Source organism: Amblyomma maculatum, chromosome 3 (assembly GCF_055883805.1).
Source record: "Amblyomma maculatum isolate TAMU_Amacu chromosome 3, ASM5588380v1, whole genome shotgun sequence".
NCBI classification, from domain to species: Eukaryota; Metazoa; Arthropoda; class Arachnida; order Ixodida; family Ixodidae; genus Amblyomma; species Amblyomma maculatum.
In genome coordinates, this window is record NC_139346.1 from 32,267,701 (window position 1) to 32,394,947 (window position 127,247).

At 45.1% G+C, this 127,247-nt stretch overlaps 1 protein-coding gene and 1 long non-coding RNA gene across 2 annotated transcripts; one reads left to right on the forward strand and one right to left on the reverse strand.

Annotated features, from left to right (window-relative positions):
- Window positions 1–11,439: 11,439 nt before the first annotated feature.
- Window positions 11,440–19,195, reverse strand: LOC146194457 (uncharacterized). The gene is made up of 3 exons (XR_014705451.1): window positions 18,879–19,195; window positions 16,856–17,005; window positions 11,440–12,001 (listed from the first exon to the last, which is right to left on the reverse strand). It is a non-coding gene; the product is annotated as an uncharacterized LOC146194457 (long non-coding RNA).
- Window positions 19,196–30,374: 11,179 nt separating this feature from the next.
- LOC146194458 (neprilysin-1-like) lies at window positions 30,375–112,021 on the forward strand. Its single transcript, XM_084596563.1, has 24 exons — window positions 30,375–30,399; window positions 40,527–40,660; window positions 41,308–41,363; window positions 44,452–44,631; window positions 61,307–61,428; window positions 62,762–62,842; window positions 64,119–64,280; window positions 70,128–70,214; window positions 71,393–71,595; window positions 72,636–72,818; window positions 73,648–73,734; window positions 74,297–74,427; window positions 76,511–76,742; window positions 78,985–79,083; window positions 80,830–80,907; window positions 93,128–93,240; window positions 96,693–96,751; window positions 97,132–97,183; window positions 98,920–98,987; window positions 102,773–102,903; window positions 105,453–105,518; window positions 108,093–108,200; window positions 109,705–109,781; window positions 111,922–112,021. Exons 1-24 carry the CDS (start codon window positions 30,375–30,377, stop codon window positions 112,019–112,021), a joined length of 2,634 nt encoding a protein of 877 aa, XP_084452689.1.
- Window positions 112,022–127,247: the final 15,226 nt, after the last annotated feature.

Consider the following 127,247-nt stretch of genomic DNA (forward strand, 5'->3'; position numbering starts at 1 on the left):
ATGCTACTGCCGAAGTGGTAAAGGGAAGCTATTAGGGATATTTGGTCCAGATACTTCATTACAATGCACTAATGCGTTTATATCGCAGCATAGGAAGCAGAAGAGAAAGCAGAAACCGTGTTTCAGTTGGTAGTATCAGCGCTTGTTCTGACGTTTTTATGATCGATATTTATAGGCTCATGGCATCACAGAGTTATGTTGTGGAGGAAATGGAATGCTTAAAATATTGGAAAGATGTTTCCTGCCTTCTTGTGTTTTTGTGTTGTTGGCGCTGCTTTACTGTATCGAACTGTACTGTATCGAGACTACACTGTCGCCTCCATTAAGAAAAAATGGAAAACGCCGCATTTCCGCCCTAATATGAGAAATGTGCACCTTTCGGATGCTTCTAGCTGATGACCTTTTCTCGTACTCTCACCCTATACAGCCCCTTCATGGATCACTGTAAGATCTATGACGCAATGTAAGATCTATGACGCAAGGTAAACTGGATATCGTCAAGCGAGAAATGGACAGATTGAACATTGATATCTTGGGTATCAGCGAGCTCAAGTGGACCGGAATGGGAGAATTTAACTCCGGCGACCATTATGTCTTTTATTGTGGGCACGAATCCAAGAGAAGGAATGGGGTCGCTCTCATAGTAAACAGAAGAATGGGCAAGACAGTGCTAGGGTACAACCCCAAAAACGACCGAATGATTTCACTTCGGATCCAAGGTCACCCTTTTAACATAACAGTTATCCAAGTCTATGCACCGACCACTGCTGCTGAAGAAGCTGACGTTGAGAGATTTTATGCGGACCTACAATGCCTTTTAGACCGCACTCCATCATCAGATGTCGTTTTTCTCATAGGAGACTGGAATGCTAAGGTCGGGAGTGAAGAAATATCCGGAATTACAGGCAAGTTCGGTCTTGGTGAGCCAAATGAAGCTGGGCAGAGGCTAGTAGAGTTCTGTCAAGAAAACAACCTGACCATAGCGAATACTCATTTTCAACAGCACAAGAGGCGCCTGTACACATGGATTTCACCGGACGGTCTGTACAGGAATCAGATCGATTATATTATTTGCCAGCAGAGATGGAGAAGCGCTATACAAGCAGTAAAAACAAGGCCTGGGGCCGATTGTGGCACCGATCATCAGCTTCTTGTTGCCAAAATTAAGCTTCGATTGAGGAAAACGCAGAAAACTAGAAGGCCTTTCAGGTATGATCTGGATCAGATTCCATTAGAATATGCTGTGGAAGTGAGGAATCGATTTCAAGAATTAGATCTAGAAGACAAAGAGCCCGAAGAGATGTGGACTGATGTTCGTGATATAATACAAGAAGTTGCTGCTAAGGTAGTTCCAAAGCAAAAGAAATGCAAAAAAGCAAACTGGTTATCTGAAGAGGCTTTGCAAATAGCTGAGGAAAGGAGGATGGCAAAAGGTATGGGGGAAAAAGAAAGATACAAGGTTCTCAATGCGGATTTTCAGAAAATAGCAAGGAGAGATAAAAATGCCTTCCTGAACATAAAGTCTCAAGCAGTTGAGGACAACAGCCAATTAAGGAACACAAGAGCTCTGTATAAGGCAATCAAAGATATCAAAGGAAGCTTCTGTGCTAAGCTGGGCGTGATAAAGGACAAACGAGGCAAGGACCTCACTGAAGCCTCAGAGATAAAGAAAAGGTGGCAGGAATACACAGAAGAACTGTACAAGAAGGATCCGGATGTGCAAACCGAACATAGGACGGTTGTGATTACTGATCTCGAGCCGAGCATCCTGAAGAGTGAAGTTGAATGGGCCTTAGCCAGCCTTGCTAAGAACAAAGCTAGCGGAATTGATGGTATTCCAGCTGAGTTGCTTCAAAACCTCAACCACGACGCTGTTAACACACTGCATACATTATGTCAAAAGATTTGGACAACCCTGCAGTGGCCACAGGATTGGAGGAGGTCAGTTTACATCCCCATTCCAAAGAAAAGCAGTGCCAACGATTGTTCCAACTACCGCACGATCGCGCTTATTTCGCATGCTAGCAAGGTGATGTTAAAAATCCTGCAAGGTAGGCTGCAGCACTATGTGGATCGGGAGCTTCCGGACGTGCAAGCTGGGTTTCGCAAGGGCAGAGGAACTAGATATCAAATTGCCAACCTTTGCTGGATCATGGAAAAAGCAAGAGAGTTCCAGAAACCCATTTACTTCTACTTTATTGATTATGCGAAAGCGTTTGACTGCGTAGATCACAGCAGATTGTGGCAAGCTCTCCAAGAGATGGGAGTACCAAATCACCTCATCTGTCTCCTCAGGAACCTTTATGAAGGGCAAAAGGCCACAGTCAGAACTGGACATGGTCTTACTGATTGGTTTCCGATTGAGAAAGGGGTGAGGCAAGGCTGCATACTGTCGCCCTGCCTATTTAACCTATATGCAGAGTGCATCATGAGGAAGGCCGGTCTGGACGAGTCTTCAGCTGGAGTGAAGATTGCTGGAAAACGTATCAACAACCTTAGATATGCAGACGATACCACTTTAATGGCAGAAAGTGAAGTGGAACTCAAGAGACTTCTGATGCGCGTACAAGAAGAGAGTGAGAAGTTTGGGCTTAAACTGAACATTAAAAAGACGAAGATCATGGCGTCTTGCCCTATCAAGTCCTGGAGCATCAATGGACAAGAAGTGGAAGCTGTGACAGATTTTCTGTTCTTGGGCGCCAAGATTACCTCGGAAGGAGACTGCAGCCATGAAATTAGGAGACGCCTGCTTCTGGGAAAGAGAGCAATGGTTAGCCTTGACCGCCTAGTAAAGAGCAGAGACATTAGTCTGCCAACCAAGATCCGCATAACCCGTGCTATGGTCTTTCCAGTTGTGATGTATGGATGCGAGAGTTGAACTGTGAAAAAGGCTGACCGCCGAAGAATTGACGCGTTTGAATTGTGGTGCTGGCGAAGACTCTTAAGGGTTCCTTGGACTGCCAGAAGATCAAATCAGTCGATATTGTCGACCATAAACCCTGACTGCTCATTGGAGGGTCAAATTCTAAAGTTGAAGCTCAGCTACTTTGGTCATCTGATGAGAAGAGAGGAGTCGCTGGAGAAAGATTTGATGTTGGGGAAGGTTGAGGGTCGCCGGAGAAGGGGTAGGCAGCGAACGCGATGGTTAGATGGCATTCTCGAGGCATTGCAGATGAAGCTATGTGATGTTAAGAAGATAGTGAGAGACCGGAAAGCGTGGCGTGACATGGTCCATAGGGTCACGAAGAGTCGGACACGACTGAACGCCTGAACTGAACCCTATACAGCTTCTTCAGATTATGAGACGTGTAAAACTAACTTGCACAAGAGTTTAATAAACCATCGGAGACTGAGAATTAAAGTGCTAGTGGTGCAAAACGATGATATTACTTGGTTTTATCTGCCTCTTTTGCTGTGAGGCAGTTGCTTTTGTTAGTCAATTTTGGCTTTGTTGCCGATCACTCAAACAGACATAATTTTGTAACATTCATATGTTTTGTGGGTGTTACCACAGCTGGGTGACTGTTGGGCCATACTGCGGCACGTAGAGTTAATACACTAACTGTAGAGCGAAAGCTGCCCGTTTAGCCAATGCATTCGCTGACCGCTTGACTGCCGCCATCATCCTATTATTTGATGTTTGCTAGGTGGTTTGTACTTACTAAATCTGGCCGATGAACAAGGTTCGTACCTGGAAACGTACATAGGAAAGTGGCGCCGTGCTGTTAACTGGCAGCTGTTCTAGTGTACCTCGTGGAAACCACGGCAAAATCGTCGCGTCTGGAGCACGTGTTATGACATGCTGAGTCGAGCATCAAATCCAACCTGATATAGAGGCCAAGCTTGTTCTTTGCCGCTATCTTAAGGCAACCTAGCCCTGGTATTGTTACGCGCTTCGCGTGCATTTCGTCCGTCGAGCACACCTCCTGTAGCTGTTCCCGAGTGTCTGGAAACACGCCGGAATTTCTCTTTGTCACAAGGCGAATAAAGAACAAAAAAACTGGGTGACGAATTCCGCAGCACTAGGACTGACTAGCTTGTTCCAGCTGGATTTCCAGGGCTGCTTACAGCAAACGCCAAAGTGTGCTCACGTGTGTGTTTACTGTTCACATTATTTGCCCTGTGTTCTTTCATAAATGATGGTTGAGAATGCTGCGACCAGAGCAGTGTGCTCAAGTCTGACTGAGACGGTGGTAAACCTGTGGCGTTCAGTCACGTGTGGTCTGACATTCCTGTAACGAAATTCGTGAATAAAAATGTTCAGTTCTCTTGGCGTCATTTGTCACAGCAATGTTTTCGTACACACGCCAAGTAGTAAATAGTTCACGAATAACTCTCGTTGTGAAGGAGAAGCGTGTCACGAAATTTTCAAATATATCTGCCATGCGGCGCATTTGCTCGCTCGTGCGTGAGGCGATATGTCGCTTATCTTTTAGGAGATTTTGCCTTGCATACAACGCACGAAGGTTCCATCACGATCCATTACAGCACAAGCGGTTCATATTAAAGAACGGTTTCTTATTTTGAATACCTTGATATTGAAACTGAAAGCTACAGCGATAATCGCAAACGTAATATTCAAACTGACACTCAAAGACCGTATGCTCGCGAACATAGTTCACAATCATCCTACATTTACTCATTATGCCTCAAACACTGCTTTAAATTTTTCTTAAGCTAAAAAAAAGCGTAAACATTTTCTAATGCTCCTTTATCTACCACAGCTTTCATAACTCTAGTTAATCTTGCTCATTTTGCACGGCGATGAGTTTGATGATGGCGGCCTTAACTGTGGGAACTTTATGTAGGTCACATCTTTCCCCTCCTGGTGCGGGACTTGTCATTGCTTTTGCTTGGACGCTAGCACCGGAGGTGAATTACCTGCACCAACGGCAAGGTCAGGCGTCAAATGTGACGCCATGTTTATGTCCTGACAGGCCCTGATTGCGCCCATCGCCCAATGCATTGTCTATGCTTCGCTGTCTATTTTCGCATTGTTATGCCACATGCTCTGAGTTAAAGCTTCCACACTAAACGCACGTACCCCGGAATCTTAACGTACCGCATGCAGCAAACGTACAGCATAAGTTGCCAGTCCGCATAACCATTGAGTCATGATCAGGCCTCAAAAGGTGCGCCCCACGATTCTGCTTATCCCACACTTGTTAGGGACTATGGGATAGATACCGTACAAACGCGTATAAGGGCCGCACTCGTGTATAGGCTGCACCCCCTATTTCCCATAACGAATATTTTAAAGAAATCCGTGTAAGGACCTCATCCAAACTTTCCGCGACCACAGCGGGAATAGCCTTATAAGTGCACGTGTGAAGGAGCTTCCAGATGCCGCCCACGGATGCCGCCCAAACTCGTGTGTCATCATCGTTACCGTATTTTTTCCTCTGCTGCGAGCTTCAGCAATCCACATCGCCATCGTTATCGCCAGCCCCGGCTACCCCGGCTATGTTTTGCGATTTCCGCGGTCACTTGATGGATTTGATGCTAATGTGATGATTATTAAGATGCGATAATCATCACACTAGCATTAAATTCACTTCTCAGTCGTCGCAATTAAAAGTCGACTTTCTCGATGCCAGGGTGTCAGTGGAAAATGGAACTTCTTTGTACAGAAAGGCAACGGATAAGCAAAAATACCCAGTTTTTACGAGTCATCATCCGAGACATTGTAAGCAAGGGATATTTTTAGGACCGGCGACACGGCTTAAAAGAATATGTAGTGATGATAGTGACTACCTAAACTAACTACATTCATTGAAAGCAACACTAATTCAGAGGAACTATCCCAGTAATTCCCTTAATAAGGACCTCGAAAAAGCAAGCACTTTAAACCGCAACGACGTGCTCATGAATCGACCGAAGGCCAACACTGAAAGCCAGCCATCTTTTGTAACTAAATACTCCAATGTCCTTCCAAACATACACAATATTCTGCGAAAGTACCATTCCATGCTAACGTGTAATGAACGCCTGAAGGAAATATTTCCGGAGGCACCAAGGGTAACATAAAAACGTAACGTAAACCTCAGAGATATTCTAGTACATTCTAAACTCGACAGCAAGCATTCAACACAACCACACCCTTGCTCTCGACCTAGATGTAAGACGTGCAGTCATGTACAAAAAGACACCACGGTTAAAAGTAATGCAAGCGATTTCACTATTCACATAGAATCAGGCTTTACCTGCACATCTTCAAACGTTATCTACCTTCTAGAATGCTCTTTTTGTCATAAACAGTACATCGGAGAAACAGGGCAACCATTGAATATCAGGAGTAATGGATATCGAGTAGACGCAGGCAAAAATCTCCCGAAAGCAATTTCCCAGCATTTCAATCAGAAAAACCATAAGTTCGAAGAAATTAAATTATATATTCTCCAGTCAGGCTTTAAATCGTCAAGGGACAGGAGATATAGAGAGGCAAATCTAATTCATAAATTTAGAGCATTGTAACTAGAAGGAATAAATATATCTAAGAGAGCCTTAGAATCCTTTAGGTATATTCCCTATGCATCATACCTATTCCGGAAAACAATTCCTCATTGCGGTAATTGTACAGTTTATTCACAACGCATGTACACTCTACTCCCTTCGGAATAGCATAACCTGAACATGTTTCTCTAAACACATTTCCTTCTTATGACTTGTTGCTTCAATTTGTCCTCAAACACTTCATTTTCATTTTTAATTATTTTTTTCATGTCAGTTGTGGTTCCCTGTGCGGTTCTTTACCTGTGACTTTGTACTTCTCCCCCTCCCCCCTTTGCAGAAAGTTTTAAGAAATGTCCCCCTTAGGTACATGCCTTATCAGGGCCCTTCGCAAAGCCTGTCCCTTTGTAAAGTGTATCTGCACCAAACCCACCTAAGTGGTGACTAATCATCTACCCAGTATAGTAGTTTTTCGTGGTACTTCCGCTTTTACTTCTTTTTCAGGCCACAGAATCCTACGTGCCAGGCTGAAAAATACATACTGAAGATTTTTTTTTTCACTTCATGACCTGCCTTCTTCTCACCCATCATCCCCTCCCCACTCCTTCACACCTACTTCTCACCCACTTTCCCCTCCCGAGCTTTTTTTTCTGCGGAAGCAAAAGCGCATTTAAACCCCCTGCTAGTGATGATCGCTTTGCCTAGACGAAGACAAGTCCACTTGTCGAAACGTTGGCTCGACCTGCGAACTGAGGAGTACCTCATTTACCCTTGTTCAGTGCTTCTTCGTACAGTTTAAACCATCTTCTTCCTCTCGTTCTACCATAATTAAGGAAGGAAGAAGAAGAATCTCGTGAGTTTTGGAGACGACGTTCGAGCAGGGTCGGCTGGTGCCTGCAGAAAACGCCTGTTGTTTGAAAGCGTTGTCTTCCGCGTCCGCTCTCTGCTCCAAGCTGAACTACCCCGTAACAATAACATGCACGGAGGGAACAAGTGCGTTAATGACGAATCTATCAACTTAGAAAAAATTCGATTGCTTACCTTGAATTAGTTGTCAAGTACTTCTGCACGCGTTTATGTGTTTGCCCGCGGACTTCCTTTTCGCGCATCATTTGTTACTTCTTCATTTTATGCTTTTGTTTCCTGCCTTTTCTTTGCACAGTATATATTCTGTTAGCATTTTCAATAAAAAGTTAGTTGTGAGCAAGCGCTCGTATTTGTCCCTTATCCTTGTCTTGGTGCTACGTTTCTCTAGTGTAAACGCATCAACTCGGCCAATTTAGCATTCTATTCCTAATACTGACCTGCACTAGAAATTTAGACGGAGAGCCCACTTATGATATTGTGAAATCAAATGCAATGAGAAACAAGGTTAACGAATGGACAAAAGCACTGAGTGGCTAAGAAACGGAAATATGTTTGCCCACTTCTAATCCCTTCCCGCCGATTTCAAAATTCAAAAACAGAAAGCTCACCTTCTTAGATGTTCGCCGTACCGAAGGTGTTGTTGCGTAGTTGCCGCCAAACCCACTCACGATGCATGAGAACAATACATGGCACCGTAAACGGCTTCCTTTGGGTAATTTAAAAATAAAATTGCTTGGCTGGCACCATTCAATTGGTGGGCCCAATTTCAGTAAGACTCGCCATTTGTTGAAGCTTGCTCAAACCCTTTTGTTAACACCATATGCTTTTATGCCATCGTATCGCTTCGCAGAAATCGCAAAGGCAAAATTCACAGACGCGCATAGGTGACCAGTTTTAGGCTTAATTGTGCTTAATTTAAGTAAAACCTGCATTGTCTGATTTATTGTTGGACTAGATTGGACCCTTGAACAAACCTTGGCTGAGAAAAAGTCAAGAACTAGCCTAGTCTAGCCAAGCCTGTGAACTATGTCAATGGTCGGAGCAAGAATGATAACACGAGCACTATATGCTGCTGGGAAAGAAATAGAAGACTGGCAAGTTTTCTTTCCAATGTTCGCTGCGATGCATATATATAAGCGTTCTTGTGTGTGTGTGTGTGTGTGTGTGTGTGTGTGTGTGTGTGTGTGTGTGTGTGTGTGTGTGTGTGTGTGTGTGTGTGTGTGTGTGTGTGTGTGTGTGTGTGTGTGTGTGTGTGTGTGTGTGTGTGTGTGCGTGTGCGCGTGCGTGCGTGCGTGCGTGCGTGCGCGCGTGCGTGCGTGTGTGTGTGTGTGTGTGTGTGTGTGTGTGTGTGTGTGTGTGTGTGTGTGTGTGTGTGTGTGTGTGTGTGTGTGTGTGTGTGTGTGTGTGTGTGTGTGTGTGTGTGTGTGTGTGTGTGTGTGTGTGTGTGTGTGTGTGTGTGTGTGTGTGTGTGTGTGTGTGTGTGTGTGTGTGTGTGTGTGTGTGTGTGTGTGTGTGTGTGTGTGTGTGTGTGTGTGTGTGTGTGTGTGTGTGTGTGTGTGTGTGTGTGTGTGTGTGTGTGTGTGTGTGTGTGATGAAGATGAAGACTGCCTTCACACACCATCGCTGTTAACAAACACTTGCACACAATTATTACCACACATGTCGCTGAACCGTAACAAATATTGCAGCCACATCCTCCTCACATGCCGCCCGACTACAGGTTACTACTTAGAACAAATCTTCTTCATTAATATTGATTATTTGCGAAATATGGAGAAGTGGCACATCGAATGTAATTTCCATGCTTTACAAATTAATGTCATTTTGATATAAAGGTATGTACCAGGATCAGCCATGCGTCCCTTTATAGTTATACATTTCATTGGCAGAATGTAATGTGCCGTTCTGTTGGCACAAGGTTTGTTAGTATTAGTGTACTCCGATGTGCTAATAAATCACTGATGAATAAATAAGTATGCACTTTCAAACGATGGCAAAAACATTACTGATGGACTTGACGCCGAGTGCCTTTTTCGGTTGTGTTATTAGTACACCTTAAAGTCTTGTCGCCTCCTGTCTCCTAGTGTAGTAGTGAGGGGTATGTCAACCTTCACGTGCCAGCTTTTTTCCATCTGCCCTCTCCATGTTAACAAGAAAAAATGAACCGAGAATATTTGGTGCTTGCTCAAACTTAGCTTCAACAGCAACTCATAATTTGAAACGTGGAAGAGCAGAGGTAAGGGCGTCTGGATACACGACTGATGTGATCAGCAGCGGCTGAAAAACCACGGAAAAATAATTAAACAGGACTGAAGCGCTACAGCCAGAATTAAAACCAATGGCCTAGGATAGGGAAGTACCGCCCAACCAACCAAAATTAGCACGTGCAAAAAACTGGATAAACAGACAGCATATGAAAACACAGCATAGTCAAAAGCAGAAGAAAAGTAGACACACACACAAGGACTACTTATTGTGCTTTTGCTTAACACGTGCATGCTAGCAGCTCTTACCTGCGTGTGCCGTTCCTGTGCCCGGTATATCAAACGCCATAAAAAAGCAAGGACCATATCCAATCACAAAGGGGGAAGTATGCATCACCAGATGTCATACCGCCTCCATTGTATTTATAGAATATCTAGTTTTGCTGATATGTATTAACCTGATCGCGTGTAGGAGGTATAGGTAGTTGGAATATTTCTTAAATCTGATAGTGTGTTCTGTGGTGCGGCACTTTTTAATTTTTGCATTCCAGTAATTTTTTGGACTAGGCTGCAAACCTTGTATGAAGAAAACAAGAAAAAAAATGTTTAGATTATGCCTTGAAATTATATATCGCAGCGCAAGGAGACAAGGACAAGATGAGACAACAAGGATGGCGCTTACCCCTTCCTTGTCTCTTTGCACTGCCATATATTTGATCAAGACATGTACCAACACGACCAATTTAACATGTTAAGTTTACATTATGCCTCTCGGCTAATCTCTTGGTGCCATGTAAAAACTTTCTCATACTTTTTCTTTCTCAGTATTCTCCTTCATCATATTTTGCAGTAATGATTCTGCTACAGCAGTTAGTGGAATTCTGTGGTATCCCATCGCCGTCTATCTAGGAGAGGGGGAGGGGGCACATGATTGTCAGAGTTGCTTAGCACATTATGGGTTGTTTCACTGCCCGCAAACAAAATAAAAACATGAATTCTATGGTTTCAGATCACATTGCTCAATAATTGCTGCATAATTTCATACTGAGGCTGGGAGAGACACTGTGCTTCTCTGGTGTCCACGATGCAAAACTTTCTTGCCACATCACTAGTTATGGGCCATGCTGCTTTGTGACAGCGTCTCATTTATCTGCAAGTATAGAGCAGGCATGAGCAGGTTCATACCTAACAGTCAATAAGTTGCACACTGTTGCAATGAACGTTATCATATTGTGCCTTTGCTTTTCCAGTCAGTAAAGATGTTAGTATTCTTGGTTGATGGTTGTGTAGGGAAGATTTTGCTGCATGGTGTCCACACATTTGTTTTCTCACAGCTTTTGGACAACGTTTTTAGAATATTGGACACCGTGTTTTAGTGAACGTTGCCTTTCTCACAAAAAGCAAATTTTACAGTAACAGGTTTGTTATGCCTTACCCTACCATGTGGCTAACAATTTTTAAAAAACATTTTTTAGGAAAATGTTGCAAATGTTATTGCCTTAACGCTATAGCAAAGGGCCCAAGCAGCACACCAGCATTGGTCCAACAATGGTTCATCACTGGAAAAGAATGGCATCAATATTGGACTGATATTGGCATTTGGGCATTTTACTACATTCTCCATTCTTGGCCCATCTTTCGTTCCAAGATTGGTCCAGTGTTCAACCAAGCTGGAGCCACCAATGTAGGCACAATATTAGACTTTCCATTCATGCACCATGATTCTTGCCAATACTGTCCAGCATTATACCATCATTGTATTACCAATATTTGTTTAATACCAGCTATTCCATTGATGGCCCATTGTCAATGCCAATATCATACCAATGGTTAGCCATTGCAGGTGCACTGGCTACTCCATTCATGCCGCATATTGTCGATACCAATATTAATCCAATGGTTTATGGGTACACCGGCTACTCCATTCATGTGCCATTGATGATGTCTAGATTACACATTTTGTGGCACTGCCTGTGCAGGCCATAAAATGCAGCCTTTTTCATTCTAGCCATATTCGTGACAGCACATCGAACTTGCTGGGACAATAATGGCCTTTCAAATAGGAGTGGCCATATAAATTCAAATTGTTGCTCATGAGCAACCAGTAGATATTCACAAAACAAGGGCATGGTTCACAAAAAGATAATATTTATTGCAATTGTTACTATAGACGGCAGTTGTTACTAGTCAGCGCTGAGGGCACACACAGCAACAGTTAGCGGGGCAGTGGCAGGGTTGGTCAGGGCAGGGCGGGCTCTCGGGAAGTGGAAGGGGCTAGGGAGCTGAAGGGCACACTCATAGGCGTAGTGAGGGGGCTGACCCTGCAATTGCATTCACAGGTAGCATGCCTGGTTCGCCAGGGGAGGTTTCAGCATAACGCCTTTTTCTTCCACCCCCCCTGTCACAGGAATTAGGCAGCCACCTGCTGATAAATGCGAGTGCTTCCAAATCGTCCACCCCAACTTTTTCGCAAATGGCACCTGCACAAAAACAATGAGGAAACAAAATTTACAACACTATTACGAGGCATATAAAATCGCGCGCATTATTTTAGGAAGATGTAGAAAATTCCAGGATTCATGTACCGAAATTTATGGTCAATGAGAAACACTATACTGATGAGTTCCAGACTAGTTTCAGCTGCCTTGGGTTTATTAGGATGAAAGACGCACATACATTGCATAGCATGTGCCCTGTTGCATTTTGATCGCCTCCACAGCAATGCGGCTGAGACAGCCAGTGTTTCATCCCACACTAGGAATTAGTGCTTGATCATCGGCTGTCTCCGCGTATGACTGGCGCGCTAGTTTTTTGCCGCTCCTACGCTTTCTGCGATGTGCAAACAGTTTATACTAATAATCATTACCAAGAGAATGTTCGGCGACCATTTTCATTTTTTTAAATGGCTAGATATAATATACACAAGCGATCTAAGCCCACGACTGCTGCACTGGCCGCTGGTTAGCTGATATACGCTTTTGACTGGTTTTGTGGGTAGTTCACTTAAACGGGAGCTCACTTAAACGGGTAGCTCACAGGTGCATCATTTTTACACATATACTGCTTGTCCAAGCAAATTTGATCCAAGGGATAAAAAAAAACATTTCGGAGGCAGGCAAAGGAAACCAGATATATATTGCTGGAAGCTACCTTGAGCGCCACAGAAAAGGTTTTGTTTGGAATCCTTATTGACATTATTTACCTAAATTACTGAATAATGACTTACACAATAAATGGTGTTGCTACTTTGAAGAGTACCGGCACAATCCACATTTGATTATTTGTGATAAAGAACCCTCACGTCTGCATTTTGAACGCCAGATACAATAGGAAACCACGAAAATACAGAAATCTGATTCCCGGACACTACAATTGAGGACTTGGCTTGGCTCGACAGCCCTGTGTAGCGTTAGACCTACAAGTTGCCTATGGTTTCTTCGTCCGCGCCAGCACATCGTCCAACAAGACTGTATTTGTATTTTACAGCTGAAAAATACTGTTAAACTCATTTATATCCTTACCGCTTTGTAGTCATTATCCGCATTGCAAAGTTCGGCGCGCTCATTGTAACTCGAGCCTTCATGTGCGCCAAAGGGCCGACGCGAAGCAACCATCGCCAGCATATCACCCTTACTCATGCATGGGGCTAGCAATCTTAGCGGCAGGTTGTTTTGTCCGCTCAAAATCATGTTGTGAGCAGCACAGTTGAGGTGCGCAAATGGGCTCGTAACGGTTTCGGTATCTACATAACCCGGAATTTATCTACAGTTGGAAAAAAAGGTACACATGAGGTTTCTAACCGCAAATATTGAAACAGGGGTTTCCGAACGTGCTCACCGATTCTGTAAGTCCTATTTATTGTCTAAAGTGAATATTTAGTACTTGAAGCGAATAACCTCACTTCCCCACGTACAAAATAAAAATTTTCTGCGCTGTCCTAAGTGGCTGCCAGCAATGCACCACAGGTTTCCATCGTCTGTTTCTAATGGTTTATTTATAACGCTTGGCTCAAGCTATGGGACGCAGCAGGTGTAATGTAGCTTGAGTAAAACCTGCAAGAGATCATATATATGGGTAGATTTGTAAGGTTTACAGATTTCACTTACAAATTCTACAGGAATCGCGTCACTGCGGCCTTTCTTTAAAATTGACACGTAATAGCGCTATATTCGTGGCTAAAATAAAGTAATCAACGCATTAATTCAGCTTAGCAAATGCAGCTGTAACAGAAAGTGAGGGCTGGCTACACCTAAGGTGTGCCTAGCTTTCTAAATTTCTTAGATGGCACAACCGTTCGAAATATGGAATATTAAAAAAAAGCCTTTGATATTGGCTTTCTCACAGCGTATTATGGGTGCCTTAGATAAGAAACATAATCGAGGTCTCATGGCCATCTTTCGTTTCCAATGAAATTCTTATATGTGGTAGGCAAGTATCTAGACACAAAAGAATTAACTTTATTTTTTCAAGATACGCGTAGTTTCCTCGAAAAAAAAACAATTGTATGGTATATCTCTAGAGGTAGAAAACGCTGTTTTTGCCATTTCAAACTGTTGCAAGTTTAGATGCCATGATTTTGTCATCTGCTCTTTTTTACTCACTAAATATATGCAGGTTTTATATTTACAAACACTATTAGAAACCTATTTTGTTTTTGCAGTTGTGTTATTAAAAAATCGGAAACTTTTCTTCAGGAGCGATACGCTGCAAAAATATTCATTTTTAACCTTATGCACAGGCATATGATGCATTAGGTTGGTTGCACTAAATATGTTTTCACTTCCTGACGCATGTTCTTAATTCCAGGCAGTATCTGGAGCTCCAGACCACTAGGTGTGTTCTCCACAACGCATCAAAATTGCTCAGAATTCGAAAACAGCAGTAAAGGGCAAATTTGCTGCAATTAAAAAAAGATCATCTTCGATTTTCATTCAAATCCCTCTCAAAAATCTTCAGTACCTCAAAAATATCACGGACTAAAAAGTGTTGCGTTATACTGTTTAAAAATATAACATTAAATATTAAACCGAGTGCTTGTGCTGATAATGGCCAAACTCAGCCTGCGTTCTTGCAGGATCCAATAATATCTTGGCACAGAAACTATTTTTCTACATTATCTAGGTTCCATTCTTTATTTCTGAAAAAATTTGAAGCTCTAGATTTGTGTGTGTATCTGCATATTATTTTGAAATTGGACAAAAGTAAGAAAATGGTAAAATAAGGAAAACTGATTAGAATTGAAGAAACGGCCGCAACATCAATTTTTATCAAAATCTGTGGAAACAATGCAAAGTACTTTGTTAATTTGAGTCAGTAAATATATCGAATTCTGCAAAATGTAATATTAGAAATATAAAAATGCTTGTTTTTGTTCTATAGATGTGCTTATATGGCTCCCCCTTATGGAATAGGCATCAAAACTTCAATTTAGTATTTGCTTAATTTAGTTACATTTTACCTTAAGTAAAATTTAAAACATTGTCAGCGCTTAACAACGTTTTTCTGCTTCTGGGACAAATACTTAATATAGCTTAAAATGGTATTAATTCACTATTTCTGTCAATTTCATGGCAGAACGCAAGTGAAGGCTGAACTTTTTCTCTGTCCTGCATTCTTTTTTATTGCTAGGTGCAATAGTATTCAATCTAGGTTATTAATATATTATTCCATTTGTCAGCTTTGACCACCACTAACAATACTATATTTTTGAAGATGATTTTTCAATGTGTAATTTTTATAATTACAATCTTAAGCAAATCGCTTTCCAGCATAATACTTTTGGTGGCGCTACAGAGAACACACATAGCAGCAGCTTAGAGCTCCAAATTCTGCCTTAAATTAAAAATATGACCTGCGTAATAAACACAGAATATTTTAGTGCAAACAACGCAATGCGTCACGCCAGTATGTAAGGTTGAACATTAACATTTTTGTAGCGCGTTGTTCTTGAAGCAAAGTTTGCGATTTTTTACTAAATCAACTGCATCAATGAAACACACTTTTAATACTTCTTATACAAGTAAACGTTACCCAAATGCGGTGAGTAAAAAACAGTGGATGACAAACTTTTACGCAACCAGCCGGCCTCCAAACGTGCAAATTTTTGAAAGGACAAAAACGGCGTTTTCCAGCTTTAGTGATAGGCGTTTTTTTTTGTTTTTTTTCGAGAATACTACGCCGCATCTGGCAAACCTAAGGGTCATTCCTTTGTGTCGAGACATTAGCCCACGACATATGAAAATTTAATTAAAAAATGGTCATGGCACCACGATTACTGTTCCTGTCCGAAGACATCCATATTTGTTTTCATTTCGTCTCTTCAACAGGCTGGTTTAGCCAATGCGGTGAATAAAAATATCGTCGCATATATTAAAGATTTTCGCGCTATATATTATACCTAAAGCTACCTATATTGTCACAACTGTCATACATTATTTGTAGCTGAAACATCACAAAAGGGATTCGATTGCAAATTGTTCGCTAGTTAAATAGACGTACGAGATGACACACGTATACTTTGTAGAATACAATTTAGGAAAGAGCAGATACAAACTTCAGGCGAATAATGCTATGATATGGAGCATATGTATTACTCCGGTTAACAGTAAAAAAATCAACTTTTAACTTATTAATATATTCGACAAACTATTGCATGCTCACATAGGAACACAATTAATGAGCTCATCAACGCATCTAATGTCTATGGGCATTAGACGTGTGGATGACTTCGTTTTATTCCAATTCGTGCGTCACTCAAAATAACTGAACGAGAAAAAAGTTAATGTCTACACAATTTTCAGTGAGTATACCACAAATTATACTAAGGTGCTTCATATATGTCACATCACCTAGCAAGTGAAATAGGATAACAGAAGTAATCAGACTCTAACCCTGATCGGCATTTCGCTTTTGCGCCATCTTTGTAAGTTTTTAGGCAGGCTTTTCCACTGATTATCATCTTCATTATACCCCTGCCACCCACAAGACACAAATCTTCTGGGGGTACCGAACTGTTGGTTTTCGCACCAGTGATACAACTTAATCGATCCATTTATACGTGGAAAACTCTCTCGATGCGCACCTAAAAAAAATGAAAGCATGTATGTGTAGGCGAAATCATTCACCGGCGATTTAATAATATGATTTGAACAATAAAATCAAAGGATCACACTCGAAGTAACAAAAAAGTGGTGGAGAGATAGGAATTGAAGCAATGAAAGGCGGTTGCTTTCTGCAAAAAGCCAATAGCAAGAGGTCCACCGTCTATAAGAATAGGCAATAAAAATAAGGCATATTTAAAGGTGCATGCAGCAGTTACAGTGATGCAGTGCTACCTTTTTTTAGGCAGGCTTTTCAGCTGATTTTCTTCTTCTTTATTGCCCTTCCAACCACAGGACACATATCTTCTGGGGGTTGTCGGTTTTCGCACCAGTGATACAACTCAATCGATCCACTTCTACGTAGAAAACGCTCCCGATGCGCATCTAAAAAAATGAAAGCATGTATGTGCAGGCTAAATCATTCACACATGATAAAACAATATGATTTGAACAATGAAATCAAATGATCACACCCAGAGCAACAAGAAAGTGGTGGAGAGATAGAAATTGAAGCAATGAAAGACGGTTGCTTACTGAACAAAGCCTATAGTAAGAGGTCCTGCGTCTATAAGAATAGGCAATAAATTAAGGCACGTTTATAGGTGCATGCAGCAGTTAAAGTGATGCAGTGTTACCTTTCTGTTTCACTGCAGTGATTGGTATAAATATTACAGCAATTGCTAGGCATCTCAGGTAACCCCATTGAAAACTTCATCCAAGGTACCGAGGAGCAGTGGCGTGTTATTTGCAGCTGTTAACGGAAAGACAGGCTATCCTATGAGTGCATGCGCAGTTCCTCCTTTTTGTATACTTGAATAAAAGCGACTGAACAGTGAGTGTTGTAAGAGGTGCAGCGTCCCTAGGAATGGGGAACAAAATTAAGTTTTAGTAAACAGAGGTACAAAAAGAAGCAAATATGCCTGCAATAATAGCATGATGGCCTACCTTTTGATCAACAGCTGTAAACAACCTGTCACTGCCAGTCGGTTCTTTAGATAGGCTTATCAATGCCAGAGCTTAAAGCTAAGAGCAATATGAGTAATGTTTATTGCGGTCACGGCCGTAAACAATTCTAGCGGAACACTCCATTACTGTAACTATTCTACCGTCCATTTATACATATCGTTCATTAAAGAACCATGCACATCATATTAAGTTGCTCTTTTCTACTCCCAAATGATTTCCTATAGAATTAGAATACGTGGATCGCTGCTTCGGTTTCAACATTCTTGCACGATGGCTATGGCGTGCACTTCATGCATACGGTACGGCACGTGAGGTACATAGAGCTGTAATTGCCGAACAGGCGGACCTGACGTCCTGTCCCATTTCGCCTGAAAGTGCGCGCCGTCATCGAGCGCTTCGCGAGCAATATATTTCGGACGATATGGTTGCCTCATACCGGCTGTCAATGTTTTGTACATTGTGTCCCGCGTGCACGTTGTTTACTTTGCAGTGACAGGGACGCAGTGCACACACGGCTGATGTGCCTTTTTGCTTGTATTGTTATTTTCCCCCGCCCTCGAAGCGCGTCTGCGAAATCGCTCTCCTATTGTCGGCGCTTTCTGATAACGCCCTCACCTGAAGGCGCGTGCTCAGAAGGGGGGCGTCGATTAAGAAAATTTTGAAAAGGGGCTCACTTGCGCTGTTCACGGCTTTCAATTCCTCAATATGATATTAACCATTATAAAAGTAGGGGTTCATTATGACTTAATTATAGCCTAGTCATCAAGCAGCATCACGCACATGTCTGCCCCACTGTAAAATTCGCTTGCACAGACGGCACGAACAGTTTTCAAAACTTCGTCTGTACATCTGAAAACAAAAAACTGCCCTTAACTCTTCACAAAATCCAAAAACTGTGTGAACATGGCTTCCTGCGCGCAGAAGAGAGGCTGTCCAAAATATATGTACAATGCCGGGCGCATAGTATCTGGTTACTAATTGATTGCGGCGCGCTGCACCGTCAAAAAACTTCGCAAATGGCTGCCTGCAGTGTTCTGTCACGTGTTGGTGGCATACACACCTGTTACGCACGGCTCCTCTATTTTCGGCGCAAATGCTATTCATATCGCAGCCAGCAAATAAGTCCACGCACTTGCTTGCATGTAACCCGGACGAAAATTCGCTTAGTTCTTGAAGTCATGCTTCGCGCAGTTGTTTCGAGGAGAATAAGGAAAGAGAACATTTGGGACTGGTAGGACATTATATAGAACCAATTATGAAGCAATGGCATGCTGCAAAGATATATACTCACGGTCTAAGATGACGGCGTTCACTGAGTCTGATAATGCCGATGGTATCCCGCCGTTGCTGTAATCCGTACTCCGGCGACATTTCACAGCTCAGCTATTCACTGATATGTAGCAAGCACCAACCGGAGCACATGGACATGTATAGGCGCAAGAGAAAATTATGCACAGCACAATGAAAAAGAAAATTAATGAGGGAAGAAATTAAAGAAAGGTTTAAGAAGCTGTCACAAGTCTTGTAGCGTCTCCAACAAGCTCTGAAATGAACGCTTCGGGAGGAGGCCGCACAGCAGCGCAGCTGGGGATGCTGTCTGTTGTGTCTTGCACGTAGACGCGTAGGCGAGGGGGAACAACGACCCGCTCAACCAGCGCGTGATTCCCGCCGCGGTGTTGTGTTCGCAACGGCTGCGCATGGGAACGAAGGACCAACGACCCTCTCAACATTCCATTCCTCCTTTACCCAGCCCTCTTCTGCTTGCACCGGCCAGCCGTGACTTCGGACCGTGCCGATGAGCGGCCGCCGCGCGCACCGCTCGAGTCGAGTTCTAATAAATAGTTTTGTTTTGTGTGTTCGCAAACGCATTGTTTCTTCAAGCCAACCACGGACAAACATTTTCTAAAAAAATAGAAAGCCTCCCCATCTACCATCCACATTCTTGCGTAAATCCATACAGCTGGTGCATCGACAAATGCGCGCGTCCCCTCCCTTTCGCCACCTATGATCGAACAAAGGATGGTCGTTCGACCTTTTATATTTACTTCAAAATATTATATACTGTTGCGTGATGACTGATTAATAATGTCAAAGAGGCGGAGTTCCGAGCTTCTCTTCTATTCTGGCCAACTTTGGTTATAGATTATACAAATTATGCTCAAGTTAGCTAGCTGAAAATTATCCGACTAAATATATACATGTTTTTATTTGTATTCAGTTAATGTTCGCTTTTCGGGTATGAGTAGATGTTTTTATAAAAATTCTAAACATCGGCCCAGGAAACGAAAATTTTCCTAATTTGCAGGCCTTTATTTCAGAAAAGGTTCATGGTAGAGCAGCAATAATTCCACAATATGTTCTCAGCATAATTATCCGCAAACAGCTAAAGCTGATATTTTTATGACATTTGAATACAGAGATACGATCGCGCTAATTTACAGCAAACAGCGAACATTGAAAATTTTTAGGAAAACAAAAACAGTTTTCACATTGTTTAAACTTTTTCCACCTATTCTACACTACCTCAGCTTTCAAAACCATTAAAACACCTCGCATAATTTTGTTGCGCAAGTAATTATGGCCACATCGATAAAGCCTTTGTCCAATTATAGCGCACCGCGCTGTTCTGAACATTCTACGGAATTTGTGAATTGTTCAAGGTTTTTAAATTTTGGCATATAATTTTGTAACAGGGAGAAATATATTTACAAAAGAGGATTAAAGATATATACATTGAGGAACAGCCAAGGAGCCAGGCTACGAGGGCCGCCCATTCGACGCACTTCTTTTTCTTAATCTTCCACAAACGAGCGCGCCACTTCGTCCTCATCATTCTCCAGCTGTAACAAAATTTCTTCGCTCATGTTTTGTCTCGACTTCGCAAATCGACGGTGACAGACACAGCAATGAATGATTCAGAATCAATTTTGTGCGCGTCGAGGTCCTGAAGCGCTGTGGCATCAGGCAATACACAGACGTTTTTCGCAATCACCTTCACCTTAACGCGGATTGCACAAAAAGACGATAACGTTCAATGAGCAAGCAACGTATTCCAAATCATTTTAGTAGAATGAAAGAATTGGAAAGGGCATGGAAAACTGCCTCATTAAAGCAGTGTTTGTAGGCTGCATTCGTTTTTTCGAATGACTCGACAGCGCACATTATTTTCATTCCTGTACAGTTTTTTTTTTATTCCTTTGCCACCGCCTAGCGCGGTTGGAATGGTCAAACTCTAAACTAATAGGCGGAAAAAACTATTTTTTTTTTTGTTTATTGGCGATATATATGTTGTGCGCCATATAAATGTACCGGGGCCTTCATGCTCGCAGTCTGCACGAAAAACTGTCATTTTTTTTTACCACCGTGTGAATGCCCAAAACTAAAATGGTAACCTCGCGAGTCTTCCGGCTTTTCATTTTCCAGTGATTGCGTCTAGAAAGTACACACATCGTTTTCGGTCCTTTCTCCAGGTAAACAGACGATGCTGCGCGTAGTTCCTTATGGATAATACAAAAGCACTAGAACAAAAACATCGTTGAGAAAATGGTCATTTGTTCCTTCAACTTGAGGCAACGTTTTCCTTCTCGGCAATGAAAAAGCTACTTTCTAATCACTAATTTAATGTCACATGAACATGCTATGGCGACAAGATTTCGTTTTTATGCGCGTTCTCACTGACAACTGGATTTGTACTGTAAGCTACGTATAGATGCAGGGATGTAATCGGCGTCCAATACAGGCATATTGGGTCGTGAGTGCTAGCCGGTCTGGGGTATACATATGTGGTCGCACGGTCGTGCTATCATTAGATATAATTGTGCGACAAACGTATGCGCCTGCGACGAAATCTGCATGCATGCCAATAGGCTAAAACCATAAACACATATAGCTGACCCCCAAAGGTGCGCCGCATATATGTGCGCACCGAAAAGACGAATCCAGACAGTTGCAGCGGTACGTGCTTGAATGCGTTATAGTAATTGTCGTCCCGTACGTGGTACTTGGTGAGGTCCGAACGATCGGCTGAAATGTTGTCGGAATTAAATGCCACGGTTTGGCGTCCAGCGCACGTGTATTCAACCATAAAAATGGAAAATTTGTTTTGATTGAATGGTCAACGGAAAATATTCACTTCGGCAGCCCATTAAAGCTGCGTTTTTAGGATGGCAATGACATTTGCGAGATCAGGGGAAAAAGTGGTCCATCGTGGGCAGTTTTCATACAGGGATAGCTAATACTGGAAAAACACAAGACAAATTGCAATGGTACATTACAGCCAGTTTAAAACAACGAAACGGTCAACGTCGGAAGAACACAGGACACCTTGGTCCATTGTAGCCAGTTTTAAAAACTGAACGGGCAACGCCGGACGAACACTGGACAACATGGTCCATTGTAGCCAGTTTTAAAAAAGGAACGGCCAACGAAGGCGGAACACAGGACAACTTGGCCCATTGTAGCCATCTTTAAAAAACTGAACATCCAATACTGGAAGAACAGAGGATAACATTGTCCATTGTAGCCATGTTTAAAAACCGGAACATCCAATGCCGGAAGAACACAGGACAACTTGGTCCATTGTAGCCAGTTTTAAAAAACGGAAAACCCAATGACGGAGGGAGGCAGGACAGCTTGGCCCATTATAGCCAGTTTTAAAACCCGTGCGACCATTATTGGAGGAACAACGGCAATCTCGGTCCAACATAGACATTCTGTATGTACGGCAGTGCCAATATCGGGAACTCGCTGTACATCCTGGCCCAAGCTAGCCAGTGTTGGCTACTGGCAGCGCCAACACTGGGAGAGCACTGGCTAGACTGGGCCATTGTTGGACATTGTGTTGACTGGCATGTCCTATGTTGGGAGCATGCTGGTTAGGCTGGCCCAATGTAGGGCCACTGCTTGCCGTCGTACTTACAACATTGGCCCAATGCTTTGTGCTGCCTGGGGGGGAATTTTGTTATACGGCATTTCCTTGGCACGCAAATATAGAGCCCCTCAGTAGGCCTTTTTCATTCCTTCATGATATTCGACAAATGTACAGGGAAATAAGATAACATTGTTGGCAACGCATCTTTCGCTAAAACACAGTCGGCCGGGTTACGTACGATCATGGTGGTTGTGAATCGCTTCCCACTTTTTCGACATGAGATGAGAGTAAAAATGCGTCACTTAAAAGGTCACGGGCTCCAGCAAACATCCTTATGTGGCGTTTCTTAACACTTTCAAGCATTCTTCGCTGTTTATTTTTGAAAATAGCAACAATTTTCTTTGCACGACTTTGACCTGTCGTGCATTGCGGAGGAAAAGTACTTTGGTCCCATCGTCGAAGTACCGGCGATAACACCATTACCACGACAATAAAAATTCATTCATGTTTCATTCAATTTACACCAACTCTTACCAAATTTGAAGTCCGTGACAAAAACATCCGTTCGGCGCGAGCACTGCTAGCAGACGACGATGGCGTGCGCCCGCCTTTCTGCGTCGCCATCGGCGGCAAGCGCGAAACTGCGAGACTTAATGTGCAACATTCGGAGCGCAGAACAAGCAGAGCCGTTAGTGCATCTTTCTCTTATTCAGTGTTTCCTCCTATACAACCCATAAACGACTACGAAGCCCCAATTCTCGCAAAGCTTTCCTCGTATACTTGATATTAAAACTATTTGTAATACTTACGAATACCGTGTCTACTTAATAGTGGAGCCCTGTTGGGATGAAAGACGAATGCGCTGTCAGCTTCCTTTTCCATCATAATTGTGTTCAGGAAAAAAAAAATGGATTTTACGGTAAAATAGAGCACAGCATCTAAAACATTAAAGGCAAGGATTGAGAAGAGTTGCTTCGCAAAACAGGTTCGAGGATAACGTGATTCAACATTCATCAGCCCATAAACTCTACACGCAGCCTCCGCCATCTGATAAATTAGCCCTGACACCTGTAAAGCAAAGGGCAATGAGCGCATCGCCTTCAGTGAACCGAAATTATTGTTGGCTTATGAAAATAATGACCTTATGCGACACCTTGTTTGCCGGTGCCATAATAGCGACAATGTGTTAACATAGGGAGTCTAAAGTATTATAGCTGATACTGAAAAAGCATATTAAGGACGCATTTCCTAGCACCAGGAAGCATCACATCAGTCAGGGTTCCAGTTAATTATCTCCTGGTATACACAAATAAGTACGTTCACTAAACCTGAGTCACAAAACCTGGCGGGCTGATCCCTAATGGACTGGGTACCATAAAATGTAAGCGTAAAACGGAGCGGCAAAAGGGTTAGATGTGCTACCACGGTAATGACAAACGCTGTGATAAGGTTGTCAAAACTGGTATAGCACCAGGTTGACTGGAGGACTATGACAGAGACCTTTCTGCAGTGATCGCAGTCAGGTTGATACCGTTCATGCATTAAAATAAGTGGCTTGGTGAACATGGTCGGTCGCAAACATATAATTTGCGTGATTCATTTCAATTATAGGTCAAAGTACTTTGTCAGTGATGGCTGGTAGGAAACAAATTCAAGTCACATTATAAAAATTTGTTCAGAATAAGGCTATGATATATTACTCCATCAGGCGTTTAAATTGTTGATTCAGCCTGATGGTAAAAATCACTGAAACATCCCGGTCATCGTCATTCATGCGGGCGAATCAACATCAGTGATTATCCGTCAAGTTATGTTAGTGCAATGGCGCATACAACGGTTCCTAACAGGACGCAGGCACTTAGCCGTCCTATTTCGTTGTGTCTTCTATATCGCTAACAGCGCTTCTTTCTTCATTGCCACTGGTGACGTTCGACTCTGGCGTAGCCGCTGTCTGAGTGGTGGTCGAGAGCTCGAATGTATCTGCTCCAGAGTTGATATAGTAGTAGGCGCCCGACAGTACCACGCAGCCTGTGATGACAACGCATGCGACGAACGATGCCAGTGCTGCTTGGTTGCCGGGTTGATGCAAGTCCCACCAGTCTGGTCCTGGAAGCCGCCCGTTTTGGCTACTATGCATCGCGCCTATGTCGACGACTGGTACAGGGGCCTCGCTGTTTTCAGGGGGAACTTTCTTGGGCCCACGCAAGATGCTTCTCAGTGGCCGGCCAGGCTGCGCCGACATTGCGCCTGTCGGGCACTTCTCAATCTTCGTCTTCTTCCACTGAGGAGGAAGCTTCTGCAGAGTAGTCCAGTCGGACTCTTCTGGGGCGCCAGCGTGCCTAGAAAGCGAGGAATCGCCAATGTGACCCCACTTAACGAGATGGGATGGCATTACATCTGCTCAGAAATGTAACTTAGCGATGAATACATATATAGACCGGAAATACACAGTTATGGCGCATGTTTACTGTTCCGTAACGTACATGTACTGCGTCAAATCTGATTTGTACGCCCCACTCACAGGGCACAATTTTTGTAACAGAATCATGCACTATGGTATGACCATTTAGAGGAAACGAATTTATTATATTATACCTTGAATTCATTTTCAGACAAGTCCATGAATTTCTGCTTTTCAGCTTTTTAGGCAATTCGTTTCGCAACAACACGAGAATCACCATGGGACCCAACAAATTGCACGCGCAATTTTACAACACCTGACCCCTATTAATGGCACCCGAATCCTATAAATGATTCGGTTGTGTTGACGGGCTACAGACTGCATTTCTCGTGGAGCAACTTTCGTTTCTCGTGTACTCCATTTTACATGTGCATCTTGCAGTTCCCGACAACTGCGATCATCATTTCATCGGTACGGTTTTGCCGATGTGGTGCCACAACATTGGGTCAACATGGCAGGCATTTAGCTATCAATATGAAATTGGATGATGCGGAAGACCTTCTTTCTACATTGTTTAAAGATCTTCTTTTCCCTATCTGCCCTTATTGTCTTCGCCTATCATGGCGCGTGATAGTTATTCAGTCACACGTATCATTCGACCACTACCGTATTTATCAATAAGGTGCCTTTGGTGAATTTTTTACTCCTTTTCTTTCCCCAGCGAAGAGAGAATATGCGATATTCTGCATAGTGTCTATTCAGTTTAGCATCGGTTTTTCCCTGTTTTGGATTTTGTTCTGTGGATTGTGCTCATGGTCGTGTCGTTGTCTGTGCTTTCTTTCTGTGTAATACGTTCCCTGAACCCTGTGTATTTGCAGGCTGCTCCCGGAAAATAAACTGGAAAATAGAAGTGAAGGCAGCGAAATATTACTCGTGGAACGAAGACGTTTTCAAAGCAGTCAGCAACAACCAGGCGAGTCCATTTCGGAACATATCGCTGCTGTACTTGCCGTCCAGCGATACGACTACACGTCTCGTGAAGAAATGCTTACAGATCGTTTCGTGACTGATGTGCCTTTTCTGAGATTTCGAATAAGGCTTTTGCTAAAAGCAACCAAAGTCACATAAGTGACTGTATGAGACATTTATTTGCAATACCAACAGGCATGCGTCATGCGCAAGCATTTCTAGCCTCTTTCCAAAATATCAGACAAGCAACGTTAGCTCGCCTAGTCTTCTCACAAAGGTAACTCCAAGGCAATTTTGCCCTTCTTTTTGCATGGAAAAACAAACTTTTCCAGTGATAACCAGCTTCGCAAGCAGCAAGCTTCCAAAAGTTTAATTCAGGAACGTATATCTCGCCGCAACTCTCTCTGAGTATTCTGCACAACAGAACGAATCGCCTGTTTCAAGAGCCGTTTTCAGCTAACTGCTAATTTTCCCCTTCAGTCTCCAAAACAGGCCGAGAGCAAGAGCCGGAGTCTTCTAATGTATACGTCGACAAGCGTCATAAAGGTGGCTTCCAGGAGCACGTGCTTCTGCTTACTTTTCACAGGACTACAAAAATGAAAACTTTCCTAACGGAGAGCAGTATTTTGATTGAGGCCTTTTAGAGTGGGTCATTTTTTGTATTGCGCAGTGTCCTACATTCCCCGACACCAGTGGCGAGTGCAGTGTTAAAGGATGGACTTCCAGCCAACCACTGGACCGAGGTCATAGTCAGCATCACCTCCACAGTCCCACAAGTAAACTCTACAGACCTATCTACGACCTGCAGGTTAAATGCCCACGTTGGCCCAAAGAAACTACCCGTGGACAGTCATATTTCCCTAACTCAACCATTCAGATCCGGCCTCCCCCTTAGGCACCCCTTTTCAATGTGTGGAGTGTAATGTGAACTTATAATGTCTACCATTTTATAACTGTTGGAGCGAGTGCTATTTTTGTGTGTACGAGAAAGAGTGTGTATGTTTACATTTGCGTACTTAAAGAAAAGAATGCTCATTACATGTTCCTTCTATATGTGCCTTCACGTATTCTCGCGACTGTAGTTAAAATTTCGAAATGTCAGTATTTTGCGGTTATTCTTCTTCTACCTTGACAAATTGCACATACCCATGAAGGGGCATTGGCCAGGGTTCAGTGTGGACTGCCAAATGTCCTACAGATACTGAATTAGTGTATTAAATTAATTATCAACTAAATAAAAAACCTAAGATATAAATCCCAACAATAAATGAAGGGAAAAAATATGGAGCAAAAAGTTGGAAGTTTGTAAATTTAGAATACAATTAGGTTGAAGGTTGAAGGTTTATTTCCCCAACTGGTGTTGCGAGGACAGCAGGGAAAAAGCTGTATAAACAGCTTGAGAGGTCCTGGCTTCCTCTTACAGAGCAGCATTGGCGGCGGCGGAGTACAATACATCAAACAAGATGTGAGGAAAAAAAAACATCGTCGGCACAAAGAAAGAGACGTTTTTTTAGTACGCAGTGCATTGTACTTGTACAGTACAAAACTACATGAACATTTGGGGCAATTCTTTCAAAGAAATATTGGTTAAATATATATTTTCGGAGCAATACAACTGGTTCAGAAGGGTCGGTAAGGTACGCTGCAACATTTGTTTGCCATAGTTTGTGCGGCATTTCTCAACATGCCAAGGTTCTGCTACGCGGGCATCATACACAGTTCTGATTTGCTCTAACCCAGCAAGTGTAAGTAAGAACTCATCCTTTTCCATTATGGCGAGTTTATATTTATAGCACAGCCTATAGTGATACATGGACTTCATTTGTATAACGTTGTGTTGATGGAAAAGGCTTGCAGTGTGGAAGAAATACGGCACTTTACGTGCAATGCGTATAATGCGCTTTTGTAAGACAGTGAGTTTGTTAATATTTTCAGCTGTTGTTGTTGCCCACACCATACATCCGTAGTTGGCTATGGAAGAGAATAAAGAGTGGTAAAGTGACATGTTAACTGACGTAGGAAAATTAAAGCAATTTCGGCGCATGATACCAACTGTTCTGGAAAGGAATCTCTCCGTAGCTCTGATGTAGTTATGTAAATACTGAAACATTTGAGGCAATGCTAATCCGATCGCACTAGAAGGCCATGCCAGCGAAGCGGTCGCCATAGCCAGACCACATCCCACGGAGCGTAGGTGACATGTCGACGGTGCTCATCGCAGCGTGCCTTGAAGCGTTCTTGAGAAGCTACAGCCTGCAAGCGGGCTATTCACCGAGATTCTTCGGCTCGCCGCAGGGCCACTGAATGCAGGGATCGTCACTCACTGAGAATGGCAAGATTGTATCCATGGTATAGCGCGGTGGACCAGAATACAGAAGAAAGAAAGGGCTGTAACCCGTCGTTTCTTGGGTCTCAGTGTTAAAAGCGTAGGTTACACAAATCAGGATGGTGTCCCACTTTTCGTGATGCGCGGCCACGTACAATGACAGCATATTGGTCACCGTTCGGTTTATGCGCCCAGTTAAGCCGTTTGTTTGCGGGTAATAGGGGGTCGAGTGGCGAAAAGTTGCGCAGAGACGCAGGAGTTTTTCGACGACATCCGCAGTGAACTGACGGCTGCGGTCAGTTACAATTCGTGGTGGCCCGTGGCGTAAGATGACAGAGCACAGCAGAAGCATGGACACCTGATATGTTGTAGCCCGACGAAATAGCGGCCGTTTCGCCGCACCGAGTCAAATAACCGGGGCAAACGAGAATGCAGTGATTACCAAAGCACGCCTTTAAAAACGGACCCAGCAGGGCAATGTCTATTTGCTCGAAGGGTGCGCTCGGATGCGGTACAGAACGCAGCACCTCAACAGGAGCAACTGTAGGACGTTTGTGGCGCTGGCACTGCGTGCAACTGGCCACATATTGTTCAATGGTCGATCGCCACTTAGGCCAATAAAACCAATCTTGAGCACGGCGGAGAGTGCGAGCCGATCCGAGATGACCAGACGTAGCGTCCTTGTGCTATACGCGCAAAAAAGATGAATAGAGGCTTTTAGGAACTACGAGTAATAGTAGTGGCCCAATGGAGATAAGTTCTTTCCTAGGAGACCATCGAGTACACAAAAACGACTGGTAACCCGACGGGTCTGCGCGGAATTGAAGAGTGATTAGAGATAGATCTTTTTCCTGTTCCGATTTAAAAACTTGTAGGTCTCGAAACTGCAACCAGCACAGAAATGTAATTGTCGAAGTTGTCGGCATCGCACTCGGTTGTGGCTAAGGAAAGCCGTGAAAGGGCGCGCTGCCGGCCGCTTTTGTAGACAACGTCGAAAGTATACTCTGGGAGGCGAAGAGCCCAGCGTGCAAGTCGACCACAAAGATCCCGAATGTTTGTCAGCCAGCAGAGAGTGGTGGACAGTGACAATGGTGAATGGTGCGGAACCGAACCGTTGGATGCCGAAGACCCCTGCAAGGCAATCCTGCTCCGTGGCTGTGTAGATCCGTTCAGGCTTGCTGAGAGAAGAGCTTGCATATGCGGTAACATGTTCTTGTTCGTTGCAGCGCTGAACCAAAATAGCCCAGTACTAACACTACTAGGGCCCGTGTGTACTTCTGTGGGTGCGGCAGGGCTGAAGCGGCGTAGCATACTATGCGACGTCCAAAGAAACTTCAGCTGGCGAAAAGAGGCTTCACACTCGGTGGTCCATTTGAAAGGAGAGCCTTTGTGCAGCAGACTTGTCAGCGGGGGCGGCGATGTCAGCAAACGGATGTATAAAGCGACGGAAATAACAACATAACCCAAAAAAACTGCGGAGTTCTTTGATAGTCTTGGGTGGTTTGAACGACTCGACCACCGCTGTTTTCTGAGGATCAGGTCGTACCCCACACTCGTCAACCCCAGCACCAATGCTTGCCGCTCGACAAACCGACGCTTCTTGGAATTGAGGACAATGCCAGTGTTACGAAAACAGCCCAGGACAATAGCTAAGTGTTCATTATGTTCATTGAAGGTATTTTCAAATATGACACCATCTTCCAGGTAACAGATGCAAATGTCCCACTTCAAACCGCGCAACACCGTGCGCATAAATCTTTCGAATATTGCGGGCGCGTGGTAAAGCCCGAACGGCATAACAATAAATTCAAAGTCCACCTGGTATAACAAATACCGCTTTTTCTTTATCATCAGGTTGAACAGGAATCTGCCAGTACCCGGATCTTAAATATACGCAAGAAAAGTAAGAGGTGGCAGAAAGGCAATCTATGGCGTCGTCTATGCGAGGGAGGGATACACGTATTTCTTTGTGATGATATTTAGACGTCGATAATCCACGCTGAACCACCACGTACCGTCCTTCTTGCGCACCAGGATTACAGGAGCCGCCCATGGATTGCAAGACGCCTGAATGACCCCGTTGTGGAGCATTTCTCGGACTTCTTCGTTGATGATCTTGCGCTCAGATGCTGATACTCTATAAGGTTTCTGGCAGATCGGGCGATAAGAATTGGAGTCTATGGCGTGACAAGTGCGAGACGGAGGGATAGAAGGCGGCCCAATGGGCTGGGTCAAGTCGAAAACAGGTGAGTATTGGAGCTGAAGGTCCACCAGAGCCTGGCGCTAGGGGCACTGGGGCTAGTGTTAACCATGCGAGACATTGTGGATATTGCTGCGAGCGCCTTCGGAATAGGGTCGGCTGGAGCGACTCCGACCGATGCCAACGCGGAGGGCATATTGTGGCCACAGTAGGTAAGTTTCAAGCCAACTGGCAGAACGGCGGGTTTGGAGGATGAATTAATTGCGCACAACCAGGCGTGGCCGTTCCCCACAGAGACCATATAATGAGGTACAAAGACATTCTTCTTCACACACGCTGAATAAATAGGTTGTACTACAGCCTAAAATGTTTCACCGCTGCGAGGCGATGAGGAACCTGGGACGCATACTGCAGTTCACGGTGGCATAATTGTGCCTTGGAACACACTAAACACAACTTCCGCATCGCGCGAACTTTCCACGTAAACAGGCACAAGGGTGTGCTCGAAATAAACCATCTCACTACGAGTCAACTGTAGCGCCACACAGTTTCAAAAAATCAACCCTAAAATTACGTCATGAGTCGAGCGGGCAATAAAGATAAATTCCGCTTAGAAAACTGATTCACCCAGTTTTGTCGTCCACACTGCACACTCCCAAGGGCCGTAACGATTCACCACTCACTCCACAGAACGTCGATTTAGGGACACACTGAAACATCACTTTGTGACCTAGCAATTGTTTAAAGACTAAAGTCACAACTGAAACTGTTGCCCCGGTAGAAACACCATCGACGGAACCTTTGACTTTGTCCTTAAGCATTACAACAGGAGGAGGTTGATCGGTGCTCAGCAGACGTCCAGCGACCTCACATCTATCGGTAACGCTGGCTAGTTTTCAGGATGAGGTGATAAGGAGCACCGGCGTGGTGACGGCATTCGGCGTGAGCCGAGGAGGGGTCGTGCTGCGGTCTGACGCAGGAGAAGGGTTGCTCAAGTTCGTTTGGCTGTAGTCTGGTACAGCGATTGGGTTGAAAGGCTGGCCGTTGGGAAGAGGCTGATGGTGTCACGAAATCGGAGCACATTGTTAAGTCAGCGCGGCACGAAGAAAGCCATTACGGCGCCGCATAGAAAATTCCCGCAAATTGAAGTCACACCTCCTTGCCCGCGCGAAGAGAGCGTGCGGCTGTGTACGCATCGGCGTCACCCTCCTTCTCATCACCCGACAGTGACAGTGACTCATCCGGCCGGAAAGTGCTTGTCTCATCTTAAATAAGACGGTGCCTAGTCAATTAGGACGCGCGGCTCGGCAGGAGGAAAAGAGAACGTTTCGACAAGGGAAAGCTTTGCGCGTCAGCTTTGACGCGCTGGAACAGACATACGCGTCGCGTCGCTTCCCAAGCAGCACGCCGTCAATGGACCGCTAATGGTCCAATATTGGGATATATTGGTCCCAATATTGGTCAATATTGGCGTCTGATTGGGGCGCGCAAAGAGCCAAGATATATGCCAACCAATTTGATCGGCTCTCCTATCAAAACCAGTATTGGCATACTACCTTGTTTACTGGCATTAAACGGCACTCAATGGCTACTCAATATCTTCCACCCAAGCTCACTCACTGGTTGTTATATCACGGCCATCCCGCGAAGCTCACTGGCCATCCAATATCTTGTATCCATGCTTATTCACTGGATATTCACAACTGGCATCCAGCCAAATTTATCGGCTACCCAATATTTCCAATCCAATCTTGCCCAGTGGTTTTGCATTATTGGCATCCAGCCAGAGCAATTGGCAATCCGGCTAGTTGCTTTTTCGTGCTATGACTAATAGGCGCCTGCAAAACCATCCCCTACTCATACAGTGCAGATATTTTTCATGCAGCTTTTTATTTAAATAAAGCATGCTGAGGATATCCACGCACAGAAAATAATACAGCTGAAAGGTTCACTGCCTGGTGATTTATTAGGTGTGCACGTGTTACAGGGCATGGAAACATTTAAGCAGAACTCTTAGACTTCAGTGCTCCTCCTGTCTGCGTCTCTTGGCAAGGTGTTCTCAGGTCCCAGGTTGGAGGAAGGCGCTGCGTTCAACGCAGCTTCTTTTGTCGTCGGTTGTAGGGGCAGCAGCTCCATGCAGCCTTTAAAGATATGGACTTGAGCAGCATGCATAACAATGTATTTCCTTTCGCAGATAGCACCTGGAAATAAAAGCAACATTCATAAATCCCACTAAGACAGAAAACTTTTGGAAAGTGGAAGTGCAGCTAGACCGTGGAGTAAAAATGCAAAATAAAGCACTACCTGCTGGCCCTCAGGCAACTTTCTTGTCTGATTTACTCAGGTTGAAATAAGCTGCATGCTCAGTGAGGCCGGCCATATTAACTTGGTTACATTGGTTGCGACATCTGGCAGTGCACGGCTTCCTATGTGGATGTGTTGTTGACGCCGGAAACATAAAACAAAATGATATTTGCCGTTATCTATTAGTTAAACGGTAGTCAGTGCTTGCCCCCTTATACTTGTAGCGCCTTTGTGATCGAACACCTGTAGAAGAAAGACGTCGTCATAACTGGAAGCTTCAAATCAATAGCTTTCCTTTGAATAGATTGCCGCAAGAACTAAAAAGAAACTACAAAGGAAAAAACAGACACAAAAAATGGCAGTCGCATTCCGACCGCGGCTGCTAAATTTAGTGTGCACCGCATCATTACTGCAAACAGAACATTTTAAAAGTTTTCAAAGCTGCAGCCAAAACAACGTACGACACAGATGCTTTGGGGTTTGTATGATACACCCGAACTGAAAAAAATTAAGAAATCCGCAACTTAGCATCACGTTTGTTGTGGGAACAAGTTTGTACGTGTGGTAAAGTATAAAAACTATGGTAGCAACTGTAAATAACCTATTTTAAGCGGCTATTTTATGACACTTCTACTACTCGGAATTAGCGCAAGAGAAAGATAAAACACGCGAATAAGCTACGCGTCGTTTAGACCCTTCCAATAGCGCATTCATAACGGCAAATTACAATATTAAATATTCGCTCACAACTAAAAATCATGTCCCAGAAAGCTGGACTTAACTCTGAGTTTTGAATATAGTTTGTAAAAGAAACTGAACACTTCAGACACACAATACACGCGCGATGAAGTTGTAACCTGAAAATCACACAAAACACGCGTCATGTTTTACAGGACCACGTTTTTCTTTTGCAATACAAATTGGCCACCTCTGCGCCGTAAATATTGTAATTATGACGAGAGTTTATGCATACGAAATAGTGCGCTGAAAATACAGTTCAGAACTGACTAGCGTGGTGCGGTCGAAATAAATGACTTTCCGTACTCGCAAGCATATTGGTTATTGACATGATGATCAAGGCTGACAACATACTGCACCAAATAATGCAAAAAAAAGTATCTTACCATACGGCTAGCGCAGATTTGCAGACCTCAGTTGCAACAATCCAAAATGAATGCTGCCACGCAAAGTACATCCCAGGGATCTGATGCTTTATACACCTGGTAAGAAAAAGTAGCGATCTTACAAGGAGACAAAGCAAGAAATAATCTCAGAGAGCTCAGTTATGAACAAACAACTTAAAATGCTGGTGGTACTCACAAATATCCTCTTTCAGGCATGGCCTGTAAAACGAATCGGAACTTTCACAAGGCTTGGTTTTTCGTTGTGTAGAACAGCGCGAAAAACACGACAGGGACGAACGAAGACAACAAGACAGCGCTCGTCTTGTTGTCTTCGTTCGTCCCTGTCGTGTTTTTCGCGCTGTTCTACACAATGAATTACCAACATGCCCAAGCTTCTTTTTTAACTTGGTTTTTCGGTTCTGCTGTCCAAAGCTGCGGGAGCTCGAGCAGCTCGAGCGGGTGGGGATTGTGTGGCCGACCAGACGCCTCTGAATCAGCGGCTTGTGTCGAGTTTTGAGGCACGGTTGGAAGGGGGCAGAAGGATGGTTGTGTTTTCTCTCCCTCTTTTTTTTTTTCTTTTTTTGCTTGAGATCTGTCGAAAGAGTAGGCATAAAGCTCGAAAGGGGGCGAGAAATGAAAGAGGTCCCGCAGGACCACGTGAGCCCAGAAGGCTGCCGGTCAGGAAAGTTGGCGGGAAGGAAGGGAAGAGTGAGGGGGAGTAGAGTGGGGGGCATTGCAACGCATGCCTAGCCGGGAGGAAAGAGAGGGCAGTGAAGGTCGCTGCCCTTCCGCGATGACTGCTTTACGGGGAGAAAAGGCTACAAGACGGGAAGTTGAAAGCGGTTTTGAGAATTGCTTTAGCCAAGGCCCTCGGGCGGAGAGGCGACAAAAGGACGAGAGAATGGAAACCATATGTTCTTTGCGCCAAGCGTGTGAGGAGGAATGCGCACAGTTTTGCCCTTGGCTTCGCTAAAACAACGAGGAGTGCGTTCGGAGCTCTTTGGTCGCCTCGACTGTTGGCTCGGTAACATTTTCAGTGGAATGATAATTTCGCTATATTTTTTTTTGTTAATACAAAATACGTTTTACCTCATAGTTTCAAATATTAATCACATACGTAAAACAATCTTCAGTTTTCACGGAATCGTCCTCGATTCGAACAAATGGACATTTTTTTTTTATTAAAGATGGCACACAGGTCGCTGTTCATGACGGAGTACTCTTGAAACGTCATCACGCGCAACTGAGCGATGCAACAGCCCGTATACTTGCTGCATTCCTATTAAGGAAAAGAAAAGCGAAAACGACCATAACTACGAGTACTTCAAGGTTAAAAATTCCCATGTTATTCATTTTTATTTTTTTTTTCAAATCAGGTGGACATTTAGAGCAAGAAAAAATCCGCGTAGAACTAAGCGTGGGCATATCAAGAAATACAAAATACTCGACGAGCTAAGATCTGAAGAACTAAATTTGCAGTAAAGAAAAAAGAGAAAGAAAGCAAGGGTCAACATTGAAACTATATCTACGAACTTGGGACAAGGTTCTCCTCAGAAAAAAGCGCGGTATAATCATCTTTCAGCCCGCGGAAGCAGCGCTTGTGAAAGCGGCAGAATATTTCACAAAGGAACCCTAATTCTCAATCATGTGTTAAATTCTTCGAGAGTGGTGTTCTCTAAAAATGCTTCACAACTGCTGAAGTAACGCACTCGCATTACTTTTATATATATGAATTGCATTTAGCTGCCTGGTTGACATGATGGGATAGAATTATTTAGTTCTCTGAAGGGAAACGCCTTCGGTGCGGTGATTATATGGTTGGATAATAAGGCAATGAATGTTTGAAAAATAGTTTCTGAACAATGCTTAGGAGAGCGCTGTCAAACGCTGTGGTCAAATGCATCATTATGAGCCATATATTACAGCTTTCGAACAAAAATAACTTCCGTAAAGGACATCGTTATTATGCAATTTCAATTTTGTTACCATATATGCTGGCGACACATGTGCGCGCATTCATTACACTGTAGGTATTTGTTTTCAATTTTTATTCTTTCTTTTCGTTTGCCTCGCCTCATGCAGTACTGTTGATTTTTTTTTTATTATCTTTTACATGTACACTACTTTTTGGGAGTGTGCGATTTACGTCGCATTAGAATACGAACCATTCCAGGACAGTTCAGATTTGTTTTCTTGTCAAGTGAATTAGCTAGACATAACGTAGAATATATGTTTCTTGTATTTTTTCTTTGAGCTGAAATATTTTACGCGCTGCTGCACCGATGGTAAAAGTCGTTCAGTCTTTGTCTGTTGCTGAAGCCCATAGCAGAGCGCAAAAGAGTACAGTACAAATTTGTGTTTAGTAGATATTAGAACTCGAAGGCCCTGAAAGCAGCCCAACATATCTGTCTATAAGAATAGCTAGTACTGAGGCGTGGTATAGTCGGTGCTTATGCTGAATGCCGGAAACAGCTAGGGTAATGGCGAATCATGCAGTGCGTGTTTGATTGGCTAGCGCGATCGATCTCTCCCACCTCTGCTTAGCTTGAACATGTTGGGTTTCTTTCCATTACGTAAAAAAAGGCGGAAATAATGATGCTACGCGTGCGTGTTTCCAATCATACACGAACGTGGATTCACCGGATATATTCGATCGTTTCTGCGTTTACTATCCAAACGTAACCCCTGGTGTTTGTTCAAGCGACACACACGTTCTGTTGCGTTCTTTGCATTTGAGTACCTTGCGTTTCTTGACTGCGCAGGATTTTTTTCGCGGACACGCATCTATTAAATATTTGCTTGTCAGATCAGATGTGTGCTCGAGCGTGCACGTATGCTTGTACTCGTATGCGTATAAATAGGCCCATGGAACGAAATCCCGTGCGCGAGAGTTGTGCGCGAGATGTGTTCGAGATCTGTGCATGGATATATCTGTGCATCGGATCTGTGCATTGATGTGTCAATCACTTTCAGTCATCCTGATTTGACGAGATCAGAAAAACAAATCGTCTCCACCGGGAATCGAATTCCTAGCCTAGTTAACTCTTTAACCAACTGCGCTAAACCCTGGATCGCGAAACTAGCACCATACGTAATTCTCATTGTCTACCGTGAGGATAGCGACGAGAATGATGCTGCAATTAGTGATAATGACAATGATGACAGAATCAATGGTAATGACGCTTCGTTTAGTTGATAACGATAATGATACGTAATGCACCGTATGCAGTAGCATTAATCTCGCCTTCGCTAATTTCAGCAGTGTAGATTCCTCGTGCTGTCAGAATTTTTTCAACACTTGGCTAAGTTTGGAACACTATCGGTGTTAGCTACGTCCACGCGTGATCGACATCCGGGCCTCTAGTCTGAAGGAATTGTCTCGAAGATATTATATGCAGAATTTTACATAACAATTAATCGTGCCTAAAGTCGTAAATAAAAGAGTTCTCTACCAAAATTGTCAAGTATAATCGCAGGTCATCCACAACAAATAGCGAATCACGAAAAATGTATTCAGAAAAATATATTCTACATTTTCCTTGATGGGCACTTCTGTTCATTTTGTCTGGTCAGCTCAGTCAAACAATTTTAGGACAATCTATACATTAATCCCAATAAACATTATATATATGGTGGCCCAAATTACGTATGGCATATGAATACCTTCTACAGTTGAACGTAAACTGACGTCCGGGCCAGCGAAAAATTTAGTTGCGACGAAATTAGCCCCAACACACTGTCATATTGAGATGCAAGCATTAGAAATGTCTCTGTCGGTCAGAGCTGCTTCTACTGCTTTTTAGCGCCGCCGCAGCCTGAAATGTGCAAAGGTGGCCAGCCATCAAAGCTCGTTAGACAATATCGACCACTAGAAACCATGATATATAGAATGATGGGATGCCATCAAAGCTGATGGGACAATATTGACCAATCTATGTCAAGATATATGCAATGTTGACAAGCCATCCATATTGGCAGAACATTATTGCCCAACCTATGCCATTAGGGTGCAATGCTGGTTAGCCATCACAGTCCATCGAACAATATTGAACAATATAATGCATATGTATACATTGTTGGCAGGCCGCCATGACAGGCGGGTCACTATTGACCAATATATGCCATGATTTATTTATTGCTGACAAGACAACCATAATGGCCGGACAATATTAACTTATTTATGCCATTATATGTGCAATGCTGGCCAGCCATCAGACCTCATTAGGCAATATTTACCGCTATAATCCAAGATATATACAATGTTAGGATGCCACCAAAGCTGGTGGGGCAATATTGACCAATGTATGCCAAGATATATTCAATGTTGACGAGGCAACCATAATGGCCGGACAACATTAGCCAAGCTATGCCATGATATGTGCAATGCTGGTCAGCCATCAAGGCTCATTAGACAATATCGACCACTAGAAACCAAGATATTACAATGTTAGGAAGCCACTAAAGTTGGTTGGACATTATTGACCACTGTATGCCTAGATATATTCAATATTGAGAAGCCGTTGTTATTGACCGGACAATATTTACCAGGTTATACCATGGTGTGGAAGATATTGGCAAACAATTGCAGCTGGTTGGCCAATAATGACCAGGCTGCCTCATTGTGTATACAATAATGGCAAACTGTTCAATATGAATGGGCATTATTGACCGCTCTTAGCCGGTTGAATGCCAATAACGGATATGGGTGAAGTTCACTGGGCCAATAATAATTATGGTATAGCGTGGCTGCACATTTTCGGTAGCTCAACGGCACCATTGGGCCACTTGTGGGCCAGTAATCCCCAATCAATCCTCATTATTGGGCCGATGAAATGTGCTGCCTGGGTTGTGTGAGCCAGTCTGTGTTAAAGCTAGTATTGCGGCGTGTACGCAAGTGTTACTTTTCGACTCCCGGGTCAACCGCTGCTGGCAAGCCTACAGATCTGCAAGGGAGTGGCGCTCGTCTTACATGGCGGCCACGTCGGGACTCTCCAGGCGTCGGTCTGCAAAAGTGCCCAGTGAACAATTTGGTATTGATTTATTTGACTATCTCGTGTATTTTTCCGTGTTGTAAAGCCCCTATGTTATTGAATGCTTCTTCAGCTGCATGCTTAGCATTGCCTTTCTGTCAACCTAGACAATGCATTAGTGTTCGTGTGAATTTCTCTGTATCTTCTCTCGCTGTGATTAAAGTTTGTTTAGTTTGTTACTTCTGACTCCGACCTTTAATCTGGCTTGAATTCGCGAAAGTTTGGCACCAAACGCCCCCCCCCCCTTTTGTTACTACGAGGTGGCTGACTTCCGGCTGACCTTGCTGCGCAAGTCGAGGGCATCTCCTTTGAGACCAGGACGGCTACCCCCATTCACTCTAATAGTGTCTGGGAGTGTGTACGCACTATCATATGGCGCATTGTTAACAACGCATAATTGTTAACGGCTGACAATTATGCTGTCGTCCCCGACAGGACGTTTGTTGCAATCAAGCTCAGGGGACGGAGAGCGACTTGGAAGAGTTTACGAACAGGTCGTAAACTGTGTAGCCGCAGAGCGATAGCAAAGGTGGTGCCTCGCGGAAATGGTTAGGCGAAGTTCGCTAAGCAAACTTTAGGCGACACCCAAACGGTTCGCGCTTTAGATATGAATCTGAAAGAGCTGATTCAGTCTGGCACCCAGCTGGGGTTGTCCGGTGCCGAACTGCAAAAATGGGTTAGCCAGGGAGAAAAAGAGGAGAGAGAGAAAACGAAGAAATAGAAAGAGCAGAACAAGAACGGGAGAGGGCTCGAAAGGAAGCGGAGGACGAAAAAGAGAGAGGGAGAGCAGGAAAGGAAAGAGAGGGAGAGCTCGAAATGAGCGAGAAGAGGAATTTAAGCGGGAAACAATTACTTACTATGAAACTTCATGCTCCAAAGTTCAGGGAACAACAACGGTTTAGCTGAAGTGCATAGACCCAGTGAAGAACCGCAGCTTGCAAGTAGACGCAAGTAAATTGCTTCCGAAATACGACGAGAGAAAAGACGATCTTGACGCATTCCTCTCGCGCTTCGAAAGGGTCGCCTAAAACACAAAACGGAAATACAGTGAGCGTGCCACCATGTTGAGTACATGCCTCAGCGGCGAAGCACTAACCTTGTTTGGACGGCTTCCTCCTGGGGATGCAGCCAGCTATAACAAAGTGAAAGCTGCCTTGCTTAAACATTTTAGACTCACTGCGGATGGGTTTCGTAAAAAATTCAGGACTAGAAAGCCTACGGACGTTGAAACGGCAACGTAGTATGCTGAGGGAGTGAGTCATTATTTTGACTGCTGGACTGAACTGTCAAATATTAAACCAGAATATGACCCACTTTGCGAGATCTTCAAAGCAACAATTCCTGAGCAGCTGTAACGCTGTTCTGTCACTTTATTTAAAAGAAAGGAAGGCTCATACCTTGAACGAAATGATGTATCTCACAGACCACTATTCGGCAGAGCAGGGCGGTGAATATTTCAGCAAGAATGTTATTTCCGGAAACTCGAAATCACGAATTCTGGTCGGCGCAAACTAGCGTAAATATTCCTCGACGTGGTACCTCTGCAACCAACCAGGTTATTGCCCGTATCTGCCGCCAACTCACGACCAACAATCCATTTACACGTTGGAAGTGTGGAAAAAAGGGCCCCAAAGCGGTATCGTGTCGCGACGCTGACAGCGCAGCTCCCCAGGCGGCATACGCAAGAGCTCTGTGGGAGTCGGAATTTCGCCTAGAGGAAGAGGATGCTGATGGCATCGTGGAGCTGAAGAACAGCCAGAAAGTCCACGTGGTGCACAGCCTAGAGGAAGCAGAGGCCGAGAAGGTTGTAGATCCGAAGAAGGGCAAGAACGTCCGTGTTGTGAACGCCGTAGTTCATGCGCAGCCTGGATCTGCGATAAATTGGATGCCGGTTTTGAGGAAGAAGATAGGAGGCAAATCAGTTTGCGCGCTGCGAGACACCGGTATCAGTGTCGTTATCGCTAAACGAAGGTTTATTCAAGAGAGTGATCTGACTTGTGAGAAAAGCTCTGTGAGGCTAATTGACGGCTCAGTTCAGCTGCTACCAGAGGCTAAATTTGACGTGCAGACTCAATATTACATTGGACAACTGACAGCGCTCTGCATAGAATGCCCTATTTATAATCTAGTATTCTGCCCCATCAAAGGGCTAACTTTTCTGAGGACCCTGATCAACCTCCTTCGCCTGTGCGCTGCGATCAGCATAAAAAGAAAACGCGAGAGCGAGGAAAGCGAAGCCCTGTGAAGTCTGAAGAAAATCCCCGAAATAGGAAGGATGAAACAAAAGCACCGCATGAAGAAGCCCAAATAAAAGGGATGAAACAGGAAATTGAGTCAAGAACGCCTAGGCCATCGTTGATGCTGGTCGCAAAAGTGTGTCTCCTACGTATGGGTGCATTATTGGCAATACTCAACCTTCGGCGGAAGGAATACCGGTACCTAGGGTTGAGTACCGCTACAGTGGTTCTTTTTGTGGATCTGTGCGCGTTGGCGCAGGTTCCCGTGTATCTGTCGGCGCTACTGGTTGTAGGTGCATCTATCGTCACCCATTGGTTTTGTGATCTGCAAAGTGACTCACAGACCCTTTAGTATTCGTGTCCATGGGAAGCCTTTTGGTCCCTTTACCTCCAACCGGGGGGTGCCCCAGGGCTCCGTCCTAGCCCCCACAATATTTAACGTGGTTTTTATTCCTCTCGACTGAGCCCTACAAAACATGCCTTCTGTACGCGTTCTTGCATATGCCGACGATGTGACCTTGTAGTCCTGTCATCTAGATGTGTTGTACAACAGTCGGCGCTCCAGCACGCGCTGGATGCTTTAACACCTCAACTCCCCGCTTTGGGTCTGTCCATATCGTGTAATCAATCATGTTTTATTCCCATCGGAAACAACTCTGGCTTGCGGAAAGCAGCCCCTTTCACTTTTACGGTGGATAATTATCAAATTCGTCAAGTAGAATGTGTTCGTGTGCTAGGTCTTCTTCTTCATACATCTGGGAACATCTTGGCTAAACGCTACCCGTAAATCGGCTCACGCTACACTTAGTCTGATTCGTCGTATAGCTATGCGCTCAGGTGGAGCGCGTTCTGATACTGCTTGTCGGCTCGTGCGCTTCATCCTTCAGCAGCGGATAGTGTGCCAGGCACAATTTCAGCGCCTCACCCGTTGTCAATGGGACTCCCTTGAAGAATCGCGAAGCCATGTACGCCATAACCTATATCTCCCTCGTCTTACACCCATACCCGTTCTGCAAGAGTATGCTCAACTTAATACATTAGCTGAACTCATTGATCAACGTGAGGCAAGCAGAGCACTGAAAATCTCGCTTCAGCTCCATCACTTACACACTCTTCCTCCTTGGTCGTACTGTCAACTCACAGACAACCGCTCCACTGCTTCACCGCTGATATCAGCCGCGCATTTGCCTCCAGGGTGCATAATATACACCGATGCATCACTCATAGCTCTGCAGGTAGTTACCGCTTTGTACAGTCTCTCCTATATTATCTTAGCTCTCGCGCAACGTATGGCGTGCATACATGCACCCCCCCCTGCATTGGAGCTTCAGGCGATACACAACGCAATTAGTTCTCTCCCACTCGAACCCACATTTTATACTGTTCACATTTACACTGAATCCCTAGCCGCCCTTGCGCAGCTTAAGGCTGTTCGACGCACATCCAAAATTACACAATCCATTCACCAGCTCTGTAAAAAATATCCCTGTCCTGTGCGTATACACTGGATTCGCGGCCATGCTCACGATCTACGTAATATCCATGTGGATAAAATGACCCACCTTGACACATCAGACATCCCGCCACCCTACCCTCTTCCGCAGACCCGCTCATGTCCCATGTTGCCGAGAAGGAATCTTTGCGCTAGCGAACATGTGCTCTAATTCATCGGTGTTCGTATCCTCTCCCCTGTAATCTCACTCGGGAGGAGGAGGCATCTGGGCGCCGGATTCAGGCAGGAGCGGCTCTGACCTCTTCTGTGCGTCATCGGTGGCGTGCCGAACGCTTAAAGGTAACCAAAGAAATTCCCGCATTGTGGTGCTTCACCGGAACTGTGCGATGTGGAGCATCTATTGTGGACCTGCGCAGCTACGGCATCCGTGAGACAGTGCTACCTACGGAAGGTAGGCCTACGGTGGGACCGTGAATGTGATTCTAGGAAGTGGACGCTGAACAATCAGTTTATCGGCAACTTGTGTGATTATTTAAGGGAGACCTGTTTGTACTCTTCTAGTTTCCTCCTACTCCCCGCTCGCTTTTCCCTGCGCCTGATGGCAAACTCCTCAAATAAACAAAAAGACTCACAATCATGCGTTAAGGAATTCTGAGCAGCCAGATCTAGGAACGTGGAAGTACCCCAAATGATAAATTCTGGAACTAAAACAGAATTCCCGACAGTAAGAGGTGTTTCGCACATTGACGACGTAAGCGGTTTGGAAAATGGTGCGGAAACCTGAATTACGTGTTCTGAAATCTACAAAGGGCAAACTGTGAAAACGTAGTATGGTATATATTGTATGCTGCCACATGGCGCATGTAGGGTGAATCAAAGTTAAGTGATCTGTACTTGAAACCTTTCTTGGTTGAGTTTGTGCGCCTCTCGTCGAGAGAGTGCGACACAGTGTTGCCGAATAGCGGCATACGTTGATATATCTGGAGTTCAAGTGTCATGTTTATTGGTAGCCTGTCACGGTGTTATGTGGTGAAAACTGTTATTTGAGTTCGTGACGCTCATGTTGAACATGAATGTATGTGCGTTATGTGTGCATTTGCCCCGTGAAGTTTGTGAGCGCATGCATGTGCCCTCGATGTTCGCGTTTATTGAAAATATTGTAGGACAACAGTCTTTAAAGGGGTCCAGCCAGCTAACATTTGAGCATAAACTGATTATTACGTTTCACTCCACACACGTTAAATTATATATCCTCGAAATTTGAACTGATTCGGTTCAGTAGATAGTTTTACAATGAATTTTTATCATTAATATCAACAACAGCTTTCTTGTCTGGCAACCATTAGCCGCTAACGTCAGAATGAGATCTCATCCACATGTCATCTGCTATTCGCGATATCTGCTGCACTCTTGCATGCACGCCGTCGACGGTGGTCACTGAGAGCATTATTTTTTTTTTAGCAAAACTATTTTATTCGCGTATTCTTTTTTGCTTGACGCGAATTCACTATAATATGCGGCCTTTGTGATCCCCGGACCTGTTTGGGCTTCGTCTAGAGATAGTCGAAGAGGCCGAAATCGGTGGTCTCACGCTGTATTATTCAAGCATACAATCAGAACCATATTATTCTTACGCTCTGAGAGTTAGCTAATTTAGCAACAAAATGCACCCGCATATAGAAAGGCGAATGTCCAACGTTTCCTTCCGCCGTGTGCGCGGTGAAAGGTGGGAAGGGACCAGCGTTGTATTGCTGATTGCCGAGCTATTGCCCGTCTTCCTTTCGTTCCAAAGCTAAAAGGAAATCTCAAAGAAGCATACGTTGACACACACAACTTGTTAGCGAAGCCGTACCCCTTTTCTTGGTGTTATATGCGCGCGTTAGTCAAACCTAATTATTTTCGGCTCCTTAAGCATGTGTTCTTTCTTCTTTTTTGCAAACCTATGTTCAGTCTGGCCACGGCCAGCGTAAAAAAGCATACTCCGCCACTAATCGGAAACTCCAACGCGATTCGAATGCGCTTCAGTGCCCACGCCGAACAAGAGCCTCACATCTGCCAGCGTCTCCGCGTCTCGCCTCCTCCGCAGCCGCAAGCGCGACTGCGACCGCCTCCTGAGACAAATGACGCCGCGTGAGTGCTTCAGCGTAAACACAGTAAACATTCCCCATTTGGTTTTAATGTTTGAGCCCCCACATGAATAAGCCGATTCGCCGATTACGACTGTACATTCCACCACCGATGGAATGAAATCGGTTTTGGCATTGTTATATTATTCCAACCTATATTCTATACGCTGTCCTCAATGGTGCTAGGGTCACCTGTCACCAATGTTGTGCTTAACTTAACTGATTTATTTATAGGAAGAGAAAGGCGCGGTAACTGTCTCACTTGTTTTCTGTGGACACCGCAACCGCGCCGTAAGGGAAGGGAGGAAGGTGGGAATGAAGGTGGAAAGAGAGAAAGGGGAGCCGTAGTGGAGGGCTACGGAGTAATTTCGACCACCTGGGGATCTTTAACGTGCGCTGACATCGCACAGCACACGGACGCCTCTTCGTTTCGCCTCCATCGAAACGCAGCCACCGAGGTCGGGTTCGAACCCGGGAACTCCGGCACAGTAGTCGGGCGTCTTACCACTGCGCCACCCCGGCGGGGCAATTCATTCGTTTACAGGAAGGGAAAGGCGCGGTAACTGTCTCACTTGTTTTCTGTGGACACCTCGACCGCGCCGTATGGGAAGGGCGAAGGTGGGAGTGAAAGTGGAAAGAGAGAAAGAGGAGCCGTAATGGAGGGCTACGGAGTAATTTCGACCACCTGGGGATCTTTAATGTGCGCTGACATCGCACAGCACACGGATTGACGTTAACGCTTGGCAGCGGAGAAAGAGAAGGAAGACCGCGCTCAAGCTACGAGCCTCAAAGCGCGAGCGCAACAATACCGGCATTCAGTTTCTGAGACTCGTTCTGCTCAGACACGTTCTTCTCCTGCCTAGACGACGCCTCCTGCGGATCTTCGTACGCAGAAGCGATTTGTTCTCCGGGCCTCGGTGAGCGCTCACTTTAGCTACGCACGTGACCTAACACTCATGTGTCACAATGGAGAATTCAGAGGGGAATGCGTTAGGCTTAAGCGAAATCAGTTCTTGCTCCCCAGGGTAGCGCACCGTGCCGACTACGGGAAGTTTTTTTTTCGCACCGCATCATTCTCTTTTTGATGTTAACAGGGTCTTTCCTTCTGCTTGAACGGTAGCGTATCATGGCCGATATTTCAGTCGGAGATATGTACCCGGCTACCTTTACGTCGCCTCGAAGTGTATAAGTCCGGTCGACATTCCAAACAGCTTAGCTGCGCACTGCTGCAGAAATGGCACAGAGAGCGTATAGATACTGAGCGTTACCGCACTGAGCGATTGTTTTAGTGGGCGAAAGAAACTGTCGGATAGACTTGGTGGGAAAGTAGGCATAGGTCGCGAATCAAGAATGTTAGACAACGGTTTCTAACCTTGACGCTTTCTTCCTTCCTTCAGTGGTTAACGGCCCTCGAAGACGAGCATTTTCTGAGATAGCAGCTGAAGGGCTGCCGCGATATCGGCAAACAAAGCCTTCGGCTTGTACATGTGTTTGTGCGTGATAGTTGTCCAAAATGAAGTGTTTAACACGAAGTAAGAGAGGATCAATGGTGTCCGAGCGTGAACTCTTAAACATGAGTACACATCAGCCTGAAGCCGGCGCAGCAGCGCTGGCCCGCTCAAACCGGCGCGCACCTCAGCCATACCAAGACTGTGTAATGAAGTTTCAGCCCCGCAGTTGACAAAGCCTCCACCTAGTTACGTGGCCAGTCCACGTTAGGAACCACACGGGATCGAAATTTGCGCCGCCCTCTATTACGGTGTCTCTAAGCTCAATGTGAAATGCGCAACTGAAGGACCTTCGTAGTTGCATTGCGAAAAGCAGCAGCTAACGCCATAGTAAGATGAAAGTAAAGGCAATAATAATTAGCTTCAGATAATTTCTGCATATATATCAGTTTTTGTGTCATGTAATATGCATTCACCTTTTGAAATATGACAGCCGCAATGTTATGCAGCCTTATAATATACTGACTACTGAGCATAAACTGCAAAACCCTTGCCCCCCATATTAACAACGTTTGATTTCCGTGCATAAACTTCGTACTTCCATGAAATTATCAACACAATTGCAGTGGCTGCATCGGTATAGCACGAGTCGAACTGCAGACCTTGCGTAAACGTTAGCACTTATTACGTTTGACAGCTGCTGCTGGATGTGGTTGTACAAGTTTGGCCTCTTGGTGAATGCGGTTTTAGGAAACCCTTCTGCTTAACTACATTCTCCTTGGAGTAGAAAGGTTATCTGTATTAGTTATTGCGGTTCTAACCTCCTGCCTTGGCATTGTATTTTTGTATTTATGTTTGAAATTTTTTTACTTTGCATTTACACGTTTTACTAATCGTGCTGTACATATACTGATATATTTGGCCCCTCCACTTAGGCCTACAGTAATGGTCTGTAGTATTTGCTAAAAGAAAATAAAAGCCGTGGCAGGGCTTACATCGAGACTCATATTGGTTACCTTGATCTGGATCCAATTCCGTACTTTGGGTTGACCGAAAACACCCCTGCTCGGGTTACCTGGCCGGCATTCTCTTTAGGGACTGGCGCTGGCGCTTTTAGTGACTAGAAATGCTATGGGATATTATGAAAACAGGAGGAATGAGTCACAGTAGGCGTTTACCCTCGCCAAGCGTAGTTACCAGTCGAAAGCTCTGAAAGCTCCCGGTTCACATCCGGTGCTTTGTAGGACCTGTTTAAACGCGGCACACTCATTGTTGTTCGACACTGACACTCCTTACTGCTTCGCAGACTGAAACCTGAGCAACTAATACGATGGCCTCGGTTCAAGCGTAAGTATGCAAATGCCAATTTCCGTTCTTATGGCGCTTCACAAAAGAGACGACATTACTGTGATTTCATTGAGCATTGGAGTCGACACAGTTATAGAAAAAAATATCTATGACATGTTTGGTTTTGCCGTTTTCGAAAACGCCATGCCATCCTGGGGCTAAAGCCTGGCGGGAAACATCGGGCGCTGCTCACAACCTTAGCCACGAAAAACGTGAAGTCTGCGTCGGCTAAGTGAACCACTCACTCTGTCTCCATCCCTGGCCAGAAAAGAGGAAGCTCATCAATAAGGACCATACGCATGTAGTCGGAGAAATATCGCTTGCAGCGCACTCTTAATAGGGAGTGCGTCATGCTGCCTAATTTGGAAACGGTCCCGCGAACGTTGAGCTAAGGAGAAAAAATGGAAGGCTACTCTGATGATAACTGAGCCAAACGTGTGTCGTTGACACTGGCCTTTTGTAACTCGCATTTTGGTTTTTTCACTTTTAACGACCTCATTGAACTGATTCCTACTTTATATGTCTCGCATGGGCCTTTTTTTCACGTTCGTGAAAAATAAAGCCAACAAAGTGTGAACAATGTCTGTCACTTTGTGGCTGTGGACATGAAGCCATAGGCGAATATACCGGTTGCAGGTATTTGGACCCTCGATGCAACTAGCGTGAGCTCTGCCGCTGTGGCATAGTGGTTAGGGCGCTCGGCCGCTGTATCAAAGTTTTCGGGATCGAATCTAGAGTGCGACAGCCGCTGGTCAGTGAAGAAATGCGAGGTGTCCACATACTGTGCGATGTCAGCGCACGTTAAAGAACCCCAGGTGGTGGAACGTTTCGGAGGCCTCTGATATGGCGTCTCACAGCCTGAGTCGCTTTGAGATGTTAAACCCCGAAACCAAGCCAAACCACTATCTAGCATAACAGCGAAAATACGAGCTGCTGGCCGACCGCTGCGCAACCAATAAAACTTCAAGTCTGAAAGAAAAAAAAAACTAGTGGATGTGAGCGCGGCTGAACCGAATGTGGAGCGATATCTGTGTGGAAATAAACATAACCCTGGTTTTCATGCTTATTGTAACAATTTATTTCATGCTGTAGAAAAATAAAGAGCACGGCCTTGTGTGTGAAACTGCCGTGGTTTATATGTTTATTGACAAAATTCCGAACTGTGCAAATCGGGGGAAATGCGCTGTATCTGTCAGACTGAGGAAACAACCGCACGGTAATAATAACTGGTTCAAAGGAAGGGAAATGCGCAGTATCTGTCAGACTGAGGAAACAACCGCACGGTAATAATAACTGGTTCAATAGAAGGGAAATGCGCAGTATCTGTCAGACTGAGGAAACAACCGCACGGTAATAATAACTGGTTCAAAGGAAGGGAAATGCGCAGTATCTGTCAGACTGAGGAAACAACCGCACGGTAATAATAACTGGTTCAAAGGAAGGGAAATGCGCAGTATTTGTCAGACTGAGGAAACAACCGCACGGTAATAATAACTGGTTCAAAGGAAGGGAAATGCGCAGTATCTGTCAGACTGAGGAAACAACCGCACGGTAATAATAACTGGTTCAAAGGAAGGGAAATGCGCAGTATCTGTCAGACTGAGGAAACAACCGCACGGTAATAATAACTGGTTCAAAGGAAGGGAAATGCGCAGTATCTGTCAGACTGAGGAAACAACCGCACGGTAATAATAACTGGTTCAAAGGAAGGGAAATGCGCAGTATCTGTCAGACTGAGGAAACAACCGCACGGTAATAATAACTGGTTCAAAGGAAGGGAAATGCGCAGTATCTGTCAGACTGAGGAAACAACCGCACGGTAATAATAACTGGTTCAAAGGAAGGGAAATGCGCAGTATCTGTCAGACTGAGGAAACAACCGCACGGTAATAATAACTGGTTCAAAAGAAGGGAAATGCGCAGTATCTGTCAGACTGAGGAAACAACCGCACGGTAATAATAACTGGTTCAAAGGAAGGGAAATGCGCAGTATCTGTCAGACTGAGGAAACAACCGCACGGTAATAATAACTGGTTCAAAGGAAGGGAAATGCGCAGTATCTGTCAGACTGAGGAAACAACCGCACGGTAATAATAACTGGTTCAAAGGAAGGGAAATGCGCAGTATCTGTCAGACTGAGGAAACAACCGCACGGTATTAATAACTGGTTCAAAGGAAGGGAAATGCGCAGTATCTGTCAGACTGAGGAAACAACCGCACGGTAATAATAACTGGTTCAAAGGAAGGGAAATGCGCAGTATCTGTCAGACTGAGGAAACAACCGCACGGTAATAATAACTGGTTCAAAGGAAGGGAAATGCGCAGTATCTGTCAGACTGAGGAAACAACCGCACGGTAATAATAACTGGTTCAAAGGAAGGGAAATGCGCAGTATCTGTCACACTAGTTTCTGAGGAAACTTGAACTGCGCCGTAAGTGAAGGGATGAAGGTGGGAGTGAGAGTTGCCGTAGTGGAGGGCTGTGGAGTAATTTCGACCACCTGGGGATCTTTAATGTGCGCTGACACAGCTGGCTGTCATTGCTCAGCACACGTACGCCTCTTCGTTTCGCCTCCATCGAAACCGCGCGTTAAGAAGAAGGTGATTCATTTATTCATTTAAAGGAAGGGAAAGGCGCAGTAACTGTCTCACTTGTTTTCTGTGGACACCGCAACTGCGCTGTAAGGGAAGGAAGGAAGGTGGGAGTGAAAGTGGATAGAGAGAAAGAGGAGCCGTAGTGGAGGGCTACGGATCCTCTTTCTCTCTTTCCACTTTCACTCCCACCTTCCTCCCTTCGCTTACGGCGCGGTTGCGGTGTCCACAGAAAGAGTAAGGAAGGAGTGATAGTAGAGAGAGAGAACTGACAGAACGGAGGGCTCCGGAATAACTTGGAACACTTGAGGATCTTCAACCTGCGCTGACACCACATCATCGGCACCCGCGTTCGTACCTTACCGCTACCACCACGTTTCAATTGAGAGGGTGATGAAGTCAGAGATCCCTTTCCGCGTTATTGTCACAAAGGAACACTTGGCAACATGTCATCTCGAACTATATTTTCAAGTTTCTATCTGGCCTACATATTAATGGCCCAATTTTAGTTCCAAATTCTGACAAACTGGTAGATGGGCTGATGAAGTTTAATCTTGGCAGCTGCAGAGCCTTTAGCATTTATATTACTGACCTGTTTTATTCTTTACCCCACTCAGCCCTTATGCATAGTCTGAAGGACTGTATTTGTGAATCAAATGAGTTAAGTTTCCGAAATAGTGCAGGAATCCCGCTGGAGTCTTTCCTTGAATTACGTTCGTTTTATCTCAACTCCACCCATGCTGCTTGCGAAGGCAAAGCATACATACAGAAGTTCGGTGTATGTATTGGCTCATGTGTAGCACTGTTCTCGTAGACATCTTTCTCTGTAGCGTGGACAGATGTCTTGAAGAAACTCTAAATGGCATGTGTTCCCGTGTATTTAGATACGTGGATGATTACCTGGTGTTTGTGGAAGGTGCACGCTTCACAGACAGCGTTGTGAACATTTTAAAGGTCTTCCCAGAGTGTGGAAAAGGTCTCGTTTTTACTTTTGAGTTGCCAACCGGAGACAAATTAAAGTTTTAAGATGTACTGCTATCCTTCAACCGCAGTCATGTTTGTTGGCGCTATCATGTGAGATCAATCAAACCCTTACTACATAGCGCCTCAGGCCACTCGAAAGCTGTAAAAAACGGAATTGTTCTTTCTTGTCTGCGTTCAGTCCAGGTAAAATCTTGCATCCACCACATGGTGAAAAGTTTTCATAAACAAGTGAATAGAATAAAGGCATCAGGTTATCCGGCCAGCGCAGTCATGTTCGCATGTGATAAACGTATCCGCTGGGTAAAAGGTAACGCACCAAAGAAGGCATCTGATGATAAGGCAAAAAAGAAAAAGGTGGTGATGCCGTACAAGCATCATCTCAGCAAAGTGGCGAAGCGCTATGGTGTAAAGGAAATCTTTTCCGCTCCAAACAAGCTAAAGAAAATGTGTGGTTTAGTAGGCACAATGATGGCGAATCGGAAGGGACAAAACAAAAATAAGAAAAGATCTGAAGCATGCCATGCTTCAAGGTTCATTCCTTGCAAAACGGTGTGGTATACGAGCTGCCAGTTTCCTGTGGAACGACCTACATAGGTCAGACGGGACGTTGTGTAAATGTATGGCTAAAGGAACACGAAAATCGCTATCAGGGTCAAAGTCCTCGCATTTGGTTCACCATTGCCAGGGATGTCAAGATTGTAAGCCGGAGTGTAAGCCGGTGTGCAAGAGAAAATGTAAGCCTCTTTATGAGGAAGCAGAAATATTGTCAACCCATAAGGACCGACTTCAGCGTGAAATCACGGAGGCATTTTACATATCAAGACAAGAGGGGACATGCATAAGCGCACCGTCGATTGCTTTAACACGTAAAAAAACTGGCATATCTAGACCACACATGGAACTAATCTCTCCCGTCGCTTCCTTCATCTTTTTTGGTAACTCTTGTTTGCTGTCGTGACTATGAGGCTCTTTTGCTTTTGTTTTTACATCTTATCGTAGATAGTAAGCACCGCCCCCCCCCCCCCCCCCCCGCTGTATCATGCCCTACACTTTTCCTGTACTTGATGCTATCGCGTTTGTTTTCCTGTGTTTTAGTTTCATGAGATGGGTATTCCGTGTTTTTCGAAAAATTTGGTTGTGAAAAAGTGCTCGTTCTGAGTCCTACTCTTGGTCCTCATATTTCGCGCTACCTTCAAAATGAACCAGATTCAACTCGCCCGACTTTAAACCTTACTATTTTAGTCTGACTTGGCTCTAACATCATGCGTGTGATTTCATAAGAGTCATAAGTAGGTTTCATTTTCAAAATCTTAGCTCAAACTTCTTTGAACAACCTGTGTGTGTGTCGTCGTACTCTCGGTGGCTATCCAGAATATCCGACATGTACGCTATAGTGCTCTCCAGCAAAATGTGAATTAAGAATAGAGCCGCTGCTTGTATAGATTCCAATGATGGATGTCGAGCTGGGATAAAAGAGGGAAAAGTGCTCGTGCGCCTAGTGGCATTTAGCTTAGCCTGGTAAATCAAAGACATTAGATATTTTCTTTCGTGAAAATAGCTTAAGAGGTAATTATTATTCTTGTGCTATTCCTTGTTGCCCAAATAATTATTCATTCCAATAAAAACGTCAAAGAAAGACAATGAATGCCTGTTCGGGATTGAGTCTCCGTGTACATGTCCGCAACGTTTTCTTGGGCGCGGCGGCCGCGTTTATGGGCAGTGTGCATTTCAGGGCAGCTAACGACCCTTGGGTACTACGAATCACCGCTGTCTTCCACTATACGGCGCCTCTCACACCCTAAGTTCCTTCAGGACATGAAACCCAATAGACGAAACTACACTGTAGACGGAACTAACCCAACCGTTTTCATACAAAAGCCGTTTGTTGGTTTCCCTTCCAAATACATTCACCATATTGACACTAAACCTGAGGGCCAAAGTATTGTGCTCTTCTCTCAAGGGCACGGAGGGCCACTTTAGCCCAGTTTCATAAGCAATATGGGCATAGGCAGATGGGACGCTTGTATGCTTGTAAAAACGTCAAACATATTTTTTGTTCTTGATGGGCTCAACAGTCTCCAGAATAAAGTGCATAAAAGATAGCTTCATCCTGAAGCCGACCATGCAGATATGTCACGAGATTTCCAGAAAACTTCAGAGGAGCTTAAGAAGCCTTTAACGCATCTAATAAGGTACGGCCTTGCGGAATCATGTTATGCCAGGGCAAGGAAACCAATGGATCCCTAAATATGGCAGGCCAGATTCCAAGTGAAGGCACGTGAAGGCAAGTGTTGGAGGTGGTGGAATAAAGCTAGGTGCACGGACGAGATTAATCGGATAGAGGGATCACACGGATGCCTCTGGCAGAGCACACAGTTCATTGGAGGAATTTCGGAGAGGCACCCACCCTACAGTGGATGTGGCCTAGCTGGGGGATGACCACGATTATGATGATGAGCACGCTTCATTTCCAATCCACCTGCGGCAGCTGCATGTAACACGGTATTAATGATTGTTATACTCAGATCGTACGCTGCCGTAGAGCGCGTACAATGGCATGAGTCGCGGCATGTGCCGTATCGTTTCTGAAGCGTATACAACGTTGTTTGCATTCCTTTTTATCGACCTTCTAATGAATGCTGCAAATGGCATCCTAAGAAGCTTACGTTGTACAGAAGAAAGTAATTTTGGTTAAGTAGTTGTAGTAAACCTATTCGCATTTCCGGCATAAAATTATGGCGGTGCAGCAATTGAAACCACTGTTGAAAGGCTCAGAAACTCATTTGTCACCGAAAAAAATTACAGAAAACCGAAGAATGTGCGCCATATTTGAATTTGCCTATTTTAAGAAACGCCTGTTGATCTTCACTCAGACGGAGCTTATTTTATGTCCAGAGTATTGTTCGCGTTATGGGTGTTTTAGTTAGAATTTCAAACGTGCGACCAAGCCAATGCGCTTTGTAGGTAATTTTCCTGAGCGACATTTGCTATCCAAGAAAAACTCATGATTGGAAAAACTGAGAACATACCTTTTCTTGCCATTGTATAGTTGCAAAGCTTTAGATCCCTCACTACATTTCTTTTCAATTTCCCGAGAGGTCACTGAAGCGAAATTTACCCATAGGAAACATCTTTTGAGCGATATCTTTGTTGCCCACATCTCTAAGGTTTCCCGCTTCCAGGTTCCCTAGTGCACCGTGTGCACCGTCAAGGCAATTCCACCAACAAAAGAATTCAATACGCTCGGTGCACAAAAGTATAGAGATCTTACATGTTTTAGAGATATTTATATTATAAATGATCACGCTTAAATATACTGGACAAAGGCAGGCCATTCTAAGGCAGTTCTCATTACTAGTATTTGTGCTCCTCAGTCGCAGTGGCCGAGCCCTTGACGCCTCAATCAAGGCATTTTGTACGTTTTGCTTTCTAGCGCGGTTCCCCCTGGACCAGGCTTCAAGGATATGTAAGTATGTCTGAATGTCAATAACTTAGTGCCTTTCGTTGGAGCATCAGACAGAAACTGATGAGCATACATATAAGCGCACGTCACAGCATATAGCAATATATGGCAGGCGAATCGTGGAATAAGTGTGACTTGCATTTCAAGTTACGAACAGCTGCAGTGAAGTGGGCTGGGAAGCGAGGCGTTACTTCTTGACAGGAAATGCGAATGCGATTCTGATTCAGAGGCGAAATATTAATAGCTTATATTTAGTTTTGCGTAGCCTTTACACCTTCAAGAGACCAGTTAATCCGGCTCTAAAATATGTATTCATTTAGGACCGGTTGAATTAACTTTACGGTTCTTTGCACCTGGTGATCCGATAAATATAATAGCATGATACTGCTTCCCTACGCAAAACGTGTCATCAAATGACTCCCAGCTAGTACCTCCGGCCTCTAAGTCGTTTTCGTGGTCAATTATGGCGCACTTAACGTCATATTTGTCTCGCACTGAAACCTTGTACGCTATCCTCTTGTTTTTCTCGTGTGAAAAGGCGCGCAGTCCTCGCATTGCTCCGAAGCAACTGTGCGAGGACGACATGTGTGCCGAAAGAAAAAACATGGGAGGGAGTATTTGCACCGTCAAAAAATTACAGAACCTTTGGCGATTCTTCCACGCATTTGTTGCGAATGTGCGATGAATGATGCTTCGAGTAAAGAGGGCGACTACTGTTTCACATTCCTCCATGCCTTTATTGGATGGTACATGTGTACGCGGAGAATTGTGGTAGATAATGCGCCTTGTCCTGTAAATCAATTTCAAATGCCGCTGATGCCTGCTGTACTAACGTCTCGTAGATATCTGGGTGTGCTTCTGCTTGCTGTGCGGTGCGGCGTTCGAAGGAGCGGCAAAGGAAAGGGCGCACGGACGCCTGAATTGAACGCCCGCTGGGGTCAGCTTCGTAATGAATGAATCGCCTTGTGACGTCATGACCTGTCGTGACGGTACATCGCGCGCCCCTTGTCGAACACAACCAGCATTTCATTGAACGAATTAAAGTTCACCGGCGTTCTATAATTAGCATACAGGAGAGGAAAGGCGCAGTATCTGTCACTCGCGGAATCTCACTATCATTTTCACTGTAGACAAGGGGAATTGTGAAGTGCGCTTCACGATCCAAGGCGTGGCGTAGTAATAAAGCGCTGGGCTAGGGATGCGAGGGATGGTGATTCGATTCTCCGGTAGGAGACAAGGCTTATTCATTTATCTTGTAAGTATCAGAGCCGCCGCGAAAGCGTAACACGTTTGCTTACAACGATGAGCCATTAAAGGCTTTCGTCTTAATATTTTCTAGTGCACACTGAGCCCGGGTCTAGAGAGGAAACGGTTTGCTACAAATAAAAGCGGTTATCGCTAGATTAATGTTTCTGGTCACAAAATGCACAGACTGCTTTTACGGCCATGAATGGCACAGAGGAGCGACTTATTATTATACGAAGTGCTTATTATCGCTTAACAGTTCCAACCCGACATCCACCTCTGCTCGTGTTTAACGAAATGCGACCGCACGACTGCCAGGTGAACACTAGTGTCGCTCCATTCATCTAACGGGAAGGAGGAACGCGCGCCGGTCTAAGATGAGCAGGTCTTCGGAACATACCGGTTTGTAGATCGCGTTACTCTTTTCCTGAAATCCATTTCATGCTTGCGTATCCCTACCGGCCACATACCTATATTTTTTATTAGCTTTTCCTCAAGGCTGCCGGTGATGACCTAGTGCCACGGCCACTCGATGGAAGCGCACATCGAGCGGCCGTGCCATTGCTTAGGCTAAGCGACTGTGCCGCTGTGTTGCTTAGCACTAGCACGGCCGCTCGATGGAACTTCCACCGAGCGGCCGTGGCAATGGAATCACGGCAAATGTTAGCGGGGCAGAGAACGCTTTGCATATTTCTGTCCCAAAAAAAACTTATAAATAGAAATTAATACCGTGTGCAAAAGGCTTAGATGAAGTGGCAGTGTGGCCAATATATTCGGAAGTGATGACATGGTGCGGGGCGCTTGCAATGCAAATTGTACACTTGCCTTCTCTCGTGAGAAAGAGGCCGAGTAAAGCTTGAGCAATAGGCAGTCGACTTACCGCTATCTCGATGCCCAGAAGAGTCATATCTTCAAGGGAACGTTCGAAACGCCATGCAGAAAGCAGCAACCGCATTAACCAGAATACGTCTTGTAACAATGTCATTCCCCGTGGTCGCATGCGAGACGCATTGGTCTCCTTTCTTTTTGTGTAGTTTATTGTCGTACTGACCACGATACAACGCGGTAAACGAAGGTCAATTGTGTAGCACGAAATCGCCATGCCAAAGAGATGAAATGAGAAGCCTTCCACCTGCAGCCTGCGGTTCCACTTACTAATGCTGCCTGAGTTGCGTATGATTGATTTTTTTTTTCATATTCAGTAGTAATAATTTCAAAGCTTGAGCTCACTTCTAGATACTCTAGATGCATATGAAGATTGAAGGTCTAAAGGCATTCCTTAATACTTTACCTAAGGTACCAGCTCAATCATAATTACATTCTAATTTGTATCATGATGTTTATAAATGTGGACGGGACATTCGGCTCGCAGCCGCTTTAATTGTAGCTTTGGCCTCGTTTCCTCCCCTCTTCCTTTGGAGCCATACCTTGAAGAAAATTATTTTTCACGCAAACAAGGCGGTGCATAGGTTAGCCCACTAGAGTACGGAGCCGGGAAACCCGGACTCGATCTTGTCGGCGACGACAGTATTTTGATGGAGACGGAACGCAAGAAGCCCGTGCACTGTTCGGTGTCAGTGCGCGTTTTAAGGGCCTCACGTGGTCAAAATTAAGCGGGGCCCTCACTCAACATCCGTCATGACGTGAGTCGAGTCAGACGCTAAGCGTCATAAACGCAAGCATGTTATGTTTCATGAAATATTGTGACATCTGGCTGTATCGCTTCCATCGGAGTTGTCCGGATAGCTTCTCTGACCCGCTCTCACCCTAGTGATCTCGTGCGTGCGCGGGCCCTAAAAATATTGTTTATCTGCTCGTGACAGACACCTTGCCGTTCATCAGAGTTGCCTACTTGAATAATGCAAACTCTGAGAATATTTGGCTTATTTTGAGTGCGATAAGTGCGCTGCTCTATATTCGCACTTGCAAGCGCACAAACACCAGTTTCTGGGCCAACTACATGATGTTGAAAAATATATTGGAATCTTTATTGCTCTTTCTGTGATCCTAATTTTTTTTTTACCTGCAGCCGTGACAGAGATTCACTTCCAAGCCCTTATTATTAGAGTTGCATGGCATTGTCTACATTCTGCGCACACTATCGCAGGCTACAGGGGAGCTCTGCTCATTTATTGTGCCCTTTTTCATGCAGCAAGGGACGAGCTGGAGACGGTGCCCCAGCCGGAGGACACCTGTAAGTTCCTTCAACTTTAACGCTGTAATATGGCACCGGTATCGCTTGCAGCATGAATTGCTAGCGTGAACGCAGAGTTCCCATAGGCGAATTTCAGAAGATGAGAGCTACCCAACACCGTTCTTGATGCAGGCAATTTCTACTAATGTATCTTTATTCACTGAACTACTCGAGTGCCCCTAACACAGTTGTTAGAACATTGTGTTTGCACTTGCCTTTTACCCTCTCTGAACCTTGTGCTTTTTTCGAGCTAAAGTTTATTGGCTGGCGAATATTTAAATTTTCAGATGGCAAATCAAGTTCGCCTCTTCTTGAAATATTGAAAAGAATAGACTTTATTTTCAAAATTATTCAATAGCGAGTGTCAAATTTGTTAATTCGAGAACGGAAGGGACAGTGAGAAAGGAAGGTTTGATTCCGGGTAGGCTTCCGGAGCCCTCGGAGTCCACTGCAGGACCTTGTTCTTGATATCAGGCGCTGTGCTGTGCAGGGCAGGCTACATGCAGAGCCACACGTGATGTCGTCTAAGTTTCGGTCTGGCCGTGTAGAAGTTACAAGCTAAGGAGGAACAGTAGCTGGGTGGATGAAGTGGTGGAGGGCAGGAGAGGGAAGAAAGCTTGTCTAAAGCAGGTAACACATATCTCGCGATTCTGCGAAGCTTTGCTTTATGCGGGGGGATATCCAAGGGAACAGAGGTCACAATGGTGACATATCTCATCAAAAGACAGCAGTTGGTCCCACACAATAGGCGGGGTCACGTGGCCAATGGCGGACTGCATCGCCGGCGCGTTGGCAGTAAAACCTCAGGCGCAGGCGTACGGTCAAAATAGATGCAATAGAAGGGTTTCAGTGTTTTAGGAGGAGGAGCATGGCTGGGCGGGGTATGCGGCTCACATTGATATAATAAATAGGTGTCACATTTAGGATAGCTAACGCTGGTGCTAATAGCAGGGACAGTCGAAAAAAAAGCAGGGGCCGCCTCCTGGGCCTCCTTCGATGAGGTATGGTGTCAGCCTTCAAGTGCGGCAGCTGTAATCACTTGCTAAACGATCACAGGAAAGGGCGAAAAGATTTTGGGCACGCTGACATAGAGCACTTGTGAGGCATTGTAAAGGCATTTTGAGGGTATGCCGAGTGTTTTTGACATTATTGTGAATGGTGAACGGTGTTTCTGTTTTTTCGTAAAGAAGGGTACGGAAATGTGTACGCGTTGAAGGCTCCTGTAAGGGATAATGTGCTTGGACTTCTATAATCAGGCTGCGGATGATGGTAGCATATTAAAATATATGCCAACCGCTTGCGGTGCTGTGCAAGAATGACATACTGTGACCGAGTATGACCTTCTATCTGAGGCAGGGTCTTGAGGTTGCCGTTGAGGTTGGGACGCTCGGTGGATTTATTAATTTCATCAAATGCGTCGCCAGCATTTTGAGTGTGATTTCAGTGCACGATGCAGATCCCCAGATGGTCTAAATTACTCCGTAGCCCCTCACTACGACTCCCCTTTTCTCTTTCCCCATTCGCACTCACCTTCCTCCCTTCCCTTACGGTGCAGTTCAGGTGTCCACAGAGCAAGTGTGACAGATACTGCGCATTTGCCTTCCTGTGAACCAATTATTATTGGTAATATTATTGTTATTTTGAGTGCTCTTAATAATTGGCAGAGGCTCGATGAACCATCATCGTAGTAATATTCGATCACCGCTCTTAACCCCAAGACCTAGACCGACATTGTGTACTATTTTGCTGCGTTCAGTGCACTCAAGACGAAAGTATCATTGGTGGGCTGTTTTCGTTATGCTGATGCTTGGCGTAAACGCTGTACGATCCGACAGGCCATGGAAGGATACCGAACTGTCGCCTGTCTGACGTGGTTAGGTGTGGCCCTAGATTATCGCCTCTCATCTTCAATAGCACTCCGGGTATTTTCTCCATATTTACAGCTTTAGGGACATTCAATTTGCATATTCTGTTTCGCGACACATTCATGAAGGCTACTTATTCCAGAATGTCTTGCGCCGTACCGAAATGCCAACATAGCCGCTTGAGCTTTGTGGCGAAGGACTGCTCGTTTTGTGCGAATATTCCCTAATGTAGGGAATATTGGTGTGCTTGTATTACTGTTCGGTTCGTATTTGACTCGGCTAGGGTATACACTTCACGTTAGTTTCTTCGTCAAAGTAGCAATGTTTTTCTTACATTGAGTTTGGCAAATGTATTATTAGTACTGCCTACTAAAATGAGCCTTTCAGGATTCGAGCGCCGCACCCGAGTTGTCCATCCCTAGTGCGCTTCCGAATGTGCCTTTTGTCACATCGTAGCAGCCGCTGACACAAGTTGACATCATGTATGCTTGTTGGACGGCGAATTTACGAGCGTCACGTTTGTCAATCTGCTCAGCACGGACTGTTACACAGGCGCGCCTGCGTCCGTTCAGCTGTTTGAAGCGTTAGAACTTGTTCGGGTACAGGTAGTGGTGGTGTAAAAACGTTAATTTCCAACAGATACAGGATAGGCGTCAACTTATCCGCCTACACGACAGCCTGGAGTCCTTGGAACCGGCTGGCGTGTTCGGCCAGATTAAACCTAGCTGAGGCTCAGAGGGTGAGCTCAGAAGTAGTCTCCCAAAATTCTTCCGTTTTTGTCCGTTCATTTATATTTTTATTTCTGTTCATATTCATATCATATGTACCAGATCCACCTTATCCTGACATAGTTTGCACCTATCTTAAAATTGCTGCGGGTACTACGTACTTAGAGTAGCTGGGTTCGGAAAAGTCCATGTTTGTAAGCGCCTCCAAATGCTTTCTTGGATCTTATTTAGTGTCCTATATCTGCCGGTGGGTATTCTGACCTGTTTAGTCGATAGTGTTCTGTAATATCTTTTTAGCTGACTAGCCTGTCCCTGCTAAGAGTGTACTGAGGATCAGAGCCTAACCGGAAGGTGAGACCGCGGGCAAGCTTATGAGCTCCCTCATTTCCCCGAAGCTGGGAGTGGGCTGGTGCATTTTAGAATGTGTCCACCTCTTTATGTGAAAGCAGCGAACCGGATTACCAGTGGTAATGTCGCTTGAAGCTATGCTGACTTAAGCACGTGCATCGAACATGGTGATCAGCATATCAATGGTACACGCACGAAGGAGGTACTTATTTCCGAAGAACCAGTCAACAAGCTGGCGGTTGGTATACCAACAGTTTCGGCCGCCCTGTGGCGCTGACCTGAAGAAAAAAAAAGGTATATGCGAAGGCAAAAAAAAAAACTGATATAGAACTGTGCACTACGCTCAGTTTTATCACACTGCTAAGGACGCATTAGTCTATCATTCATGACTCCGTTTACAAGCATGAATACAGACGGAACCACGGTACCGACCTACATTCCCCTTATGCCGTCTTGTTCGTCACAGCGAGCCGGGGCCCCAGCCGGACAGCTTCCTCAACACGTGCGTCACCATCGTGGCCGTCCTTATCGTCATCACCCTGATCGTCATGGTCGTCATTCTGCTCAAGTGCTTCTCCGGCCGCGAGGGTGAGTGAACCCAATCGTCGTCGTCTCTTAGTCTCAGGTCACTAATTGTGACGGGATGGATACCGGTATCCCATTCCGTGGTCGCTGTGTCTCAAACAAGTATTAAAAAAAATGTTCACAGAATGGGGCAGCATTCACACGCGGTTACGCTTCCCTTATAATGACGGGCACTTCGTAGCAGCCATTTCGCTGCTGGCGTTGCTTGGACTCCCTTTGTGTACCAGACTGGCACCGTAAGGCTTTGTCATGGAGAGTACTAATGGGCTACCGGCGCGAAAAACAGTACTTGTCGAGGCACCCTCCGTCGCGGTCGTTGAGGGTAAAGAAGTGCCGAGTGCTTTGTCAGTGTTGCCTCGAACACTAAGAGATGCGTTGCAGCGAGTGTGGAGCACCTGACTGCAAGGCCCGCATTCTCAAGGCGAATACATCAGGGGACAAAATGAGAGCTTCATATTACAACCTTCGTTTATGCCAATTCCGGTATGTATGTGCAACCTTCTATAAATTCTGAAACATTCCAGGCCACGTAGCGCAAAGCACCGGCTGCAATGTTCTTGCTTCCACAAATGAAATTAATATCCGCTTTACGACATTCAAAGGAACAAAACGTACTGCACATAGCTTGGAAAGCATCTGGCCCCCCTACAGGGCGTCTGTACACATTTTCATATCACACCTATTTCATAATAAATGCAGTGTACACACAGAGTATAAACATATATAATTCGGTGCATCACTCTAAAGTTCAGTTAACTGAGATACTTGTATATAGAATGAAAGAGGCTGAATGTATTGTAATTCATATTTCTACGGGACAAAAGAAACTAAAGTTTGTATGCAAAAAAAAAAAAAAGATTTTTTAGGCGGCAATGACGGAAGTGCAGAATAGAGCAGCCTTAAAAAAACAAAATGAATTTACGAACTAAGCAGTGGACGAGTAAACATACAAAAATAACAAAATATTTAGGGAAAATGAACCTTGCAGGTCCTGAAAAATAAATGCGGCCTGTCGGTATATGCCGCTACCATTATGCAACGCGTTAATATATATCATCTACAAACGGCTACAGAGCGCATTATTCGCGGAATCACCTCTAATAAACGCTCCCCATTGTATCGACCCATTGTTTTTTTTTTTAGCTTTCACTGAGTACGGATGCCACAATAAGCGCAGGGTTCTGGCTATCTTCCTTACATACTTTCCGTATTTCGTGCATGTCCGCAGAGTTCCCCACAGTCCTAATCATTCCGGTGTTGTTCAGCTGCTATGTTAAACTGTTGTCAGCTGCCTGCTAGTATTAATTATGGGCGTTGTCACTGCACCCCATCGCAGATTGCCCACGCTCGGAAGGACCCTACAACCCATACAGTAATGTGTCGCTGACCTGCGAGTCCGAGGACTGCAAGGCGTACGGTAAGGGCATCCACCAGCTGCGGCTCGATCGAGCACAAAGCCCGTCATATTGACACCTAACGGTGCTTTTACGGCGTACATACACCTGGCACCATGTGCTGTCGCGAAGGCTCAAAGCTGCCTTGTTATCGTATGAGACTAAGTTGGTCAACTCACCACTACTGCAAGTTTCGAATCTGGTCAGCGTGGTGAAAGGGAAACGGAAAGGGCCAAATTGATAGGAGCGTCTTGTGACTGTTCGGGTTATAACATCATTTTGGAACGCTATACGAGCTGCTCAGTGGTTCCCCCCCCTCCCCCCCCCCCAATCCGAGCAAACTCCACGTGAAAACTCAAAATAGGGCCATGCGCACAGCAGTCGGGCATGAAGCACAGCAGTCCTAATCCCAGCTGACTTCATGAAGCGTGGCTTACCTGCCCTTGTTGCTAACAGTGTTGAACAAGTCAAACCGTGATAAAACTGTGCTACCTGAGGTACCTCTGGTCACAAGGTGCTGCATGTTGCAGGCCACTGAATTGCACTACGCCAAATTGGAACCGTCGCTGTTTTCCGCAGGTTACATTCGGTGCCATTGAATATTTTTGCGCCTGATTCTACATGATTCGAAGGTTTCAGCTACAAGCTTTAAACGCCTACTTGTGTATTAGTGTGAAAGCATTTCTTGGCTAATGAGTGATACCATCAGAACATGTCATCAATGCGCATCTTCATGGCACTAACATGAAAAGGAAATTCCACGAATCAACCCCGTTCATTCCGACTCCCATCCGAGTGCGCTAACACTGCTCTGCGCTGAATTCTGCGAACGTGTCCACAATTCTTTTCTAGCGTATTTAAGCTGGAGGGCGTTCAGGGAAATAATATAGATATAGAACTAAAAATAATAAAACCGAAATAAAATTGAATGAGGTACAACGGAAAAGAAAACAAAAGAAATGCAACCCACGACGCGTCTACTGCCGCAACAGCAACAACGCTCTGGCTTTCACATCTCTCTAGTGGAAGCTCCGCTGGGCTCTCAATTTTTGTTGTATATTTCGCCCGCGTCATTTAGAAGGACTTTCTTGTTTAGAACGTGCTTCTGACCACTGAACACGTACCCTCTGTTTATTTGTGCTCTTTTTGGAGCAAATACGGTAATGAAACCCGTTTACGGATCTTTTTCTTGTCATTTTTAACCTTTCAAACTGTCGCGCATAGCACAACGCGAATATTTCACCGTAAAGTTGAGTGGAGTTAAAGTAATCGAAGAAATCTCGTCTCTGCGTGGCGCAGGCTCGATGATGCGCTCCAGCCTGATCTCATTCATGGAGCCGTGCGAGGACTTCTACGAGTTCACCTGCGGCGGCTGGATGAAGGCTGCCAAAATTCCGGCCGAAGAGGTGGTGCACAGCACCCTCTCCGCAGTGCACCGTGACGTCGAGGATGAGATCAGTGGTGAGCACTTGCCCTTTCCTGCACTGTCAGCGCTGTAAAACTCAAACAAGCGCTCTTGGCTTCGACCCTTCTCAAAACAGGAGGCTGAGTATACGCTCGCGGCTTGCGAGACAGTTTCCCACCCCATTGCAACCACGCCACCCTTTCATTGCAATGTTTTCAAATTTTATCCTCAGCAATATAACTACAAGTTGGACATTTCTGTTCAAAAGAAAACAAAAGAACGATACGTTTACCGAATGCATTTTTTTCCAAGTTTAATTTCGACCGAAAAACGCCAGTATGCGCTCTTGAGCTAGCTGGCCATCAGTATGAAGTAGGTTATACGCAAGGAGAAAACTTGCAGAACAATTAGCTTCACTTTATTAATGTGAAACGGCTGCCGTCGCGCTACTTTTCGTAGACATCAGCATGCCTGACAACTTCACATAGGTCGTTTCAACCAGCTCCAAAGAACGCGCCTCGGCTAAGCATTGATAGCATGTCTGAATCGCCACGCGACTGTCATATAGCTTTAATTTCACCTCCGGACCGCCCCATTTATTTCCTTTAGAAGACATTAAAATCATGTATTGTTATGTCTGCACCATGACCCCTCTTGGCCCTCCCCGCCAATCTGGGTTTTCCAGTGATCACTGATGCCGGCCCATGTTTTTTGCAGAACGATACATTTGACGTCATCGCAATAAAAGCAATATTGTGGGGAATCCACTCGTGTAGTCTGACGCAGTACAGTCTGATTAGTGATGGCGAACCGCAGTTGTGCCTTTGAGGAAACGCTGCAGTACCCAACACGCCCCTGAGGAAAGAGAGTTCCACGTCTGCATCAGTCGTTGTCTGCATCGCTGTTAAAGCGCACTTTTGTATTTCATGCAAAGACGCACAAACCCGGGCATAAGTGCCGCGAACCGGTGTCATAACCCGACCGCCGCAACATTTAGGCGCCAGTTTGGTCACAGTGATTAACATACAGACATGCGTACTTTTCTCAGAGCATAGCACTACTTGGTTCTATACCTTTCAAACATCAACTTCCTTAGCGTTTTCTTAAGCGGTATACTCTCTGAAGTTTATATTATATGTTTAATAACGACGGTACATCGTAGTGGAATTAAGGAGTGTTCTATGTGTGTTGCTTCTAAATGATCGAAGTAAATTGTTATGCACTTAAATGATCACATTCATTAAGCCGACACAAACTACAAGTGACTTGTTGAAACTACAGGAATTCAAAAACTAATCAAGAAAAAGTCGAATCCGCATTTGGAAATACCGAGCCAGAAAATCCCGTATTTTTATTTTTTAAAATGTTAAGCGAAATTTCAAACACATGACTGAAGCATCGACGCAGATCTGAGATATACGCTGCTTCATATAAGCACTAGGAATCTGCGAAGAGTTTTTCCAAACCGAATCGAATGCGAAGAGGACAGCCTTGATTTCGAATAGAATGCGAATAATGTAGCTTAAGACCTCATTGAATACCAGTAGATACCAATAGAAATATGAGACCATCGAATGAAATACTCTGCAAGGTATCTTCCTATTTTTGCTGATGACTGCGACTATACACTACAATTAACTCCACAGTCGAGTAGATTAAACTTAACAGTAATCTGCAGAAGATCTCTACTTGGTGCACCCAATGGGGCATGTTTCTTAAAATTAATAAATGCTTGGTCCTCAGAGTTCGTAAAAAGAAAACTGTGCTGACACGTCCATATTGTATAGCTGGCGTAAAACTTCCAGAATCCGCGTCTGTAAAATACCTTGGCTTCCAGAGAAGCAATAACGTAAGTTGGAACGCCCACATCGATGTTATTTGCGGGAAAGCTCTGAAGACTCTCTTGTGTTTGCGGCGTAAACTGATAAAGACCCCAGCAAACGGGAAATTGGCAGCGTACAAGGCTTTGTTGCGTCCTCGTCTCGAATATGCATGTTATCTGTGGGACCCTTACACAGCCAAGAATATTTCGAAATTATAAAGAGTGCTAAGGATCGCAGCCAGTTTCATCTGTAACAGATTCAAGCGCACAAATAGTGTTGCAGGCGTGATCAACTCCCTAGGTTTAGAATCCCTTAAGGCAAGGCGCACTGAAGCAAGGTTGAAATGTTTTGCAAATATACAACAATTTGATTAAAATTAACTCCCATGATTACATTACTCCTGTTTCGTGCGCAAGTATACGTTTTAATCATGGAAAAATGCTAGAATTGCGAGCATACTCTATTACAGTTAAGCATTCTTTTTTGTCAAAACAATTGCAGAATGGAATGATCTGCCTATGTGTGTTGTGAACAGCCCGAATGTAGAAATATTTATTGATAACTTGAGAGCCTCTCGCATGGGAAGCCTTTGTTTGTTTTTTGCATCATCTTTCCCCTTCCATGAAGCTCGTGTAACTTCAGTTCAGTCGTTCAGTCGTGTCCGACTCTTCGTGACCCTATGGACCATGTCACGCCACGCTTTCCGGTCTCTCACTATCTTCCTAACATCACATAACTTCATCTGCAGTGCCTAGAAGATGCCATCTAACCTTCGCGTTCGCTGTCTACCCCTTCTTCGGCAACCCTCAACCTTTCCCAACATCAAATCTTTCTCCACCGACTCCTCTCTTCTCATCAGATGACCAAAGTAGCTGAGCTTTAACTTTAGAATTTGACCCTCCAATGAGCAGTCAGGCTCTATTGTCGACAATATCGACTGATTTGATCTTCTGGCAGTCCAAGGAACTCTCAAGAGTCTTCGCCAGCACCACAATTCAAACGCGTCAATTCTTCGGTGGTCAGCCTTTTTCACAGTCCAACTCTCGCATCCATACATCACAACTGGAAAGACCATAGCACGAGTTATACGGATCTTGGTTGGCAGACTAATGTCTCTGCTCTTTTAGGCGGTGAATGCTAACCATGCTCTCTTTCCCAGAAGCAGGCGTCTCCTAATTTCATGGCTGCAGTCTCCTTCCGAGGTAATCTTGGAGCCCAAGAAGAGAAAATCTGTCACAGCTTCCACTTCTTGTCCCTTGATGCTCCAGGACTTGATAGGGCAAGACGCCATGATCTTTGTCTTTTTAATGTTCAGTTTAAGCCCAAACTTCTCACTATCTTCTTGTACGTGCATCTGAAGTCTCTTGAGTTCCACTTCACTTTCTGCCATTAAAGTGGTATCATCCGCATATCTAAGGTTGTTGATACGTTTTCCAGCAATCTTCACTCCAGCTGAAGACTCGTCCAGACCAGCCTTCCTCATGATGCACTCTGCATATAGGTTAAATAGGCAGAGCGACAGTATGCAGCCTTGCCTCACTCTTTTCTCAATCAGAAACCAATCAGTAAGACCATGCCCAGTTCTGACTGTGGCCTCTTGCCCTTCATGCAGGTTCCTGAGGAGACAGATGAGGTGAATTGGAAATCTCATCTCTTGGAGAACTTGCCACAATCTGCTGTGATCTACGCAGTCAAACGCTTTCGCATAATCAATAAAGCAGAAGTAGATGGGTTTCTGGAACTCGCTTGCTTTTTGCATGATCCAGCGAAGGTTGACAATTTGGTCTCTAGTTCCTCTGCCCTTGCGAAACCCAGCTTGCACGTCCGGAAGCTCCCGATCCACATACTGCTGCAGCCTACCTTAGAGGATTTTCAACATCACCTCGCTAGCATGCGAAATAAGCGTGATCGTGCGGTAGTTGGAACAATCTTTGGCACTGCCTTTCTTTGGAATGGGGATGTAATCTGACCTCCTCCAATCCTGTCGCCAATGCAGGGTTGTCCAAATCATCTGACATAATGTATGCAGAATGTTAACAGTGTCATGGTTGAGGTTTTGAAGCAACTCAGCTGGAATGCCATCAATTCCGCTAGCTTTGTTCTTAGCAAGGCTGGCTAAGGCCTATTCAACTTCACCCTTCAGGATGCCCGGCTCTAGATCAGTACTCACAACCGTCTTATATTGGGTTTGCACATTCGCGTCCTTCTTGTACAGTTCTTCTGTGTATTCCTGCCACCTCTTCTTTTTTTTTTTTTTTTTGCTTTGGAACTACCTTAGCAGCAACTTCTTGTATTACATCACGAACATCAGTCCACATCTCTTCGGGCTCTGTCTTCTTCTCTGTCGTGTAACCTAGTTGTACCTTTTTTGATTCTCTTTGCTCACCCCTGTGTAGAGTCAAACGATTCCGCAGCATTATTAAATAAAATAAAATAGAAATATTATTGGTACGCTGATTACGCAACATAAAAAATATCCAAAATATATATTCTTTCACCCCGCCGGGGTGGCGCAGTGGTTACGGCGCTCGACTACTGTTCCCAAGGACGCGGGATCGAATCCCGGCCTCGGCGGCCGCTTTTCGATGGAGGCGAAAAGCAAGGCGCCCGTGTGCTATGCGATGTCAGCGCAGGTTAAAGAACCCTAGGTGGTCGAAATTTCCGGAGTCCTCCACTACGGCGTCTCTCATAGCCTGAGTCGCTTTGGGAAGTTAAACCCCACAAACCAAACCAACCAACATATATTTTTTTCAAAATGCTGTTTGATATATATTTCCCAACAATGCACAGCTCACCAACATTGAATACATGTAAGATTGAGTCTTAACGAAAGAAGATTTGTGAGTATGAGCTGACAACATTCATACAAATCTCATGTAATGTGCCACACGCCTAATAAACGTAACCACAACTATTGATGATGAAAGTGAATCAAATCTTCAATGAATGAACATCTAAGCGCCACTTCTCGGCAGATGAGAGACGTGTGAGCCATGACACTACTATGAGAAGTGGCCTCCGCGATTGTAGATACGTCCGATATTTATGGCCTACAATATAATTTTTTCGATAACAATGGATCGCGTATCAGACACACTGAAGCCTGTAAGCTCCCTAAATCCTGGTATTTTTTTTTCTTACTCGCGTAGGTTGATGGTGGCAGCAAGCTGTAAATGCTTGGAGCTGATACTGCCTTGGAGATAGTGGTCGGAAGTAACCGAGGCGTTCTTTCGTGCCAGTTATTCGAAAAGTATTGAAGCATGTTAAAACCTTCGAACAGTTTCATATAATTGTCAAATTCCACTATTTGTTTCGCTTAACGAATCGAATTTGAGGATTTTTTATTCGAAATATTCGCACAGGCAAAATAAATGCTACGCACAATTGCCACGGCAACTGCGAGATCATTAAAGGGCTTATTCACATACAGGTATCAGCGCTTGTATCCATGCAGGTTTACACCCAAAGAGCGGCGACGGCCTTTCAGAACCCATGTTCAGGAAAGCGCAGCGAGCCATGAAAAGGAAATTGACATTTGGACAGATAAAGAATACGAAGAGAGCAAAGTGGATCGCAAACGGACACAAGCTATTGAATCATTTTGTAAGATCTCTACAAAGCCCAACGTGTATGGATAGTGCGTTTATTGCGAGGGCAATAGGTCCATTTCAACAAAGGCATTTAATTATATAATTAGAGAAGGCGCGCCAGCGGGTGCCTGCACGAACTCCCTCGCTTTATAAAGCTGAGAAGTTCGTGGCGAGAAGGCACGTGGCGAGAAGGCATGGCAAAGAACAGGGTGGAGAGGTACGGGAGATGCCTTCGCTCTTGAATGACCACAGTCAAGTTATGTAGGATGATAACCATCCTACATGGCGTCATGGAGACGCCAACGTAGCAAACAAGCACTCATGACACCCGCCGCGCTCAAAATTGGCTCCTGTATTTTAGAAATGCAGTTTTCTGCCCGGGCTAGAAGAGGGTTCGGAAAGACGCGACTCTCCGCGCCTCCGCACTTCTATGAAGGAGGCGCAGAACTCCACCCGTTATCGCAATTAGATTATTTTCCTTTTCATGCAGAGATCCTGAACAACACGGTGATATCGTACCGGGACCAGACGGCCACGCAGAAGGCTTCAGCCCTCTACCAGGGCTGCATTAACATTGGTGAGCGGTTGCTTTCTGCACATCATTCTATTGTTTGTTCGTCCAGTGGAGCTTCACCTTGAAGCAAAATGCCTCGCGGAAGCGTTCGAGTAGCTTCATCCTATTTTACTAATTTTCTTCGCCCTGCTTTATTAGAATTAACTCTATGAACCAGGTAATTACTTAACAAAATAGTGTATTCGAAGCAACAATTCAAAGGCTGGGCCTTCAGTGCGTCGGCAATATTATTCCAATTACTGACTGAAGCATGTGATGTATTCCTGCCTTACGCTTGTCACGCTTCAGAATTATTAGCAATATTCACATTTAGCTATATTAGGGATTTCTTTTCATATTAAGACTACAGGTCGGCTTTCGATAGTCACATTCTATAAATAGTTACAATTACAGCAGCTACAAAGCATTGCTAACGCTTTGAAACCGCAATCTCTGTTCATTTTGTGCGCAAAAAGGCTCCCGTACCGGCTTTACCATTCAGCAAAGCCTTAACATGCTTACGAGTATAAAAAATAATTGAGCGAACCATTAAAATCAGGTCTGTGGAAAGTCGTCTGAAAGGTGAAGGCAGAGCAATAGCTATGACGATATATAAAAACATTTATTTAAGCTCATTGACATTCACTGCGAGCCTCTAGTACTTGCGAAACTGGTCTGGTGACCATTTATGTGTTTAGTTTGTACCGCTAAGTTTGCGTTATATTAATCTGTAAACACTAACATGTTCCAAAGTACAGGCGCGCGTGTGAAAAAGTGCAAAAACACGGATAGTTGACATTTTTGCTCCGAATAAAGCCAGTCTGGGCATACCTTGCTGTGGGACAAGTGGTAGTTTTCAGTAAATTTATTCTTATAGGGCTACTTTCATGTGCCTTGAGAAAACATTGTTTTAGGATCGCACAGACAAATATACACCATGGGATTTACGAAAGTGGTCGTTAGCAACATTTACTTATTCCTGATGTCTATATTAAGTATTGGGCGGCTAGCGCTATGCGTTTTTTGAAAGCGCTAGGTGTTAGCGTGAAGTTAGCAGCTAAATAGTTGTGTGCCTCTTTAGATCCGTTCGACTCATGCTGAAGAAGTGCAGTCCACAGCTTTGGCAACGTCTAGTGCTCTGTCTCATTGCAAGCACATGGCATTTTGATGGTTGCTTATACGACCTCTTGCCTTCTGCGCAGACCTTCGCAACAGCAAGGGCACCAGGCCAGTGGAAGACCTGCTCCAGCTGTTCGAGCTGGCGCACTGGCCCATGCTTAACCGGACGGCGCAGTACCACACCTTCTCCATCCTGGGTAACATCATCCGGGAGCTTGGCATGGACGCCATCATGTCCGTCCGCGTTGGGCTGGACTACCACAATAGTGACAGATATCTTATCTATGTGCGTGCACCACTTTCTTTGCCCTCGTTTGTCCGCATACCATGCCGCAGGTCATGACTATGTAAGTGAAGAAAATTTTACAGGGTGCTGTCGCATTGTAGCGACAACACACTACATCCTTACAATAAATATTTATATATCAATTGTGACCGTTACCAAAGGATTTGACTAGTTTATTAGTGAGTTATTTACTAGGTGTTGTTTACTAGGTGTTAGAAAAGAAATTGCGTGCAGTATCTGTCACTTCTCGGTGGACACCTGAACCGTACCGTAAGGGAAGGAAGGAATGTGGGAATGAAAGCAGAAAGAGAGAAAGCGTAGTGGAGGGCTGCGGTGTAATTTAGACCGCCCGGGAATCTGCAACGTGCACTCATATTGCACAGCCCGCCTTTTCATTCTGTCTGCGTCGAAACGCGGCCGCCGCGGTCGAGTTCGAACCTTAGAACTCTGGTTCAGTTGCCGAGCGTGTTAACCACTGGGCCACCACCAAAGGTGGAAAAACAATGTTTAATAGAGCTTTTACACATGTAACTAAGTTCAAGCCAAGCACGAACCCCGATACTTCCGACCACTATCGACTGGAGCCGAACTGGTACTGGGCATTACGTCTACGGCTTGTCGACCGGACGAGATCTGTAGGGTCTCGCGTAGAAACTGGCCACATTACAGGTTAACCCCAGTAATACGCTCCAAGTTAGGAAAATTTTAAAGTGGTGCGAGCGTCTGCGAGAAGTGCAGGTTCCGGTCTTCCTGCTACCCGTAGCCACAGGTGTTGCAAAAATACAAGATGTATCCTGACCAGCTGCTCAGCTTCTGTAGGGTCTTCAAGAATATTCTGAAACAGCAGCTTCTCTAAGTAGAAATGCTTCAAAATCGCGCTTCGAATACACTTCACGTAAAAGAAATATCTCATGGCACTCTTTGGCGAACATACCCCAGCGGCTCTCAAATTGATCATTGAGGATAGTACATACTTGAATGCCACTTCTTGCATCCACGTTTGCCTAATGTTCGGATATCAAGCCCTCTTCTCTGCGCAGATCGGTCAGCCCTCCTTCGGTGTGGAGCCAATGGTGCTGCGTGGCCGCTTCCGGTCTCCGTTCTTCCGCATTCTGCACCGGTACAAGATTTACATCTACCGCTGCGCGCTCCTCATGGGCGCCAACGTGGAAGCCGCCGACGTCGTCAACGAGATTGTTGCCTTCGAGGCCAAGCTTGCCGCGGTGAGTGACATCTTTAGTGTAGCCGCAGACATATTACCCTCCTAGTGTTCTGATCTCTTTTAGTTTGCTCACTGATTTCTCTGCACATACTTTTATCTGCCTTTTGCTGAATGGCTAAAAGGAGGTCTTCACGTCATAAAGCTTTGAGGCATTTCCGTCTTCGCATTGAAGTAGTCATTCTTAAGCGAAAGCATTGTCCGCTTTGAGTGAAGACTACAATAAAGAAAATACCGCTGCTCGCAGCAGCAGCAGCTAATCCAATTCGACTCTAGGCATAGCCGGTGCATGAGTGGACCGATAAGCAAAACACAAGCTGTCATTTAAGGTGCACGTTTTCGATTGTGCTGATTTGTACCAGCCAGTCCCAATTTGAAAGATGGAATGTGGTTGGCATTTCCACTATCGGCGAAGACGACAACAATAGCACTGCGTATCAGAATTTTTTGCTCCGTTTACAACTTACTTCTGCTAATCTTACTGCGTTGAGTTGCACACATACGAACACCTCGCTGCAGGAAACCATCTGATGTTACACGGTAATAAACCTATAAATTGGCTCCAGATTTTTCTCACTGCACCTCTGAAATTCTGTTTAAAATGCCCACCATATTTCCCACCGCGTTATGCTTCTAAGCGTACGCTATCATAACCATTGAATAGCGTGGTCTTTTTTGTTTCGCCAGCGTAACCTTATGGTAAGGTTACGTATTCACCAGCGAAGGAGAAAGCACATTCTGTGAAAATAACAATCAAATGCAGCGTCGTCCCACCTGAGGTACTAGCCTCTGCTTCGTTGCATGAAAAGGTATAAATCTCATTTGTATCGCAGATCATGGAGCCACCGGACGCCATCCAAAACCCGAAACGTGTCTACAACCTGATGAGCCTCAGGACCCTCGAGGGAGCCATACCAGAGGTAACACATGCATGCTATGCTTCTAAATCCGCAGTGAGGATCATCAGGCGACTTTGTGTTTATTTTTAATGTGGCATGCGCACAAATTTTATACTAAGTGGCAAGACCATGTATCATGATCATTTATTGTGTGTAAGTCTTATGATACTTGACACAGTTCTTCTCTTGTTAGTGTCATGTATAAATCCAAATATAAGATAGCAATTACATGCGCAGAATGAAATACGCAACTGCGAGGTTCGAGATCAAAACACGCAAAATATGGGCTGCGGTTACAGCTCCACTACGAAGGAAAAGTTCCCTTTCTTTAATGGACGCATAACCAATGGGCGTCCCGAGTTCAGTGTCCATGAACTTTTTATGGTTTGTGTGAATCTGTGGGTGAGAAATTGCGTGTGCACAATAGAATGTAATGAGCGCCTCTCCCAAACCATTCTCGAAGCGGACACCTGCTGCGCATGCTTCGGTAGAGGTATTAGGAAATGCGGCTTCATCTCCACACCACGATATGAGTGGCTGCCTCAGCATCACTCGATGAGGCATTTTGAATGGCTTATCGCAGATCCCGTGGTTGCACCTCATAAATATCCTCGTGCGTGACGTCGGCGTCACTATGGACCTCACCGACCACGTGGTGGTGCTCAATCCGCTCTACCTCAAGAGGCTTTCGCGACTCCTTAAGGAGGTTCCCAGGTGAGACTAGAAACACCCCCCCTAAAAACTGAAAGGCTATTTTCAAGTTTTCACTCATGTTACGAGATTTGTAGGGGTATTCCTATTACCTGATTCATGCTTCATTTTTAAGCAACTTTATCTTTTTTTATTTAGACATACTTCAGACCAGCACTTTGGCCCCAGCAGGAGCAGCCTTGCATAGATATACAGATATGACAAGCGAGCACACTAGAACAATGTCCAACAGAGCAATAAAACGGACATCCCGTTCACTCTACAATTGCTTAAAGTGGCTTCCCACCATTCCCATAAAAGCTTTCAACTCTATACCGACGGGGAGAAGATTCCCGTCTTCAACTGCTCGCGGGAAAAAAAACTGGACTGATGAGCGTTTGTTTTGGGAACATTAAGCTTAACTTAAAAACACCTAAGCTCATAGGTCCGTTGTTTGAAGAATTTATAGTATGAGGCATAAAATGTTACCGATGATCCAATGTGCTTGAAGCCGGTGACGTTAATTCAGAGTCTGCGAGTTCTGATTTGGCTTAGAAAATGTGGAGATGCTATTTTTCGTATACAGTCCGGATGCCATCATATTATGCGTCCTGTACATCCTGCCATCATTGTGCCCTTGACCTCGGTTTCTTTACGATGCTACCTAGGCCTGGGTAACAAGACAGTTAATGATGTGCAAACAGTTGTACAATAATTACTAGAGAAAAGAATTCGTGCACTGCAAAGACATTTTTCTCGGTTCTTGCAACTTTGCTCTACCATGAACGAACTGGCGTGACTAACAAATTTCTACTTGGCACAACAACTGGTATCCATTCAATCGCCTTAAGAGGAGTCCTGTAGGCATTGCCGCTATTTCCAAATCGCAGCATTCTAACATCTTACTATTTCGCGAAGTGTTTTTTTTTTCGTTCACATGTGAATTAAACGTGTTCTTACGTTACTTCGTGATTAAAACCTGCAGCATCAAAAATAACAATATACGCCGTATTTTACAGTACGCCACAATGCCTGTGAACAGTGATTTCAGCAAAAAACTTGACTCAAACTTTAGATTAGTAGCTTAGAGGACCTTAGATTAGTATAGATTAGGATAGCTTTTCGCACAGATTGTGGAAAGTAAAATTTAGGCTGTATAAAGAAAGGTCAAGAAAATAAAGAGCCCTTTTCTGAAGAAGATAGCCCCACGTCCAAGAACCACGTGTTTCGATGCTCGATAGTACAATAAAACATACAGATATGTCAACAATTTTTTTTTAAATATGACGATGCCTGAAATCAATATATAGGTATTTCCTGTGATTAAACTTTAGTTGAGAGTCAGCGTTTGTTCCTGTGGTTTCTTCCTTTCGTCCCCGTTTGTTCGCGCTGTTTTTTTTTTTTTTTGATAATGTATCTCCAACTCGCCCGCTTAACTATCCTGCTCACATCGAACCACCACTATCCTTTCTTGTCCCAGCCGACCAGGTTCACCACTTCTTCAGACTGACGTTTACATTTCATGAAAAAACTTCCAAAGAGAAAGTGAACAGCTCATGCCCCATATCATCGAGCTCCATAATTCCAGCCCTCCATACCCAGCAAATGCTCACCATGACACATGTCGAAATTCCGGTAGGCACACACAATCATCCAGCTACGACTTCCTGCGAAAATGTTCATGATTCTACTTGTGTACTGTAAGGATTCTGGAAGGTGTTGAGGGGAATAAACTAAAACAAAAACAGGATTCCAAAGAAATGAAATAGCAATTAAAAAGTAATTATAAAAAATTGAAAATGCAAAAATTTAAAGACTGACAAACATTCAGTGTCGCAGCAAAAGCAGCTATAACGCACATTTTTTCACATTTTCCCAGAGCAGATCCTGCCGTGCTCTCAAACGTTTCCATGCTTTAGGCAACGCCGATATTTTAATCAAAGCGCCTGTGCTAGCAAGAAACAATCCTGATGCATATGGGGTTTATAAGGTATCGTAATTACTACAGTTGGAGAGGACACTGCCGGATAGGAATTACAAGAAAGTGGCGCAAAGCTGATGGCGCATGCACCAATCAAGCTTCTGGCGTGCGCGATTGGCAACGCAGCTCGGTGGTGGCCAACTACCTGGGCTGGCGGCTGGTGCAAGTGATGGGCCAGTACGCCACCGAGCGGTTCCGGCGGGCACGGTTCCGCTTCGACCGCTACCGCTACCTGCTGCAGGACGCCGGAGAGGTGCCCCGGGAGTGTGTCCGCCTCACATCGCGCCTGCTGCACTTCGCCGTAGGCAGGCTGTACTTCGATCGGCACGTCACACAGCCCGCAGAACGATACAGGAAGGTCGGCGGCTTCACTTATACTTCTATGGCGGCTTCACTTATACGCTACATATGCTGTACACGTGTGGGGAGTGTGTAAGGAATGGAGGTAGCGAATCGAAAGGGCGTCCTCTGTACATTGCAAAATATTCAAGCAGCTTGGCAGCTCCTCCTATCGTGAAGAGCATAAAGCACCGTTGGCGAAAATTCACAGCACGGCACGTGTCAATAAAGTACAGCGCCATTACGTTTGTGCTATCTAGTTGTAACCTGAGTATGAAATGTTCCTTATTTTCGTTATTTCTGCTAGAGCGAGAGGTAGGTGGGTTGGCACCACACCTAAACCAACAATTTAAACACAAGGCCTATGATATCCACTTACGCTTGTCATTTTGCGGTAGCCATAATGAGCTACCAACAACAAAGGAAATGTTCTTATTACGCTGAGGTAAGTAATCTGTACAATTTAAACAATGAGGTCCTCTCCAAGTAGATCTCAAAATCAGACTTTGACCAAAGGTCAACGGCCGGCGTTCGTTAGGCAGGAGGAAAGGCCTGTACTTCTAGATGGTCTTTTCCGCCGTTAATTACAACCGAACCTTTAGGCTCTGTCAATTGGTTTCATCGACGAAGAACGCCGCTTTCACTGATATTTAAACATTGTCCGGCAGATTTTAAAATTACATGCATATCACATCAGTACGAGTAAATCGGCAAAACAAAGGACAGCTCAGCGTACTGTAGCCACGAAAGAATGCAAGCTGCCTCCGAAGCCACAAGATACCATCATATAGAAATTTGTTTTGCCAGAGACATCAACTTTGTACGTTTCCTTACTGAACGCATTAAGAGGCAGGTATTCGGGACTATCTCATAGGAAATCGGTCGTATATGATCGATTGTTTTTGATGCCTATCCAAACAAAATTAAGTGCGATGAAATACGTAAGTGCAGTTAGGCAGATTCATGGCAATTGTAACGACTTTATAAGCTGTGATTTCTGCTCTGATAATAAATCGGGATAATATCGAGGTAATATCATGGCAACTGTAATGACTTTATAAGCTGTGATTTCTGCTCTGATAATAAATCGGGGTAATATCAGTCTGGAGCTTCAACTAGGGGTGAAGTAAAAGCGTTGTTTTAAATTTAGTTCGCACTTCAGCCGCTACGCTTTCTTTACGCTGCGTACCCGCTGCTTTATCTTAATTGCTAAGCTATCAGCAACCTCCGTTCCAATCACAAGGAGACTTCAGGCGCGCTAGGTAGCTCCAATAAACCCCGCGCTAGCTGGAAGGTGAAAACTGCTTCCGAAAAGCGCAAAAAAAAGGAAATCTGCAGATAAGCGCGCCATATTTTTACAAATAATAAAGTAGGCAATGTACCGTTTTAAAAGCCTAATTTTGATACCGAAGGTTTTCTTTTTGGTTTTACTTCACCGTTTTTAGTGCGTTAGAGATCGATTTTTAATGCCGATCTTATATAAAGGTAAAAAAAATTTTTTCTATGCGTTTGAAAAACCATTTGTAGAATTGCATTACAATGTATTTTGCAGCAAGGTCGTGCACATAATTAATATGATCAAAGTTAGTTTTGAAACGTTTTCAAATTTTGCGGTTTGACTCGACTGTCCCGAAAGGCTTGATATTAAAATGGGAAACTTATACATACCTAACCCATATTTTCGAAAATACAAAGACGTATTGTGCCACCTATTGTATATTCCGATATTTTTGCTGCAGTTCACTTTATGAGCATGCTTTTCAATATTTTAAAAGTTGCTCAAATTTCTAAACTGAAAGATAGAGCCTAAGTGAAATTATTAGCGTGAAATTATTGATGCTCGCTGAAGAGCACCGTAGATGGATAAATATTGTCTTACGCCGGGGCTGTTTAAAGTTGGCGCATCTAAAAATGTTTTCAAACACACCTTAGTATCGCCGCTTTTTCACTGTCCCGAAAACGTTACAGGGTCAACGCGGTAGTGGTCCGAGGTATACGTCAACAAAACGTGCCACGAACTGAAACACTAGAGCATGTTGAGGAAGCACTGAGATTCAACACCAGGATGCGACGAGCACCGCGTGGAAAAACAAGATTACGAAAATACATGGGGCTGATACCTCACTGATTCTTGCGGTAAAAGGGAGGTCCAGCGAGTAGTGCGTGATCCTGCTTTGCGCGAGGTTCGATGATGTTCTCAATACTGACATTCTCCTTTGCGCTCGCTTCCACAATACTGAACGTGAGTCTCTCCCTCGCAGCTGTACGACATGGCCGAGGAATTGCGGGATGCTTTCGCCGTCCTCATAGACCTCAACACCTGGATGGATGCCGACACAAAAGAAAGGGCCAGACAGAAGGTGAGCCAGCGCAAGCGCATATTGGCAGTATAAAATTTAATTTCTTCATCCTGGCACGGTCATCGCTATAGCGTAGTCATACAACGAAAAGGGCATGGAGGAGCGGAGGTGGACGGAGGCTTTCTCACAAACGTTGACACTAGTTCATTAGGTTGCACCTCTACTGTTGCCCAAGCGAATGAAACTATAGTCAAGGCAGAAAGCTGGGCTAGTTGTTGTGTCATCATTAATAAAAAGACTAGCGCATTTAACACGGACACAGACATAGAAGCAGACAGAACGAGTGCTAACATCAACTAAGGATTTACTTACAAAAAAGGTACATAAAAGCACTTTTATAACGCATGCGCACGCTCTGTCGAAACAAATAACAAACATCTAATCAAAATGTGATATGCATTAACGCTCGTCCTGTCTACTTCTATGTCTGTGTCTGTGTTAAATGCGATAGGCTTTTTATTAATGGAACTAAACAATCAGCTGCGATAGCGACAAGCGTACCAAAATTACCGTCATTCTAGTCACATGTTAACAATATTTTGAAGAGCCATGGGGGTGCACTTTGGAGACCGTATTTAAACATTGGCCTTCTTAAATATGCGTCTACGCTCTCCGAAATCGGTTACAAAGATGGGACCAGCTTAGAAAAATGCAGGTCACGAGGAAGATGTATGCTCACCCGTACGTATACCTCCTTTTTCTTGTCCTGCGTCTTTCTTCTCTTGTTTTCTCTTTGTAAGCATTGGGAGCTAATTTGCCCATCTTCATCATCATCATCATCAGCCTGATTATACCCACTGCAGGGCGAAGGCCTCTCCCATATTTCTCCACTTAACCCGGTTCTGTGCCAGCTGCATCCACTTGACCCCTGCGAACTTCTTAATCTCATCCGCCCACCTAACTTTCTGCCGCCCCCTGCTACGCTTTCCTTCCCTTGGAATCCAGTTTGTTACCCTCAGCGACCATCGGTTATCCTCTCTTCGCACTACATGTCCTGCCCATGTCCATTTCTTCTTCTTAATTTCTACTAGAATGTCGGTAACTTGAGTTATTTCTCTGACCCATTCTGCACCCATTCTGAGATAGAAAGCGTGCGTGCGTGCAGAATTTGCCCATAAACTGCAGTAAAGATAGAGGAAAAAGATGAAAGCCGTTGGTCTGCAGTGACAAAGTACACGATACAGTGATGATTTTTCTGCAGTTGAAATAAACGAGGCTTATAATAATTTCATCTAACGCAAACTGAGCAAATCTTTAATTGAATTCAACGCTTAACGATTCAGAAGTTCTCCGGCCCTAAATTTTCCTCTTTAGCTGCTGCTTTTCATACTTAGCCTCAAGTGAGGTGCCGGTGTTCATTTTCAATCAATGACTATAACATTGCTGTAAACGACTGATAACTGAGCAGCAGAAAGCTTCTCCGTGAGTCCCATATTTTTTAAACCTTGAGCGAATCAAACAGTGCCGTGTTCTCTTTTTTTATTTTCAAAGACGTTCCTCGTCCTCTTGACTTCAGATCTCTCCACGACTGCTCATGAACATAGCTTGTCGACCCTCAGAACATGTGCACCACACTTTATCATTCTGAGTCTGCGCTCTCTGCAGCCAGGAGTCATCATGGCGTGGGCGGGAGACCTGTTAACGACAGTATCTTGCTGTTTAGATAGGAAGAACACTTCTGCTTCAAACATCATGCCATTTAGAGCATTTAGCGAAGCTACGTTTGACCTTACGCTGCCTTCACAGCTGCACCACCTCCAGATGAACATCGGCTCCCCACCCTGGATAAAAAGCGACCGCGACCTGGACGAGTACTACAAAGACGTAAGTGTAGACGCAGACCACCGCCCTTACTTTTTCATTGATTCAGTTATTGTTGACCATAAATTCATTTAGCTTTGTTGGCATAAGAGCGTGGAGATGCCTAACTGTATCATGGAATACATAACACTTAGTGTTGTTCACACGCAGCTGACTCAAGCGACATCAGGCAGATATATTCATAGCCTACAGTGCTTAGCTGGCATATAGTGTGTGAGAGATGTAAATCATCATGTTACTTGCTTTCATCCCATGTCCCCAACCCTCTATGCCTTTTGGAAGCATTGAGCGCACTCGTCATGCGGCGCCCACTAACACTGCCAATCAAGATGGCTCAGCCCAGGCCCATCTTTTATACTTTGCAGCATATACTCTCCACGGCTTTGTGAGCGAGTCGCAGGCCGAATTGTCGCTGCCACGTCGAGTGGTTGGTCTGAAGGAGTCCAGGCTCGGCCTGTGCGAATATGGCATTTAATAATCGCAACAACTCTAAGGCATATATAACAGCGCCGCACGATCTCCCTCCTTTATTTATTATTTATTTCATACCTGCATCGCCCGTAGGGCATTAGAGCAGAGGGGCTACAAACATTAGCTATGACTTTACATATTATTTCAATGCATGGTGAAAAGCATCATTCAGCAGTATATACACAGTGCTTGATGACAAACTGTACCATTCTCGTACAGTTCTAACAAAAAAAAGAGCAACTCCAGACGTCCCCGCTACAAGAAAATTTCCTGACTTACAAATCATGGTCCAGTCGCTTCGATATATAATTTGGTGCCATGGAGTAAAGAGCACGCAGCCAGTATAGTGCGCATCAGTTTGCTTATAGGGTGTAATGTCGCAAAGCGAGTTTCTTTATGAGGGACACAGCAGTGCTGGTCCCAAAACTTTCGACCGTCTGTTGTTCCTTATGTGCACTGATATTGTACGCGCAGTATACGGGCACCTTTCTTTTCGAATACACCGAAAAGCGGCCGCAGCGGCCTTGATTCAACTCAGGCTGTTTGATTCAAAATTAATACGTCCTAACCGCTCAGCCCGCATTTGTTTCATGGCTGAAAATCTGAGATCTTCGCATGTGCTTTCAGCGGAGAAAATTAAAAATGAGTATTAGGAAACATGTCTGCCTCTGGTGACTGGCGAGAAAAAGCATTATAACTAATAATCAGTAGCAAGAGTCTGTAGGTATTGTAACTGGAGCGCCTTTAGCGGTAAATTCCAGCTACCGTCTTGTAATACTGATGAGATTCTCCCGTGGGAGCGTCCCTCGATAACAGGACTGCATTTGCGTTTTGACTGATAAACGTCTAAGTAATACAAAACGGTATATTAAGTGTGGAGGCCAGCGCTCGGTCAATAAGAGTGCTTGCAGGGACTATGCAGGTTTTCAAGTGCTTCACAGAATGTCTACTGTCGGCTGCCTTTGGCTGCCCACATACCCCCGATCAGTCCTATTCCGTACCCTGCCCTGCCATTGTGGCTTAGCGGTTAATGCGCTCGACTGCTTATACCAAAAAATGCCAGATTGAACGCTGGCGGGTGGAAACCAAGGAACTCGTGTGATATGTGCTGCCTGTGCAAGCTAAGGAACCCCAGGGGGTCGAAGTTCTCGAGGCCCTCCACTAAAGCGTCCCTCATAGCATGTGTGTGCAGCCTGCATTCGGTTTGTATTGCCGAAAGTAGGCAATTCGCCAAAATCCTCTATATGTCATGCTTGGTACAGGCAGGAGCAGATCCAGAGAATGGACGTCGTGATGCTCACGCCAATTAACCGTCCAACGCTATAATGGCTACGATACAGGTTTTACGGGCAAAAAGAACTTTTTACGCTTGCCGACGCATTCCCATCACGAGTTGCTGCTGGCATTATCGAAGCTGCCACAGTCCCAGTAACCGCTAAGTGCAAACAATTGTGTAATATAACTGCATGCCAACTCAAACTGCAGAACCTAATTGAAGTTCTTTCCTAGTGCTGCACTAGAGCGGGCAGGTCCACGTTGCCGCATAAATGTTTATTGGAAATTTTTATTCTGGCGCTCTGTGTGGCATAATAATGACAAGGGCTTTAAGAGTCGGAGGTAGGCCGCTAAGTACTGGTCAACATTCACAGCTATCGCTGCCACTGTTCTGGTAATGCTGCAAAATTTAGGATATTTGCAAGTTTGAGAAGAGTTTAATCAATTGTAACTTTACAATTCGGTTTAGAACTGTTGTGTTAAGCGTCCAGAACGATTACTCATACAGGCGCTTTGCCAACTACATGAGACAGTTACGTTTATTTATTTATTTATTTATTTATTTATTTATTTATTTATTTATTTATTTATTTATTTATTTATTTATTTATTTATTTATTTATTTATTTATTTATTTACTTATTTATTTATTTATTTATTTATTTATTTATTTATTTATTTATTTATTTATTTATTTATTTATTTATTAGTGCCTCAAAGGCCCGCGAGAGGCATTACATGAGGGGTGGGCTTACATCAAGTTGTTCTATTTTCAATGAATGATTTAAGCACGCGTTGTTGAGATGAGTCACAGCTTCGGCAGGCAAACAGTTCCAATCTTTTGCTGTTAGAACAGAAAATGACTTGAGATGACATGACTTAGATGCATGAGGAGGTTGGACGGCCTGTTGATGGTTGATCCGGGCTGAGGGGCGATGAGCAGGGGTGATAACGGCATCCCGCAGGGATGAGTGATAAAATTTGCGGGAAAGACAGAAACTGGTGGTTTTACGGCGGATATCTGGGTTTGCAAGGTTAGCTTTGCCTTTTAGTGATAAAACACTTGTGTGATATGAATAGTCTGAAAAAGGCAAATCTTACCGCTCTGTTTTGGACGGATTCGAGTGTTTTCGTAAGGTTGGATTAGTGTGGGTCCCAGATCGAGCAAGCATTTTCTAGTTTGGGGCGGACTAAGGTTAAATAAGCGGACAGTTTTACGTGAGTGGGAGCAAGTCGTAGTGTTCGCCTAAGATAACCTAGAACACGATTAGCTTCGTTAGTGATGTTAGTTATATGAGATGTCCAGGTAAGATCTTGAGTAAATGAAAATGCCCAGATATTTATATGTAGTTATATGCAACATTTGGTCACCACATAAAGTATAGTTTTCGGTGTGATATGATGCACGACGATGAAATGAGACTAGAGTAGTTTTGTTTACGTTTAGCTTCATTAACCAATTAGTGCACCATGTTTCAATAAGTTTCAAATCACACTGAAGTTTAAATGAGTCCATGCTGTTTGTTATTTTTCTGTAAATGACGCAGTCGTCGGCGAACAAACGAGTGGTAGAAGACAGATTGTTAGGAAGATCATTAATGTATATTAAAGATAGTAAGGCCGTAAAACAGTACATTGCGGTACGCCGGAAGTGGCTAGGGCAAGGAAGATGCGTGGTGATTGGCCCATACGAACTGTTGGCGATTAGTCAAAAAATTTTGCAGCCATTCAAGCACTAGTGGATATAAGTTTAGTCGTGAGAGCTTCGGTGGGTAACTTTCTCAAAAGCCTTTCCAAAATCTAAAAACAGCGCATCCACTGGAGACATTTGCGGGTGGGCCTCAAGCAAAACTGCTGTATACTATACCATAGTGTATATATTTCTTTTATTTTTACCTACCCTTTTCTTTCTCCCTATCGCTCACCTCTTTGATTTCCTCTATATTTTCCTCGCTATCCTTTATTTCCGTCGCCCCAGTTCAGGTGCTTCAGATATCAGACAGCAGATACCGGGGCGGGCAAACATATTTTCTTTCCTTATTGTATATACAATAAATAACCACTACCACCACCACCATCCACTGGTGTGTTAGTGTCCAATCTAGAGCTGATCTCGTTAGTGAATAATGCTAGTTTGGTGAGCAGGATAGGGTTTTTAAAAACCCGTGCTGACTGCAATGGAAGACGTTGACGGACTGCAGGAATTTTATTATGTGTGAATGAATTACATACTCTATTAGCTTGGAGGGACATTGCCTGCTTCGCGCGGAGGATTCGTAAGCATGCCCAATTTTCTGAGTGGCCCACCTATTTTCAAGGCCTCAATGAGTTGCCCAGTCAGCGTGAACTGTTCCGACGCCGGCGTGTGCTTCTTTCTGCCAAATGATCGTGCTTCGCTTCGCTTTTTGCTTGATCTCTAAAAAGATCCAAGATGCTATTTCAATAACAACTAGGTGGCGGATCTGTCAAGGCAGGGTTCCTCGATCGTGCGTCTACTCGCTACAGCTTGGTGCGCACACTGACGCAATCTGCAGTGACCGCGCATTGCAAGTAGTCGAATCTGCTGCTGCAAGGGGTCATTGTGGCGTCTGCTGCCACCTATCTCCAGAACGTGCCTTCGTGTAGCCCCTCTAATCTATTTTTCCAAACTCCCTTCGTGCCACTTACATCGGCGAGGTCTTCGCTTCTTGCTTGACCTTTCTTGTGTGTCCTGGTTAGATCTGAGAAAATGACTGTTGTTCAAATGTTCACCAAATCACAAATTTTGGTAGTCCAGCGGGCTAATTTTTTGTGTGTGTACAGCCACCTCTGTTACACACTTTCGGCGGACACCTTCTGCTAACCAGCTACGTGAAATCTAACCTGCATATGCATAAAGTACCGCATCAAACAAGCCGGTTGGAGGTACTCACGAGATATAAGAATTCCATGTCTTCATCGTCTAATGCTCCTGAAAGGTTCGATTCCCACCTCACCCAACAATTTGCAATGTGATGCCCGAGTTGGAAGCGCCTACCAACTGCTGATAGACAGTCTCTGTACACACTTTCTGCACATATGTTTTGCGGGCTCTTTTAGCACCATGAGCCTTTAATGCGTACGCATTGAAAGAAGGGTACACTGCGAAATAGGACTGATGCATTCCGGAGTGTTCAGCCCAACTACGGCTTATTTCGTGTCAGCTGTGACATTTAACAGCCTCGAGTTGTCATACGCTGTTTTTACTACGCGGAATATATGCTACTTTTCCTGCAGGTGAGCCACAAGAGGCGCATATGACCACAAGACAGGTACAGGCACTTTCCAGAACCGCCAGGGCTATAGCGAGACATTAGCGCTTTTAGGCGGGCGACAGCATTTGGGCTAGACAATCTTCTTTACGCTAAACGTTAATATTTGTTTTTCATGTTGCCTAAAGGGGCCAGCAAGGAACCAAATTGGGCAGCAAGCATTCATGAGCACTTTCCAGCCCCGCTTCAGCCATTGCGAATCCTTTCGAGTATTGGGGTGTGCAGCCCATTTCTTCTAGGGCGTTTTTTTTGTTCTTCAAGAAGCCCAGTTTTTTCTCATGATCCCTCGAGTAGCCCACTAGACACCCATGCGGGAATCTTGCGGACATGCCAGGTTTTTAACTACGCAGGACCAACTGGGCTTTTGAGTGGGCAGCCCTATTTCGGTTAGCCCAGGCTTATCTCGGCCGTGGTGCAGTAGTTAGGGCTTTACAGGGCTGTGCCCGGGAATGTGGGATCTAATCTCAATGCTGGGGCCGCTTTTTGATGAAGACGAAGGCCAAAGCGCCTGAGGGATGTGCAATGTCAGTGCACGTTCAAGAACCCCAGGCGGTAGAAATTTACGGTGTCCTCCATTAAAGCGTCTCACATAGCCTGAGTCGCTTTGAGACGTTGAAGCCCTAAACGAAACCAATCTAGAACCACAAATTACCATGATACGATTTTTACACAGGCCTCGATTACTTCTGAAATGCGGGACCGACGCCGCCGAGGCGTTTTCGATCAAACGAGCTCTATATTGTATTGCTTGAAATTTGGGCAATACTTAAGTTCTACCTTTAACGGTGGGAATCAACAGCTCTAGGACTCCTGAGTAGCTATAGAACGTCTAACCCTATAAACCAAGTCTTTATACCCATAGGGCCCATATTTGCTTCAACTCTGCCTTGAGTTCTCCAGAAGGGATCCTTGTGGGCCTTGTTTAGTAATGTCCGCTCAGTTAGCCTTGCAACATCCATAAAACACCCTAGTTGCTCACGCAGTGGCAAGCCCAATTTCGGTTTTCACATTTTGCTTTCAAAAAGGGACCCAGATGGCTGCAGAGTAGTAGCCCCAGCCCAACACGCTCACGTGTATTGCTACTCGGGCACCCTTGCTTTGCAAAATTTCACCTTAAGTGACGCACATGCAAAGGGCATCCGTACGCCTGTAGATGCCGTGTGGGAAAGGCGAAGACCAAAAAGTACGCGGAGCAAAAATCTATTTGCGTTGCAATCTTTTAAGCTTATAAAGCCGCCGCGCGGCTCTGAATACAGCGGAAATGTTCCTGCGATTGTGCAGGTAAACCCTTTGTGAGAAGTTTGGGTGGTTTGGTTTATGGAGTTAAAATCCGACAGCGGCTCGGGGCATGAGGAACGCCAGTGCGCAGGGTTCGGGAAATTTGATAACCCTAACCTGTGATTCATAACCTGCAAAACATCACAGTGTGCCCAATTACCTTGCTTATCGTCTCCATCGAAAAGCGGCTGCCGCGTCGGCGATCGAACCAAATTGTTTCTGATCAGCAAGCGAGCTCCTAGCCCTTCATGAAGACAAGACGAGATTTGGTTTGCCCCCTGCGGAGGATGTGGCTTCTACGAATTCTACTGGATCCTGACTGCGCTTGCTGCTGAGAATCAATAAGCCCTCTATGCAGTAAACAGACAAACAACTTAGAATAAGAGCCGTGACAACCTCGAGACGAGTAAATGCAAGGGTCTGAGAAAATTGCCTAAAGGAGGACGCCATCTTTGTAAGAATTGCTTCTCTCGTAAGGTCGAAAATCCCGGAGATTGTCTATTGGCCATGGGAACAGGATTCTAGGCCCACAGTTTCTCATCGGGCAGAGAGCGATTGCGCACACTCTCAAAAGCGTGGAAAGCAGGTAAACTATCAGGACAAGTTTAAACATCTCATTATGCCTCGAATTAGTACGTAGTTCCCATAAGAAGCTCCCACCAACCCATTCCGTTTTTCTGCATTCCATTACTTCCACATGCGTCCCTGAGCCTGCTTCCCTGACTGCATTATTTGCAGATTGTACTAGTATACTCGGTGTCCAAAACACTATTTGTATGCTGTAGCTCATAATATTGCCACCTGATGTCCCAGATGTTTTTAGGTGGCACCTGGAAGAAAAGGACGCTGAAGTTGTCTCGCGTGCTGTGCGCGGAACTTTGCTTGCTAGTTGAGCTTCGTCCCGTCGTCTTAGTCACATCTAGCCCTGTTGTCCGTGACATATTTTGGTGGAGGTGCTGGGTATCGATCCCAGTATATGTCCCGAACTCCTCCGCATACCCAGGATTCAGGTCCTGTGCCAATCGACACTCCTGTTCACCGCGCTAGCCGGAGGAACCTAGGCCTACCACCTGAGCACGGGCCGTTGGAGTTCAACACCAAGCTGGCGTCGAAACGGTAATAGCGTATGCCAGCCGCACGCTCTCCCGGGCCGAGCCAAAGACCCCGGGAGATTGAAGACTACTTAGCGCAGCAGCGCATGGCGCCAACTTCTCAGCGGCAGTCACGATCCACGTCCCCACGCCGACCATCGCCGCAGCGCGGGCCATCCTGGACTGCGCAGCGACGCTCGCCAAGTCCCCACCGGGAAAACTAAAGGCAGCGACCTCCGGGGGCGAGGCCGCTTGCAATCGACGTGACGAAGACCCCCTGACAAGGAGACCTGTGAACGATCTGGATTTTACGGCACCGACGACAGTTCCTACGCATGAACATCGACTCTCGCTGGACATACCCGTGCTTCTCGACGGCCATAAGGTTAGCGCATTGGTGGACACTGGCGCGGATTTTTCGATTATAAGCGGGAAGCTAGCAGCGCTTCTAAAAAAAGTCATGACACCATGGTCGGGCACGCAGATTCGCACCGCTGGCGGACATGTCGTAACTCCTAGTGGCCTGTGCACGGCACGCGTTCAAATTCGCAGCTCCACGTTTATTGTAAGCTGCCTCGTTATACCTTACTGCTCCCGTGACGTTATCCTTGGGGTTGATTTTCTCCGGGAGTATGGAGCTATTATCGATCTCCGAAAGCGCACAGTGATATTTTCAACCGAGAAAGCTGCTGATACTGACGTCAATAATCGCCAACGCCGCGCCGCCCTTCGAATTTCCGCCGAAAGCGTTTCGATACCGCCACGCGCCAGTGTTTTTGTGACTGTTACTTGCTACGAACTGCGTAACGGGCATGCGGTCGCGGAAGGCAACCAGTCACTTTTGCTCACCCATGGCATCTGTACAGCGCGCAGCCTCATCCACCTCCGCGACGGCCGGTCTGATCTCCTGGTGACTAACTTCACCAACGAACCCCGGAATCTTTTTCGTGTTACTGCCATCGCGTTTGCTGACTCCTTAGCAGATGTTTCTGAATGTTTTACGTTTGGGGCTGTTAGCACTGTGCAGCCCCCACTTGACCGTCTTGATATTTGTCCGGATCTCTCAGACACACAGAATCGTGAGCTACGTGCCCTCCTACTAGAGTTAAGCTCTTGCTTTGCGTCCTCATCGAAAGTACGGCAAACGCCTCTCGTGAAGCACCGCATCATTACTCCTGACGACGCCCGCCCTATCCGCCAGCAGCCGTACCGTATCTCAACGACGGAACGTGAAGCGATTCAGACACAAGTTCAGGAGATGCTTTGTGATGGTGTCATACAACCATCCAACAGCCCGTGGTCATCCCCTGTCGTGCTGGTGAAGAAAAAAGATGGGACCCTTCGCTTCTGTGTCGATTATCGAAAGCTGAATGCCATCACTAAAAAAGACGTCTACCCGCTGCCCCGTATCGACGATTCGCTCGACAAGCTTCGTCGCGCCCAGTACTTCTCCTCCATTGACTTGAAGAGTGGGTACTGGCAGATTGAGGTTGATGAGCGGGACCGCGAAAAAACAGCTTTTGTCACCCCAGATGGACTGTACGAGTTCAAAGTGCTGCCTTTTGGCCTATGTTCAGCGCCGGCAACTTTTCAGCGCATGATGGACACCGTCCTCGCCGGCCTCAAATGGCAAATCTGCTTAGTCTATCTCGACGACGTTGTCGTATTCTCTGAAACCTTTGAAGAACACCTCGAACGCCTGCGCGCAGTATTAGATGCCCTCCGGTCAGCTGACTTGACGCTCAAGCCCGAGAAGTGCCACTTTGGCTACAAAGAGTTGAAGTTTCTTGGTCACCTTGTGAGTGCCGCAGGCGTTAGGCCAGATGCCGACAAGACTGCTGCTGTCGCCAAATTTCCCGTTCCTGCAAACAAGAGAAGTTTGAAACGCTTCCTGGGTCTCTGCACGTACTACCGCCGCTTCATCGCCGATTTTTCCAAAGTTGCCGCCCCCCTGACTCGCCTCACGCGCGATGATACACAGTTCGTGTGGGGCGCCGAGCAACAAGAAGCTTTTGCGGAGCTGCGCAGCCGACTGCAAACAAGCCCTGTTCTTGCGCACTTTCATGAAGACGCTGACACCGAAGTCCACACCGACGCCACCAATATCGGCCTTGGCGCTGTACTCGTCTCCTTGGCGCTGTACTCGTCGGCCTTGGCGCTGCACCAAGCTGGCGTCGAAAAGGTAATAGCGTATGCCAGCCGCACGCTCTCCCGCGCCGAGACAAACTACTCCACTACGGAAAAGAAATGCCTTGCGGTTGTGTGGGCAACCATGAAATTTAGGCCGTACCTCTACGGCCGCCAGTTTAAAGTTGTCACCGATCATCATTCCTTGTGCTGGCTGGCTAACCTCCGCGACCCATCGGGGCGCCTAGCACGATGTAGTCTTCGCCTCCAAGAATTTGAGTACACCATTGTGTATAAATCTGGCCAGAAGCACGAAGATGCTGACGCGCTGTCGCGCGCACCCGTCTGTTTAGTCAATGAGAGCACGGACGATGAGAGCGGTTTTCTTGGACTGGTGAGTGCTTCAGACATAATGACCCGACAGCGAGCTGACCCGGACCTTCGACCTGTCATTGACCACCTGCAGGGTCGCGCTGCTGATATTCCTCGGCAATTTGCTCGAAACCTGTCTGATTTCTGTGTCCGGAATGGCGTTCTATACAAACAGAACTCCAGCACTGTTGACCGAGCGTTCCTCATCGTAGTGCCAGCCGACCTCCGTGCCGATATCCTTTTTGCCTGCCATTATGAGCCCACCTCCGGCCACTTGGGCTTTACACGCACACTCGCCCGAGTTCGTCAAGCCTATTATTGGCCTAAACTCGCTGACGCCGTTCATCGCTACGTCAGAGGCTGTCGTGAGTGCCAACGTCGAAAGGCGCCACCTCTCAAGCCAGCGGGTTTGCTCCAACCTATTGCGCCTCCCCGAACATCGTTTGACCAAATCGGCATCGACCTTCTGGGCCCATTTCCGCTGACATCGGTCGGTAACAAATGGATTATAGTCGCGACCGACTATCTCACACGGTATGCGGAAACCAAGGCGGTGAAGCGTGGCACGTCATCTGAGATCGCCCAGTTTTTTATGCAGCAGATCGTGTTGCGCCATGGCTCATCGTCCCAAGTAATCACCGATCGAGGCACGGCGTTTACGGCACAACTTATGCACGACGTATTTGAGCTGAGTCACACGAGCCATCGCAAAACCACTGCTTATCACCCACAGACGAATGGCCTCACGGAGAGACTCAATAAAACGATCGCCGACATCATTGCAATGTACATAGACTCCCAGCACAAGACCTGGGACGAGATTCTCCCGTACGTCACATATGCCTACAACACTGCCATCCAAGAGACTACGCGTTTTACGCCATTTCGCCTGCTCTATGGACGCGACGTTCAGACGATGTTAGATGCCATGCTTCCGTGCTGCACGGATAATCCTCTCATCCCAGACGCTGAGCAGTTTGCTCAGCGCGCCGAGGAGGCACGTCAACTTGCCCGCATCAACATTCAGCAACAGCAGGGAAAGGATGCGCGTCGCTACAACCTCCGTCATCGACACGTCACATACCAACCAGGAGAGCAAGTTTGGGTGTGGACACCAGTGCGCCGGCCCAGCTTGTCTGAAAAACTGATGTCGCGATACTTTGGACCTTACAAGGTTCTGCGCCGTGTCACAGAAGTGACATACGAAGTCCTTCCAGCGGGTACTGTGCAGACCTCGCGTCGGCAACCACGCTCCGAGGTGGTGCACGTTGTCCGCATGAAACCGTATTTCACGCAGTAATGTGCGGTGTACTATGCACTCGTTTAGTTGTGTAGGGCACCGCCTCTGTTTTATATTCGTTTTCTGTACTGACTTACATCGTCCATCGCTAGCGCCCAGTCTGTGCTTTCGTTTTTTTAGGAGGGGGAGTAATGCCACCTGGTGTCCCAGATGTTTTTAGGTGGCACCTGGAAGAAAAGGACGCCGAAGTTGTCTCGCGTGCTGTGCGCGGAACTTTGCCTGCTGGTTGAGCTTCGTCCCGTCGTCTTAGTCACATCTAGCCCTGTTGTCCGTGACAATATTCATCATTGCACTTGGCTTTATTGCACATGTGGTCGGTGCAGGCAGCGCGCTATTTCTGTTATTAGCTTTTGAATACCGCACATTCACGGTATTCAAAAACGGCTGAGCCGCTAATGTGGGTTCATCATTCCATGTGTTCTAATTAACGACAACAGTGATACGTGGAAACTTTGGCGTGGCAGTAGTAACGCATAGCCTTAGAATGTACTCTGCCAAACAATTTACTCGCTTGCAGGAGCAGCAGACCCGGCGTCACACCACTCCTGCTTTTGCGCAAAGGCTCTGCGCCAAATCACCGCTACGTGCTTTTGAAGTCTTTCAGCTTTCTGAGGAAAATCTGGGCCCGTTGGAAAGGGATGCTTCTTAAAACGCAATGGCACAAAAAGGCTCTGTGCAGCAAGGAATGAACTACTAGACAGACCTTGCTGATTTAAGGGCACATGTGTTTTAATGTATGGTTTTTTTGTAACGGCGTCGAAAACAAGGCGTTCCGCTTCTCAGCAGTACGCGCGACTGCCCATGTTTGCGCTCTACCCGATTTATTATTTGACGTGTTTGTGCTAAAGGCGAAAGATACCACTCCATTTTCGAACCATTAACACTTGCCTGTTTGCAAGCTCTTCGGTTTCATAGAAAAGGCATGTGCGACACGTCTGGGCGATGGCTGCCGCCCCGTCATTCCTGCTAGGCCTAACCCACGTAACGCGGTCCATCTCCACTTTGTTCACCTTCACCAGGTGCCGGATCTGCGCAAGGAGGAGTTCTTCGTGAGTCTCCTGCGCACGCTCAAGGTTTTCAACCGCATCATGTTCGCCCACCTGCGCCGCTTCAAGAAGGCTGAAGATTTCGGGTGCGTTCATGATTTTTCGGCCTGCACCCTCGTTGCCGCTTTAAAGCTTTGTTTTACCAGAGGTTCGCAGGGAACGAGAGTAGACATTGCCACCCACACGATCAACTTCGGAGTGAGTACGAAGCCGTGGTGTCGCAAACAGCCGACAGAATGGATTAGATGTGTGTAGTCTCATCTCTCCTAAGTTTTCCTGACTCTTTAGGTCAATGGACTCAAAGAAAATTACGGACGTTCGTTGAAGAACATTCGTTGAAGAACCAAATTTAATAGGTACCGAAAATAGCTGACGTTGACCTTTTTGGAGTGGTTAGTGTCCCGATGACAGAGCATATACATTCGATGAAGACTATGATCTAGAAAACTACAAACATGAACTACAGCTACCTCTTCCAGCCTACCATCAAAAGAAAAGACGCCGATGGCACAAAGAGCTTAACTCTGCACTTTTAGGTAGCACTACCCTGCCCTTCGATCCTATCGGCCAATCAAAGAGTCCAGACTGACATCGGCGTCATCATCCGTGTCAATGTATCGTATCGGGTGGCCGTAAAAGATACTTCAGTTCCCGCTATAAACTTCCCCCTGCTGATTTGATTTCTGATGCCGAAGTAAGGTCCACATAGGAGCAGGTATTGCAAAGTGAATGAATTTTGTTAAAATAATAATGCATAGTGTAATGCTCATTTTTGCCTTAAAAGAATTAACCGACTCTGAAACCACAGTACTAAAGGAACACCGCGTACTGTCACCTTCTAGCCATTCGAACGAAAGAGGAATAAGGTTTTTATGCTTTTGTACCTAATAAATGTCCTGAAGTATTAATTTGAAATTGGCGACGTAGCAATGGTGAAGTGTCGCCACAGGTTGTATCACTACTTCACAGCAACACTGAAAAAAATGGAAACAGGTATGGAGACCGGAAAACATGTGGTTATCTATCAATAAGCCATATCCATGCGTCTTTTATATTTAACAGCGAGGGCATTGAACCATATATAAAAAGGGAACGCAATTAAAGGTACTATAGCCTTTAGAATAAATGCAAAGTATGTCGGTGCGTTTTGATAAAAACAGTTCAATGAAACTTCATTGCCATGAGCCATTTTCGGAGCAGAGCAATTTTGTTTTTCAGCGGCAGTGTCAAATATGCCTCAGTATATATATGCCTTATTTACAATTAGGCCAATTTGTTTTACAATATGCAATGCTTCTGGACAAATAAAATTTGGGCGTCAAACGCTAAAAAGCTAACTTGCGCCTTGAATTCCTAATAAAGCAATTCTTAAAAACCAATATCTTAGGAGTAGGAAATGCAATGCACAAGGCAAAAGTTCATTTACGTTCAGAATAATTTACTCAACGAGCATTGAATAGGCCAGTATCTGTTCAAGACCACTTAGCTACAAGCAGGCGAAATTTCCACAGAATGTACTACCTGGGTTCAAGTAACTGACCGTCATTTCATGTTCAAAGTGGTGCCATTCTGCAATGTCAGGTAGCGCCCGCATTTAGCCCAGGATAATCACTTGAAACATATTTCATAGTATCGCATTCGTTTTCTTTGTGCCATCAGAAATATATTGTACGTGGCGACTGCAGCTACACATTGCCGAAAGCACAAACATCCTCATCCTTAGCCTCACTACACTCAGTGCAAGATGATACCTCAGATTAACCCGCATCGAGACAAGCTGTTCACGTAACAAATCCAGTGGCCTGGATGGAACTGCGGATCATTGCCCAAGTTTCCAAGTTTCCAGTGAATCTTGTGAGGCATACTTCAAAACCTTAAGGGGGGGGGGGGGGAGGGGGGGGGGTCAGCTGAGAGGGTAGAGATCGGTAGCTTTTATTTGGGTCGAAATTAGTGGAGCTATAACTTCATTAATAAAATCGATTTTAGGTATGCGTTTTCTTTTTTTTCATAACTAACTGATAATGCTCTCGATTCCAAAACCTATCCGCGCACCTTTTAGGTTCATTACGTATTTGCTCAAAAGAAGACTGATACCTTAGAGCGTAAAATCTACAACTCCAGGGATAAAACCTTGGACGTAGACTGCTTATCCTGTTTTGACATTTCAGTTCGAAAGAGGTCAAATCGGAACTATATTCTGTTCAGGCTGGTTAAGCCAAGTGTGCTGTATCTACATGTCACTGTATAATTAGAGCAGAATGAGATAAAAAAAGATGGCTACACAGAATGAAAGAGCACTAAACAAAGCTAGCGGGGGAGCCTTAGTTCGAAAGACGAGCCAACATTTCGGCAAGTGGACGAAGACAAATTCACTCGCTAGCTCGGCTTCCGTACTGAGGCTCACCCTCTACACTTGTTTCATGCTATTTCTCACTCTACAATCAGTACTTACCGGACATATATTGATAGTTACTAGTTACTAGCATGTAAAATATAGGTACTGAACCATGCGATATATAGTGGAATAGCTACTGGCGAGCACGAGTATTATCTGATATTTTAGTTATTTACCGACATATTATTAGTGTATTTCGCATTCGGATATTGTACATAGTACTCTATATCATTGGACAGCTACAAGCGACCACATTAGAATGTCATCATTGTTTAGTTGTTCCTGACCATGCAAAGCTGTGTTTACGTTAAATAAACTTGGTTGAACCGGGCTGAATGCCTCCAATTATTACCTACCTTTAGAAGCTATCTTCCGACCAGACTTCCGTTCAGGCGGTAAACAGCAACTTCAAAAAGACTTAAATGGATGTTTTGTGACAAGCCTTCAGGTCGCATGCATAGTTTAAGGGCCCCTACAATTATACCAGCAGTATTATTATAATGCGAAAATTCATAGATGTGGTCGTTGTGAGTATTCGAGTCAAATTTCAACCTTTCCACGTAGGCTATATATAAAAATAGTTTTTTAAGTGCCCCTTTCTAGGGCTTGCAACAGAAGAGGGCAACAGCTCGCCGCACACGCCCTTCCCGATGACGTCATCGAGGCTTGCTGAGTGTGCCCACTCACTGCATGCTCCCAAATGATGCGGACAGGACGGAACACCATTCAGTACCTCCGATTGCGACTTGTTTTCTTCTTTTTGTTTTCTAGGCACCTGCGTGCGCCGAGTTCAGTGATAGAATAGGAACATCACTTTTGGTCGCCAGTGTATTTATTCTCTGCTAACGAAGCTAGCGTAAATATGTTTGCGTTGAGAGGACCGATGGGGCACCTACGGCTCGGGCGATTTTTCTGGTTTTAGCACGTACATCTTTGTTGGACCCTGAAGATGACAAATTTGGATTCCTTCAGTTGTAAAAAGTAACTATCATAATTAATGGTTTGCTACTCGGAGAAATATGGCGTTATAACGGCTGCACCTATCCGCATTAAAACTTGCTCGTGTTCTGTTCTTGTCAAGAAAGACCCAGTCTTCCGCACGGGTGCGTTAACAATTGATTACTTTTAATGTTCTTTCTTCAGGTGGATTCCACAATTCCCGGCGACCGTGATGCACTACAGTCTACTGGGAAACTACATGTGTGAGCTCCTTCTCACCTCCAAGCACTGTTGATATTTATTCGGCTGACTAATCCATTCATATGGCCTTTTGGGTTATAGAATAATCATTTCCCATTTTAAGTAGCATCTTTGTCAAAAGTAACCGTTGGCGGAATTTGTTTCTCAGCTGTATATGTGTCCCATGTTGGTCTTAAGGTCTCTCCAAAGACCAAAATGTATCGAAAGGTTAGAAACGGCTTCTTGTATTAGAGAAGACTTAGACTAAAAGGATGCCATGATTGCTCGGCTGCGCACCTAAAGAAAAAGCTATTGCCCAGTTCAGTCTGGTAAACACGGTGTGCAACGAAGGCGCGAACATTTATTTACTCCCTCATTTCTTTTCGTCGCCTGCGCTTTTCAGTGCTCCCAGTCGACTACATCCAGTACCCGTTTTTCATACTAGACATGCCGCCGTAAGTGCAACCATGCATTTCTTTTTTCTATTTCGCGTAGTAAAGATTAAGGTACAAACCTGCCACAGAGCAGCTTCCGGAGATCTGTATTCAACCGCTCAAAAGTGTATTCCTTTCACTTGCATTTATAAGGGGGAAAATGAAAATAATACTTCCAAACGTCATGGTGCCATCTGAGCTAGCAAGCAGGGACATTTATGGGAAAGCGGGTTAAAACGCGACAAAAATTTTAAAATCGCTGATTTTCTTTCGTTTTTCACAGGTACACAAAAGCAAATAATACAGCAATATTTGGCACCTTTCTGGCCTCCCGCACTGTGAATTCGTAAAGCTAAACTGTAGCAGAATACTGCAAAATTTTAAGGTTTTAAAAAAGTCTAAATTTGTGCTTATGCCTCAAGCCCTGGGGCAAAATGCGACAGGGCGTGGGACAAAATGAGACGTACTTAAGAAACTAAAAATGACATCTTATTCGCAAAAAATACGCGCGTAGTTCGCTCCGTGGGCACCAACACAATCTTCGTATGCCCATTGCTTGCATAAACAACACTGGGTCCCGACAGATCCCGGAGTTGCTTCCTTATATACCCCGCCACACACTAAACAGCTCCAATCTTTCGCTTGGCGCGCAGCTTAAATGCGCCACCGTTTTGCTTTGCCCCGCCCCTCTTCACGCCCTTCTTTGCTTCATGCTTTGTTTTTGTGACATAGCTTACACATATATCTTAATCGCCAGCAACAAACCATGGAGCGTACAAAATGTCGCGTTTTACCCCATGCGTAGCCTACTACTAAAATTTTAACGTTTCAACACGCGGAAAAAACTCCAACATTTGCATACATAAATGATAATCAATCGTAATAAATAAAGACTTAGGAGAATCCAGAATATTGGGAAATTCAGTTTGCGCAGCACCAAAAAATGAGGCGTGCACAAATTCCCCCTTTTTCAGCGCTTTACTGTTCCCCAAGGCGCACATTTGAATAATTGTTTTCCTCTAGGAGACACAATCCCGTAAGTCTTTAAACATTATGCAGTCGACATGTGCCGGCGAATGTTGGATAAATACCAAACCATTATGCTTTGTGTATAAACGCTAGATATCGCTGAGCGCTAAAATGAGGCGTTTTGCCATATGTGGTGTTTCACTCCGATTTCCCCTAGTTGATTGGATAAGCAGCAGTGAGTATACTGATAGGCCCATGCACCAAGTAGAGTGCGCCTCCGACCTATGCTGTGGCTCATGAATAGAGAAAATACTGCAGTTAGCATTTTGGGGTTAGACGGTCAAGGCGCACACTGATTCGTACCTCCACTCGCGACAATAGTGGCGGCCCTGTCGCCATGCCAATGTCATCATCCGGCTTTGCTAACTCGGCGTGGTGCTCCGTGAAGCGCGAGCACAATGTAACTTGAAGAAGCCCTGTAAAGTTTAGTGTAAATATTGCGTCCATTTTATCCAATCACATGATGTATTGGGCTAAAATATTTTCCAGGGTGTGTCTTGTGTTCAGCGGTTTAAAGCTTCCGAGCAGTTTCTCCACTGTTCAGGTAATCGCCCGAAGGGTCCTTTCATGGCGTCCAAAGCTCGACGTAACCTGTGTCGACTTTGTGTCGAAGATTCATTTTGCCTTCTTTTTTTACGACCAGAAGTTTCTCGCGCCTTCTGACTAGAGCGATAAAGTATGAAAGGTTCATCTCAGTGCAAGCTGAAGTTTCATTCTTTTATGGACAGACCCATCAATTTCGGCGCCTTGGGGACCATTATGGGCCAGCAGCTGACCTACGGATTCGGAGAACAAGGTGAGGCCACCGCTTCAGTAAGGGCTAGAGACACGCTCAGAGCATAATAGTCTTGTTTTATTTGATGCTGCAGGGCTTTCTTTCGTGCCATGTTCGTTTTTGTTTTGAGCAAGGCGTTGCACCTATCGACTTATATTTTCATCAGTAATTCATGCTAAAAATGGAAGACAATTGTAAGTTAGCAAAATTACTAAGGGACTAAGGTATTAATCATGAGGTTAGAAAACCGAAATTAGAACTACGGCTGTCTCCAATGCATGATTTATTTTAATAAATATGCTGTTATCATAGGCCAGCGTGAGTAAATGGCTACAGACATGTTATACAATTCCTATTCCCTAATCCCCGACCAGCTAAAAATAATAATGCTAGTTAACAGAAAACTTTACACTCAGATACATTTGCACGCAGCTTCGCCTTTGCTACACACTGTTCGAGCAGATTCTTAAAGCATAACTGCTGTCACAGACGCAGCTGCTCCATTATTTGTGAGTATAGCGCCTTTTTCGTTGACAATTCTTCAACAGCTTTAATTTTAGCTGGGCCGAATTTGCCATAGATTTTGTTTTTCGTTGTCCACCCAGCACACTCGTAACTATTGCCGTCGCCAGCTATTCTATTCTTTGTGGGTGCCATTGAACTGAACACCTTAGGTTATACATCAGTCTTCTCCGTCTGTGTGACATTTTTTAGCACGTGACCTTATTTTGGAGTCCGCGTAAACGGGCATGCAGCACCGCATCTTTGGTATGTTTCTCCATTTGGAACCCTGAAAGGCTACTAATGTTTTATACCGAGAAGTCATTGCGACCATTTGCTGAATAATTCACGATTTTTCGAAAAACCTATTTTCGGAGAACATATTACATTTCGGTAATTGCAATTTCAAAAATACGTTGTTTTTCTTCTTTTTTTTCGTACGTCGACCAGTAAAATGGGCGCCTCTCGACATAGTTTTTGCTTTCTGAATACTTGCCAAAATTCCATATTCTGAAGCTTTGAATCAACACTCATTTTATAGTTTCTGCTTTAAAATTTGGCCCTCTTCGTAGCACATTTTTAAGCCACTAGACTGCCAAGTGCTGCCAAGCCTATTTATCGCGACCTTGCAGATTCTCTACTGCTTTCAAGATGCCTTCATGGCACTGCCCATAATGTAAATGAGGCATGAATCAATTAATTTGGTTGGGTTGTCTTATGACCCCATTTGCAAGCCTGAAAACAGTTTGGACAGCTTTCGATAATACAATTGCGTGCTTCAATGAAGAAATCAAGAAAATGTATCACTAATAAGAGCGCGAAAGCATTTATGTGCCACTCCTGAATCTTTGTGTGTGTTGACTGTAACACCCATGAAGCAATGGCAAATACAAAACGAGATTTCAAGTTGCTGTCTCAAGCGAAAGCAGAAAGGAATGCGTAAAGGAATTGATACAAGGGATACGGCTACGCTGAAATAGGAAAAGAATTAACACAGAAGCATATTAGAAGAATAATGAAATCCATAATAAAGAAGGCTAAAGAAAATATAAAACTAGTTTCGAGCTCCAATGCAAAAGGCACTCATGTGTAGGATTCGCTGCCCATTTAACAGCCATAGCATTTATGCAACTGCTGTACCACAAACATCTAAAACCAATTTTCAATATCACCTACCTTCCATGGTATGCTACCTTTGAAGCTTTGACGTGAAATAATTACGTGGTATGTGATAAAAAAAAGAGCTGTCCCAACTTTTTGAACTCACAGAAGTACTCTCTTGTAAGCATGCGTGCACCCCATGACATGATACGCCATACAATCTAAGACCTTACGGGGCCTTCATTGCTCACATCAGCTATGACGTAATTTTGAATGGGCATTGGAGGAATGTGGGAGCTTTACCTTAGCTTTGCATTAACACAACGTGGAGTGTCTCGTACAGGTGCCGTTCAGAGAAACAAAATAAAGCTACTCGCCAAAGTTACTCGCCAGCAACAAAGCGGGAATGACATCGCTGACTGGTCTCGATTTCTATCAACTGCAGCGAACATTTCGGTGACAGAAAGAAAAGTAAACACCACCTAATGTGGAATTTGTTGATCGCAGCTGCATCTAAAGACGGTGTTGCGAATATCCGACCCAACCAGCATACGTTTTTGTTAAAACAGATGATCTAACAATTGAACAGCCGAATTGCACCCATTTTTTGTTACAGGTGCGTCTCCGGATTGCGAAATGCGAAAACTGCGGATACGCCTTTTTTTAAATACTTGTTATCACAACTTGCTACTTTCTGTTTTTCCGGAGCTCACCCATTCGTAGTGAGCGCGGTGATATAATATATAAAATCTAGCAGAAACGTCCGGTTTCTATCCTGAAACTGCATAACTCCTCCGCTGCCAACATTTTGCTCAGATTGTAAGCAATAATCTACAGCTCTCCGCTACGTCAACTGTGAATGCCACATGGTTATCTTTGTTGCGTATGGAACACATATTTGACTCAAGGATTAGGTGGCTTGAGAAAATGAGGCGTGGCTAATGATGTATCCAGCTTGTGGATTGCTTGCTTAGTATTGGCCGGTATACGATTTGCGGAACAAAGTGTACACTTGAAGAGTGTCACACATGCGAGACCGCTAGAGACTGCTGTGACAGTCACCAAATTACTAAGATGAGGGATAGCTTCGATGTTAAAAGAAAGCGGGTGGAGTAGACGAAAGAACAAACCGGACTGCTAGTAGCACTCAATAAGGAATGAATATCGGCCGGGCATGTGCTACGAAGGCAAAATGAGTGATGGTCACTAAAGGTAATTGACTGGATTCCAGCGAAGGAACCCGTAACAGGGGAAAGCAGTACACTAGATGAACGATACGATTAAGAAGCCTGCGGGGATTAGATGGGTGCAAATGACTCACAAGTCATTGCAGGGCTATGAGAAAAACCTGTATATTTTAGTTGATCTATGCAGGCTGCTGATGAGTTACCAGCTATGGCATAATATTCCCAAACCGAAATTGACGTAGTATAGAACTTGGTTCTTTGAGCAGTGTTATTGCAGGCGCGAAACGCACTTTGATTTAGAGATCGCTCCTAGGTTATTCGCATCTCTTCATGAGTCCTTTAAGCTGCTCGTTTCTTCTTAACGTTGAACTACCTTCCTCGTCGTGTGCCTTCGATAGCTCGATTGGGTAATTACGGAAGCATTATGCATGCGTAGAAACCGTCAGCGGCGAATCTTTTTAAAAGCCGTCCAAAGTCGCCATACCTCTAAACATCAAACGGGAATAGTTAACGGGGGGGGGGGGGGGGGGGGGGGGGGGGGTTCGAAGAACTGCACACCACTGCCTTAACGTTTCAAAAAGAGAGTTCGACTATGAAGCCACGTCAGCTGTTAAGGATTCAAACTCAGCGAATAGGGCGCCCACGAGCGAAGTAATTACGGCATGTCTTACGCTTCTAGGGAGCATAATTTTATATGCTTATGCCTGAAGTGGCGTTGCTGTATGAAAAACAAAAAAAAAAGGCATCACAAGTATCAGGCTAGACAAGGCTCAAGGGGGAGAGAAATGTACACCTCACCCCAAAAAAGAAGCCTGCCCCTTTGGAATTGTACGGTTTTTCTCGTCTTCCGTCGACGCAATCCACTTATTGAACCCGTATATGAAGTGTGTTATGGCTGCGTTCTGGTAACCTGCACATGAGTGCATTAGTTAAATGCAGTTGCAATTCAGGTGCACAAATATCGCGGCCTTCACAGAGCACCATGTTACTAATAAATTACTGCGTTCCTATCCGTAGGTGCACTATACGACGAGCGCGGCAAGCTGGTGGAGTGGTGGTCTCGCGAGACTCATCGCAAGTTCATCACGGGTGCCCGTTGCCTCTCCGAGCAGTACGACCAGTTTAACAACCCCATCACAGGCACCAAGGTGGGCGGCACTTGCGCAGCTTGTGTGCGCAGAGAGCGCAGCTTGTCGAGTGTCTAAACGCCCATTCATCTGCACAAATCGTCATATCAAAAATCATGTCCGGGGATCGCATCACCTGGTGGTTTAAAGGGTCAGGGCATAATCCACGCCACTAGCGTCTTCATAGATTTCTTTCGCCACGGCAAATATTTCACATCACATGCTGGCAGTGCAGACGCTTCAGGCGGCTGTAGAGGGGTCTGTTTGCATACGGCTTGTGGGCTGTAAGCTTTCGAACAAAAACTTCCGAACATTGTTTGTCGCAACATCTCTGGCCTCTAGAGTGAGCATTAAAGCTGTCATTTATAGACGTGCAAAAATGCCATCAATGGAGAAATCGTTCCATTTTCTCGACATCACAATGTGGCAACATTGTTGTTTCACGACTGACATTTTTTATGTCACCTGTGTAAATACGCAAAATGTAATAATTTTGACGAAGTTATCATAATGTACAGTACTCACCTATGGGGCTGAAACGTGGAGGCTAACCAAGAGGGCTCTACTTAAGTTGAGGACAACCCAGAAGCCTAAGGAATGAAAAATGGTAGCGGTAACATTAAGAGTTAGGAAGCGTGCAGAGTGGGTCAGAGAAATAACTCAAGTCACCGACATTCTAGCGGAAATTAAGAAGACGTAATGGACATGGGCAGGACATGTAGTTCGAAGAGAGAATGACCGATGGTCGCTTAGGGTAACAAACTAGATTCCAAGGGAAGGAAAGCGTAGCAGGGTGCGGCAGAAAGTTAGGTGGGCGGATGAGGTTAAGACGTTCGTAGGGGTCAAGGGGGATGCAGCTAGCACAGAACAGTGATTGGAGAAATATGGGAGAGGCCTTCACCCTGCAGTGGGTATAGTCAGACTGATGATGATGATGATCATATTGTAATACTTTCACTTAGATCAGACGTTCCAATAGCATTGTTCGAGATAAAGCTAGTTGGGAGAATGGCCTATCTGTGGTTTTTACATACTCTCTATTCTGCCATCCAAAGAGAACCTTGGAGTACGGACTTCAGGTGCAGCAGCCGCAGACTTGCAGGCTGCGCCTAATATCCAGAGCCAGCTGAAATCATTTGCGAACGCTAGCAGCTTACTATAACCGTCATTATTTAATCCAGCCTGGACTACTCGCCGTCCAAGGTAATTTTTGCTCATTAAGCGTCACGCTAACCCAAAACGATATCTCATTTTATGCTGCATTCATGAGAGCTTAACCATAGTTTCGCAGCTGATCCTGCAATTAAATGAATTACATTGTCAGCCCGGAGTAGACGCATTCCTTCATGCCATCTGTCAAGTTCTGTAGATAAGGAGAAAACATGTGAGCATGAATGTGAATCAGTGGTGGTAGAATCAAGCGTGATGCTGGCTGGCAATGCACAACATTATTGTCTAGATAGTGTCTACAGCTATTTTTGCACCGGTGGCCTAAGAACCCAAGCATCTGGCTCTCTAGAATGAGGTGAGCGGGTCTATGTACCGAGAAACGGAATGCACACGTGTTCTTCATTCCATCTAATGTATACTGTCAAATAGTCCTCGAAATCACATGATAGAAAAGTTGCAAAAATAATTTAGGCGACGCTGAGCTGCCTTGGATGAAATCATAGGTGGGGTAATTCTTCCATTTCATGCATTTATGAGAACCAAATTAATGAAATAATAAATGAAGCCAACAAATGGGGGATAGGTGGGCTGTTAGATTTTAAATACTGGCAGCCCCTTTATATTTGCTATTTTATTTTCTAATCTATACCCTGTTTCTCTTAGGTTTCGCATAATCTCTCCTTTCCGCTTTCACGGTAGCTGTTATATAGTCTTATTTAGCCCATGCCAATAACTGCGGTGTAAATTTCGCGTTATTTATTTTTAATATCCATGATGGTAATGGGTAGGCAGCTCTTATCTTTTTTCACAACCGGAAATAGAGCTTTTTATTCTACGCATGAATAAACATTTCTACACTGCTCTATCACGCTTAATGATGTGAAGTTCTACCGGATATGGTACTATCTATAGCAAGCACGCTGATATATTTTCGTACGATTTATGCTGATTACAACTCAAAGTGCGGCGATTTGCTGTCATTTTTGTTGATCCAGATGGTCATAAAGGAAGTATATACTTTTTTTTGTAGCAAACTCTGCTCGAAGCATTGCAATTTGAATGTTTGGTTGTGTTTCAAGCTTTATGTTGTTGTTGAATGGAGTTTATCAGAATGTTTCTGCCTGAGATTCGAAGTTGGGCTCACCGCTGTTTAGAGAAAGGGTTCTTCTCGTTTTGGTTAAAATGGAAGCTAAAACCACAAAATGCATAGTTATATAGAGATTGAGCTAATGCGTCTCAGCGTAGAACCTCGTGTTATGGGCGCACATCTGTCTTTTGAATTGGTACATAGCTTAGAGGGCTTATGCACGATGTGTATCGAGCTGCGTGTGGTGACCGATTGATGGTGTTGTTCATCATGGCTCCAATTAAACACCCATTCTCACCCCCTACACTCGCAGCTCAGCGTCAACAGCACCATGGATATGAGCATCGCCGACAACGCAGGCCTGCGACTCGCCTTCAAGGTAAAGACAGCGTCAAAATTGCGGCTAAAGATATCTCTTTAAGGATAGTTCGATGCTGGAAATGGGCAAATGTAGGCCAATATTATGGGTATGCTATGACCGCCTCGTATAGGATAGCCACAAAGTACGCACTCCGCCTCTAGCTCTCAACATCATCACTCCCCTCATTCTACCTAGATTTCGCCTGTGCTGAGCGCGTCCTTTCATTGCAAATAATATTGGTTACAAAGCTTTCATATCGCTGTGCTGAGATCAAATAAACGCTTGTTTAAACCGACTGTTCGATCATAAAACTTGAAGGTCACTTAAAATAAGCCCTAAAAGGCAAGCGCGAAAGTGCCTTCTTTATAGTACTCAGTTGAATTACAGTACACAGCAGACTGCGCATCTGCAGCTCAGACACGGCACACACTCTACAACAAATTCACTAAGTCCCCCTCCAATGTGGATTTCCCAGGTCAACGTGTAAGGCATCGGAGTCGCACGCAAAGGGTCTGGGTTCGATTCCAACAACAGAGATTGTGCCATTTATTCATAGCATAATCTTTTTTGTTCTAAAATTATTTCCGACGAAACCTATCATCGAAAACTACAGATTTTCGGTGCAAAAGTTCAATACTCTCAGGTTAAACTTCTTACCAGACATGGGCTGAAATCTTCTTTCACGATGAAAACAAACATTAGAAGGACACTTAGGATCAGCTTTTCAGGGTGCGTTTTAGGGTACGACGTGACCGTGTTATTAGCTCCCGTCTCTCCTTTAGAATCAATAGTCTATTATTTGTCTCTATTATCCCACACATATCCATTAGCATATGGCGATAAAATAAGCCATAATGTGAACGAGCAGCTGCCTTGGCAGAGTCTGCCAACTAGTCCATGTTATGCGACCTCGTGATGTCCCATCCCCTGGCGAGCAGTAAGTTGAAGCCCATGTCGCCTGTCATCTTCCCCCTGCCAAAGCCCAGATCGCTAACGTCTACGCTGGGGTTTCTGGTTTAACCCTATGGAGTTAATGTTCTGGACCATGCATTATTACCGAGTCATTAACTATCGCGAATCTAAAATGGAAACTAAGAATTAGCCGGGATTCAACTCCACAATTAACCACTTAATATCTGCGAGAGCACTCCTTGAGATAGTTTAGTATGGTTTTGATTGCTGGCTTGCTATTGAGATAGTTGCACAGAGTTTTTCAAACGGAGAGGAGACTCGCAATAGCTACCCAGCTTCTTGTTCGACACCTGCAGTTGCAATTAATGGCATACGACTAAGCCTACTAACTTCGTCGCTTCCATTCTATATCAAAAACTAATCTCCAACTTCAAAAGCAAAATGGATGCTAATTACAGAACGAAGTGTTAAGGCCGTCCCACATGGAGCGATTTTCCTGTGACAAACCTTGCGAACTGCCATCCGGCGGCCGTTCGCCGCCGATCAAGCCGGGCCAGATATTTTCGCCGGCGGCCGGGCGAACGGTCGCTCCTGGGCGCAACCACCGTGAGATGGCCGAATGTCAATACTGAATCCTTGTTGAGGATTGCTGAGCCGTACCGAGTGACTGATATAGAAGCGACAGCTGCGATGCAAGCAAGTTTCTGCTCACAGACAGCTGCCGCCGTTGCGGCACGGCTTCTGCACGCCATCTCCGCTAAAAAGTGGAGCTGAAATGAATCATATTTTGCTTTGTTTGTTGGATAATTGGATTGAGAGTTAGGCAGCTCTATGAGTAGACCATTTATTATAGCACGAAGGAATTTCATGCGCCGCTTCATATACTATCGATGCGAAGCAAAATAGGACTAGCTACGACTAGGCTATAGAGCACTCTCGTCCGCCGCGCCAGCGGGCGGCATCACATTGGTAAGGTCTCGCCATAAGGTTATAGAGGCGCTGTAAACGTTGGGCGTTTGCCTACTCTGATGATACACCTTAAGCGGGAGCTTTTTCGACGTTCCGCTCAACACACTGGCTCAGACCCTGCTTCAGAGAGACGCGCCTGCAGTACGCTGTTGCGAAAGCGTCGGACGTACACTTGGAGGCGTGTATACATGGAGTGTGTACACAAGCGCTGTTGGGCGCAATTTGAGACGCTGCCTATTTTATGTGTTGCTTTTGAATTGTCATTTAGTGTGAAAAGTGTGTTGTTGAAGCGGACCCAGCTCGTGCGTTTTCTCACTCGGGCGCCGACGCCGCCAGCCGCCAATTTTGCGCTGCACGTGGTTCGGCCGCGCCTCATGGAGTTCGCAGAGAAAGTTCGCTCCATGTGGGTGGCCCTTCATGACACCATCCTTAAAGCTGCACTAGAAATGTTGGGCCGCAATTTTGATATGGAATCCTGACATATTTTTGTCCGCCATACAAGCCTTAGACAATTTGCTAGACGCTTCCAGAGTTGTGCTTTCGGGTTAAACGCATCATTTCCGTACAGCGGTAGCAATGCTTGCACTGAGATAACCTTGGGTCAACGAAGGTACTTTATTCATCGAATTTCTGTCACTTTCCCTCAGCGCACTATGCTCCGTTCGTGTGCTGTTTGATTCACCCTTGCTGCTCGTCATTGGCTCTTAACAGGCATTCCGGGTGTATATGACCAAGTACGAGGAGCGCTACGGCATGTACTCCATACCCGGTATGGAGCCCTGGACCATGGAGCAAGTGTTCTTCATAGCCTACGCCCTGGTGAGAAAATGTCATGGATGCTGTAATGTCATTGTTTTCTGAAATAAAAATGTGAAAGCACTTTTTTTTACCTCATCTGCATGCGAACGAACCTCTGGGTACGACTTTATAAGGCAAATTTCGCTCATGCTTATGAGCTATTTAGGTTCACCTATGCGCCTTCAAGAGAGCAAGAGAGTGGTTATTGTGTGCACGCTGTCATGAGCTTTGAGCGCGAAACCTTCTATAAGTCGCCTTGCAGTAACGTTACGCTGCATTGAACATGCTGGTTCCAGCAAGTATATGAGCTATAGCTAAGCCGAATGTTGTCTTTGCAGCTTGGCAGCTTGCAACATTGCCAACTACCCATACACTCTAATACTTTACCCATGTCTGCACAAATTTTTATTGGCACAATAGTTACGGCATTCCCAGCCACGTCAAGAGTACGATAAGTGTCGGTAAAATGACGAATTGTTTCATAATTTAGTGAGGATCAATTACTGACTTAACTAATATTTAATTAATTAATTATAATTAATAACTTCAAGACAAAACGAGAAGAAAAGGCGATGGACGCACATAGATTATGCGAACGACCCTCTATGTACACCCTTCCTCCTCATTCCATCGACACATATTTAGAGATAAAGAGGAATAGTACGGAATCATTCAAGAGCCATTCAAAATCCACTACGCGACGTCACCACACATTGAAGAACGCTAGGTGCCCAAAATTTGCCAGAAACTTATGTAATGAGCCTCTCCTTCAGGGGTTCCTAGACGGCGAATTTCAGTTGTAAACATTGAGCGTGTCACCCGCTCGCCTTCTCTTGAGAAAACGTCTGAATTCGCTCGAAATAAATGTGCAATGCCTAAAAAAAACCGCCCCTCGCCTCAAGCTGCTTTAGAAACAGGAGAGACAAACTTGCGACATCAATATTGGCACTTACAAACTTTAGTTTTGGGGACCAAGCATGCATTACGTAATGCCAGCACATTACATATGGATGCTGGAGAAAAGCAAGCACCGTCAGGTAAATATGACGATGATTGCAGTACAAATAGGCTTGTGCGGTATAGGCGAGGCGTAGGCGAGCAGCAATTTAAAAACGAAACAATATGTTTCGCTCGCAAAGTTGACTTTCGCTGTGAGTGACACCTTAGTGGAGGACGGCTCGTTAGGGCCTTCTAGCGATTATAAACGTATGCTGCTACTCTGCAGCGCGCGGCCGGCTATTGTGATTTCGACTACATCGCAACGCAGCCTCAGTGGCAAGTTTCGATCCTGATATTCTGGCTTCGTAGTCTAAGTGCTGAGCTAATTAAAAATATCAAAGGATTGCGTTTGCAGACCTATTCAGTGGTAGCTACCAATGTCCATGAATTACCGTCAAAACGGCTCATCAAAATCCCTTAGTAAGTTTTTGTCCTAAACACGCAAGTAAAAGCGGCAACTACCAATGTGCCTCAACCATGCTTTTTCACAATTATTCTTTTTCGCTTTTTCCCTTCTCGTTACCAGTCACGCTGCGAGGTCTCCAGGAAGCGCTCCATGTACTTCTACCTGCGTCCTCGTGACCAGATACCAAACCGCTTCCGGTGAGTGCAAGGAGTGCAGGGCAGAGTGCGTTTGCAGCGCCATTAATTTTGAAGTGATAGCTTTAATGGGCCCTTTCGGCTACCATGATGCATATCGCACAGCAGACACACGGCCGCAGCTTTTCCTCGTTCTTTTAGTTAACTGCACGACACAAAAGCTTGCCCATCGACCGTGCTTCGATGTCATCGAGATAACGTTTCTAAATGGACGTTTAGGGATCTCGTTTCGATTTTTGTCCTTGCTGCACCTTTGAACAATGACACACGTTTCGATTCTTACCTTTTCTTATTTTCTCGTGCTCCAAACAATGAATTTTCATTTTTGTCTTAACGACGTTCCAGCAAAATTGCGACTTTGAAATCAAACTTGTTGATAAACTTGTATTGAATTTTGATTCGGTGCCACTTTAAGCACTTCTGCAATATCAATCTGGAATTATTCATTGCCTTCATCAGGGTTGTAATCTATGCCCGTTGTAAGTTCTTTATTTAACTACTGGCATTAGGTCATGTGCCAGCGAGGTGCACCGGAACTCTCGGTAAAAGAGAAGCTTCGTGACAGATCACAAGGGGGTTAGCTTCGAAGGCTTGCTCTAATTGATGTTGCGTACAAGTGGCTGGAAATCATGGATAGCACATCCATACACGTATTTGTGACAGGTACAGTCCTTGTAAAAAATTTAGGGCCAAATGGAGTTGCCTATGAATCACACCATACGTCTAGAAATCACCTGAAGGTAAGAAGAGTTTTCGTTCTACCATAGAAAAGGACATTAAAAAATGTTGCAATTGCCGCAACCCAAGTCTACAAGTAAACCTCCTGGGCCATAAGTGTCTGCAAAAAGATGTACAGTCGCACCCTGTCTGCTATTGAGCCCTCTATTCACAGGTCTTGTTTGTTTAAAGTTCCACCACTGTCGACCAACATCACTTCTAATATTCACACGATGTTAAGAGCGGAAGTTTCTAAATAATATTAAAATACAATAAAAAGACGAGCTCCTCTATCCGGGCAAACATTAGCAAGCCTGCTTCCACGTGAATCAAAATATTTCAGGAGTGAAGCAAGGTCCATGTCGTCGCTGAAAAATTTTACAAAGTAACTGACAAGCCACGCGCTGTATACTTGTTTTTGGTGCAGCCTGCCCATTACAAATATTATGCATCATTTTCTGGCGTGCTGCGCTACAGCAGTAGATGTAAAAAAAATGAGTTCTCAAATTACGCTGCCGCAAACCTCAATTGCAAGCACATGCATCAAACCTGGAATCAATCATTCTAATGCCTAAAACAGCGGTTAAAAAGGCCTGATAACAACTGTACACCCTCAGGATCCCTTACACCCATGGATATTTAATGCGTCAATGGGTGGATTATGAGTGTCGGCTTGCTAACGCACCCTTTTGTAGCGTCGGAGCGTGTTGTACAGCTTCTCTTCGTCATCGTGCTTTTTCGCACCCACTATGCTTTCTAATATACGTCAAAACTGCACTAGTGACCCTATTGGATGATGCACTGGAAAAACTCCATATCTGCAGGCTCAAGATAAAGCGGTTATCTTCGTAATGCACAAAAAATACCAAGCATCGATTTATGTCCCATGTATGGAATTTTCATTCTTCTAATACTCCTCTTTATCGACAAATGGACCTGCATCAACATTGCTACAGCTGAACGAGGTAGCAGCAGAGAGTTGGGTTATCCATTCTGGAAGTTCGACGGTTTCTAAAAGGCCGTTCAGAGTATATTTCTATGGACAATATTTCGTAGGCAATAATTTTCTAGAGGCACCCGATTCTGCTTCCGTGTGAGAGACTAAATTTTGCAGGACTTGTTACTATATTCATAAAGCTGCCTTGTAAGGCGTTTGCCTGGTGCGCGCCAGACCGGTGATATTCTGATCTTGTCGCTAGAAAGCTATGATATTTTCATACTTTCCAGTGCCTGTTAAGAGGCAGTAGATGAACATTTCAGGTTTCCTCTTTGTTTACGACATCGAGACTTATCTTAAACCTTCACTGCATATATGTGGAGCCACAGTGATCCCCGTTTACATTTTATGATTGTGGTGGCACATATTCACTTGCGCGAAATAATTCTTACACGCTTATCCCCTGCCCCCGCTGCCTATTCTTTGCAGAACAATCATCCCGTTGATGAACTTCGAGCGGTTCGCAGCCATCTTCAGCTGCAAGACGGGCACCATCATGAACCCGGACCAGAAGTGCATCGTCTGGTAATCGCCGCTCGCTGTTCTCCGGCGCGCACCACCCGAAAAACGGGTGGGGAAGGAGAAAAGCGGAAGGGTGGATCTGCTGTCCTATTCACTGCCCTGTTGAAAGTGCGCCATAAAGTTTTGACGCGGCGTGAACACGGTTTCTTGATTTCCCAAACTGCCTTCCACTAAACCTCGTTATTTCATGAGCATCTGAAACCCGAATTCATCGAGACAGGTTCGAGGGTTTTCTGGTCTAGCTGTGACATTTTCCCTGCTTCATGTCTGCCTTTACTTGGAAATTCATCTTTGATTTAGCCTTCGCTGTTATGCCCGTTGCCAAGACAGAACATTCATAAATATGGGCAGTTAAATATATAAGAGCTGCAGAATTTCTGGTGAACTCACATGCTTTTTCAGTCAGTGTCCACGCCTTAGCTTCAGCTCTTGTCTTGAGAAAGTATTCAAAATAGTCGCGATCATTTATTTTGTCATTCAAATGCCTCAACCGAGGCAGCAAGCAGTCCAGTGCAAGCCGTGCTGCGGCCTGGCGCTGCGCGTCTGTCGCATGATTAGCCTGCACCAGTAGGCAATAAGCGCTAATCGAAGTCGTGTACATGGTCACCTGTTTCTGTGCACTGTTCCTCATAACGGGTAGGTTGAGGTCTGGGGCAAAGCCTGTCAGCTTCATCTAAGAGCCATGTGCAAGAAACACAAGAACTCTCAACCCTCACAGGAACCTTCTGACGCCTTGAGCGGTCCGAAGCATGCCCATTCGGAAAATACTACGAACCGTGTGAAAAATATGCTAAAATATTCTGTAATTTTCGTAACCTCAAACTGTACTGTCCGTCTGTAGTAGGGTTGCGTATTCTGTAGTTTTGTACTACTTTTTTACTGTAATAGCCCATTTTGACTTGCTCCAAAAATGTTGGTTGCATCAATAAGTTTACTACCGAAAATCCGCATAGATATTCTGTAGCGGCGAATGAAAATTTTCTGTGGTTTTTTTCCGACTGCGTATCATAGTACTTTATGACTATACTTATTCGTATCTCAATGGAATAATGTAGTTAGCCTCCAGAAAGAAAGCCACACCCTTTAAAACGACGGTCATAACATGTGTATCGAGTACCCGTCTGCGCTCTATACACAAACACGAGGTCTTTCAAGTGTTCGTGGTGAACTCCTTTACCTCCAACACCATGCTTGCTGCTAAAACTCGGACAGTGATTTCGATCTTTTAACAAATGATCATGGGCATGCAGCTTCGAAAACATTACGCTACTTCTTTAGAGATGACAAATCAACGATATAAAAAACATGCATTTTATTAGCACAGATAACATCTTTAAGATCAGAAAATAAGCTTCTACGTGTTTGCAGCGACGATCGTCTCGCCTTGAAAAGCGCTGCACTAAGCGATCCCTGTAATTGTAGCTTTAAGCACCTTTATGCTGTGTCAATAAAAATATAACCAACATATCGCGTACACGCACTTTCCATCATCAGCCGGACTATATATATCATCATCATCATCATCATCATCATCAGCCTGATTGAACCCACTGCACTTTTCTCCACTTAACCCGGTTCTGTGCTAGCTGCATCCACTTGACCCCTGCGAACTTCTTAATCTCATCCGCCCACCTAACTTTCTGCCGCCCCCTGCTACGCTTTCCTTCCCTTGGAATCCAGTTTGTTACCCTCAGCGACCATCGGTTATCCTCTCTTCGCACTACATGTCCTGCCCATGTCCATTTCTTCTTAATTTCTAATAGAATGTCGGTAACTTGAGTTATTTCTCTGACCCACTCTGCACGCTTTCTGTCTCTTAATGTCACCCCTACCATTTTTCGTTCCATAGCCCTCTGGGTTGTCCTCAACTTAAGTAGAACTCTCTTGGTTAGCCTCCACGTTTCAGCCCCATAGGTGAGTACAAGCAAGATGCAACTGTTGTATACTTTCCGCTTGAGCGATACCGGTAAGCTGCTAGTCATAATCTGCGAGTGCTTGCCAAATGCACTCTATCCCAATCTTATTCTTCTCGTTATTGCCTTTTCATGGTCCGGATCTGCGGTTACTACCTGTCCTAAGTAGACATATTCGCCTACTACTTCCAGTGTTTCTCTACCTAATGTAAACTGCTGTTCCTTCCCGAGGCTGTTGAACATTAAGGTAGTCTTCTGCATATTGATTTTCAAGCCTACCTTTCTACTTTTCCTGTCTAGGTCATCAATCATTATTTACAGTTCAGCCCCCGAGTTGCTTAGCAAGGCAATGTCATCAGCAAATCGCAGATTACTGAGGTATTCTCCATCTACCGTTATCCCTAACTGCTCCTATTCCAAGTCTCTGAACACTTCCTCTAAACAAGCTGTGAATAGTACTGGGGAGATTGTGTCTCCTTGCCTAACACCTTTCTTTATGGGAATTTTGTTACTTTCTTTATGCAGAACTATGTTTGCTGTGCAGCCGCAATATATATCTTCCAGCACTTTCACGTACGGCTCGTCTACCCCCTGATTTCGCAATGCCTGCATCACCGCCGAGGTTTCAACTGAGTCAAATGCTTTTTCGTAATCGATGAATGCTATGTTTAAGGGTTGGTTATATTCCGAGCATTTTTCTATCACCTGATTGATAGTATGGATATGATCGATAGTAGAGTACCGTTTCCGAAACCCTGCTTGATCCTTTGCTTGATTGCAGTCTAAGGTGGTCCTGATTCTGTTAGCGATTACCTTAGTAGATACCTTATACGTAACAGACAGTAGGCTGATTGGCCTCTAATTTTTAAGGTCCTTAGAGTCCCCTTTCCTGTGAATGAGGATAATGTTTGCATTCTTCTATGGTTCCGACACCGTCGATGACACCAGGCACTGCGTATACAGAGTGGCCAGTTTTTCTAGCACGACATCCCCCCGTCCTTCAGCAAATCTGTAGTTATCTGATCCTCTCCAGCTGATTTCCCCCTTTTCAGAGCTTCTAGTGCTTTCTTGACCTCATCCTTCGTCACTGGTGGAACGTCTGACTGTTTTTTCCTACCGCCAATCTCACTACGGTCCTGACTACTTTGGCTACTGTAGAGATCTGTATAGAACTCCTCGGCTACTTTGACTATCTTTTCCATATTAGTGGTGACGTTGCCCGCCTTTTCCCTTATCGCATACATCTGGTTTTTGCCTATGCCCAATTTCTTCTTTACCGCTTTAAGGCTTCTTTACAGCATGCTCAATTTTCTCCATGTTATACTTCCTTATATCGGCCACCTTGCGCTTATTGATTAGCTTTGATATCTCGGCCATTTCGATCTGGTCTGTTGGATTGGAAGCTTTCATACTCTGGCGCTCCTTAATCAAATCTTTCGTCTCCTTAGACAGCTTACCGGTATCCTCTCTAACTATCCTACCGCCTACTTCTACCACGCACTCAGTAATGGTATCTCTGAAATTATTGTTCCTTGCCTCTAGGGTAATGTCGCCTCCTCAGTTAGAGCTGAATACCTATTCTGTAGCGAGATCCTGAACTCTTCTGCCCTCCCCCTCACCGATAATTCGTTTATGGGTTTCTTTCTTACTAATCTGTTGCGTTCCTTCTTGAGATTTAGGCTAATTCGGGACCTCACCATCCTGTGGTCACTGCATCGCACTCTCCCGATTACCTCTACATCTTGCATAATGGCGGGGGTTGAACACATTATGAAGTCGATTTCATTTTTAGTCTCTCCGTTAGGACTTGAGGGTTGAGTTGAGCATTCAAGCTGTTCCCGTCGATTCCGGAGTTGTGCTGCCCCCTAGTGCGTGGTTTCCACTCATAAAATCTTTGGTGTAGGTGAAATAATCGATCCCATACAACAAGCTGGATCTCCGCAGTGGACGCCACGTCGGTACCGTCACCATGTCCACAGACGCCACCCTCTGTACGGCTGCCGCCCCAGTGGTCGTCATGGCTCAACCCCGGGACCCGGGCACCTTCTTCGGGACTGATGACGTTAATGTGCATGACCAGTTGTGCCATCTACGAGCGAGTAAGCAAGCACAACCGCTGGGATGCAACGCTCAAGCTGGCAAATATATTTTATTTAACAGGAACCACGCGCGTCTGGTTTGAAACGCACGAAGACGAGATCACATCATGGGACCTATGCAAACAAAAGCTTCACTACCTCTTCGGCAAGCCTATTGGACGTCACCTTGCTGCCAAAAAAGACCTGACATCTCGCGCCTAAGCTTCGTCCGAATCTTGTAGTTCCTACATACAAGTCGTCCTATCCCTGTGCCGAAAGGTCGACTCGGCCATGACTGAGGTAGACAAAGTGGGCTCCATACTAAAGGGTATAGCCGACGCCGCTTTCTACCTCCTCTTGCGCAGGGACTGTTCTACTGTGGACTCTGTTTTCAGGTGTGCCGTGCTTCGAGCAGCGAACCAAAGACGCATAAGTCACTGTTTTGACCGCCTGCCGAATACAGCTGCAAGCTCATCCTGTTCTGACCTGCCTACTCTCCGTCAGCCTCCCAACCAGACTGACTTGGCCCGCATCGTCCGCCGCGAACTCGAGGCCATGCCTCCCGCTGTTTCCTCATCTCAGCTGACAGGCAACATCCTGCCTACTATATCCTTCATGCAGGCATGTTGTTCGCCAGGAGGTTGCTAATATGGGCATCTCCACTGGCCACGTCCCGGGCACCATCGACTCCAACTCAGCCCCTCCTGTGATCGCTACTGCCTCTAACCCCAGCTTTATGCCTCGATACTAGTACCGCAATACTAATGACTGGTGTACCTCTGACGATCGCCCAATCTATTTCAACTCTTCCCGTATTGGTCATACTTCTCGTCACTGCCGCAACCGCTGTTACATGCCGTCACGAACATTCTACTAGGCCGATAGCAGCGGAGTCTCTGTACCGCGTCGTTCCTCGCCCCAACCTGACCCGCCCCGTGCAGATCCTCTTCCACCTGTTTGTGTTTCAGCCGGTCGCCTCCCCCGCAAACCCTACGTTCCAGGTCTCCTCTTCCTCATCGTAATTCTTCACCATCGGTGATGTTACATTCGCGGCCCGGACTGAAAAACCTCTGCTAACCTCTGCTCCACAATCTAACCTCATGGAAGTCCTTGTGGATGACGTTCCGGTCGCTGCCCTTATTGACACCGGTGCCCAACTCTCTGTTCTCAGTTCCTCGTTTCGTCGTCACCTGAAGAAAGTCCTGACGCCGGTAGTTTCGTCCGTCGTTTATGTCACCAATGGCAGCCCTGCTGCCGTGTTAGGCATGTGTACCACCCGCGTAACCATTGCTGGTCGTCACACACAAGTCTTTTTCATTATCCTTCAAGAATGCCCCCATGACCTGATCTTTGGCCTTGACTTCTTGACCGCTCACCCAACCCTTATCGACTTCTCAACCGGCATTCCACGCCTGGACCTGCCCCTCTGCTTGAAGACCTCTCCACGCCACGCCACCTTGCCTCCGCTCAGCAAAGTATTCCCGCCGCTCCCTCCTGAAGATGTTGTTTACATTCCTATGTACCCTTTCCCGCCCGTGCCCGGTGGAGACTACCTGGCGTGCCCCATTACAGACGTCGTCCTGCAGCACCACGTCATCCTCCCACACCTCATCGTACACGTATCTCAGAATCGCACCACTCTCCCAGTCCTTAACTTCAGCTTGTCGACCCAAGTCATCCCCCACGGAATTTTATTAGCTGAAGTTTCCCCGCTGACCGACAGTGAAGTTTCAGTCCTAACACCGGACCCTCCCTCTGCCCTTCACACAGGCCCTGCCACTCCTATCTCGTCTCCTTTCCCCCGTGATCCTGTTTTAGGCATGATTGCGGCCGGCCTGCCACCCGATTATGTCGACACGCTCTACAAGCTGTTGCTTTCTTATAGCGATATTTTTGATTTTGGGACAGACCTCTTGGCCAAACGCCTGTCGTAGCCCACCGCATCGACACCGGCGACGCTGCTCCTATTCACAAGCGACCGTACCGTGTCTCTCTTTCCGAGCGCCATGTGATTCAACGTGAAGTCTACAAGATGCTGGCCGACGACATCATTGATCCTTCGAACAGTCCCTGGCGTCACCTGTTGTGCTAGTAAAGAAGAAAGACCGGACACCTCAACAAGTTGACCAGAAAAGACGTCTACCCTTTTCCGCGCATCGACGCTACACTTGATTGCTTACATGGAGCCAGCTACATTTCCTCAATCGACCTTCGCTCTGGCTACTGCAAATCTCGGTCGATAAACGAGACCGCAAAAAAACGACATTTATCACTCCTGACGGCCTCTACAAACTTAAAGTCATGCCTTTTGGCCTATGTAACACCCCTGCAACTTTCGAACGGATGATGGACTCGTTGCTGCGCGGCTTCAAGGGGAGGACTTGTCTGGGTTACTTAGACGACGTCATTGTTTCTCGTCCACTTTTGACAGCCACCACCCTCGCCTTTCTACCATTTTCGAGCTATTCCGCCCCACCGGCCTTCAACAACTCCAAGAAATGCAGTTTCAACCAAACGGAGATCAAAGTTCTCGGCCACTTAGTGAATGCTGCTGGTGTTCAGCCTGACCCCGATAAGATTCGCGCTGTTCGTACTTTTCCTAAGCCACGTTCATCTAATGTTCGAAATTTGCTCGGCTTGTGTTCGTATTTCCGTCGTTTCGTCCAGACCTCCGCAGCCCTTTCTCGCCCTCTCACCGCCCTACTGAAAAAAGATTCACCTTCCTCTTGGGGCCCTGACCAAGCTGCTGCTTTCTCCGAACTTATCGCTGCTCTCACCAATCCATCCGTCTTGGCCCATTTTAACCTTCCGGTCCCTACTGAACTCCACATTGATGCAAGTGGTCACGGCATTTTAGCTATCCTCGCTCAGCGACACCCCGGCCGCACCAGAGTTATTGGGTATGCCAGCCGCCTGCTATCTAGGGCATAACAAAATTTATCGCAGAGGGAGTACCTAGCCCTTGTTTGGACTATTGCAAAATTTCGCCCTTATTTGTTTGGGCAACCCTTTACTGTTATCACGGACCACCATGCCTTGTGCTGGCTTTCTTCACTAAAAGACCCTACTGGACGTTTGAGATGCTGAGCGTTAAGGTTCCAAGAATACACCTTTTTCATAGTTTATAAGTCTGCTCGCCTTCACCAAGATGAAGGCCGCTTGTCCCGTCACCCTGTCGATCCTCTTAGCTCTACGAACTATGGCATTGACGCATGCGTCCTGTCTTTATTGCCCTTTACGCAAAGTGCCTACGAGCAGAGCTTGGACTCTGCGCTCGGGTCTATCATCGACTGTCTGATCACCGACTAGTCTCATTCTGCCCTCGCCATGTTCGTACTCCAAGGGGTCGCACTTTACCACCGCAATATGCGACCTGATCGAGCTGAGTTCTTGATCGTCATTCCGATACATCTGCGCTCCACCATCCTGGAAAAATTTTATGATGACCCCACTGCTAGACATCGTGGCGTGTCCCGCACGTATTACAGCGTGCGCCGAAGTTTTTACTGGCCGGGTCTCTATCGCTCAGTCCAGCAGTATGTGGCCGCATGTGAGCTGTGCCAGCGTCGGAAAAAACAATCTGTATTGACATATGGACACCTGCAGCCGATCTCCATCCTGAATAACCCGTTTTTTGTGTTGGTGTTGATTTTCTTGGATCCTTCCCACTCTCTGTGTCGGGCGACAAATGGATCGCCGTAGCGACCGACTATGCTACGCGTTAAGCCATTACCCACGCGATCCCGACTAGCTGCGCTACAGAAGTCGCTGATTTCCTCCTCCACGTAGTGATACTACTACACGGTGGCCCTCGTGAACTACTCACTGATCGTGGTCCCTGCTTCCTATCTAGAGCGGTTGACGAGCTACTTCGTGTGTGCACCGTCCGCCATAAATTTACCACCGCCTATCATCCTCAGACCAACGGCCTCACAGAACGCCTCAACCGTACGCTCAACGATATGTTATCAACGCATGTCTCCGACGACCATCGGGATTGGGACATCAATCTACCCTTAGTGCCGCTGGCTACTTTCCCTTTTATCTGCTTCTTGGACGACACCCATCACTCCCCTTTGATACATCGCTACCCGCTACTGACGCCGCCACTAGTACTTACGCTCGTGATGCCACCTCCCGCGCTAATGATGCTCGCCACATTGCTCGCGACAGACTCATTACCTTCCAAGGCTCCCAGCAATCCCCTTATAACAGTCGCCACCACGATTTGCACTACGCTCCAGGCTCTCTTGTTCTGCTCTGGCTCCCATCCCGCCAGGTGGGCTTATGCGAAAAACTTCTACCACGCTACACAGGCCCCTACCGTATATTGCGCCGAGTCACCTACGTCACATACGAAATCGAACCTCTGAACACGAAGTCGTCTGCACCACGAGCTTCTGACATTGTGCATGTGACACGATTCAAGCCGTATTATTCACGGCCTGCTTCGTTTACCTAGAACGCACCGAGACTGGGCTTCTGCGGCGGGAGCAGTGTTATCTGGTGTCCCATTCAGCATTCAGCAAGCTAAACGAAGTGTCTGGTTTGGTGAACGAAGACGACGTTGAGGGTTTAGTTGAGCAGTTAAGCTGTGCCCATCGATTCCGGAGTTGTGTTGCCCACTGGTACGTGGTTTCCACTCGTAAAAATTTTCCTTAACAATATATACCCACAGCAGGGGCCAAGGCCTCCCCCATTATCCTATAATTAACGTGGTCCTGTGCTAGGCGCATCCACTTGACCCTTGCGAACTTCTTAACCTCATCCGCCCACCTAACTTTCTGCCGCCCTCTGCCACGCTTCCCTCCTCTTGGAATTCAGTTTGTTACCCTACGCGACCATGAGTTTTTCTGTCTACGCACTACATGTATCGCCCATGCCCATTTCTTCTTCTTGATTTCCACTAGAATGTTAGCAACTCCAGTTATTTCTCTGACAAGCTCTGCACGCTTCCCATCTCTTACCGTTACCCCTACCATTTTTCGTTTCATAGCCCTCTTTGTTGTCCTAAACTTAAGTAGAACTCCTTTCGTTAGCCTCCATGTTACAGCCCCATAGGTTAGTACAGGTAAGACGCAACTGTTGTATAGTTTCCTCTTGAGCTATACCAGTAAGCTGCTAGTCACAATCAGCGACTACTTGACAAATGCGCTTCATCTAAGTCTTATTTATTTACCCTTTCGTGGTCTGAATCTGCGGTTACTACCTGTCCTAAGTAGGCATGTTCGCCTACAACTTCGAGCGCTTCGCTACCTAACGTAAACGGCTGTTCCTTCCGGATCTGTTGAGCATTACTTTAGCCTTGCGCATAATAATTTTCAAGCCTACCTTTCTCCTATTCTTCTCTAGGCCATCCATCATTCTTTGCAGTTCATTACTTAGTAAGGCAATGTCATCAGCGAATCACAGATCACTGAGGTATTCTTCTTCAACCATTATCCGTAACTGCTCCCACTCCAAGTTTCTGAATACTGAATCTGAGCATCCTGTCAATGACACTTGACATATCGTGTGTCCCTGCGTAACAGATTTCTTTATGGGACTTTTTTTACTTTGCTATTTATAAGGGCGGTTTATATTCAGAGACTTTTTCTATTACCTGATTGATGGTAGGGTATGATCGACAGCAAAGGGCCCTTTCCGCAAACCAGCTTGGTCTTTTGCTTGACTGAAGTCTAAGATTTTATTGATTCTGTTAGCGATTGCCTTAGTAAGGACCTTATACGTAACATATTAACTGATAGGTCTAATTTTTGAAGTCCTTAGCGTCCCCTTCTTTATGAATTAAGATAATGTTAGCGTTCTTCCATTACTTCGGTACTGTCGATGGCCTCAGGCATTGCATATACAGGGTGGCCAGTTTTGCTAGAATGATATCCCCCCGTCCTTCAACAAATATTTAGTAACTTGATCCTCTCCAGCTGCTTTCCCCTGTTTCATAGTTTGTAAAGCTTTCTTGATCTCGTCCTTCGTAACTGGCGGAACGCCCGACTGCTTTTCATCACTGACTATCTCATTATTGTCCTGATTGCTTCGGCTACTCACTCAGCGCTCAGTGCTCACTCAGCAAGTGAGTGAGTGCTGTCTCACGGGTTTAGTTTAATGTGAAAGCTTAGAAACCGTTTCGAATGCTTTCACTCCACGCAAGAACATATGCATGTCAAGGGTGAAAACCCAAGAAAAAAAGCTCCGTACCAGGCTCAAGCTAGAAAACGTGAAGAGCATAGAAGCTAGTCACCGAGATTATCTAGAGGTCCTTTTTAGCGTCAAAACGCATAAGGTTGACACCCCTTTCAGGAAAATGATCTCGGAGAACGGCACTTGGCAAAAGTCCATTGGCATTTTTCTTCAGTAAAAGCTCAACCTTTTGCGCATTGACGATCTTTTCCTAGTTATGAATTCTGACGCTCTTTTGAATTATCTAGAGTGTTTACCGCATAACAATCTCGGAGCGTTTTCAGTAGACATTAAGAATCTCTTTTATTCGTTGCCTTAGTCAAGTTTGCTTTCTTCTGTCCAGGTCTGCATCGATATATTTGGAAATGTAGCTTTTATGAATGGGACTGTATGAGAATGATGTCCAGCAGTGGCTTCTTGGAGCTTCTTAGTTTTTATCTCCAGTTAACTTATCCAATAGGAGGGGCAGCCTTATCTGCAGAAGGAAGGAATTTGCATTGGATGTTCTATAGCCATAGTTCTTATTGATTTATTTTTAGCTGATGTTGACAGAGCCCTTTGTAGCCGTCTCCCAAATTTTAACATTACCAAGATTTTTAGGTATGTTGACGATTTCCTAATTTTCTTTGACTACGATTCAAACTCATTTGAAGAACTAGCTGCTAAAACTCTAACCGTTTTACGCTTTTACGCGCAGGCTTTACGCCTCTAAAGATAACAAACAAGATGCTTTGTGACGACAGCATTCTTCCTCTGGATATCAAGCGTTTATTTCGTAACGCACAGCTTTACTATAAGTACGAACCACGCTCTAATACGCCACTGCTCCCATTTGGGTCTGCTCATTCTATAAACTAGTAAAGAGGAATATTGTGCGGCTGTACTTAAGAAACTCTCTGTAAATATTGTCCTGAACATATGGTTACCAGCTTCAATGAACAGATCGTTCGTCTCCGAACTGCGGGGTATCCCACATATGTCATGATCAGTATCACATAGACCCCTCTCAAGCGCTTGTGCTCAAAATAAACTAGCAAATCACTGCCGCCTACAAAAAAAGCTGATTACTGTGATCCCGTACATTCATGACCTGTCTCGTCGCCTCAAAAAATCTGGTAACGGGGAACATGAAAGTTGTTTTTTCTGCCCCCGATAAGCTGCGGAAATTGTGCAAACCGACAAGGCCAGGTGGTTTGAGAAATCCTAATTGCAAGAAGAACTGAACAAAGTTTGTTTAGTGTACACATTCAGTGGTTTACAGCATTCCTTTGAAATTTGGGAAAAGATATGTAGGGCAGAGCAGTAGATGCTTGAACGACCGCCTTCGAGTACATTTTAACAATGTGCAATAATATCGAGGAGTGTTTTTGCCTGTACACTGCAGGAAATATAAACAAAACAGCTCAATTGCGCCTACGCTGTCGGTTGCTGGGCAGTGAATATAAAATTTCTTATTTATATATAATTTGTTGTAGCGCACTGAAAATTTTTGCCACTGGCGTTCCCAAAATCCTGTTTGTTTGTTTTGTTTTTTTTTCGCAGCGACCTTGTTGCCTTACAGAAATCTTCATTTACAGATAATTTTGAGTTCTAATATTTTACTTAAAGCATAATATGGCGTCTAGAAACTTAGATGCTGAAATCTTCACGATAACAGGTCCACTCTTTCCACTCGAATATTTCCGTAGCCTATGGGCCGAGCTATGCGATCATCACTACTACCCAAGTTTAAGCTCAAAGCTGAGTTAAGAACTATGCAAACCTTTTCTTCATATTGAGCCCATGTTGCAGAGGAGCTATCGTCAAGAATTTCATTAAATCTTACGTTCTCACGGCAAGAGGGGTCTTCGAGCTGGTCCAGCCGTTTTCAGACTACTGTCACTTCTAGGCTTTTGTTATTGCCCGCTTCACCACTAGATAGAACATTCTTTTCAACGAAAGACAACGTGTTGTCAATGTCCCTTATTTGTTACTCTATGGCAGCCTGAGCTTCAGTTCGTTCAATTAACTCGTGACCAGGTCGTTCCAGGCATCCGTTTTGCTGGGCAATAATTTTACAAGCTCAAGGAGCTCGCTGTACTGCTTACCTATTTCGTCTTTCGTAGGCCCGGGATTTAACTCAATATCGCCAGACAATAAACGCAGGCTGACAATATGGATACACTATGAGGACAACGAAAACAGATCTTGGGGGCATGGTAGTAACAGCAGGGAAACATGTTTGACCGCTTACAATGAAGGGGGAGACTACAAACCACCTGCACCAAGTAACTGAACGGAGAATGAGAGGCCTACATCGTTGCTATACTTTCCCACTGAAGGGCCGTACGGCTTGCCAGTTCCTACATTACATTACACAGCATTACACGGGTGATGCGTCCGTAGATTGCGTTGATTTAGCGCAGATCAGCAAAGCCAAAGTCTCGTCTGAGAAGGGTTACGAATCCAGGTAGTGGATGCGTTGGCCGCCGCCGATACTTACCGGCTTCAATAAAACTTTGGTTGGGCCTAGTTGGTTCATGATTTTCTACGGAACTGAAGAGCGCAAACTGTTTGCGCTCTTCAGTTTCGTACAAAACTTCCTGCTTCCTGCGAATGCTTGTGTTGTAGCACTGTCACTAAACGCAGCTGGTTTTGCATGGTTTTGCATGGTTTTGCAACACATGGCTAGCAGGCACAACACCTGTACCAAGTAACACAACGGGGACTGAGATGCCTGCAACGTCACTGTACTTCCATGCCCCTAGATTAAGATTAAGTTAGATTATTTGGCATTCATGGTACGTAAGTTGCAGCGCTCTAGTTACCTTGCTTACATTGTTTAAGAACAAATGAAAGTTCAGATTGCAGCATCAGGTTCCTATCAATAAAATCGACTTGTCACTAGCTAAAAAACAAATACGTGTAACGATGATGTCACACTGCGGTTTCTGGCTTCATCTAAACCATGTAAAATATTGGCGAATAATGTATTTCGAAGAGGAAGCCATGCCATTTTTACACTTAGCAGAGTAGGACTTCTTGAATTGTTATAATTTATTTACTCTGCTATTTGCGAGTGTTGCCAACTTCCCATTTCAATCACATATATCAGTCAGTAAATTCTATATGATGTGTAACTGCGTACCCCACCAGAATCGACGTTCTTTCTTGATTCTTTGCTGTTTTTTTTTATCGGGTCACAAACGTTACGAACTTAATAGCACCCGCTGATTTTAGGCTTAATAAAGTTGCCTGTATCGGCGTTATGGTCCGATTTATTATTCACATCAATATGCGCTTCTTTTTGGCGAAACTTTTCAATATATGTTTCTCCTCTTGCTTTTTTTTTTTTTTCAAAATAATGAATTCACTAGTTACGCAGGTTTATGCATGCATTGCTATTTCTCATGCCTTGAATTACTTTTTTTTTTTTTTTGACAACACACGAGACTGTTCACTTGTACATCTCAAGTGACTGCATTAAAGAGAAGAACGAATTGCTGTAGATGTTATTTCCTACTTTAGGCCGCGCAATGGTATATCTTAGGCTTTAGAGGGGGCTTTTTCTCCAGCTGAAGTGTGCCTTGGAAAAGGCATTCACTTGCAAATCCACAGGTCTTGGACACGATCCCCATTGAGGAAGCTGTATACTACTGCTGCTAAAATGAAAAGAAATTGAAAGGTAATGGAAAGGTTTACCAGAGGTCAACGAGAATTACTTACTTTTCGTTTTATAGAGTTTGTTTGGATTGTTTGGGGGGGGGGGGGGGGGGTGCTTGAACGTCATAAAATAAAGCCCAAGTCGATGTAGAAATCAAGTTTGCAATTCATAAAAGTTATCTTATCAGGCCACTTTGGCCGCTAATAAAATAAACAGCCCGCATTCGGTACTACACCCTGCGCATTATTTTTAGTTGAAAGTCAACAAACAACTTTTGCTAAGCTCCATTTAACAAACATTACGTACAAAACACTTAACAAAAGGAATTACGCTGGGGGGGTGGGGGGGGGGGGGGAGACGGCTTCATTAATTTGCCGCCTTCGGTGGCTGACAGTGTGCAGATTTTTGACCTGTACAAACACTGATGATTCTGCTACTCCCCGTTGTCCCCATCCATGGCCATTAGCCTTCCTGTTAAATAGAGGACTTTGAACTTAACTCAATAACTCGCATATTAATCCTTCATCTCGTTTCTGCGGCGAAGCTGCGGCGAAGCAGAAAGGTTAAACACATTATGAGATACTTGGGCCCATTCATCTCTGCCGATATTATGTGCATTTCTCAACAGACACGCGGGATGACGTAGAACTAGAGTCGCTCGGAACCATGATAATCTTCCACGTACTTGCTTACTGCCTTCCCAATTGGAATATTTTCGTTTTGCCAATAATAACGTCGTCGCTCCACCCTGCATCGCTTCTACATACTTCGCTTCTGCTGTGATGTCACTCCGCTGTGGTTCGGGACATTAAATTCGAGCTGCAGCTTCAAAGCCGCACTGCTATGACATTTATATGTAAATGAAATTTAAGCACACTGACCTTCTAAGTAACTTCGTTCATTGCGTGTATTCAAACATGATCAGTCTATTCAATCTCCCTTTACATTTTGTCCCCGCCGACAAGGCACTGTAAAAATGTGTCGGGGACACCGTCCTGAAAGCTCCCCGATGACCTATCGCGAATTTAAAGACTGTCATCTTAAACTTTTGTCGATACAAAAAGAGAAATTGAAGCTGCTGCCTCGAATTTCATTGACTCTACACACTCGAGTCCAAGTCACGGCATAGACGCTTCAAAACCATCAACCGCTCCTGCGCGGCGGAGAGGAATAAATCAGTCTTGGAAGCCGAAAGAAATGCTGGCTAACTCCTGTGCTCATATAGAGACATAGAGACTGCATCTGTGCTACAGGGCTCTATGAGAACTTCTAGAGCACTATATGCGTGCTGGGAATGGTCGTGTTTGAATCCATCGAAGGTCTCTACATAATGGACGGTGTTGCAGCGATGGGAGGGGATGCGGGACCGTTCATTTACACACCATCGGGACCGTAAACTGCGCATTAGCTCTCTGTAGC

Bases quoted from the DNA above. Each gene is read 5' to 3' on its own strand.
- LOC146194458 (XM_084596563.1), top strand. From the start codon at position 30,375: ATGGGCTGGGTCAAGTCGAAAACAG. The intron at 93,241-96,692 runs GTGCGTTCATGA...TTCTTTCTTCAG, and splicing joins AAGAAGGCTGAAGATTTCGG to GTGGATTCCACAATTCCCGG. The intron at 97,184-98,919 runs GTAAGTGCAACC...TTTTATGGACAG, and splicing joins TTCATACTAGACATGCCGCC to ACCCATCAATTTCGGCGCCT.